This window comes from Suillus plorans, assembly GCF_016647745.1.
Source record: "Suillus plorans strain S12 chromosome Unknown HD556scaffold_119, whole genome shotgun sequence".
In the NCBI taxonomy this organism is placed as follows: Eukaryota; Fungi; Basidiomycota; class Agaricomycetes; order Boletales; family Suillaceae; genus Suillus; species Suillus plorans.
In genome coordinates, this window is record NW_024537503.1 from 1 (window position 1) to 117,676 (window position 117,676).

At 45.3% G+C, this 117,676-nt stretch overlaps 31 protein-coding genes across 31 annotated transcripts; 12 read left to right on the forward strand and 19 right to left on the reverse strand.

Annotated features, from left to right (window-relative positions):
- Window positions 1-2,442: 2,442 nt before the first annotated feature.
- On the reverse strand, window positions 2,443-5,976 carry HD556DRAFT_1314529 (uncharacterized protein; the record flags this gene model as incomplete). Its single annotated transcript, XM_041300941.1, is given in 13 exon segments — window positions 2,443-2,541; window positions 2,595-2,828; window positions 2,870-2,912; window positions 3,006-3,043; window positions 3,092-3,448; window positions 3,468-3,514; window positions 3,731-3,815; window positions 4,287-4,439; window positions 4,627-4,744; window positions 4,802-5,227; window positions 5,409-5,465; window positions 5,634-5,697; window positions 5,754-5,976. The coding sequence occupies 13 exon segments, from the start codon at window positions 5,974-5,976 to the stop codon at window positions 2,443-2,445; spliced, it is 1,944 nt and encodes a 647-aa protein (XP_041152565.1).
- Window positions 5,977-6,521: 545 nt separating this feature from the next.
- On the forward strand, window positions 6,522-9,434 carry HD556DRAFT_1314530 (uncharacterized protein; the record flags this gene model as incomplete). Its single annotated transcript, XM_041300942.1, has 9 exons — window positions 6,522-6,695; window positions 6,747-6,962; window positions 7,009-7,380; window positions 7,431-7,457; window positions 7,599-8,091; window positions 8,140-8,197; window positions 8,240-8,278; window positions 8,403-9,037; window positions 9,085-9,434. The coding sequence occupies 9 exons, from the start codon at window positions 6,522-6,524 to the stop codon at window positions 9,432-9,434; spliced, it is 2,364 nt and encodes a 787-aa protein (XP_041152566.1).
- Window positions 9,435-11,441: 2,007 nt separating this feature from the next.
- On the forward strand, window positions 11,442-12,518 carry HD556DRAFT_1459774 (uncharacterized protein; the record flags this gene model as incomplete). The annotated part of the gene is made up of 3 exons (XM_041308215.1): window positions 11,442-11,700; window positions 11,760-12,052; window positions 12,106-12,518. 3 exons carry the CDS (start codon window positions 11,442-11,444, stop codon window positions 12,496-12,498), a joined length of 945 nt encoding a protein of 314 aa, XP_041152567.1. The 3' UTR covers window positions 12,499-12,518.
- Window positions 12,519-12,964: 446 nt separating this feature from the next.
- Window positions 12,965-14,151, reverse strand: HD556DRAFT_1314532 (uncharacterized protein; the record flags this gene model as incomplete). The annotated part of the gene is made up of 5 exons (XM_041300943.1): window positions 12,965-13,264; window positions 13,299-13,409; window positions 13,462-13,905; window positions 13,942-14,026; window positions 14,078-14,151. 5 exons carry the CDS (start codon window positions 14,149-14,151, stop codon window positions 12,965-12,967), a joined length of 1,014 nt encoding a protein of 337 aa, XP_041152568.1.
- A 2,051-nt stretch (window positions 14,152-16,202) lies between these two features.
- On the forward strand, window positions 16,203-19,278 carry HD556DRAFT_1459776 (uncharacterized protein; the record flags this gene model as incomplete). Its single annotated transcript, XM_041308216.1, has 12 exons — window positions 16,203-16,828; window positions 17,026-17,254; window positions 17,311-17,491; window positions 17,528-17,583; window positions 17,626-17,665; window positions 17,935-17,982; window positions 18,118-18,321; window positions 18,390-18,587; window positions 18,690-18,747; window positions 18,904-18,985; window positions 19,055-19,132; window positions 19,186-19,278. The coding sequence occupies 12 exons, from the start codon at window positions 16,203-16,205 to the stop codon at window positions 19,276-19,278; spliced, it is 1,893 nt and encodes a 630-aa protein (XP_041152569.1).
- A 6,889-nt stretch (window positions 19,279-26,167) lies between these two features.
- HD556DRAFT_1459787 (uncharacterized protein) lies at window positions 26,168-27,787 on the forward strand (the record flags this gene model as incomplete). Its single annotated transcript, XM_041308217.1, has 6 exons — window positions 26,168-26,246; window positions 26,296-26,846; window positions 26,959-27,138; window positions 27,179-27,256; window positions 27,519-27,598; window positions 27,649-27,787. The coding sequence occupies 6 exons, from the start codon at window positions 26,168-26,170 to the stop codon at window positions 27,785-27,787; spliced, it is 1,107 nt and encodes a 368-aa protein (XP_041152570.1).
- A 4,164-nt stretch (window positions 27,788-31,951) lies between these two features.
- Window positions 31,952-34,379, reverse strand: HD556DRAFT_1314535 (uncharacterized protein; the record flags this gene model as incomplete). The annotated part of the gene is made up of 8 exons (XM_041300944.1): window positions 31,952-32,021; window positions 32,070-32,251; window positions 32,312-32,644; window positions 32,696-32,733; window positions 32,781-33,165; window positions 33,221-33,363; window positions 33,411-33,987; window positions 34,041-34,379. 8 exons carry the CDS (start codon window positions 34,377-34,379, stop codon window positions 31,952-31,954), a joined length of 2,067 nt encoding a protein of 688 aa, XP_041152571.1.
- A 7,401-nt stretch (window positions 34,380-41,780) lies between these two features.
- HD556DRAFT_1451053 (uncharacterized protein) lies at window positions 41,781-42,774 on the reverse strand (the record flags this gene model as incomplete). Its single annotated transcript, XM_041307868.1, has 2 exons — window positions 41,781-42,127; window positions 42,186-42,774. 2 exons carry the CDS (start codon window positions 42,772-42,774, stop codon window positions 41,781-41,783), a joined length of 936 nt encoding a protein of 311 aa, XP_041152572.1.
- A 206-nt stretch (window positions 42,775-42,980) lies between these two features.
- HD556DRAFT_1451054 (uncharacterized protein) lies at window positions 42,981-44,918 on the reverse strand (the record flags this gene model as incomplete). Its single annotated transcript, XM_041307869.1, has 3 exons — window positions 42,981-43,826; window positions 44,064-44,354; window positions 44,409-44,918. 3 exons carry the CDS (start codon window positions 44,916-44,918, stop codon window positions 42,981-42,983), a joined length of 1,647 nt encoding a protein of 548 aa, XP_041152573.1.
- Window positions 44,919-46,752: 1,834 nt separating this feature from the next.
- HD556DRAFT_1250457 (uncharacterized protein) lies at window positions 46,753-47,229 on the forward strand (the record flags this gene model as incomplete). Its single annotated transcript, XM_041298931.1, has 1 exon — window positions 46,753-47,229. A coding segment is annotated over one exon (477 nt), but the record flags the coding sequence as incomplete, so codon positions are not given.
- A 126-nt stretch (window positions 47,230-47,355) lies between these two features.
- HD556DRAFT_1314538 (uncharacterized protein) lies at window positions 47,356-48,693 on the forward strand (the record flags this gene model as incomplete). Its single annotated transcript, XM_041300945.1, has 4 exons — window positions 47,356-47,744; window positions 47,838-47,944; window positions 48,062-48,183; window positions 48,325-48,693. 4 exons carry the CDS (start codon window positions 47,356-47,358, stop codon window positions 48,691-48,693), a joined length of 987 nt encoding a protein of 328 aa, XP_041152575.1.
- Window positions 48,694-48,759: 66 nt separating this feature from the next.
- Window positions 48,760-49,635, reverse strand: HD556DRAFT_1250440 (uncharacterized protein; the record flags this gene model as incomplete). Its single annotated transcript, XM_041298928.1, has 1 exon — window positions 48,760-49,635. One exon carries the CDS (start codon window positions 49,633-49,635, stop codon window positions 48,760-48,762), a length of 876 nt encoding a protein of 291 aa, XP_041152576.1.
- Window positions 49,636-49,983: 348 nt separating this feature from the next.
- On the reverse strand, window positions 49,984-50,467 carry HD556DRAFT_1250436 (uncharacterized protein; the record flags this gene model as incomplete). Its single annotated transcript, XM_041298927.1, has 2 exons — window positions 49,984-50,082; window positions 50,132-50,467. 2 exons carry the CDS (start codon window positions 50,465-50,467, stop codon window positions 49,984-49,986), a joined length of 435 nt encoding a protein of 144 aa, XP_041152577.1.
- Window positions 50,468-50,796: 329 nt separating this feature from the next.
- Window positions 50,797-51,063, reverse strand: HD556DRAFT_1250454 (uncharacterized protein; the record flags this gene model as incomplete). Its single annotated transcript, XM_041298930.1, has 1 exon — window positions 50,797-51,063. A coding segment is annotated over one exon (267 nt), but the record flags the coding sequence as incomplete, so codon positions are not given.
- A 2,189-nt stretch (window positions 51,064-53,252) lies between these two features.
- On the reverse strand, window positions 53,253-54,356 carry HD556DRAFT_1314540 (uncharacterized protein; the record flags this gene model as incomplete). The annotated part of the gene is made up of 4 exons (XM_041300946.1): window positions 53,253-53,308; window positions 53,406-53,868; window positions 54,079-54,210; window positions 54,261-54,356. The coding sequence occupies 4 exons, from the start codon at window positions 54,354-54,356 to the stop codon at window positions 53,253-53,255; spliced, it is 747 nt and encodes a 248-aa protein (XP_041152579.1).
- A 1,711-nt stretch (window positions 54,357-56,067) lies between these two features.
- Window positions 56,068-56,679, reverse strand: HD556DRAFT_1451059 (uncharacterized protein; the record flags this gene model as incomplete). The annotated part of the gene is made up of 1 exon (XM_041307870.1): window positions 56,068-56,679. The coding sequence occupies one exon, from the start codon at window positions 56,677-56,679 to the stop codon at window positions 56,068-56,070; it is 612 nt and encodes a 203-aa protein (XP_041152580.1).
- Window positions 56,680-57,749: 1,070 nt separating this feature from the next.
- Window positions 57,750-58,741, reverse strand: HD556DRAFT_1435278 (uncharacterized protein; the record flags this gene model as incomplete). Its single annotated transcript, XM_041305401.1, has 5 exons — window positions 57,750-57,946; window positions 57,980-58,147; window positions 58,195-58,365; window positions 58,387-58,471; window positions 58,547-58,741. 5 exons carry the CDS (start codon window positions 58,739-58,741, stop codon window positions 57,750-57,752), a joined length of 816 nt encoding a protein of 271 aa, XP_041152581.1.
- A 93-nt stretch (window positions 58,742-58,834) lies between these two features.
- HD556DRAFT_1250464 (uncharacterized protein) lies at window positions 58,835-59,791 on the reverse strand (the record flags this gene model as incomplete). The annotated part of the gene is made up of 3 exons (XM_041298932.1): window positions 58,835-59,257; window positions 59,302-59,562; window positions 59,612-59,791. Coding segments are annotated over 3 exons (864 nt in total), but the record flags the coding sequence as incomplete, so codon positions are not given.
- A 1,123-nt stretch (window positions 59,792-60,914) lies between these two features.
- HD556DRAFT_1451062 (uncharacterized protein) lies at window positions 60,915-61,394 on the reverse strand (the record flags this gene model as incomplete). Its single annotated transcript, XM_041307871.1, has 1 exon — window positions 60,915-61,394. One exon carries the CDS (start codon window positions 61,392-61,394, stop codon window positions 60,915-60,917), a length of 480 nt encoding a protein of 159 aa, XP_041152583.1.
- A 1,004-nt stretch (window positions 61,395-62,398) lies between these two features.
- HD556DRAFT_1195850 (uncharacterized protein) lies at window positions 62,399-62,641 on the forward strand (the record flags this gene model as incomplete). The annotated part of the gene is given in 2 exon segments (XM_041296274.1): window positions 62,399-62,554; window positions 62,567-62,641. Coding segments are annotated over 2 exon segments (231 nt in total), but the record flags the coding sequence as incomplete, so codon positions are not given.
- A 2,470-nt stretch (window positions 62,642-65,111) lies between these two features.
- On the reverse strand, window positions 65,112-65,397 carry HD556DRAFT_1250449 (uncharacterized protein; the record flags this gene model as incomplete). Its single annotated transcript, XM_041298929.1, has 2 exons — window positions 65,112-65,235; window positions 65,306-65,397. Coding segments are annotated over 2 exons (216 nt in total), but the record flags the coding sequence as incomplete, so codon positions are not given.
- A 1,260-nt stretch (window positions 65,398-66,657) lies between these two features.
- Window positions 66,658-66,924, forward strand: HD556DRAFT_1215832 (uncharacterized protein; the record flags this gene model as incomplete). Its single annotated transcript, XM_041296677.1, has 1 exon — window positions 66,658-66,924. A coding segment is annotated over one exon (267 nt), but the record flags the coding sequence as incomplete, so codon positions are not given.
- Window positions 66,925-66,948: 24 nt separating this feature from the next.
- On the forward strand, window positions 66,949-67,329 carry HD556DRAFT_1200426 (uncharacterized protein; the record flags this gene model as incomplete). The annotated part of the gene is made up of 1 exon (XM_041296374.1): window positions 66,949-67,329. A coding segment is annotated over one exon (381 nt), but the record flags the coding sequence as incomplete, so codon positions are not given.
- Window positions 67,330-67,723: 394 nt separating this feature from the next.
- On the forward strand, window positions 67,724-67,885 carry HD556DRAFT_1199776 (uncharacterized protein; the record flags this gene model as incomplete). The annotated part of the gene is made up of 1 exon (XM_041296361.1): window positions 67,724-67,885. A coding segment is annotated over one exon (162 nt), but the record flags the coding sequence as incomplete, so codon positions are not given.
- Window positions 67,886-72,913: 5,028 nt separating this feature from the next.
- HD556DRAFT_1314544 (uncharacterized protein) lies at window positions 72,914-74,797 on the reverse strand (the record flags this gene model as incomplete). Its single annotated transcript, XM_041300947.1, has 6 exons — window positions 72,914-73,534; window positions 73,564-73,664; window positions 73,707-73,856; window positions 73,944-74,455; window positions 74,582-74,620; window positions 74,691-74,797. 6 exons carry the CDS (start codon window positions 74,795-74,797, stop codon window positions 72,914-72,916), a joined length of 1,530 nt encoding a protein of 509 aa, XP_041152589.1.
- A 3,906-nt stretch (window positions 74,798-78,703) lies between these two features.
- On the reverse strand, window positions 78,704-79,027 carry HD556DRAFT_1215873 (uncharacterized protein; the record flags this gene model as incomplete). The annotated part of the gene is made up of 1 exon (XM_041296679.1): window positions 78,704-79,027. A coding segment is annotated over one exon (324 nt), but the record flags the coding sequence as incomplete, so codon positions are not given.
- Window positions 79,028-82,895: 3,868 nt separating this feature from the next.
- On the reverse strand, window positions 82,896-84,518 carry HD556DRAFT_1451069 (uncharacterized protein; the record flags this gene model as incomplete). The annotated part of the gene is made up of 1 exon (XM_041307872.1): window positions 82,896-84,518. The coding sequence occupies one exon, from the start codon at window positions 84,516-84,518 to the stop codon at window positions 82,896-82,898; it is 1,623 nt and encodes a 540-aa protein (XP_041152591.1).
- Window positions 84,519-89,547: 5,029 nt separating this feature from the next.
- HD556DRAFT_1451070 (uncharacterized protein) lies at window positions 89,548-89,879 on the forward strand (the record flags this gene model as incomplete). Its single annotated transcript, XM_041307873.1, has 2 exons — window positions 89,548-89,736; window positions 89,808-89,879. 2 exons carry the CDS (start codon window positions 89,548-89,550, stop codon window positions 89,877-89,879), a joined length of 261 nt encoding a protein of 86 aa, XP_041152592.1.
- Window positions 89,880-103,709: 13,830 nt separating this feature from the next.
- On the reverse strand, window positions 103,710-106,712 carry HD556DRAFT_1435280 (uncharacterized protein; the record flags this gene model as incomplete). Its single annotated transcript, XM_041305402.1, has 9 exons — window positions 103,710-103,889; window positions 103,932-104,153; window positions 104,214-104,290; window positions 104,354-104,408; window positions 104,442-104,664; window positions 105,416-106,106; window positions 106,131-106,176; window positions 106,226-106,640; window positions 106,669-106,712. The coding sequence occupies 9 exons, from the start codon at window positions 106,710-106,712 to the stop codon at window positions 103,710-103,712; spliced, it is 1,953 nt and encodes a 650-aa protein (XP_041152593.1).
- A 683-nt stretch (window positions 106,713-107,395) lies between these two features.
- Window positions 107,396-107,839, reverse strand: HD556DRAFT_1200894 (uncharacterized protein; the record flags this gene model as incomplete). The annotated part of the gene is made up of 1 exon (XM_041296384.1): window positions 107,396-107,839. A coding segment is annotated over one exon (444 nt), but the record flags the coding sequence as incomplete, so codon positions are not given.
- Window positions 107,840-116,973: 9,134 nt separating this feature from the next.
- On the forward strand, window positions 116,974-117,612 carry HD556DRAFT_1314550 (uncharacterized protein; the record flags this gene model as incomplete). The annotated part of the gene is made up of 3 exons (XM_041300948.1): window positions 116,974-117,033; window positions 117,258-117,471; window positions 117,524-117,612. Coding segments are annotated over 3 exons (363 nt in total), but the record flags the coding sequence as incomplete, so codon positions are not given.
- Window positions 117,613-117,676: the final 64 nt, after the last annotated feature.

Here is a 117,676-nt window from a genome sequence, read left to right on the forward strand (position 1 = left end):
TGAGACAAGCAAAATATATTTCAAACACGGGTAAGTCAATGTGTCCGTCAATCAACTCGATTGTAAATTATATTTTATTGATCTCCCCAAATTTCCCAAGTTCCGAGTTCCGAGTTCCGGGACCCCCGAACCCCGAAACCCGAAACCCGGCAGTCCACAATTTCGGGGTTCGGGTGATTGACGGACACATTGACTTACCCGTGTTTGAAATATATTTTGCTTCTCTCACATACCGAGTTCCTAGTTCCGGGACCCAACTCCCGAACCCCGAAATTGTGGACTGCCGGGTTTCGGGTTTCGGGGTTCGGGGGTCCCGGAACTCGGAACTCGGAACTTGGGAAATTTGGGGAGATCAATAAAATATAATTTACAATCGAGTTGATTGACGGACACATTGACTTACCCGTGTTTGAAATATATTTTGCTTGTCTCACATACCGAGTTCCTAGTTCCGGGACCCAACTCCCGAACCCCGAAATTGTGGACTGCCGGGTGTCGGGTTTCGGGGTTCGGGGGTCCCGGAACTCGGAACTCGGTATGTGAGACAAACATATATTTCATACACGGGTAAGTCAATGTGTCCGTCAATCAACTCGATTGTAAAGTATATTTTATTGATCTCCCCAAATTTCCCAAGTTCCGAGTTCCGAGTTCCGGGACCCCCGAACCCCGAAACCCGAAACCCGGCAGTCCACAATTTCGAGGTTCGGGAGTTGGTAAAATTTGTATGGATAGATGAAAGGTTGATTTAAACATTTTTGAAAGATGTCCCATATGAAATGTCAAGTCCCAAGTTTTGATTTCCGGCTTTCTGGAGTCCCGAGTCCCGAAGCCCGAAGTCCCGACACCCGGAGTCCCGAAACCCGGAGTTCAAAATTCGGGACTTAACATTTCATATGGGACATCTTTCAAAAATGTTTAAATCAACCTTTCATCTGTCCATACACATTTTACCAACTCCCGAACCTTGAAATTGTGGACTGCCGGGTTTCGGGGTTCGGGGGTCCCGGAACTCGGAACTCGGAACTTGGGAAATTTGGGGAGATCAATAAAATATACTTTACAATCGAGTTGATTGACGGACACATTGACTTACCCGTGTATGAAATATATTTTTGTCTCACATACCGAGTTCCGAGTTCCGGGACCCCCGAACCCCGAAACCCGACACCCGGCAGTCCACAATTTCGGGTTTCGGGGGTTGGTAAATCTCGGTTTGGGGTTTTGCACTGAAAAGTTGACATTTATACGTATCCAGGCTCACCCATATATGTACCCATCTATGTACAATTCCCCCACGTCAGCCCACCCATCTATGTATTATCCCCCACGTCGGCCCACCCGTCTATGTAATACATCCTATGTTGGCCCACCCGTCTATATAATACATACTACGTCGGCCCACCCGTCTATATAATACATACTACGTCGGCCCACCCGTCTATATAATTATACCCCACCTCGGCCCACCTGTCTATGTAATAAATATTTTATCACACCCTCGGCCCACCCGTCTATGTAATACATCCTATGTTGGCCCACCCGTCTATATAATACATACTACGTCGGCCCACCCGTCTATATAATTATACCCCACCTTGGCCCACCTGTCTATGTAATAAATATTTTATCACACCCTCGGCCCACCCGTCTATTTGATATCCCTTTCGTCGGCCCACCCGTATATGTAATACTTTTTATGTCGGCCCACCTGTATATGTAATACACCCCGCGTCAGCCCACCCATCTATGTAATATTCCCCTACCTCGGCCCACCCATATATGTAATACACCCCTGTCGGCCCACCCGTCTATATAACAATATTTGCCTTACATCTCTCTTCAGCCCAGCTGTCTATAATATCCTACTCTACATATTACCCTGATGGGCCCACCCATCTCCATGAATGATCATATTCCCCCGGCCCATCCGTCAACATCAAGGATATATATATCATTGGCATACATGGGCCCACCCGTCTCCATCGGAAATAATATGTGTCCCGGCCCATCCGTCATCATCGAGAATATACACAACATGGGCCCATAATCCGCTGGCCCGTCTCATACGGGATATTATGTAGGTCGGGTGGCCCGTATAATACGGAATTTGTCACTGAAGGGGCTCAACGCCGTGTTCCACAGTTGTAAGATCCGAGATCCCCGAAGATCTACATTTTTTGAGATAATATCTACATACAAAGGATTATGCGCCATGGGATTTGCCAAAAGCTGCCATACTCATGACATCGCAAGATAATATATACATATATTCTACCTCCTAGCAACATGCCACCACCTTAAGTGCGCTCTAGACATGGTCAAGATACACAAGACAATCAGCTGATATATACATATGTTCTCCCTTCTGGACATGTTTCATCGATGCTGCCTACTCTGGTGAGTGTCATTACCAAAACGAACAGGGAGATGGATCAAACCTTAAGTCTGCTTCTTGACACGAAAAAAATCCTTCAACGTAGGCTTTTCCAAGCGCATCTCTCTGTATAATACATTCATGTGAATAAAATATTTGATACGCTGTGTCATCACAGAAATAAATATAAGTCGATGAACAAGAATAAATGACATACACGTTGACGATGTTGAATGGAATGATTGAGCAATGACTGTTGTAAGCTGGACAACTCTTGATCGTCTGGTATATTGGGAAAGTGAACCACGCGTTCAGGCCAAGTTGCGAACCACTGGGAAAAGAGGTTCTCCCAAAAAGTTTCTTGCTCCTCCAATGAGCCGGAACGAACAAGTGTGAACCCAGACAGAAATGTCTTAAGCATGTCGCGTTGGCTGTGCGTGAATACTCGAGTCTGTGACATAGACATAGTGCGAGTAAGGGTAGAGAACTCACCCTGTGGACAAGGGGGTAGATTAAGACTTTCACGAAGCCACTTCTGCAGAGAATCAGCATATGACAACAAGTGTAAGCGTGAGTGCCATCATGTTTGAGGATCCGCACATCCACCACAATCAGTAACCCACCACACCTTGAGAAGTGCAACGTCCTGAAATGTCCTGAGAAGCTCTGAGAAGTGCAACAAAATATATCCCAAAAATCAAAGCCTCCACGCACGATGTGTTTGAGCCAGAGACCTGTAGATACTTCAACTATGAGTGCAAGTAATAGGGCGGAGGTCCAGTGTACGAACATCGGCCTGCTAATAGAGACGAGTGTGACAGAAACGCCCTTGAAGAAGTTCTTCAGCTGCTTGAGCTGCGGGGAATCTAGGCGGAGGTCCAGTGCACGAACATCGACGAGTGTGACAGAAACACCCTTGAAGAAGTTCTTCAGCTGCTTGAATTGCGGGGAATCTAGGTGGAGGTCCAGTGCACGAACATCGACAAGTGTGACAGAAACACCCTTGAAGAAGTTCTTCAGCTGCTTGAACTGCGGGGAATCTAGGCGGAGGTCCAGTGCACGAATGTCGTCCTGCGTCGACAAGTGTGACAGAAACGCCCTTGAAGAAGTTCTTCAGCTGCTTGAGCTGCGGGAAATCTAGGCGGAGGTCCAGTGCACAAATGTCATCCTGCTAATAGAGACGAGTGTGACAGAAACGCTCTTGAAGAAGTTCTTCAGCTGCTTGAGCTGCGGGAAATCTAGGCGGGGAGTCTGGGTGGAGGTCCAGTGCACGAATGTTGTTCTGCTTTAGAACCGTGACAGCACTGCCAATTCATATGAGTGTTAATGCATAGTAATTGAGAGACAACTTACGAGCTTGCAGGTACACAGGCGGATAACCAGATGGGAAGAATAGACTCTTGATTGTGTCAATTGAAAACGTCCCGAAGTTTAATGCCTATAGTCGCCAAATTGTCCCGAAGTGGCTGTAAGCTGTAATTAGTCTCACTTACACACTTATGGGACGCAAACGCAAGACATCACTAGAGCGGCAGAATGCACGCAAGCAGTCAAAAGATCGTCACTATTATCGGTGAGTGCTATATCTACAAATCCATGTTTGCCTGTCACGATGCTATTCTGATTGTGCTTTAACTAACATCTCACAAGTCATTCAGGACATGAACGAAGGAAGTCTCGACGGAGATGGCGGAAAAAGCAGGGGGCCAGTGAGGTATGTTCAAAGAGAACCACCACTTGGATATACTCATGTCATTCTGCACTGTACAGGCTACACTAAATGCCCACGAGATGCTAGATTCGTTGTGGGCCAGTACATATACAGGTTGCCGCACCAATACAGGATGTCAAGACCGGGTTATTGCAGTACTCCAGGAGGTAGATAGCGTAGAGTGGGACAGATTCAGACCTCGTTTGGAGGGAGAATTAACGGAAGCACGAGAATTAGCCAAGAATGCTGAGGTGCTTGTACACTCCGTGGCAGATCTCGATGGTCCTTGCTCAGGCAAGCTCCAAACCGAATGCCTTCGACTTCTTCACAGGACACAGTTGTGGGTGGCAGCTGAAGAGGAGATAATTCATTTGATGGATCAAGGGCAGGAGATACTCGATAACGCTCTCTGCGAGAACAAGCTCATTTGGCAAACGGAGTAGATTATCATTTTATCGACATTCATATCACAAAACTCAGTTCATAGAAGCGATGCAGATACATGAACCATAGATACACAAACCGTATACTTTCACACCCTGACAGCAGTGCCATCCTCAATCGCAGACTTGACAATCGCAATGCCTTCCTCCAGAGAGTCTGTCTTAGCATACAATGCACAACGCACACCGGAGACCCAAGGGCCAGTCCTGTTCCTGTCCAACAGCGAATCATATGATTATTAAATAAGGCACTTGAAAGGACAAACTTACCATCCGGAGAAGACTCCAAGTTTTCGGCTTTTTGTGATGTAGTAGAGGTTCACTCCGGCTTTAGGATCCACAGGGACATTGAAGTACGTGCCCTTGTACACGTTGAGAACACTGCCGGTAGCCAGAGCAGCATCCATCTCAGCACCTTTGTCCACTCCATCTACAATGACAGTAGGGGTGGAGTTTGCTTTGGCAGCAGCGGTGAGGGCGGAGTTTGCTTTGGCAACAGAGAAGGTGGGGATAGAGTTTTCAGCGAGAGATTCACCAGTGACTGAAGACACTGCTGTGGCTGTCTGTGAATCCGCGGTGTCCGAAGTAAGATCTTTATCGGCACTGTCAAAGAGAAGGTTTGAAGCTAGTTTAGCACGGTCGGCGGAGGACAGATTGAGCGTTGATAGTAACATCACAAGAGCCTCTGATTGACATCTAGTCAGTACTGCAAGACGGAAGCATAAATGTAAACTTGCCTAGTGTGTCCTTGTTTCCAGCAGAAGCTTCCGCGTGATCTGACGCATTGGTAGTCATCTGGAGTAGTTGATTGATATTTGCTTGAAGAGAGTAGTATACGAGTAAAGTTTGTATAAGATGCAGGCTGTTGAAGACTCACCTTTTATGCATGCTGACTGTGCTTTCCGAGGACTGGAGAATCTTAGGTGTCGTCCGACTGGTCAAGGATAGAAGCGTTCAAGACATGACAAACAAAAACAAACAACTAGTAATATCATCCTATAGGTGACATCATTGTTATGTACTCAATATTGCGCGCCCCAGTAAGTCCAATCAGATGCACGTCCCACCCCCCAATAGGTCCAATAGTCCGCGGGCTCAACACCAGTCTCGCGCAGCTCTTTCTTGACTATCTTTTGCATTTCCCACAGCAAGAAGCACTTGATATGCTACGCATCAGGTTATATCAGTAAGTTAATATCCGAAGTTGTGCTGGAGTACTTACTACACGATGCTTTGCACAGTTCTATGCCCATTGCATATGAGATGGGGGTATCTTTTTCGACATCGAAATCAGGCCAAAGGAACTCGCACAGTGGCCATCTCTGGTCATACTCCTCAAGTATGTCGTCGATCAATAGGTCAGTCTCCTCGAATCCTGGCTTATTCTTTCTATATTCAGGAATTTTGGTGCGTAGGAAATCAGCTTTGGCCTGACGTTCTTCCATCTGAACCTGTAATTGGTTAGCAATGGTGTTGATGAGGTACAGGTCTGCGCATGCACCTTGTGAATGAGGTGAAAAAGTCGAAAAGTCGTAGTTTAGTTTTCAATATTGGTGTTCGAATGGCTTATGTATCTATTTGACACGAGAATCATATTGTTGTATTTTGTGCTACAGGAGAGTCGCGAATTGTGCGAATTGATCAGAGAAATGGTATTGCTATTTCTGGCAACATGCGCGATTCACTCTTGTGCTGTTGGCTCATGGGTGTGACAAGTTCTCTAGATCCCCCCTTGCAACGGATTGAATGCATCAAATGCAGCAGAAAAAGGTTTCAGGTGTAAGTCCTCTCACACATCATTTCAGAGATGTTACCTAGAGGCTCATTAATACCTAGCAATAGTCAAACGGAATCTGGCTTGACACTTCGACAGGTCAACAATCGGAAACGGCAATGACCCAGCAAGCTGAACTTATATGTAGCACCTGCATTGGGGTCTCGGGAGACGGCACACACATCTTTCAGATTTGGAGGTCTTCGAGATGGGAACATGCGGGTATCTAGTCAGCGTCTTCTCACTCGTTCATCGCCTCTGTCTACATCCCAGCTTGCTCCAACTGTACTACTCGACGATGGGGCCGAGTTTGATTCTGCAGCTTTTGACTATCCTTCTATGTCCATGGAAGATGAAACTTTACCCCCAAAGCGCAAGCGCACAGCTGGTGTAAGTACTTACTCACTCTCATGTTATTGTTCTTACTTATTGTCTATTCAGGATAATCCTCTGCTCATTTGGTTAGGCGAACATGATACATATCTTTTGGAGATCATTCGATTAGACGGACGTGGGGACAATCGTGGAGATGTATGTGCAGGCGGCTGTGGCTCTGATCCTGGACAGTTCCGATGTGAGGATTGTGACGACATGCAGCTATACTGTGCTATGTGCACACTGAGAAATCATGTCCGGTCTCCCTCCCATCGCATACAGGTACGTGATTTATTGACAGAACACAAATATATTAATCCATGTGCAGGAGTGGAACAGCATGTTTTTCCAGGTTACCTCGTTGAAGAAGTTGGGACTTCATATCCAGCTCGGGCATCCCATTGGTCAACGTTGCATTCTCCCGCAACAGGCATTCAATGACGACTTCGTGCTGATAGATACGAATGGAATACATGAAATTGCATTGGACTTCTGTGGTTGTGAGACGTCTCAAACGCACGTCAAACAACTGCTTCGCCACAGGTGGTTCCCTGCAACGTCAACAGATCCAAGGACGGCTGCGACATTTCGGCTTTTGCACCACTATCAGATACTGTCGTTTGAATCAAAGGCTTCTGCATATGAGTTTTATCACTCGCTCGTGCGTCTCACGGATAACACAGGGATGACGAAACGAAAGGTACATTTATATTTGCCTACTACCTCCAAGTATCTCATTATCTCCTTTAGGATCGTTATGAAGCCTTCATGCGGATGGTTCGTGAATGGCGGCATGTCACAATGTTGAAATCTCATCACACACTCGGCAGATATATTAACATGGACTTTCTGTTTTTTTCAACCTTACGTGGCACACAACTCCAAATGTTGAATGTGTCATACGATATCGCGTGCCAGTGGCACAAAAGGCTCTGGACACGGATAAAGTCCTTCCCTCAAGCTTACGGTTTGGACCACTTCATAAAAACTATTCGCTTCTTCGTGCCAAAGTTTCACCTCCCCGCACACGTTACAAAGTGTCAGACCCTTTTCTCTTTCAATTTCATGCGTTTCGTTGGCCGCACAGATGGCGAGGCCCCAGAGAGAGGGTGGTCAAACATCAACCCCGTGGCCTCAAGTACGAAGGCAATGGGGCCTGGCTGCCGTCGTGATACGCTCGACGACTATTTTGGAGATTGGAACTGGAAGAAAACTGTTGGCTTTGGCGCGTCTCTCCTCCTTAAGATGAAGGATACCCTTGCCGAGAAGGCTGAACACGAGATGGCATTCGAAGAATTTGACACTGTTGTCACTCCGGACCATCGCTCCACATGGTTGGCAGAGATGGAAGTTTGGGAAGGTAATCCCAACAACATGAGTATCCCTAATCCGCTGGAGGCTAAAGCTATGTGTGAGTATGGTACATAATTCTATGGATATTTGACTAACAATCATTCAGCCATTACACAGGCAGGCGCATGCCTCAAGCTCGCTGAGCTGGAGGCTGAGGAACTTCAGTGAGGCATCAACCCCTCTTTACATCCGCAAATCTCCCCTAGTGTTCTCATTGCCTCTGGCATAGACCTTGAAGAGGAACAGTAAGTAATCTCCCTCGTATTGTCATGATTACACTAAGGCACCCAAACTCTTCGTTCTTTTACATGGCATGCTATTCACTAACATCCAACTTGATGACTTCTTGCCAATAATGGATTCTGTAAGGCGTCGTCTGAGCACTACCGTCGAGTCCTTGGGTCTTCATGTGACCGATACGCAAAAGGCCAACATTGTACGATTACGGAACTCACTCTATCGTAAAATCAATACATGGAGATGCGCCCAAGTCCTATACCTACCCGTGGTTCAAGATCTTATCAATCAGGCAGCGTGCAACGTTCAAGAGAATGCCGAGTACATGAAGCTCTGGCTCCCTTCGCAGCTGAGAGGCAAACCATGCGACACGTGCCTGCAAAACGACGAGTGGGAATTGCGCTATGCTCAGGCATATGATGCCCTCGAAGAAATTCGTCAGTGCTTGCGGATACATTGCTCTCTGCTTATGTTCAAGAGAGAATGGATCTGCGGGCAAGGTTCAAACACGCGAGCACAGAATGCTCTCGCTCGTGTCCATGGAAGACGGACTGCATGCGTAAAGCAATACAGATCGGCATGGGTGGCACTCAATGTTCTAGCTACGGTTCTGAAGAAGAAGGATTGGCGGGGTAGGTTACAGGAACTGGTGGACGATGATATCAAACCCCTGGTAGATCCTTTCGCTACTGGTGAAGGTAGACGTCAAGTCTCATGGATCTGGATGATGGAGGGCGTCAATCGCGGTAATGACGGGGATACTGATGGTCAGTATTTTTTTCACTTCATCCTATTTTCACTGATATGCTGCAAGGTGTACGTATCGAGTGGTGCAAGAGTCGTGCAAGAGCACTGCGGTGGGCAGAAGAGGTAGAGTTGCTGAGGGAAGAGATGCGCAGAGTGCTTCAGTTTCTTGCCTGGCAGGCAGCGTGGTGGGACGGACAGGGAAATCGGCGCGTTAGAGAGTGTGCTGCGGAAACCGAAGGTTTAAAGGCATATGCTGCCCGGCAGGCAAATCTCCGTCGCAGGCTGGGAGGGCATTTTTGCATGCTGTGGGCACCTCATCTCTCAGCGCAAGCTCTTGATGAACTTACTACTCTCGCATCCATCAACGTGTCACCCGAACTTTCATTGCCGGACCTCACTATACCCGACATCCCCTAGCATCCCCTAGTCTGCACTGTGCCTGCCTACCCAATCTAGTGTACCTTTGTATGATGTCATTTGTGAATATACTGGCTTCCGTCGAATGCAGAATTAAGTGGCCGAGAGAATACCGGCTTCTAGAACTCATTCGTGCTTATACTGGCTTATTAGAGCATACTACCGGCTATTAGTAGTACATATGCTATGCTAGGCTTATTAGAGGTCTGCTAGTTAGCATGGTTTGATGCATCAAAAAGCATGCTAATGAGCATATTTAATGCATTCCTCGTGTCTTGTAGTTAGCAGACTCAATGCATTATAGCTACAGGGACTGGTGACCGTAGACTTGACCATTCAAGGTGGTACCACTAAGTGTCTCTGTCATTTCTCGAGCCTCTTTGGGAAGTCTAAGGAACCTGCTATTTGGTGTTGCTGAAGCGAGCATAGTTCGGTCGTTTCTCGAGCCCGTTCTCAATATGTTCAAGACACGTTTGCTAATGCGAATTTCCATCATTTCTGGAGTCTATTTTGGAATAGTCGTGACACGATTATGTAAGTGACTGACAGCCCAGGGATTAGTAAGTGTCTGACTGCGCGCGTTGTCTTGTTACTTAAGGGTCTTATATAAAAGTTGTGTATAATGACAACACAATTATACACAGGGAAGACTTCTTGCCAGTCCTTAAGTCCACGGTCTCCGACTTTTCTACTTCGTGGGAGGTAATGTGGTGAGTTCTTGGGAGGATTTAGTTTGTTGTCCTCTTCTTGTGTAGTCTGATACGAAGTGTTGTGGAATGTTCTGTGTTCTGGATAAATTCGTTAGGTTTGTTTCAGCCTAGTAGGTCGTGTTTCAACCTATGAAAGTCTGTTTCAACTTTGTCGTCCTTTGATATGTGTCTCACTTTCCGTTGAAAGAGAGAGTCTTATGTATACACGTAAAGCTTAGAATGAGAGCTGTTCGATGGTTATATAGTCAACCCCTGTAAGGTAGTATATAACCTAGAGTAGAATAACGATAACGAAAGTTATATAGTCAACCCCTGTAAGGTAGTATATAACTTTAGAATAGAATAATGATGTGTCTTAGTCTTACTTCAAGGCACGTTGCCTGCACTTTTATTCTTACATACTCTCACACGGTTTGAGAGAAGAATGAAAAATGGGAAGTTATATTTCATGGGTGAAAATGGGGTCCTTTTATACCTTTTGGAATCCCCTTACTAAGCATGATTCTGTCAGATGGATTGGTAAGAATGTGGCTTACAAACCAGGTGATGAATCAGCTTTTACTAATATACATTATAAATACTGTGTAATCTTACAAAGAAATTACAAAGCATGACAGAAAGGTGCTGACTCTTCTCAGGGATTGGTCATGCAGAAGCTGACAAACCAAGCCTTTGGGTGAGCTGAATCATCCTTCTTACTAAGTACATTACAAACAAAGTTCAGTGTCTTACAAAGAACTTACAAAGCATGATCAACCATGACTGAACATGTTGAGTCATGTTTAAATGTTGTTACAAAGCATGACCAATCATGACTAAACATGTTGAATCAGCTTTAATAATGTTACAAACCAGATTATTTCCCAGTCACATGATGTGATGACAAATAAAATCTGGTGGCTGAAAGAAGCCAAATAAAAGTAAACAGTCAGACATAAACAAAGAGATACAAAACTTTGACAAACAAATCTGTGGCTGAAAGAAGCCAAATAAAAATAAATAATGAGAAATAAACAGAAGGTCACATGCTCATAAAAATACAAGGTAAAATAAGTCTGAGAAATAAAATACAAGACAATGAAATAGAGGAAAAATAGAGAGGTAACTCAGTGACAGAGGGCTAGACAGTCTCTCATATCTTCCTTATCACTCTCTATATATATCTGACATGGTATGAATCACATACCATGCATGACAGCGTCCAGGCCATGACGTCATGGAATCAAAAGCAGCGGGCAACAATATGATAAAGGTCCAGTGTAAAGAGCGGGTGATGGCAGCCTTGCATTTTCTCGCCATGTCACAATCTCGGTCGGGCGCTCGACAGGAGACTCGTCGCTCTCCTACTAGTCCTAACAATCCACTCTCTTCTACTCATCAGCGCACTCGTGCACAAACTGCTGCATATCTGCTTGGTATCCGTCCAGAACTACCCAATGTCAATGATGAAGAGGTCAGTTGCATGAATGCAGTTCAGATATTTTACGAAGGAATGGCCGACCAGCCAATAAAAGAACTTACCGCAGAACAGTACCAGGACACTAAGCTCGACAAAAGTAAGTGAAGCCCATCCATTGACTTGGCAGGTGGGGATACTCACAGCGGAGTTACATAGTCGAGTTCCAAGTGCCGTTGCATACAACGGATACGAACAAATCAACCACATACGTGGACAGGTTACATTCCGAATCAGAGTCTCAACAGGACATTTTTGACTCCATTAAGGCGACCATGGATGTTCCAGATAAATATGAACACTTAGGCTGGCGGTTGTCTACCGCCTGCCGCACGGATCCCCCCCACCGGCTTTTGACTGTGCATGATATTGATAGTGCATTCAGGGATGCGAGGGCGGCCAAGACCTCTGGGAGACAATGTAAGAAGATCGCCATTGTAATCATCAATACGGTACGTGTTTAGATGCATGCAAGTAATTTGCAGGATATGACGTTACCTTACAGAAACCCACACCAAAAGAAAAACCAACAAAACAAAGGACAAGCATATCTTCTGCAAGCGAGCAGGGGCTTTTACCGCCCGGGATACTCGTGATCTCCGACGAGGCACCTGTCGGACAACAAGGAAACTTTTTGCCTCAATCGCTGAAGAGGACGTATGCACTTTACCTGGATAGCGATGAGGAATCCAGTAACGACGAACCGTCGCAAAATATCACGGACGTCATGACGAGTATCCACTCTCGCTATCCTGCCATGAACTTCCGTCAATATGATGGTAAATTGAAAGATCGTGGCATATTGTACCTGTCGACTGCAGCTCATTTTGATGAACATTCTCGTCGCCAAGTTTGGAGTGAAGAAATCAGATGCAGATATTCCAAGGGTGCTGAATAGAAACAGGAACAAAAGCACTAGCTTAACCGGCGAAAATCAGAGGTCGGAAAGGGTGCGGGGGTACAGAAGTGTCCTAGTATGGTAGGAGAAGGTACTAGTAACATGCCTCAATATTAGTCAAGTTCGTCCGGGCTTTTTACTAGAATTGGTATGTGAACGTTACCTAGTAGTAGTTGTAGGGGTAAAAGTATAGGGCAGACAAATATACAGCCGTACAAATACGGCTTGCCTCTAAAACTTCATTAGTGTCTGATTTCTGATATACTACATGCATTTCAAACATCGTCATTCCCGTGGTTATTTGTTGCATGATATAGCGGTCATCTGGCACATCAGATCGAATTTGTAACACATCCACAACATCAACAGCATGTTACATAAACATACACTTAATAAATATCCAACTCCAGAAGGGTTCTGTATTATGATCAGGATTATACGCAATGTCGATGTGATGATAGCTCACCTAGCTATCAAATTCAACCTCGGAGTCCGAGTCGGAGGACCCCCCTTCCATATGAGCATCGTCCTCAGGCAGGCTTGAGTCATCGTCCCCGGGAAGACTGGAGTTGCGTACGAGACATTCCGACATGTGACCAAGTTGGACATCAGCCACAATGAACAATGTGAGATCGCGGCTAAATGTGCTGATATTAAAGTCACACTTGTCTTTGAGGTCTGGCAAGGTACGTCCAACCAACATCTTTTTGAAAGATGAAGCTTCTTTGGCGCTTTGGACATACTCTAGAGCATCCTGCTCGAGAATCTTTTCAAAAAGCTTGGTATGTTGAACTGATGACTCTATCTCCCAAGCCGTCGTCAGGGCATGTAAGCGCTTGCATTGCAACGACAGCTTGATTGGTGGCCTCGAGAGACATGCCTCTCATGCCATGCTCGAAGAGCTCTTTGCCCTGATATCACATGCTTATCAGTGTGAAGTTATATCATTAAAGCCCAACATACCTCTTGAACATCAATCAAATTTAGTTTAGTCTCGCTGGAGTACTTCCTGACGGTCCTTTGAAAAAAATGGAGTTCTATTGCATTGGGCCCGTGGCCATGGCGCCTGTCGTAAGGCTTGAACTGTCTCTTGGCGCGTTGCACATAATGAGACAAGTTTTTCAGGTGAGGAAGGTGTGCAAGGGCGTAAAGCTCATCTTCTGACAACTCAGAGGTGTCTGATGATGGTGATAATGGTGGACGACCAGTGAAACGCCCGGATGATGCTTTCGTGTCATGATGGGACAATTTTCTCTCGGCGAGATTTGGGGAGTTGGAGCCAGGTGTCTTAACATTGCAAGACGTAAGTCGATAAGATTCCACACTGTCCCCAAGAGTGGGACTAAGCCCTCCGATAGAGCTTGGAGGAGTAAGACAGGCAAGCATACTTGACATGGCAGCAGTCATCTGTGCGTTGGGTGATTATTATGGGGAAATAAAAACTTGAAGTGAAAGTTCAACAACAGGATAGGCGCTCAGGTCCCAGTCTAAGCCGCTTTGGGATTGAAATACCATCCTGTTTGGGTACCTGCGGTCAGCAACGATGTATTAATTTCAAGAAGGGATAGAAGTTACTCACCTCATTTTGCTGAAGAATCTCGGCTGAAATAGTACTTCATGGGCCGCCATCGCAATGATAGGTACTCGCCTCATTTTGCTGAAGAATCTCAGCTAAAATAGTACTTCATAGGCCGCCATCGCAATGATAGGCACGTAAACGCTAGCCTATACCAGTATGGGATTGAAATATTCCTTCCATTTGGACAGGACATGGCTGCGGCCCTACAAATACGTCAAACAACATCAGTAAACCGGTGAGTTCTTGCTAAGGATTATTATCTTCTTCTCACAAGTTCTATGAAGAAGGACTTACTTCGTGTCACGTGGGTGCACACTGCACACATTACTCGCACTGACCTGGGGCGCAATTGGCACTGTTACGGTATTTTACTCAGCTAACTTTCTACGCTCACACAAGCTCACGGTGTAGGATATTACATGCAGCCTAATTTAAAGTTACAATTTTGAATGTAAAGGGCCGCTCGAAAGGATGACACCACAAAACCCAAGGCTATCCTGCCATATTGGAACAGATCTACTAGTCATCGATGATCAAGTTGCACCGAAGGCATGAGTCACTCAACCTCATTCAGACTGAAATACTCTCCGTATTTTGCAAGGTTATAATGCTGTGATCCCTATGATGGGGATATCAGTTTATTTCCCATCGAACTTAGAAGAATAGCTGATGCGGACTGACTTTTCCCCCGCATTCGAGTATTTCAAAATCGAGGTCACCGTGATGAGGTACGACAGTTCGGAACCTTTCAGAGTTTACTCAGGCTAACGTTCACTGTCGAGGGGCTAGGCTTACTAGAATCAGAAGCAGCGTTCGAAAAAATTGTCTTGTTATCATTGGAGGAGCCTGACTAGATAATGTCACAAGACCATCAGGCATGTAAGTACATAATACTACACCTCGTTTATGAGTCATAAAGAAGTCGTATTACATGTTTAGTTGCAGCCCTAGCGACCATGAACTTGGCCCCCAGTACCGAGGGTCAGACGTGGATTTGGACTCAGGGGGGTGATCGCACACTTGTTGAGGGCTGTATATGGATAGTTAATCTCGAACTCGTGCTAAATACTAAGTTGTCATCAGGCTGGTGCTCATAGTAGTACTAAAGCCTACCTTCCGAGTCGCACCCTGCCGCGGCAGGCCAAATTCTGTCGAAGATCACCTCCCTCAGACTGAATATTGTTATGATTCCTTCGAGCGACTTGGGAGTGGAAGATCGCGGCCATGAAGATGATGACGGTGTAGGACATGAGCTGGCACTGGGCTCGTATCGAGCTATTTCACAGTACACGCCAAATACCCGTCACATGCTAATCACTTCCCGATGTTATCCGACGCTAACCCGCCAACCCGACGTTTAGGCCGCATCGGACCCGATGTTTTCCCGCGCACTTGTCCTATCTGTGTCCCGTCCTGTCTTGCTAGCCCCACTAGGTGTGTAGTTCATTAATTCACACATTACTCACGTCGTAGCAAGCGCTATTACATGTTTTCCCATAGTCCGCAGAACCTCATGTTTATTTACATGTACTTCGGATCCGAAATACTCCGCCGCTACTTTCGCCTACGGGTTCCGCATTTCTACGTACTTACATATATATTGGACTGACCTCGAGCATTATTCATTATCCAAGTAGAGGGGAGCAGTTCCCCGACGCTTAGTGGTCAAACCCGATATTTCGTAGTTCTTAGTTGACATTGCGAATATCATCGTTCCTTCACCGCCCGTATCGGTCATTGTTATTATTGCGCACACCGCTCGCTCTTCCGACGCTCGCTATAGCGTTACTATTAGTTTCTGACATCCCGAACCTGAACCCGATAACCCGAAACCCCGAAACCCCGAAAACATCAGACCCGACGCTTTTGCATCGGACATCGTAATTATACCTTTGGACATTGTTTCCCGCGCTCGGACTATTGACCCCACATCACTCACTTACCCCCAAGACTATTCCCAGACCGCAGACCCCTGGGTCGAACGCACTTGTCAGGCAAGTATAGCAGACTAGGCAGTGCAAAGACCACAACACAAATATATCAGTTAGGAGCAATCTTCATTAGTTCCTCTCAGTATAGTTGTTTCTACAACGGCCGCGATAATTTTCTATCCTCTCAGGCCGCCATGGACTGTGACTTGGACTTCGAACTGTGGTATGAGGAAGCCTGTGCTTCTATAGCTCAGGCTCCACCGAGCCCACTGCCACAGCATCTGAGTCCATACGATTGGAAGATGCTCCTCAGTATGTTTGACACACCCAGTGCCACCGTGACTGGCCGCAATGCTGCCACTGCTTGCCGTGAGATGGCTGGTGGTAGTCAGGGCCCGGGCCAGGACATGGTAGCCTCGCTGCAGCATTCTACACAGACCCAACTCGGAGCCACAAGTGATCATATCCACGATATACACTCTTCCGGGTTATCAACTGTACCATTACAATCATCGAGTCGATATTCCCCTTACAATTTCTCCGCCAGGCTTAATGCTCCTCACACCCGTGGCTGCAGGGCCCACCATTCTGCGGCTGCTGCTGCTGGTCTTATGATGGAGCATGATCACAACCTAACAGTGGGTGTACCAACTATGCCAGCATCACTGCTTCTGCCTGCTCCGCCATCACTGCTGGCCACTCCAGCATCACTACCACCTGCCCCAGCGTCACCACCACCTGCCCCAGCGTCACTACCGCCACCTCCTACTATAGGATCGTTGACTACTGCAACAGAATTGTTGTCCTCCCTCGTGGGCAGGTTCGGTCTCGAAGACCTACCACAGGTGAAGTTGGAGGCAAAAGATATTCTGAAATGATCAACTTTCGACAATTCCTTTTTGCTTTCAACAGAAGAAAGATCAAAGAAGGCGCTCGAAAGCCTTGCTACCACTGTTGCAGAATATAATAATCATAAGTTACAATATTCTTTTAAAAAATCTGATAACTGAAATTAAGACCAGCCGAACTTACCCAATGGGCAAAAGGGCCCGAAGCGTCGAAGGATGCCGAAACTATCTCTAACACCGTCAAGAACCTGAGGAAAAAAATAAAGGATATTGTCAGGATCACAGTTTTATATGGCTATAATTTACACGAGGCTTTGGACACTCAACCCCAGGCTGAGATAGTGCATATCATCAACGAGCTTTTGGAAAATGATGCTTTCCTGAATGGATCAATCAATGTAAGTCATTTACACCTTATTGTTCTAAGTTGAATGCTTATGGATTCATGGCTCAGGTGGGAGGACAAATGATAGTTGTGCCATTTGGCCACAGTGCATTGCGATACTTTATCAAGCACGTCCTCTTCTACAACCTCAATTTCCAGCAGTACGTCAATGATACCAACCGAAACATTGGGCCGTTACTAGCTTTCATTGGGATGTTGTTTCGGTGGGCACTTCAGGAACTGTCCACAGGTACTTTTTTGCAGAGTTCCTTTGATTTGTCCGCAGCTAGGATAGCTGTGGACGATGGGTTATCTAAGGTCTACACGGGATTGTCGAGCGAAGTACGTGACACCTTGATTGCTGATATTTACTCGGGGCAATAGAGGAGCGTCCGAAAGTCTGGTATTGCCGCTTCGTCTCAATGTATTACAATGTGTACTATCTACGTGACACTGTGGACATGATGATTGAACGTGATTTTCAAAAATAATCTCCAGTTTGACAAGTCACTAAATTAGGGCTGTCACGGTAGTCACACCATTCCAAGTGTACACTCATTTCCTCCGTCATCCACACCTCCTCATCATGTAGTAGGCTAAACACACTGGCATGTGATGGGACCATCATGATAACATAGACCCGATGCTTGCCAAGATGCACCAAAGATAATTTACGCTAGATTCATCATCTAGTCAATGGATTGGCGCTGCATCAATTTGCAGAGCCATCACTGTCACACTGTCAGTGGGAGGTCTTATTAGGATCTTTCGATCAACATGATACCTCGAATGGAAAGTCCTCAATAAATCGTTGTTATCTTCTACAAGTAGGTCTCATCCAAATCTCGCTCATCTCACTCGCTCACTCATTTCCAGTTAAAGAAGCCCTGGACGACCTAATGCCATCCATCATACCCATCACCGCCCGCGCACCAATGGAAACACTCCTCATCCAATCTAAGAGAGTTTCTACCTGCGGTAGCCCGAAACCAGTATGCATCACTATCCCGCATACAGGACCCCATGCGACCTTGATGAGTCCATTTTTTCCGGCCATCGTCGCATTAGCGCTCGAAGGATGTGCGTCCCTCTCTCTTACCAAACATAAATTGCAAACTACGATTCTCGATGACTCACTCACACTACAGACACCCTCAACATTCCCAACTACACAAGCTCCATGGGATTTGGCCAAAGATACATCCAAAAGCTCCTCAGACACTGCGGGAGCATGGACGTCGAAGACGTCGCCGAAAGCATCAGGCAACTCATTAGAAGGGACGTTTCAGAGGAAGGAAGACAGGTCGTGATAGGGGGAAGTCATGGCGGGTTTATCGCTGCTCATTGTATGTCCCCTTTTCTCTGAAACAAGTTTTTTTTTCATTCACACACTACATACACACTTCGATGACGCTCAGGCTGATGCTCACTTTCGCACACGCATACAGTGATAGGCCAGCACCCAACCTTATTCAATGCAGCATCGCTCCGCAACCCTGTCATCTGGTAAGGAATGAGCGATGGACACCATCTGTAATCCATACAATATACCACACAAAGCAACACTCGTCCAACATGGGCGTTTATCTCTCTCATCTTCGACTTTGTTCAATGTCCTTGACGTCCCTCTTTAGAGCATCAAACCTGGTTCACAATGAACAGTGATTCCTGCAACCCACCCACGCCTTCATACGAGCTCTCCCAGCAGGGCCATGACCGGAAGATCGTTGAGAAGAAACTCAGCGTACACTTCAAGGACCTTGCTCTCTTCCTCTAGTAAGCCCAGCAGACACCAAAACCAGCTGCCATTCAGCTAATTGGTCCTCTCAAAGAGGAACCAGAACACGGGGAGTATCAGGAGGTTCTCTCGCCTCCTCCACCCTTCACAGCTGTAGGTCCTTCTTTTGAGGGACCTCCGTATGAATGCTCCATGTATCATGTCAGTCACGTTCTCCCGCTGAGCCACGTATGGTTGAAGAAGGAGGAGATGCGCTGGAACTTTCTCCGCAGTTGGCCCACATCCGTGCTGTCTCGTGACCATGCTCATTAAATCATATGATACCGTTTCTCTGAGGACATCACTCAATTAAGGATAAAGACAAGGTGCGTGTATAGTCACGCGTTACAGCTTATGGCGCTCACTCGCTTGGTGAGCACTAGTTTGAGCTCTATGCTCGCAAGCTCGCTTTAGAGCTCAAACTGCACCATTCTCTGAGGACGTCACTCGATTATACATCGCAGAATGTGTACTTGCCATCGATACTGTCCATAAGCTTGGCTTCATCCACAGGTCAGCATAGCCTTCTTTCACTTTATCAGTCTTATACGTTCTCGCAGGGATATTTGTATTTGTAGTATGTATCCTGTCATCGAGAGAGATCTGAATACGTAGAAGTTGATCGAGTCCTTATGTAATGTTGTGTATTCATATTGACGTTCTATCATTTTCTATGCATGATGTTTATGTTAGGTGATTAACAGCATCAACATGACCTTGCTCCGCAAGGTAACCCACATGTTTACCGTTACCGCCAACCTGCAACAGTGCAGAGAGTCTCCCATACTTCAGTGCCCACTGGCGGGTATCACATAGTGAACTTTGAATGTGTTTCTTTCCTTGGCTTCAGATTGGTTTACCACTTCTCTTTCTCCTGCTAATGGTCACCGTGTCCTTTAGTAAGTTACGCTGCAATGCACCGGGTTGCTCCTGGGCGAAGGATACGGATCCTCGTGGGGTTAGTCGGCATCGTGCTACGTGCAGACAATACCAGAAGGCAAGTGCGTTAGCCACAGAGAAAAGGTGGGAACGAGCAAAAGAGTCAATTCAATTATCACAAAAGTTGACAAGTGGTACTACTAGTAGGAAGAGTATTTCGGTCAGTCATCTACCCCCCAGGTCACTCACTGAGTTTAGACTCATGCACCCGATGCAGCTGCTTCAACCAGTCTTCACGAAGGAACGCTGTTCGAAACCTAAAGTCCATTGCGCATTCACTGGCAAGAGCAAGGCGCCTACTACTAGCGCTGTTAATCCGCCTAGTATCGCTGCGGTCACTAGTGTTTCAGGTCTTGGTAGTACATCACAAGGTTTGGACGTTGCGATGGCAGATGCCACCGAAGGTGACTACAATATTCCAGGCGCGCACTTTTTAAATTGTCTGTTGCAATAATACTGATAGATGGTTACTAGTAGAACCACATCAAGGTCCTTTGCGGCGCACATTTGTACCAAGGAGTTTCGACAACCTTCTGCCTGCCGATGAAGACCTCAATCCCTCTGATTTTTCTGTGAACAATCTACCTGTTTGTATGACCGAGACTCAGAATCCACTGCAGCGTAGAATCCAGAGGGTTCTTTTGACACTGCGAGATACTCTCCAAACAGCATTTAATGTGATTGGGCTCTCTCGACTGTATCCTCGGCGCCCGTCATATGAACCTGATGGATTTGTTCCATCTTTACTATTAGCCAAATCATCTCCCATGATTACCGTGCAGGATACCCAAGGACCCGACCCACCTGCTGCATTCGCTGAACCTCCTCATCCCTTTCCCAACATGACCATCTATTGTCTTATGACGTGGATGAACTCCGGCAGTCATCAGAAGTCTCAGACTGAAGTGATGCACCTCGTGAAAGACGTGATACAAGCCGAAGATTTTGATCCCAAGAACCTGGATGGGTTTTCCGTTAGAAGATGCCTGCATACATTAGACAGCACCAACAACCAAGGAGCCGTCAATTTTCCCGACGATTGGGTCGAGACGGGTATCAACTTGGACATTCCTACGAAATCCACAGGTGACCAGCCCATATCGTTCAATGTTCCAGGATTTTATTACCGGCCGCTTGTAGCAGTTATTCGCTCCGCATTTGCCGACGTTCAAGCCAGCGTCTTTCATCTACTTCCTTTCAAGCATTTGTGGAAGGATTCTCTGGATGGCCGTGAAGAGTGCGTATTCGATGAGCTCTACACCTCCGACTCCTGGCTAGAGGCTCAGGACAACCTGCAGAGGCAGCCAAAAGAATCTGGCTGCTCACTCAAACGTGTCATCGCCGGGCTCATGTTCTTTTCTGATGCAACTCACCTTGCAAACTTTGGAACGGCCAAGGCTTGGCCCCTTTACCTGTACTTCGGCAATTTGAGCAAGTACACACGCTCAGCGCCCAACTCTGGTGCATGTCACCTTGTGGGATTTTTACCTTCCGTAAGCTCCTTCTCTTTACCACTGCACAACACTGTCAATGTCGTTTTTTCAGCTTCCGGATAGCATAAAGGATGTTCTTAGCAGCCTGCCTCACATGTCCAAGAGCGGCATGGCAGCTCTTCACACTCATTGTCGACGAGAGCTATTCCAGGTGTGTTGGAATGTTTTACTAGATGCTGACTTTCTGCGCGCGTACTGTCATGGCATTGTCCTTATGTGTCCGGACAGAAAGTTGAGAAGGGTCTTTCCGCGAATCTTTACTTATTCAGCTGATTATCCAGAAAAGTGCGTTCTTTCTCTTTCGTGCTTCAGATGCTGATCGTCCTTTCAGGGTTTTGATAGCAATGATCAAAGATATGGGCTCTTGCCTGTGTCCTCGCTGTCTCGTTCCAAAGGCCTCGTTTGATCTTTTAGGCCTTTTTAGAGACACGCAAGCTCGACTAGGCAAGCTTAGAGCATACTCTCTCGCGAATGTTACCAGGGCTCGCGAATTTATCTACACGTGGGGAAATACTGTTGACGGCCTGAAAGTACAGGCTACCCTTGGGGAAGGGTCGCGGGTGCCGACCATGGTGAGGCTGCATTCGGAACAAATCGCGCTGACCGACACTTAATTTTGAACAGAATGTATTCGTAGAAAAGCTTAGCCCGCTAGGGTTTGATGCTTTCCGCATGCTTGTAGTTGATTTCATGCATGAATGTGAGCTGGGCACATGGAAGGCGCTCTTTACACATCTCATTCATGTAATTTACGTGCTTCCTGGGGGCGATAATCTAGTTGCATGTCTTGATCAGCGGTTGGTTGTACTTTGTTTTCCCGTATATGAAACTGACACAATCAAACTTAGATTTCGTCAAGTTCCATCATATGGAAATGGCATCATTCGCAGATTTTCCAACAACACATCGGAAATGAAACGACTTGCCACGTGCGACTTCGAAGATATTTTGCAAGTCTGTCTTTTTCTTCTTGTGCTGATGTATGTCATATATATATATTCCAGTGCGCTATGCCTGTCTTCGAAGGGCTTTTCCCTGAAGACCACAATGCGATTGTACAGTCACTTCTGTATCGATTTGCGCATTGGCATGCCCTTGCAAAACTCCGAATGCACTCCGAAACCACTCTGTCAGCTTTGGATGACACGTTCAAAAAGCTTTCTCGTCAGTTGCGCTGATTCCGTGATTTCACGTGCACAGCATTCACCACGACAGAGCTCCCGAAAGAAAAAGCTGCTCGGGGACGTAAGTTAGCACGTGAACGCTCAGGTCTCAATGATCCGGGCACTGGGAGTGGCGGTCGAAAGGTCAAGAAGTTTAATTTGAATACCTATAAATTCCATGCCATGGGGGACTATGTGCGATCAATCCGGCTTTTTGGGACAACAGATTCCTTTACTATGCAAATTGTAGGTGAACATGTCATGTTTTCTGATCTCAATTTGATTTCAGACTAGGCAGAGTTGGTGCATAGAGCGTTGAAAGTGTTCTATCCTTTGACTAACAAATTAGACACCCCAGCTCAACTCGCTACACACGAACGCCGTTGACATGTCTCACGGCGCATAGCAGAAACGGGACAAAGTTCGTACACTATCCCGCAGATATTGCCAATCGATTCGCCTGCGGGGCTGAAAGGTCATCACTACATTCCGATACTTAGTCACAACAACCCATTCCATATCTTTACATTTCTTCGACAACACGATAACGACCCAGCTGTAGCAGTATGTACTCGTGCTATCTTTGTTCATCTTGGTCATACTAATAACTCGTAGGTGTTCATACCAAAGCTCAAAGATCATATACTATATCGGCTTCAGGGGTTAGGCGTCAGTCATTGTGACCATGTCTTCACAGAAGACGAGCGTAATACAGTCATCATCCCGGACAACAAGATATACTCCGTCCAAACAATGCAGGTAATGTGTCATGCGCATTGAAGGATTTCGCTATATAACCCACTGTTTAGGTACATTACACAACATACAACCTTCGATGAGAGTACAACACCATTAATCCTCAGACCCATTCCGACGTCATGGTCCTTTCTGGTGAAACCAAGCCCCAACATCCCTACTGGTATGCCCGCGTTCTGGGCATATTTCACATGAACGTATTACTCAACGCTGAAGGTTCAACAAAAATGCACCACATCGAAGCTCTCTATGTTAGATGGCTAGCCCCTTTGACCGGTTACTGGTCAGGGATGAATTATACTCGACTGCCGAAAGTTGCTTTCATTGAGGAGGCTGACTACGATGCATTTGGATTTCTTGATCCCAGTCAGGTCATCAGAAGTGCCCATTTGATTCCAGCTTTTGCTTCTGGACGGGGAACAAGCTCCCTTCGCTCTGGAAAGTCATTTGCATGTCAAAACGATGAATTAGATGACTGGGAGGCATACTATGTCGGCATGTAAGTGCAACTTCTAATTTCGTTTTCTTTCACTCAAGCTGCGAACCGCTCAGATTTGCAGATCGAGACATGTTCATGCGTTACACGCATTGTGGAATTGGGCATCCCACTGTCCTGCACCAGATGACAAGGGATTTCTCGAACGTGGATTCAGCAGGCCACTCAGGCTTGGAGAATGATGGGAACAATGACTGCCAGGAGAGCAATATTCAACACCTCAGCGAAGGTGACAATGAGGGTGAAGGTGACGATGACGATAGTGATGATGAGAGGGAGTTTGAAGACGTAGAGGAAATCGAGGACGAGGATGAGGATGGCGATATTTACCATTGGTCTTTCTAAACAGTCTTAACCTGACCACTTTCGAACCCATCGACAAGCCACTCACGCAGGAGTTTTGGTGTTGTGTGGCATTTTCTGAGGACAGCCAACTCATCGCGACTGACCATGAAGGTGATCTTTTTTTCACCACCCCTAGTATACGGTACTAGTCACTGTACTTCTACTCAGCACTTACGAACGGTTAACGTTTGAAAATTTGATTGGCTGTTGGAGTTTCAGAATTGTGACAGTCGAAAGGAGCCGGAGTCACGCTGACAGGCGGACTGATAACAATCTCTTCTCCATCCTTACCATATCAGTACCTCTCTTGGTTGATTGTACCCTCAGGGTTACAGTGAGAGCTGATTTTCATCCTGTCATATAGCAGAGCCAACAGTCCCCAACTTCCACTGCAGCACTGGCAGTGGCAAGCCCAAAGTTCTCACACCAACGGATGGATTTTTCGTGTTGGTATATCAGGAAGGTAATCATCATGTTTTTAGAATCATAAATCACCACTCATGCAACAAATCTAGGAGCTCGCCGTGCGGTCAGCCTGGTTCTATCGTGGTCTTTTGATCTAGAATGCACTCGGAAGCGTGAGCTTGCTGTCATCACAGGGACTATGATGCCTTGATAACGATCCTTTTAGTTAATTGCAGTCGGAATTCTCACAAAAATCTGGGACTTACAGAATCGTAACGGGATTTATTCATATGTGCTTTATACTGGTCCTGATTCTTTTTGACTGTAGGATTGTCAACTTTTTCTATATGGGCGCATCAGGGTGGGAGGGTGCGCATTGTTGGTAGCCATGTACATGTGTTATGTTGCAGTTGTTGTGGGAATACTCAAACGAGATTCTCAAATACTTTTTTTCCTCCCGGCTGCGCTTGATGAATTCCATCAATGATATTGGCAGGAAAGAGATGTACATCAAATACGTGCACCTGTAGTTTCAACCTGAACATTTTGGGCTGTAACTGTGTGATAGTCATGTTGATCAGACGCTAAGTACTTCAGACGCTAAGTACTACTACTACGGTGAGATATTTGCTTCATCCGAGTCCTCATTGTCACGCTAATTTAGATCGTGCCTTTTTTTCCCCCTTAGCATTCCTGCTGTGTTCCAACTTCCAGTAAGCTTTCACGACAAACTGGAGTTCAGCTTAGTGAGCTATGCACCTGTCTCAGTCTTGCATAGCTGCTGACTCTTTGTTCCCAAAGCGCATACTTACCTGTTATTCTGGAACTCGTTCTGGACGATTGCTCCTGTCCTTGGAATTGGTCTGTTTGATCGAATAGTTGGTAAGATCATACCGCTAAACATACGAGCTGCAGGTTTCTAATGAATTGCACAGATGCTGATGTTCTGATGGCCTTCCCTGAACTGTATTGCCATGGTTGCGAACGGACTTGGTTTTCTATGAAATCGTATCACAGGTTATTCTACATAGAGGTATATGTTACACAACCCCTGGATCTTCTGTGCTGATCGGCCACTTTCCCGGCATAGGGCGCCATCACCATGTTCTTTGGCACTCAGTGGGTATTCCAGTCCTGCGGATACCACTTTGGGATTGAAATACCGTCCTGTCTAGGTACTTGCGGTCAGCAACGATGTATTAATTTCAAGAAGGGATAGAAGTCACTCGCCTCGTTTTGCTGAAGAATCTCGGCTGAAATAGTACTTCATGCCAGTATGGAATCGAAATATTCCTCCCATTTGGACAGGACATGGCTGTGGCCCTACAAATATGTCAAACAACATCAGTAAACCAGTGAGTTCTTGCTGGGGATTATTATCTTCTTCTCACAGGTTCTCTGATGAAGGACTTGGAACTTCGTGTCATGTGGGTGCACACATGATTACCTCGTGCTCACGCTGACCCGAGGCGCAACCCCCTAGACACATTTGCCAATTGTACTACTTCTTGGCCTTCTTGATTGACAATCACTCCTCAAAACACCCTCGACAATGGATTCTGTCGTGACGTTCTTGTCAACGGTTACCAAACCTCTGACAAGTCTTAAATCGGATAAGAAGAAATCAACCGGTCAGTTTTCAATTATGGCCCCACATCAAAATCTGATGTTCATTGACAGCATCGTCAGCTGAACCTCTTAAGCTTGATGTCTCGGCAGAAGCTTATACAGATGTGAAACCCTTAGTTGTTGTCCCCCCACAAATCCCCCACTTGGTGTTATGTTTGATCATGAACATTCTTGCGGTCGGAGAATGTTCATCATGCACCTTCCAGCAGTCTCTTACCTTGATACAAAATCTCTCTCACATTCCTGACGCGCGCGATATCATCGCGCAGGAGCTTAAAGCAAAGGCACATGATTGTGGACACGCTATTATTGCTGATCTGGGTGATCTCATGAATGCCTTGACGAGTTCAGGCAATAACTTGAATGTGCCATCAGATGCTACTATTCACCCCCCTTCTATGGACATCTCTACAGTGACGAACCGTCCGGTTGGTTTGATTCGCATTGCTCGCCACTACTTTGGTGACGAGCGGATTGATATGCTATACCCGCTGCTGCCAGGCCGATTCACCCCACTTCAGTTCTACGCTCAGCCCAATACCAACATTTGCCACCGTCCCGTGGTCCTATACCTTCTGCACCACCAAAATGCATACCAAACGGTAGCTGGAATGATGCTCCCATTGTGACCAATGATCGTCGCGCCTCATCTTCACTGAATCTTCAGAAGCCCCCGGCTATAGTGTCTCCCTTCCCCAATGCTCCTTCTCCCAGAATTACGTCCCCTCCTGCTCTTGGTTCCCCACATACGGGTGGACATGGTCAGAACATTCCTCTTCCCCCTCCGCCACAGTCAACAAGCATGCAAAGTCAGGTGGCACAGCGGATGATGTACCCACCACCTCCCTCTCAGACTCAACCTCCCTCTGGGCCTCCTGCTCATCCACAGGGCATGTAACCACCCTCAAATCGGTTGATGTCTCCTGCCCAACAGCATGCTCCTCTTCCTTCTGTTGCTGGTCCATACTCGCCGTCCATGCAGCCTGCTCAGTTGCAGCCTCCTGGGCCGTATGTGCGTGCTACTTCTCCACCTGGTCCTCTACGTGGCCCTGGACAGCCACTCGGCCCACCTGGACCATACACAGCGCCTCCACCAGGACAGGCTGGTCCTCTGGCACCGCCGCCAGGTCCCTATGCACCTTCTTCCAGCCAAGCCCTACTATTCACCCCCTTCTATGGACGTCTCTACAGTGACGAACTGTCTGGTTGGCTTAATTCGCGTTGCTCGGCACTACTTTGGTGACGAGCGGATTGGATCATGATTGTGAATACAGTGTATCTCACATTTACTGATGTGCATCGGGGAGTGGAAAATCTATCCTATGGTACAGGTTACATGCATGGTGAAAGCGTTGTGAGTTCGTAAATTCACTCCAAACCATGAAGCTAATGTGCGCCTCTCAGTCCTAAGAGGTACTCGATCTCCCTCATTTCCAACTCCAACAAACGACGCTCTCTTGCGATCCACAACACCATCATGGCGCGCATCTCTTCTCCCCAAAGTGGTGGTCGTGGGAACGGTGCAAATGGTTGTTCCGGGTGATAGAGCTGTTGGCGCATGCGCGCATGTGCCATCGCCCACGTCGTGTAAAGAATGTCCTAGAAAGCATTAAATTAATTCACTTTTTGTATGTATAATTTTTCACTCACCAATGGTTCATCTGGAATGGTAAACGATACTTCGCAACAGCTCAGCAAACGATTTACACGCTGATTATTGTGATCCATTTGTGCGCGCCACGACAAGACAGATCAGCGCTGATCAACTGATCAAGGGTTCAATCGACAATGTACCTGGTTAACATCCCCGTCTCTTTCTCTATTTTCATTCCTATTCACCCAGTTTCTGAGTTCGTTTCAATAGTTCTGCATCGTGAAAGTTGAAGTTTTTGACTGCGGTCACTGAATCTTTGAATATTGAGCAGTTGGTATCTGTTGGTATCCTAATCGATTATGTGTGACAGCGTGACACATTACAAGGTGCTACAGTAGTACTACTCATCCGAATACACCATGATGGCTCCAGAGTTCTCCGGCCGTGACCTTCAACACCTTCACGCCATTGTTTGTCGTCGATCAGCTAGCGGGTATTTTGCTGTGGCTAGATGGATTCATGCGGGACTGTCGATGAATCTAAATATGCACTGGAGGAAGACTGTATCTGTTAAGGTCGTACTCTTGTAGGATCGGATCCGAAGGACTTCGGCCTCAGCTCGTATGCTGTGCCCCTTTCCCAAGTACTGTCCCTTATTTCAGAGACTAACGATAACGCGTCCGAAGGTCCGGACGGGTCTCGTAGTTATATCCGGATGACTTCCGGATATCGGAAACACGTATAAGACTAATCCGGACAGATCCGGACTAGAAACAAACAGAGTATAGACTATCCGAAGATAGAGGCGGAGACGTAGACTATTGGAATCAATCCGAAGTCTCAGAGATCGACAAGAGTTGATTAGACTCAAGTCCGGAGGACAGAAAGAGGACAAACTAAGATGATATTCGAACTGAGGTACTACAGGAAATATACACGGGTTTATATACTAAGAGGATAACGGAAGGATCAATAAGCAAAGGTCCGAGGCTATGTACGAAGCATATGCAAAGCTTATCAAACGCGAGTCGGAAATGAAGCATAGGATAACGGATCAGTAATCATACCAGTAATAAGTATAACCGAGACACCGGGAAGAGGAAATACTGAATAGGCTGTGTTTAACGTTATATGAACAGGAAATGAATTAAGAAGCTTATCGGATATCGGACCGGACACGGATCTATGCATCGGACCGGACCGGATCTAAGGGTCCGAAGTCCGGAAGAGAAGCGTGAATATATGGGATATGACAGTATCTCTGGATCCGAGTCCGTCACGGTCACCTACTAGTATACTTTGTGCTCGAATCATAATCGGGCATCACAATCTATCTCGCCCGGCTTGAGTTCATGGCAGACTCCAGAAAACGCCCCACGAGCCGTGCTCAGCGGACATCACACTCTCAAAAGTCCGGTCTGCTCATCAGCACTCTTCATCGCAGATTTGTCAAGGTTCAGATTCCTCACAGGAGCTTCCAGCATGCTCAAGCTGGACCGTAAATCGCTGTTTCCTGTTTAGTACGCGACCACGTTTAACGGATGAGTCAAAGACTCACGCTCGCACATTTCGCACTAAGCTGTTTGAAAGGAAGTCAACAGCGTCGTTGATGCCGGAGACATGAGTAAGTGCAAGTGAAGCTCTTGAACAACTGTGACACACATTAGCAAAGATTAAATCAAATGATCAAAGGGAGAGTAGAGGGACACAGACTCATCTAACATGTCAGAATATCTGGAGCGCTCGATGGTGGTGCTCAGTGGAGCCTCAAAGGGGCTCGAGTGGAGCGCGCACATGGCGTCGACATCATATTGGAAATCGCTCCGTCCTTATAAGGAGAAAAAAGCGAGGAAGAACGAGAACAGTTAGCAACATTGAGAAGAATGCGCTACCATACCTTGTGTGTTGCGATGGTGCCGTTTCACGACTTTGCGGTGAATTTTAATAGCATTGTACACCAGTGGGGCAGCGCCAAAGCGACTTCCCGCGAGAAGGTCATGGATGGCATTGGATAACATCTTAATTTAGAAGAAAAAAGAAAACAGTAAATGACGTTGAGAGGAATGTGCTACCATACCTCATGTGTTGCGATGGTGCCATGTCATGACTTTGTGATGGACTTTAATAGGAATATAAGTTGGATGAGCAGTGCCAAAGCTACTTATCACAATAATGTCTTGAACAGAGTCGTAATTCAACATCTAAATAAGGCAAAATGACAATGCTCGAAATAATTAGCACAAGCAAACTATCGCCCCCCATCTACTGCAATGGCGCAATCTGATGACATCATCGTGGATTGCTCATGTTACTCTGCATTTATGGATATCAATGGCCATGTATCTACAAGTCAATTTTCTCGCAGTATATATGACATTATTTAGCAGGAGCAGAATTGTATCCTTCTATAGTTCTCATGGTTACAATATCAAGGAATCATCAATTCACTGATGAAGGAGCAAGGTCTGTTGGCAATCTTGCATGGAATGAGACATTACCTTGTAAAGCAAGTCCAATGATGCCAGCTCGCAAGGACTGATCCGTTTTTTTCTTGGATGACGAAGCTGATAAAGATACAGGTTCAGAATTAGAGGACGAGTGCGCGAAAGATTTGAAGAAGGGTGAAAATGACGATGATAGCAAGGTTGATCATGGGACAGGGAAGGTGCTACAGATAAAAAGTAGGATCCCGACGGTTACAGAGAGTATTCAAACACATCCTGATAGTCCAAATGTGTTGTATTTTCTTAGCACAATATCACCCCTCGACGATATATGATATTGTACAGTAGCAACCCATGATCAGGAAATACAGTATTAGCACAGACTCATCACCAGTCTTACTATGTCTCAGAGATGTTGATCAAGTGCTTAGCGTCTGACAGAGTCGTGTGAGAGGCGTTTGAAATCTGCCACATGTCAGTCGCGTTGCTTTGGATAATCGTACAGCGGTTGACAACACAACATTCTTCGTTTACATCATGCAAAGTGCTTATGACATGCCTCTCAAACATCATAATGCATCGAGCAGCAGTACCGAACATTGATACATACAACTGTGACAATAAATATTTCGTCAACAAAGAAGAACACTATTTGTATGACGAACTTCGAGTCAGCGTGAGACATGGAAATTCGAATATGTCTTTCGGGGAAAATAATGATCCGCTCTGAGTCGGGTGCAACAGTCGGAGGTTACTAAAAGCTCCTGCATACATGCACTCAGTACTGCAGGATAAAGATCACATCAAAGTCATGCAGGAGGATAGGCTATTAATGACTGCTCGATGCTTAGATTCGGACTCCTTGCGAAATAAAATTGAGTTGTGCGAAAGCCTCGGGAGTTTACTGGTTTTGTTTTGTCAAGAGGGTGCTCGTAAAATCTTAGATTGTCGATAGTGGCATACAACAAAGGCGGGATGTTAACATAGCATATGATACACAGTCACTCACCGAAAAGCTATCCCACACATCCAAAAGTAGTAACGTGTGACAAACCTGTTCGAAATGTCGTTAACATGGTTTTCTCACCATATACAGTGTACTACCAGGCTCCTTCCCAGCCCCACGGTTCGAGTGTTGAGGGGTGATATATCTGAGAACTGAGACTTGAACTTGAGACATCACGTGCCATAAGAAAAATTCAAACCCAGCATAACCTTATTCCCCTCACACTCTCATCGGGGGCTGGAAGATAACATTTGTAAACAGAGGTCAGCCACAGTGACAGTGACTGCATCAGTAAACTACTGGGTTCTGTACAGTTCTGTACAGAACTGTACAGCGTGAGAGGCAGACAGCTTGGTCCCTTCTGGACAGCTTACTACAGTAACACTGTTCCCTGTCAATCCTTGTACAGACATTCACAGACACCCCAAGAACTTCATTTCTGTACACAATTCACCACAAATCTTATTGTATACTACTGTCCAGTAGCAGGTATTCTCGCACCGCTGTTCTCGCATTTAAAAATAGGCAAATCACTGCAAATATAAAACCTAAAAATAAGCAGAATCACCAAAATATATTCATTTCGCAGATAAACAGAAACATGTAGTAGTAAGTGGTAGTATAAGCGATGACAGGAACACATGAAAGCAAAACACCCGAAACCTAATCCAGAATGACTTGCAAATGATTATGCTTTGTCGTGTCCCTCCCGTCGAGCTTGCAAGACTCCGCCCTGCATGAGTTCAATGAGCGTCCGAGACTTGGTTAAATGAAGACTCACCATCCTTCTGCGGCCCACTCGCAAAGTTGCCGCATCAATTTAGGTCCGTGGTATGGGTCATTCTTGACATCCTCAAGTAGAGCAATCATTGACTGGTAGATGGTGCTGTATTCTTTAGCGGAAAATTTTGGGAACAATTTTCCATTGCCATTCTTGATAAAGCCGTCCAGGACACAATGGTACTACAAAAATCAGCTTCGATCAGTTGTTGATAGCGTATAATATAGATGAATAAAAGATACCGCAGTGCAAATCAAAGCTAGGCTGTTCAATGGTATCTCCTTCTTGAAAATATCCGGCCTCCTGCGAGCAACACGATAAGATCCAGTATATAAGAAACTGATGGCGGCCTCCCGGAGTGCAGGGTGAGCAGCATTATTAGTTTTCCCCAGTTCGTCCACACCATTGCGAAGAAAAAGTGAATCATGCAAAAGCTCCTTAGCAGTATTCTGTACCCATGTCACACGATCTTGCATAGGGACTTCGGGTGGGGGGATGAGGTTGTACATAGTGGGTGCTATGGCAACTGCTGTTTTCTTTAAATTGGAGCACCAGGTTGACAAATCTTCGTACAGCTAGGATAACAAAATATTAGAATCTGGACATGCGAGAACTGACGTACATACCAGTTTCGCCATGTCAGGCTTGTAATCAGGCCACAGACCTAGTATATGTCATCAGTAAAATGTCTTGGGAAAGAAAAGGACATACCTGGTTCGACCTGCTTACTGCCTTCAAGCCATTCTACAAGAGATGATGTGAGAGCTTCAGTGACGGAAATGGGTAGATCATCAGCCAAAGTCGGGAATGTGTTCTCGATTGCGTGCTGGGTACGGCAATCCCCTTTGGCATCCTCAAGGAAGGCCTTCCAGCGTGGCGGGTACCAGCCAAGTTGAGTGGGCTTGGGCTCAGACGGTTCCTTGGATCTTGGTGCTTTGGCCATAGTAGCTTTGGTTTCTGATTCCTCCACTTTGATTGATGTTGTGTTGGAAGATTGGAGGAGATCAAGAAATTCGGGATTAGGAACACGGGGACGTCCGTTTTTCTTTTGGTGACGGAGGAAAACATCATCTGGCTTGGGTTCAATGGCCGCCGGCTGCAAAAAAAAGACAGAAAAATTAGCGCACTCCAGGGAAACAAGTGAAACATACCTGGATGTCATCATTGCTGGAGGCACTATCCTCCACAGCCAATGCTATAATATCGTCTTCATCACAGGAATATTGGAACTCGAAGTCTGATGGCAGAGCAGTGGTGACCCGGGGTTGAGATGGTAATACTTCCTTTGAGAAACCTATACCTCATTTAGCACACATGATGACGACCAAACCAGTGACTCACCAGGGTGTGCGGTAAGGTATCCCTTTGATGCTCCCCAACCAACTTCCTGATCTTCTTCGTCATCAGTAGTACTTGTATCACTACCCTCACTAGACGTGTCTGATCCTGAATCTTTCTGACCACTTCCATCATCTGCTGATCGAAGGGTAGGGTCCAAATTTTGATAGAACATGTGATCAGATTGATGTGCAGCTGACGTAGATCTTAAAGGTATCGGTGGCACAAAATCTTTCTTTGTAGATCTAGTAGTGGTAGCAGGAAGACGTCTGATCGCTGCAGAGGCACCAATAGGAGCAGGAAGACACGTTGCGGCAACCTTCTCCCTTGCTGCAGCCACGTATGGGTTGTTGAGCGCTTGCAAGTCAGGTTCTGTGCCCCGGGGAACAATGTGTTGAGAAAAACCAAACCTTGCGCCAGCTTCATGTTGATGAAAACTGGGTTGGACGTCTGACGCCTCCATGCTCGAGGGAGGGATAACAGCAGTCTTCGTCGCCTTGGCTTTCTTCCCCTGAGCTTTAGTGGAAGTTGCAGCAGGGGGATCCGCCAGCTCAGAGGCACTATATGGTGGAGGAGGTTTCTAAATATATTCAGCGTCGACATCTGTAACTACGGGTAAAATAATAGACTTACCTTTGCCCGACTTCCACGACCCTTACGAACTGGTTCTGGAGCAAGTGGGTTAACCGGAACATTCGAATCGAGGGAGGTAGAGCCCTTGGGTTTGCTGGTCCGTGCTGGGGCACCCAAAAGGGCACCGATTCTCTCAAGTTGATTGGCCCTGCCTCCTGTTCCTGTGCCTGGACGTCCAGAATGCCGAGGGAGTAAGGAGCTATCCACATCTGGAGTCTGCTGCGACATGGAGAGTGGCACGGCCCCAGCCCGTGATTTCTTGGTTGAAATCTCTTGCCCATCAGAGTCCATAGCTTTACGCTTCATTCTCTTCTTCTTAGGGCTACTGCGGGCAGGCATGACTGGGGCTGTAGCTGGGAGTAATAATGAGTAGTACCAATTAAATCAGACACTTACCCAAATGCTTTTTGTAGTCTGGTAGCCGGAATGAGAATGATCATCGCAAATAATATCTGGAAATATGAGTCAACCGCAGCCCGTGTGTAAAGGTGAAAATTTTACGAAGCTGAAAGCGTGCTTTGAAGATGACCAAGTCGACTGTGTGTAGGCATAACGTAGTTAGTATTAGTCACTAGAAAATGTTGAAGTCGTGAGTGAAGATGTACCATTTGGAAATATTCATGATGTCACAACATGACTCGAACAGAATGTATATCAAATCAAAGCAAGAGAGATTACATAAGTGTTTGCAGTAGAGTCAAGTTTATGTAAGTACATTTCGCTAAACACCTATCCAGTCTTACTTCTTTTCGACTTGGGTGCAATTTCTAGGGTCCATCGGTAATCTATGACTCATTTGTTATTATGGCTCGTCTCGTCTACGAGTGATTGTGATTCCCCCTCTTCGCCACTGCTTACTGAGTGTTCTGCCTTGAGGCCTTTGAGTAACCACCGTGAGACAAGGAGCTCAGGCGATGGCTCATTCATCGAAAGGTTTGTGATATGTCTCTCTAGCATCTCGATTACATCGTCAAAGGTTACCTTCATTGGTTCTCTCATCAGATGGTACCACTCCAACGCGACAGGAAGGAGTTTTTTGAAGTATGGATGGAACTGCTTGCTAAGTAAAACCAGCAGGATTGATATGACGAGTTGGAAGGTTTGTAAACGCTGGACGCGATCTTCAATTTGATGAGCTTGATGACTTCCTCTTTGATACCAGGTGGAATGGGGGGCTGACGGTGTACCCAAGGTACGTGCTCGATGGTGGGAATGATAACAGGAGGGAAATAGTCGTCTCGAAAGTGTCCCTTCTCAGACTCGTCCCAGGCCAAGGCAAGTTCATTGTTTTTAAGCATGAGTGCGGCTAACTTTTGCTCTTCTGGCCATAGAAACTGATTCTTGAATATGCCGAGTTCGTCCATTCGTTCTTGGGATAAACGGGAGCCGGGATGGAATTCAGGGGGGTTTGGTGATAGAGGAGGGAGGGAGAGAAGTGGATCCTCTGGGAAGCGTCGTACGATTCGAGCATGGGACGGCATGGTCGTGGCTACAGGTCTGACTTTGTTGGCGACTTTCTTATAGGCGAAGGTGCGGCTAACTGGGTTGATTTCGAAGTGCGCCTGAAGGAGGAACTCGGCAAAGGAGGAGAAAGTGAGACGGGATATGGGAATGGGTGTTTGAGAAACTGGAAGGCTTGATTGCAGAATAGCGTGATAAATGTCCGTTGAGCTTGTCGACGTAGATAGGGCTGTCTGACGGATTGGAATTGATAGGACTGCGGTGGTGAGAGCAAGGGATGGGTGCGGCCAAGGACGGGGGAGAGTTTTGATAGTACGAGTGTTGGAACTGTTCATGGGATCTTGAATCGTAATCTGTACCTTGTCTGTGTCCTCAACCTTAGAAAGGCAAACAAGCTTCTGCCAGGGTCGTCCTAAGAGCAAGCGGTAGGGTGCATCTGGCACGACGTAAGCGTGTGCCCAACTTTTGATCCCTCCGACCTCTATTTCTAACATCTCAACACATCCTCCCATCTCCTGGGCTCCTCCATTCGCAGTTTGCATCTTCATGCGAATTTGCTGGTTCCTAGGTGCATTAGTCTTTCTCCAGATGTCTTCCCGTATAACGACAATTTCCGAGCCTTCGTCGAGCAGCGCTAGTTCTGAATGGACGCCATTAAGTAAGACGCGGAGCTCTCGAAGAGGTGTAGCATGTTCAATCTGAAGGGGAGGAATGGTAGAGGCGAGGGCATTCGTTGAGACAGCCGTTGTAGGCGCAGGAACACGGTGCGTACAACAATGTTCCACTGCTTCCTTTCGTAGCTCAGGACTAATGGCAAGGAGGTCAGACACCATCACATGGGGTACCATTATATCTAGGATGGACTTGTAGATGCGGTGAATGGCGTCCGGCGCAGCTGCCTTCAACTCGTAGGAGAAGGATGGAGGCTTCTTTGCCACTATATTGGGTGGTTTGGGGGTGACTTCGATAAGAGGTGGTGGGGACGGGTCTTCCTTTGAGTCGGAGGTGACAGGACTTCCTTTAGCTTTTGATCGTGTGATGGCATTGACGTCTGTTGGGGTTTCCTTGCTCTCCTCCTCAACCATGGCTATGATAGCGTGGTTCTCCACTACTAGGTCGCACTGTAAGAAATACGACTCGGATATAAAAGCAGATGAGGGAATTTCAGAGGTTTTGGAGGACTGAGGCGTAGTTTCACGAGGGGAGGTGTCCACAGGGATCGCATTAGAGCCGGTGGCTGGTGTTGGAAGAGTCGTCATAGCATATCTGGAATCTATTACTTGCTTGAACGTTTCGTTTCCGGTACGTCGTATGCGTGACTGATCAGGATAAGCAAAATATTGACCATTTCGAATGATTCTTCCGGCTCGTAAATATTCACCAGCTGTGGAACAAACACGCATTACATGAGACCCTCCACAAAAGAAACATGTCGAGTTCGAGGGGAAGGGAGCTGAGACTGGGAGAGGAGGAAGGGGAAGATACGATAGCGGGGGCTGAGCAGTTGCTGTACTGATGAGGTGCAGCGCCTTAGGAGGAGGCCAGACTTGGGCTACTGTTGGAGCGATGTATGCAAGTCTTGAATAACATCCTGAGTAAGCTATATCACCGATATCAAGGCCGTGCATCTTGCGTGCGAGCTCCTCGACTTCATCTATGGTGGACTTGGCAGGTGGGGGCGTCATGAACGCTACTCGTTTGGTCTGAACCTCTTGCCTCACGTCTCGTTTTTCTTCTTCGTCATCAGAGTCCTCTATCAGTATGGGAACTTTCGCTCGACCTTTGTGAGGTAGGCTTCTGGATTCGCGAATGGTTTGGATCCTGGCTGCGATAGGCTCATTGAGATCAGTGTCGAAGGGATCGTCTAAAAACACAAAACGTCCGGCTTGATGGACTTTCTCAAAGTCCGTGGGCTCTGTTCTGGAATAGTTAGGGTCTTGGAGTTCCAGACGTCGGTCTATGGCACGACAAGTGGAGGTAGGAAGTCCTTGCCAGAAGTAAGTGTCCCTTTCCTGCGCTGAAATCTTGCTGTTAGCCACAAGCCAGAGAGCAACCGGACGAAACTGTTTATAGTACTGTATTAGCTCAGTTTCCGTCGTAATATCGTTCTCGACGTTCACAACGACAATTCGTTCAAGATCACGAACAGAGTACGATATTGTTGTCCCTTGGCTGCTCCTGAATACTGCGCTAGGATGCTGGCTTTGAATAGCGTGAAGTCCTTGCTCTCGTATCTGGTGAGGGTTAGCCAGAAGCGCTTTGTTTGCAAGTCGACGTATTGGACGATAGCTTTGCACTTGTCTGCGTCTGTGAGTGCGTATGTGGCTGCCAGGTCCTCGAAAAACTAGAAAAATTCTAGAAGCTCCAACGTTTCTCCATTGAAAAACAGAGCTTTGTTGGATCCGGGGCCGGGCATGGCTCCTATTCCCTTATTTGTGTTGGACATGACGGGGATAGTCGAAAAGGTAGGTGTTTGAGTGTTGTGTGATGGTGGTGCATACAGAGGCTGTGCTGGCGCAGTAGCAATAGCAGGCATTTGGATTGAGGAATTGGGAGCGACAATTTGAACTGATGGGATGCTAGAGGAGCTTGCGGACTGCTTGGACTGTTTGGGCGGAAGTGAAGGTGGTTTAAGGAATTCTGGCTGGGGTATCGGAGGTAATGTCAGTGCTGAAGGGGCTGGCTTGGTAGATTCAGGGAGTATTGAAGGAAAGATAGGAGTTTCTGGATTAAATCTGGCCGGTCTGAGAGTGAATATGTTTTGAGGAGGGAGTGACGGAAAAGGGGGCGAGTTTGAGCGGTGTGTGCGATTTATAGTATCGTTGTCCGAGAGAGAGGATTCTGATGGGTCTTCCGATGTCTCTAGGCTGACCTGGGCGCGGTAGTGATGACTTGGGGTGCGAAGGAAGGGTGGATCAGCGAATTCTGCTAAGGGTGGTGTACGAGGAACATCAATAGTGTGAGCACGGTGTAGAAACAACAATACTGAGAGGAACAAAACAAAGATTGCTCCAAACTGATATATTTGTGTTGTGGTCTTTGCACTGCCTAGTCTGCTATACTTGCCTGACAAGTGCGTTCGACCCAGGGGTCTGCGGTCTGGGAATAGTCTTGGGGGTAAGTGAGTGATGTGGGGTCAATAGTCCGAGCGCGGGAAACAATGTCCAAAGGTATAATTACGATGTCCGACGCAAAAGCGTCGGGTCCGATGTTTTCGGGGTTTCGGGATATCGGGTTCGGGTTCGGGATGTTGGAAATTAATAGTAACACTATAGCGAGCGTCGGAAGAGCGAGCGGTGTGCGCGATAATAACAATGACTGATATGGATAATGAAAGAGCGATGATATTCGCAATATCAACTAAGAACTACGAAATATCGGGTTTGACCACTAAGCGTCGGGGAACTGCTCCCCTCTACTTGGATAATGAATAATGCTCGAGGTCAGTCCAATATATATGTAAGTACGTAGAAATGCGGAACCCGTAGGCGAAAGTAGCGGCGGAGTATTTCGGATCCGAAGTACATGTAAATAAACATGAGGCGCTGCGGACTATGGGAAAACATGTAATAGCGCTGGCTACGACGTGAGTAATGTGCGAAATAATGAACTACACACCTAGTGGGGCTAGCAAGACAGGACGGGACACGGATAGGACAAGTGCGCGGGAAAACATCGGGTTCGATGCGGCCTAAACGTCGGGTTGGCGGGTTAGCGTCGGATAACATCGGGAAGTGATTAGCATGTGACGGGTATTTGACGTGTACTGTAAAATAGCTCGATACGAGCCCAGCGCCAGCTCGTGTCCTACAACGGCTTCTGCCCTTGCCCTTCATTTGGGGAGTGACACTGCTAGACGATGCCAGCGCAGATGGCTTTTGTTCGAGGCTTAGCTGCGCGTTGGGATGGTAATATTTCGTAATGGCGAAAGGAGGTGGTCAAAAGACCGGGTACTAGAAAAGAGAGTTTGACTAGTAGGTCAGTATAGACCCACGAATCAATACTCGGTGCGTCGGGATTTGTTCAAAACAATTCCCTCGTGGTGGGCTCCAAAATATGTAAGGCTAACGTCAAGTTCGATAGGGAATTGTGAACGGAGTTAGTTTAGACAAGAGACGAGAGGAACGAGAAATGAGATGCTTGAGACGGACACGTTATAGGAGGCTTCTGAAGTACTTGGAGCGGGGATCTTAGGATAGAATTCGCTGTAGGTATGAGTATACATGAGCAATATATATACGTTTTCGAGTAGTTGACTAGGCCGAAACAAGAACAGGGAGCATATGGCGAGTTGAAAGATATCGGTGAAGAAACGGGAATCGTGAAGTCTGAGCACAAGGTAAGATAACGAAAGAGTAAGAGAAATGAAAGGAATGTATCCACACAATTCGGATGCGAAGAGTTGCACTCTTCGCATCAAAATGAATCATGTGGACGACCTCGAACATATGATCCATTTGAGTGTCTCCATTTGTGAAGTATGGTCGGCGCGTAGAGGATAGGAATCCTTACAGTGTCCTGAGAGGATGTGGTCTCACTATCCTGACCCTCGCCCTCGTTCTTGCCCTCGCCCTCACCCTTGCCCTTGCTCTCACTCTCACTCTCACTCTCACTCTCACTCTCACTCTCACTCTCACTCTCACTCTCACTCTCACTCTCACTCTCACTCTCACTCTCACTCTCACTCTCACTCTCACTCTCACTCTCACTCTCACTCTCACTCTCACTCTCACTCTCACTCTCACTCTCACTCTCACTCTCACTCTCACTCTCACTCTCACTCTCACTCTCACTCTCACTCTCACTCTCACTCTCACTCTCACTCTCACTCTCACTCTCACTCTCACTCTCACTCTCACTCTCACTCTCACTCTCACTCTCAACCTCACTCTCGCCCTCGCCCTCACCCTTTCCCTCACTGGCAGCCTTGACTTCCGGATCTTTTAAGTCCTTCAGGACGTGGATGGGGAGCCAATTCGAGTGCGATTTGATTGTTTGATCAAGTGTGTGCCTAAAGATGTTGATTGAAGGGTCGTACCCAACACACTCAAGTTCACCGAAGACCACACTCGAGAATATTTGTAAGTACTTGTTAGGTTGTTGGTCGATATGAGTGCAAGTGCTTACGACACCACCTGAGTGGTTGTACAAGTGGATGCGAAGTTCGCGATAGCCGGCGCACAGTGAGATCATCAGAGCAAATCTTCTCCAGGGCTGATGTTTCAGAAGTAGGTATGCTTTAGTGTCGAGAGTCTTCGCAAGGGTACCCGAAGGTGTGTACGGGCTGGCAGTCAGCTCACATACCGCCTTGATGGTGTCCCATCGGGCCTCGACATCGTCCAATAAGGCCAGATCTGGTTTGCGTTTGATATCTTCACCACATACTGGGTGTGATGAGTTTGCTGCGCTCCAGTTGTGTGACAAATGGTGTTTTTGAGCAAGTTCAGGCTGTTTTGCAAGGAGGGCAACAGAGACGACATTAAAGAATAATCCGAAGATATGTTCTGTCGAAGATTGATTGAAGTCCTCCTCACCGGCCATCGCTTCATTCCCATCATTGGATGAGTCCGATGAACCCTTGCTATTGCTGGATGGCATCTGGTCATCAAATGACCCTGCCCCACCAGACGATACGGACTCTGAGAGGCTGTTTTCGGTGATGTTCACGTCTTCGGTGGTTGGGGTATTGATGGTTCGGTGGGCTAACTTCTCCACATTTGTAGGAGCTTCATTGACCAAGATCCACTCTCCCTTGTCACTTTCGACTCCTTTCTGCTCCCTGTTTTTTGTAGGTGAACGGTTGCATTCATATGATGATGGAAGCACCCAATTCCACCGATGTTTTTCAGTATCGTACAGGTTGATCATGGGAACCCCATCTGGTTCGACACTGAAAGTACGAAGACCATTGAGCCTCGCACTTCGAGGAACACTGCTCAAAGGAATTGCAAGCTCTTCCGCTGCAGGAATCTCAGTGGTAAAGGATTGGAAGATATGAGTCAAAAGGTGGCCAAGTTTGTCTTTGTTAGCAGGTTGATGTTCCTCGAGTATCAAACGATTGAGTTCAGAATTTGTGAGTTTGTCCATCGTTTGAGTGTCATGTATTGGGGGAGCCGTCACAAAGGATGACAGCTTCTTCCCAAGGTCAATTGTTCGAAAATGACAAGCGGATGGCATAGTGTGCAGGACGAACAATGGTTGCTATGTACACTCAGAACAGCGTGAAACAGGTACTATGCACTACCATAACCAAAAACTGATCTTTTCTCAAACCAAATACTATGCTGATAGGGCAAAGAAGGTGCTTTTTTCCCAAAACTCGTTCAACCAAAACTCCGCGGCATGTTCCATACTATTATGTGCGGTGAGGCGCTTATCCACAGCGACTCCAAAACAAGGGACCAGATTAATGGGTGCCCTCAGTTGAGAGAGGGGTATAATGTCCCCCATCCGATCTCCATTCGAACGTTTTGCCCGCTTGAGCAGGTGCAGTTGTGTATTTGCATCGCAATCATTTGATAAGTCAAAGCATTGAACATAGGTGAGAAATCGATCTTGCCATGACCATTGCGTGCCACTCTTACCAATAGGCCGCATGATAAGCCTGATCTGAGTGACGGTGTGACCTGCAGGGTAAGTGGTTGATGTTAGAATGAGTGTCGTTACACAAGACAGAAAACTCACCTGAGAGACGACTACTGGGCCATGAATAGCCCACAGTTGTCTCCACGATAACTGTGTCATAACGACCCAGGGTCCAGGGACCACTGGGTGGAGCACAATTGAGTGTCTGAGCGGGTTTGATGGTATGAGTGTTGTGGAAGTCTGTCTCTTGCAAGCGAATCTTGAACCAGACTTGAATTTTGTCGAAAGGAAGGTCAGCCGTAGGTCCAGCTCTCCTTGGGCCACCTATGGCATGAATGTGCTGATGTCCATGAGTAGCCTCATGCTGAAGGAAGTCAGCAATGGCCGGTTGCAGATCAGGTAAGCCAAATTTTACAGCGACTTCATCGATGGTGATACTCCTGATGGACGGATCATACCCAAGATTAAAGGCTGTGCATCCAACGCTAAATGAGCGCAATGGAACAGGAACTGAACCATCGTCTCTGCACCGGAGAGCTCTGGCGATAGCGAAATAGTTCGTGATTGGATGTATATGTCCAGGCTGCTGTGGTTCAGGGGAAATGTCATGTGTGTCAACATCATCATCAACGTCAGGGTCTACATCCTCCGGCTCCTCAGCACACTGTTCATGATCTAAAAGGCTCATAGCGACTCAAACCGACGACACTTGTCTGCACGGTCCAGGTGTCGACATATCTGAGGATTGTAGTTGTTATTATTGCTAGACCTCGCCGGGTCTTTGATTTCGGTGATATGGGCATGTTCAGTGACATCCGCGGACCACTGTCTTGTGACGCCAGATGTACGGATACTGGGAACAACACTCTGCATAAGTTCTAACTTGGGAATATGTCAGTGAGTGATGGGTCTATTGCCCTTTCCACGGCGAGCCCCAGCATCAATAATTGCATCCTTGTTTGCATGGAACTCATGCAATGCGCCCGAGATGCGCTTGAGATTGTCGTCATCAAGGCGTGGCGACTGAACGAGATAACAGAATTGCATGAGCGCACGTAAGGCAGTGATAATACGTGCAGGTGCTGCGTCCGCGCACACTGCAATGATATATCGCTGCATGTCTCGTTGACAGCGACCAATGACCTGTTTAAGCTTCGAGATGCCTCCAGGAAAGTGACAATAACCAGTGGCGGGCTGTAAGACGGAAAATCGGAAATTGATCTCGGATTCTCCAACGGCACAGATGAGCCATTGTGCATCGTGGTCGAAAAATTCCTTATGCAAGTGGTGTAGGGATTCTGGTGTAAAGAAATGGGAGGGCTCTGCGAGTATCCAGTTCCGAAAGAACGGTTTGGCAACACCATTCAGATGAAACTTCTGCGCTTCATGGAAGAAAGCCTCGAGGTCAATGGGATCGGCATGTGAGCGGACAACGGCAAGCTGCGCAAGAGTTGTCGATTTCATGCGGGGTTCATGCTGGAAGTCATCCTTGAAGTGCTTGTACATTGCCATGGTCACTGGTGACGTCTTTCCACCGACAGTCGCCAGCATCATGGCTTCCGGGGTGTCAGCAATATAACTTGCCAGTGCAGTGAAACAGTAATGACTCTGCCCAATGGGGTCAGATAACATGATGCCCTTTCGAGCAGCCTGCTTGAGTGGTTCGAGAACGATGTCTAGACATTGGTGTATGAGGCGACCCTCCAATACACCCTTCATCCGCTTCCTCTTATGAATAAACTTCGGGACCGGCAGTAAGGCAGTGAGAACGAAAGAACTCGATGAAGATTTTAGTCATGTATCCATATGTATATTGGCCAAGCTAATAAGAAGTGGATGAGCTACACGATCGCCTGTCAAGGCAGTAATGTTCGTTTGTCGGATGATAGGATAGTACCGAGAAGAGTTGTGCCGCGTGTTATTGCCGACTTCAAAAATACATTAGTCAAAAACATTGAAATTCAATTTGTTACGCACTTGCATGTCCCAAGCGTTATTTTCCATCATCCATTCAGTATAGATGCGACACAGCCTCTCCGCAGTGGTGTACACCTTGCAAGGTGTGAAGTCCATACAATTGTGAAATAACGGGTGGTTGAAGATACTTGCGATGCACTCTAGTGGGTCACGCCAATAGAGAATTACGGGTGACTTAGTAGGATGCGACATAGGAATGATTTGGGACTTCCAATGTGGACCACTGGGTAGCATTTCTGCTCGACCTCGAAGTTCTTTGGCTGAGCGAAATGACAAGGGTAAATCTTTAATCTAAAAGGGCCTACAGTCAAGGGAGAGCAGCAAGTTTAAAGTTCGGACACTGACCATGTCAAGCGATAGGAAAGAGTCAATCTTCCCCATGCTCAACCCAGAACGCAGTAGCCATGCGGCAACCTGCCAGTCTCTCCGACTACTGAATGGAAAATAAAGATTTGTTTTGCGATATACGCTGTTTTCGTCAGCATTGAATAAACCTAAGAACATATAGCCGTCCTCATAGGCGAGTGGGGAATTGGGAAAATAATCTGTGACTTCACTATTTGCATCTTTGCCCTGGTCCCAAATTCCATCATGCGCTTCCAGCGTGATGTCCTCTTCTTGACCATGAAAGATGTATGTATTGTCCTCATCTCCGAGTCCTGGCTCATAATAAGGCATAGGTAGTCCATTATTGTCCATTGGGTCCATGGGATGATCGTCAGTGGGCGGAATCATGGTATTGAGCTTAATAATATTGTCCAGCCAGGTGTTGCAGCCAGACCGGGGCTGGCTCATATGACGAGCAACAGACATATGGTCCTTGAGGACTTTTCCGCATGATGGACAGTGAGGCATGAGGTCAGGTAGCATAAGACTTTGATTGATTGAATTGAGTCGAGACTCGACATCGGCATTTTCTGATACTATCGACTCTCCTACACGCTACTACCATGATGAGCATTCTGCGATCATTGTCAGCAAGCGCGTCAGGTACAACCAATTCACAACGTTGCGAAGGACTGTCACCCGGAATTTTTGATCTATACGAGGTTCTTAATGCTGTCAATTCCATGGTGAAGTCAATTGAATTTTCTTAAGTTTTAAGCATCTTACTTTTGAACAGTCTAAACAGGATCCAACCAACTCAGAAGCTAACCTTATCATGAACCTTGTAAGAGCGAAACGCGAAGTTTATCGGGCACAGAAAGTACTGGCAGATTGTGTTGTAAGGGAAAATGAAATGTTGGCAAGTCTGCTCAGATTTCGAGCCGAAGAGGCAGAGAAGCGGCTGGATGATGCAGACATTGGACTAGGTTGCATGAGTGTTGTGTTCAAGAACCATGGATGGACTCACATTGTTCCTCCAAGTTGTTCAACTCCAGGTTGAACTCACAGGAGTTTGCAAGGTAAGTTTGTTTATACTACGAAATGATGTTGTGGCATTCTGAGATCTGCTGACACCAGGAAATTCATCAGTGATTTCGGTAGAAGTTGCAGAGGCCGGCGCCTCACTGCCCAGCTTGATTGATTCTAAGTATTTACTTCATGTTTCCCCTTACTAGGTTTGATTCAACTCGTAGTATTATGCTGTGAATACCTCATATGTTAGTATATCATGATGTTGCATGTTTATTTTTAGTTCCGTTTGTATTTGGAATCGATGAAATTCATACAAGTCCAATTTTCAAATTGAAAACTACTAAGTGCTCAAGCTCACTGGCAATAATTAGCTTACTAGTACTACTAGGATGCAAGGTCTTGCAGAACTGTGAGTGACTGGAAATGTGTGGCTATTGTTTGCTGTGCCCATGGCGGCACTGTGGAGTCTGTCCAACTCTGTTGCTGGCTGTTACAAAAACACAAAATTTGTACATTCTGTGGAGAAAATTGTAGTTTACTGATGTGCAGAACACTCGAAAACACTCGCTCACACCTAGTGTAGGGTTACAATTATTCGAATTTATATATTCATTTATCTACCTCGGTTAATGTTACACCCGCTCCAATATGGACACAGTGATCGCAGCACTACAAGATTGCAACTTAAGTGCCTCTGAATTCATTGTATCAATTCTGCAAAGCCAACAATATAATGGACATCATGTTGTCCAGGACCTTCTTACTCATTGTGACGAAATCTTCAATGCTTTCATTCGTCATCCTTCTCATCAAGCTGAAGCTTTGGAACGCACCAACCGAGTTATGAGAGAGCAATATATTTGAGAGATCAAATCAATCTCATCAGAAGAAGCAGGTTGGCACTTTGGCCCGTCACACACAACAACACAACAAGTAGAGGACTTTAGTATCGAGGAGATGGGCATACAAATCCAGGCTTGCGCACCTGCGCTGTGGGATTTGATCAGGTTTCTCCTCGGCGCTGATAGTTTGTGTGAGGCAAAGCATCCTGATGCTGATATTGTCATGGATGAAGTACGCGATGAAGACGACACCTATTGGGATAATTTAGATGACATAGACCTTGATGGTTTTATTAATGGGCTCTCGTCATGTGCTACTTCTGAGTCAGATGACTCGGACATCAAGTAAATGGCCCCTGTACGATGCACTGTGATTATCACGATTGTAAGCATCGTGCATTTTCTAAGCTACAGTGAATCTGAACAAATAAAATCAGAAACATGTTGTCATACTGAGCATATTGATGCAAAGCACAAACTGAAGGTCGAACACCCTGCAAAGTATACTCGGAATCTTCTTACAGTCAATGCATACCCCTCAGAAAGTCATCGATATGCTCTCACGCATTGGAATCTTGATATCTACAGATTCTATCCATGCTGCTATTCGTTCAATGTCAGCCGAATCACAGAATACCCTTCGTACCATTGGAAAATCCCTCCTCGCCTCATATGCCTATGATAACTTTGACGTAGACCTAAAATCTCAAGTTCCTCAGGCCGAGAAATCAAACAAAACATTAAAGCACCTCACCTCCGGTTTGCTATTTCCATTGGAGCATGGGGTCACTATAAATGACTTAAAATGCTCAGAGGAGTTGTGGAGACAATCAATGCTGAACCCACACGCACCGTTATCCATGCTACCGCCCAAAAGATCATGGAAGGATCTTTTGCATATCCATCCTGAATTGCGGGATGAATCTGCACCCAAACTCTCCCGATGTGATCGGTTCAATGCATGAATGTTCTTGTCAGACTTGTGCGAATATGGACCACTATACTTTCATCAGTTTCGATCCGAGATCCCTGAGCCAGAATTTATTGAGGAGATATCATTAATTAAGACGTGAATCACAGCTGTACGCGCTATGGACGTCAATAATTCAACTGTCAGTGGTAACATTCGTGCAGTTGTGGAAATACTCACACAGGGTGGCATCTATGATCCTGATGCAGACATCCTCGACAATCCTGACATCTCGCAACACATTATTCTCATTCACGGTGACCTCGGAACAGGAGAACGCCTGCAGTCAGCACAACTTCGACAGTCATTAGAGGCGACTCTGTGGAATCGATTTCAACATGTTATCTTCATTCCTGGATTGTTCCACTTGAAGATGGCGTGTGCTGATGCCATTTGGCGAACCTTCCTGCAGCCATTAGTGGCTCAAGAGGATGAAACAAGCTTAATGCACGATGTAATGCAACTTCGACCTAAGGAGACAGGAACATACTGCTCGAAGCCAGGGTTCCGGTGAATGCACCAACTGATAGGTCATGCTGGCATATGTCGCCAGCTTGACTGTTGGCGAGCCCACATAGTGACTATGAATTGAGGTCACGCAAGCCTTGAGGCATTCACAGCCTCCGAACTGACTTTTGACGAGTTAAAGGCCATTGCAAATGAGATAGCATTGAAATATGTTGCAACTCACAAGCTACTCCAGATGCGCCGTAAGTCTCAGGAACGACGCGATATGCAACACGAAAACGCACTCCTACTCAACAAATATTTCCTTCTCTATGAGAAACTATCTTACTCAATGAACCACAGGGATATTGGGCGTGTAGAGACATCGATTATTGCATGGATTCTGATCCTTAAAGCAACAGGAAAGCATAAGTATGCGACACATATGACGAATTTCTTGATCAACATGCACTTTGTTTTTCCTGCTGGCCTTAAGCACGCTGTGCGTTACCATGTCCTCATCAACCCAAATGGAAAGGCGATGAGGTTCTGAGCAGTCGATTGGTGTGTTGAGCTGAACAACCTGTTTACTAAGGTGTGTCACCTACACTACTGGGCCTAACTGAACTGAAACGACATACAGGTGAAGAATGGTGGGAAGGGGTCAAACCGCACTGTAGACCGAATCTTCCTCGAATCTCCTCTAGTTGAGGCCTATCGAAACACTCAAGTCATGGTCCAAAAGAATTTCTTGCACGCCCACCTTACAACAAGTCATGTGCTGGCAAATATGATTAAAACATTTGAAGGGCTAATTATGAAGATGGCAGCACAATCCCCCCATACTGTAGTGCTAGGTAGAAAAACGTGTTGTGAGATCCCAGACCTCATTGACAAAGGGAGGGATATGATGGAAAAGGCAGCTCATGGTGAGGGTAATGATGAACCTAACGTAGAGATGGATGATAGAGAAGAGGGGGCGGAGATGGAGGATGTACTGATGGAAGTATAGTAGTAAGTATAGTAAATATAGTACAAGTATCAAGTATAGTACAAGTATGAAGAAATGAAGGTACTACTAAGCTGCACAAATGTCTTGAGCAGGTGCGTAAGCTGCGCGAGTGTCTTGGGCGATGTTCTCCTTGTTTGGTCCTGAGCGTGATGGATGCCTATGACACACGTGATTGTGTGCTGTAATATGTTCGTGTAACAGAAACTGCCCAAAAAATGAAAACATACCGTTGTGTCCCTCCAGACCACAAGCGCTACACCGGTTCCTTCGTCTTTCAACAGCAGCGGGGACTGGCGTGGGAAGTTGAGGAGTGGTGATAGGTGTTGATATAAGTCTGAGCGGTGTTGCTGTGAACAGCGCAGAGTGAGGCAGTGGCACATATTTTTTGATGAGAGCAATAACCTCCTCCCCAAATTTTCCCGTGTCTGTCCAACCGGTCTCCTTCTTCAAATCAACAATATTCTGGAGCTTATGATGATGCGCACAGTCGACAACATGATCTAACATAGTGTTGGGCATGACAATAGTAGGACCAAGGTCATTGAGGTGGTGCCAGCCGTATACGTCGACTGTCTTCTGCTCGCGCCACTCATCTAGCACATCTTGTAAGGCAAAGTTGTTTTTTGTTTTCTCATACTTGGCAATGCGGGAGCGTGGAAGCATAGTTGCGGTTTTTTCGATGTGAGAAGTGCATTGGGTAAAATGATTGGGGTGATGGATGTCACAGCAGATGGTTGGTTTGGCAAGACAGCACCTGTCACACCCTGATGGCCGGTCAGTGTTGCAGTCCAAATGGTCTGAGTCTGAGAATAAGTGAGTACGTATCATCACATCACACATCACGACTTTCTCACTGGCAGCATCATTATTAAAGCTAACATCAAAGACCTTCCTGCGGCACATCAATCCAGTATGTTTTTCCACATTGATCAGGTGATCCATTAATGGATCAAGACTCAGCTTTTGTCACTTTCCGTTGAATCTCTGCATCTCCCCAGCATCATTCACCAAGTCCTTCAATACTTGCAGGCCTGCATCTGCAGGAGGTGTGACATCCTCGTCAGACTCGTCACTGAGGCCGCTGTCGGCAGTCTGTAGTAAAGGGGAATCAGTTGTTTGAGAATTTGACGAACTTGTCTCAGCACGACGGCGCTTTGACAATGATGTAGGTAAGTCATCACCCCTTCTCTTCCTTGTTGCTTCCCACACCTTTTTTCTTGCCTGCTTAGCTTGCCGTTCGTCATCAAAATACTCCTTCTCTGCGAACAATAACACAGTACCTAGAAGGCTTCAATCCCGAACCGCACGCCCGAACCGCTGCCAAAGAGTGGGTAGCTTGCATGATGCTCGCCACTGAATGATGAGCATGATGTCCGGAACGTCCATTCCCTGATTAGTGAGTTGATTTGTGGATACTCGTTTGATGAAATAAATTCACCATTCCAAATGAATCTGTTGTGCAATAGCCCCATGTAGCTCCTGATATAAGGTTTGTGAGTTCCACATCTTTGTATTCTCCCGTCATGTCTGCATTGAACCACTTGATCTTATCTTGCATATTGGAAGGCAAGCATTTGTGCAGGTATAGAGCAGTGTTTATGGCTTCCGGAATGCTGTCGAAAAAGATCAAGAACTTTGGTGGGGGCAGATCACCAACTTTCCAGCTCGTTGGAATGAGAAAAGCAAGATCGGCATAGCTATTTAGTGCGTGTTTGATCTTTCTGACTCCAATCTTGATGTTTGGACGGTCACTTGAACGATGTATCGTGACCATCTTGTCAGCGTGCATATGGAGAAGCCTGGTAGTACTTATCAGTGCCGCTTTTGTGAGGGTAGCTGAAGTTATCATGATTGATGCATGTGATGGCAGGATGTAATGAAGGCGGCCTAATTCTCAATATTCTGGACAGAACTCTCCCCATTCGGTGACACAGTGCGCTTCGTCAATGATGATAGCCATGAGCAAGGAAGCAAAAAGTGGGTCCTTTAGAAGTTTTTCAAAGTTGCCATTCGGTTTCATGATTTGCTCAGGGCTGACTACAATGGCGCGGTACTTCAAGGCTTTGATTGCCTGCTGACATGTAAGTGGTAAATTTCCATGGATTACAAAGTAGCACTGACTGAAAAATTTGCAGCGGTGGCAGTTTCTGCATTGATTGCTATGGCGCGGATTCCAGCCTTTGCAAGAGACATGGTATTTTGTTTACCAAGTAAGTTGAGTGGCGTGACAACCAGCTGAATGCTATTGACCTGGAACAACAACGGAATCCAGAAGCCCAGTATCTTACCCATCCCCGTCCCTGCGATGCACAGTATGTCCTTGTCGCCTTTCAGAAGTGTGAGTGCCACTTTGACCTGCCATAGACATGGCTGAACACCAATTTTTTGCTGTGAACGCAGACGGGTTTCAGATATTGATGGTGTCTCATGGACATTAGGAGCTGTCCTTTCCTGGATTGGAGCGGGTGTAACATTAACCGAGGTAGATAAATGAATATATAAATTCGAATAATCATAACCCTACACTAGGTGTGAGCGAGTGTTTTCGAGTGTTCTGCAGTCACTGTCACTGTGGCTGACCTCTGTTTACAAATGTTATCTTCCAGCCCCCGGTGAGAGTGTGAGGGGAATAAGGTTATGCTGGGTTTGAATTTTTCTTATGGCACGTGATGTCTCAAGTTCAAGTCTCAGTTCTCAGATATATCACCCCTCAGCACTCGAACCGTGGGGCTGGGAAGGAGCCTGGTGTACTACCAGTACCTTTCACACCAGATTCACACTTGTCTAGTTAAGGCCTGTACACCACCATTTGATACAATTTGAGTACCTAGCATTAATATTAGGCATCTAAATAATACTACTGATGCAACAATTGATTTTTTTCACAATGTTGAACATGCTCGATGATTTAAAACATGGAGTGCTCAAATGTCACACAAATGCAGTACATTTCACAGTGTGACCAATGCGTGATGCGCACTCAATTCACACATTGTCTTCATCAGAGGACTCGCCACTACTGCCTTCTTGCTTGTCAACACAATCAGCCACCAGCCCTGGACCATCTTCTTCGTCACAATCTGCTTCAACTGTCTGCTGTGGTGCTCGCTTGGGCTTTAGCGGCCATTTTGGTTTCTTTGGCCAATCTTTCTTTTGCACACCCTCTACATTCAAATGAGCTGTCATGCATTGTCACACTTGAAACAAGTTTTGCACAAAATGCCTTCCACAACATGAAATTTCGACCTAATCACTCCTTTCTGTAGAGATATATTGTGTAGAATACCTGGCTGATTAAAATGATACTATATATACAGGCAATTTTCAGTGAATTCTTTGCACTGCGCCTGGTACAAAAGTCATTTCTCAGCACAAATTACTATTTCTTCGACTGAATTTATCCCCAGCTTTTACACACTTCACATATCTATTTGTAAATTTGTATTATACTTCTATACATGCTTCTTAATGCCTCACTCAAGTGGCAGGACAAAATAATAATAATAATTGATGGAGTTTTAGCACAAGTGTGAAATGTACCAGTGGTGTGAAAGGTACTGGTAGTACACTGTATTGTTGACCAATTTAGTATTTAACTATTTAATCTATCACATGACTCGGAGGTGTGTGACATGCCTGTATTTAAAAGCTTCAGGGTATTATAAAGATAGTGTAGGTACATTGGAAACTGGAGCTATTACGAGTGTCATATTGATTTATCTTGAATATATTGCATACCACACCTCACATGGATATGTTGTCCCATCTTGTATAGATATTGAGTTCAGTAAGTCGTATCTACCTCTGGCCAGGACCGGTCAGACATAGACTCATATATTCAGGGTAGCTAGTCACCAGCTTACCAGCACCATACCAGTCACATCAAATACATTTTGCAAGGCAGTAAATGTATGTCAAGCAGTCAAATTATCAATGTGCTAGTTACAATAACAATTATAGTATCAGAATGAGTGATAAGTGTGTTGAATGGGAGTGAGGAGCTGGCATATTCACTACCAAAGTAGATTGGTCTGAATTTTCATCTGCCACTGGGGATTTGTCACGAGTACCTCACACGAATCACTATTCTTTTCTGAACTCTAAGTCTTATAAGCACCCTGATAAAGTGCCTGTTACCAATAACATATTTATGGTTGAAGATGCACCTGTGGTAGCGTCTATTGTAGAATTACCTAATGAGCACATGATTGAGTCACGTGACTTATCAGAATATGCCGGACTAAACTTTATACTGAATGATCCTGATAGAATGTTCCAGAACCTGTCAGTTGCTGTGGCACGTGTCATGACATCATAGGTTATATACAGAATCATACGATACTGTTCTTATTATTTGATTGGTAGTTAGTTTGAACTCAGTTTCAGTCTCCGACTTAATATATGTATATAGGTAGCTTGTTTGTAGTCGGTAGTTCTTTAGTTCAAACCTCTCATCTGTACATTACTTGTACCAGCCCAGACGTACCTGCTCAATACTATCTTCTTTTGTGTGGATTATCTTGTGCTTTGAGTCCTAGTCTTCACCCAGCATTAATTCGTTATTGGGTTGTGACAGGATTGGTGCTGGAAAGCAGCTTTGGAACAGTCCTCTTCCCTGGGAATTCAGCGAGGTCCTGCTGGAAATATTCGACCAAGATGCTTCCCAACAATGAGTAACCACGTGCAGAGTGAAGTATTAGCAATGAACTTACTTTCTGATGATAGAACGCCCTCGAGCGAGGCATCCACAAACTTCCAAAATTTGGTTGACATGAAGATAGTGCACTTTCCATGGCCACCAAATCCCCAATCATTGGGGTCGAGTTCATACGTTTCTGCCATGCCAGACATGTTTCCTTCCAGGCCGTCCTCCTCCTCATCTCCAACATGGTTAACATCAAAATCGGGTCCATCATCTCCAGCCTCTGCTCTATTCATGCTGCCTTCAATGCTTCCCATACCATCTGCACTGTTCTCCTGGACTTGATTAGCATCACCTTCAGCTATGGGGTCTTGGTTGAAGTTGTCCAATCCAACATTAATGCCAAGTGCATCACCAACCTTGACATGAAGGTCATGGTGGAGCGATGGAAGGAGCAATGGGGAATAGATATCCTTTAGAGGTATGGTCTTGTAGTTACCGGTGCCGATAAGAAAGATATGCAAGCAATGGTGCTGCCAATGGAATCTCATCGTCAGAATGAGCAGTCAGGGGAGCAAGACCATACCAAAAATGCATATCTATTCCAATGTGACACATCAACTTCTAGGCAACCATGAGTGAGTGATCTCGCAGTGTCTATGATACTCGAGCATTTTAGGGTTGACAACATCAGCTGAATCAGTCTAAGCTTGGCATTTTCTGTGAGGTATTTTGACACTTACCTTAGTCTTTACATTGCTGCAGATGCAAGAAAGTGCTTTGCTGACAAGTTTTGATAATTGTGCAGTGAGCTCGATGTCTTCAAACAGGAACTTTGGGATCTTGAATATCTCGCTATTTTTCTTAATAAATTCCTGTCATCCTGTTCAGCTGCTACATTCCTATGTAAGGATATTGAAGGTACTATGATGTGTTCAAGCATGTCATTGATGTATGCAGTGAGATTAGGCAATAACACACATGTTGTGAGGCGGTGGTTGTGAAGACCCGACTGTGTCATGCTTGATCAGTTTGAAGTTGACGACAGAATAGTACAGTTAGATGCAAGTACCTTGAAATCTTTCGATTCTATTAGTTTTTGATTTCCATGAGGAGAGATTTTTTGTTTGCTGCGCTCAACATCATCAAGGTGACCTTAATATCAATGAGCATATAGGCAATTCCTCCAGTCTAATGATTCATCAGAAATGATTTATAATAGCATTAAGAGAAAAATTGCATCAATGAATTCAACGAGGTGCTCCTCATCAACACCTTTCTCTTCAGCAACTTTCCTTGCACACAACTTGAGTCACTTTGTGAGTCCAGGTGTAAATATCGATGGGTTATTACAGTCAGTGCTAGAAGATCTCTGGCGATGCAAGCTAGCACTAATAGGCTCGTTCAGGGATTCATCTGGGGAAGCGAACCAAGAGGCAACAACAGTTTGACCTTGAGAAACTTGATTAATAGTGATGGTCTGGGAAAGCGGTGAATGAGCATGACCAATGTCTCCTATAGATTCAGACACTGAAGGAGGTCGAGAGGCATTCTGGATAGAAGTCGAATGACTCCTGCCTCGAGGCACAGTGGTGGGTGATGCTAACAGACCATTTGTTAAGCATGGGGTTCCTGTGCTTCTTGAACCTGAACTAGTCCACACAGGATAACACTGGAGCATCATGATGTTATGTAGATGTGGATGCACTGTGCAGGAGCAACTCACTGTTTTACTCAAGGCTGACCAACGGAGGTTCGGGCTCAGTGGCTGATCACATAAAGCCTTGCTTCTTTGCTTGCATCCGAGTTGACAATTGCATCATACTCAAATATTCTTCACAAGATCTTTGGTGTGCTCAGACCTATGAAAGCAGCAGAAAAGAGTATCAAACAATAAACAGGATATATTCTTGGAATAAGGGCTGGGTGGAAAAAGGGGCTTGGAGAGAGATGAAGAGATAATCACTAAGTATATTATCTGAGCAGTACTTCTTGGTGCAGCAAAGGTGAGAATATTTGCGGCAGGCCTTCATCTAAGTACACAAAATTGAGTGCAGCCAGACACCAAATCTGAAATGAGAAACTGCCAGATACCCAACTTGAATGGCTTGAAGGTCTTTATGTAAATGTAAGTAGAAGTTGCGCACTGCAGGATTCTCGAATGGCTTGAGGGTCTTTATAAGCCTGTAAGTAAAAGTCATGCACTGTAGGATTAGTGACTCCCTGATTGCTGATCGGTGACATATTTCATGGAGTACCTTTGGACTTCATATCCCCCCTAGGATATGCCATATTGAACGGGAAACCACCAGGCACCCAATATGAATGGTTGTGTGCCTGTAAGTAGAAGTTGCGCACTGTGGGATACCTTTGGAGTTCATATCCTACTGGATACATCATACCAAACTGAGGGTGGTGATGCTGACTCTGCAGATATTGAACCTGAGATTCTTGGAGAGGATAATGAGGCAATGAGAAGTGGCCTGCAACATTATGTAGTGAATAGTGTGTGGGAGACATCAGAGGTTGAAACTGGTGCAATGGTGGGGCACAAGAAGAGCTGGGGAGAGTCCAGAGATAGAGCCGGTATCATGAGATTGCCAGAGCTGTGGATGTGCAGGAGGGAAGTGAGGTGTTAAGATTATGTAGTAATTTGGGGCCTGCACTGTAGGCAGTGAATCCATTGGGGCCTCTTGCACATTTTGTATTTGCTGACGAGTTGGGTGAATGTATTAGGCAAGTAGAGGCACAGAGGCACATGATTGAGATGAAAGATATGACTGTGGGGGAGGGCAATACAACTGAGATAGTGATTGGTGAAATAGAGGTGAGGAGTGTAAGGAGAGAAGAGCAGAAATTGGCAGAAGCAGAGGGAAAGACTGATGTAGAGGATGGGGTGGTTGGGGTGTAGGTAAGTAAAAATGTTGTGAAGGGCCTCCCATTGATGGCGCAGAGACAGTTTGATGTTGCTGCGATGCTCCTGAATCTTGCTGAGCGGGTGCCATCCCCTTCTTTCCTTGTGTACTCGGACCATGTGTGCTCACTTTTGCTGTTTTTGCCTTGGCTTTGCATGTAGGCTTCCGCAGTTTGGTTGAAGCATGATCAAAGGCAGAAGGTGGCACTAAAGATGGTTGAGCAGCCACACCCTCGCCACTATCTGCTATTTGAAATGTATCTCCACCTTTCTTGGCTGTTCTCTTGTCTTGTAGTTGGTGTATGGCCTTGACCTGAACTTCAGCTATATTGGTAACCCAAAGCGGTATCTCATGAAGTGTATCAGGAACAATACATTGGATGTGATCGTAGTTATGGATAGAATAGACATTGAGAAAAAAGTTTGGCATTGACTCGTGCTTGACTATGGCCTTTGTTTGAGAGGTGTCTATCCATTCTTGATGTACAGACTGTCAATGGATGTCTGTGCACTGCAAATCGAGGCAATTATGTTGAATATTAATGGTGCAAATAATGTCCTATGAGGTGATCCAAGTCTTGAACAATTAGCTTGTATATAAAACACATGATGTACTATACTGGTTGAAACCATCTCATTATCAGTAAGATCAATGCATAGGAGGTGGAGAGATGGGTGGAGAGCAGCTCTGAATGTGAAGAGCTGGAGTGTGACATGATCTGTCATTTGACTGTCCTGGGATGATATGAGAATCTTGCGAATACGTCCAATATACAACTGGAAGCAGCATCACAGCCATGTCAATGAGTAGCTGTCATGACAAAAGGAAAAGAAGATACTAGCTCACCTGCCTGTCCACTGGTTGTTGGAAAATAACATGACTATTCAAGCATGCACATTATCCTTCACTTGTCACAACTGATTTACCCTGATAATATATGATTCCAGGTTGAACAGTCCTAAGAATCTTCATGCAGCGAGTGGTTTTCCATGGGACTGTGTGTTTTCTCACTGACTTTGCTATTGCAGTGGGAGAAGTGGTTTCAATTTTGCCCGAACCTGTACATCATTAGTGGTGATATAGCGATAGCACATACTATGGGACTTACCAGGTATCAGAGGACTATGACTTGAGTTTGGTATGCCTAGAAGCCTCGCTTGTTCAGGATGTTCATCAAGATAGCATAGGACCTTTTCCCCCACACAAATCCACTGGTAGTGATATGTTTGATCGTGTCCTGGTGAGAAAAAATCTTGCAAGTATCCCTACTTGGCACCTGTCGGTTGCTGTAGATGCATAATAACTGGAATACATGATTGAATGATTCATATCGCTCAGTTGAAAAAACAATCACAGGGCCAAAATGACAAATGTATGCTGGAAGATGGATGAGAAAATGGAACTTTGGCTTACTAATCAAAATACTCAGTGCACATTGTGTCATAACATTCAAAAAATCTTCAATGGTTCAAGATAACATTGCCTTTGTCACCAAGATATCAGACAAGCCTTTTGGATAGAACATGAATTGAACTCACAAGATATGTTTCTGTGTCCATGAATCTTGTGTGCCAGACCAGTACAATGAGTTTGCCGATCACTGTCCATGCATTAAGGACCATCGGAGGAATGACGTCATGGATAATGAATAGCATAACTTGTGCCAAACTTTTAAAATGCTTGCCAATTAAACTGCCTTAATAGTGGCAAATATAGTCTGCATTTAGACAGGGCACATTCAGGCCATCCTTGTTGATGGATTCAAGCCAGTACTGAAAAATGTGGAGGAACTTTGCTTTTTTGAGAAGAAACACTGTCTGCCCCCAGAAGTACTTGACAACACCCAGGAGTATTGTATGAAGGATTTCCGTTGGGGCATCTATATGAATATCTAACACTGCATGAAGCTGAGCGAGAGATCTACAGCAACCAAAAAAAACTCACCATCCATTCCCAGTAGGGGATTGGTAGTATTGTTGAGGTGTCCACCTTTCAAGAGTTCCTCGAATTCTTTCCAAAGGGCAGCTTCAACTTCACTTTTAGGCAGAGCTGGAGATCCTGGTATGCATTTTCGAAGCTTCTTGCCAAGTTCAACCAACACACTGAGAATCGAACCTGAAGCTGAATCTCGCACACCAGTCAATGAAACAGAATTCTGGATTTTTGTTGTGGTGCCTGATTTGAAGGCAGTTTTAAACTGTTGTTGAATCTCTTGACTCATCTTCTCGGGGGTTTATATATTACCTGACTGCAAGCACTATAAGTTATATGGAAGATACGGAAAGGATTTTCATACCATAAAAATGCTGTTGTAGCCAGCCTTGGATTCCTTGTACTCTTTTGTTCCACCAACATCACATGTCCTGCAAAAATAGTTGCAGTTGAGCCCTGTGTGGCTACACTCTTCAGCTTGCATGGGATTGTCTCCAGCAAGAAATAATGCATATGGAATAAGCATAACCTCCTCGTTGAACTTGCAATCCCATGCCATAACACCAGATCATGCTGCATCACTACATGCATTCAATGATACTAGCATACAAATGACAAGTAGAATAACATACAATATGGATTCCTTCATTGCTCACATCAATTCCATGGGTGGTGCATGAGGGGAGGATGAAACAAATTGCACAAAGAATTCTTTTTCGAGCATCTCTTGAGGCAAATTTGCATTAGACATGTATATATCGTGGCGTTTGTTCCACTGCCTCAATATATTGCCTGACACATCATCCATGATGATTGAGGGAACAGTATACACCATTTGACCTTTTGACTTTTCTCGCAGTGGATTGGGTGAAAGTGACACATATCTAACGGAAGATGCTATGACATGCTTTAGTCTTATAGTTACTAATGAAAGTAGAACCAAACATACATGTGAGCCCACAATATCTCCAAATGATCGTACAAACATAGACATTGGGATAATCTCCTCATTGTCACTTACAATGAACCTGGCCTGATACACATTTGAGCACCAGTATACATTACATAGATGACCCTATACCTCTGTCCATTCAGCAGCTAACCCAATGCATATAGCACTTTATCTGATTGTTTGCAGGATTCAGTGGTATTGGTGGGGATGTCAGCAGCAGCCAGAAAGAATAGTTTTGGGATGAAATAGCCTCCTAAAGACTCCTGCAACAGTTCGTCCATAAAATACATGGTCCTGTCTACCTGAACTGCTGGCAGTGATGGGAGATCAAACAACATTTTACTCCCATTGAATACTTGTGACATCCTCTTTCCATCATCCTCTGGATAGTCTTGCATTGCAAGACAAGTGAGGGGATTAGCATAGTCCTATGAATTATGTTAACATCACATTGGTGCAGAGATCCATCCCATGAACCTTTGCAATTGCTCTCGCAACACTATTGATGTAAAACATGTTTCCAGAGTGAGACATGACCTTCTTGGTTGAATCTCCTATGAGATCCTGCAAATAACTCTGATACTTCTTCATTGTGCCGAGTGAGGGAAGGCTTCGCATGCCGAATTCTTTGACCCAATTCAAGACCACCTTCTTTTGGACTTCAGAGAACGGAAGCCATGGGGAGCTAAACAAGAGGGATGTGATGAAATACTTGATATTGTTAGATATATCATATATATGTGTGCAGCATAAGACCTACTGCTTTTGATGGCCAGGGATACAATGGATGATCTGGAGAGACATTGTAGTTAGTGTTCGCAGGTTCAAGAAGTGGGTCATCTGCAAATACCGCTAAGTATTGAATTTCAGAGTGCAGGAAAGACATTTTACTTACCAGGAATTTCAATACCAAAGTCAGGCACACTGTCGTCAACAAGCTCACACTCTGTTAAGACCGTGCACAAAGGGTAGGACTGGATCCGAGGGGCTTGGCTTCAGCTTGTGCGCTGCGCCCCTTACCCGAGTATGTGCCCTTAATTTCAGAATGATGTCCGAAGAAAGTCCAAGGACATCCGAAGTGCAGGAAAGTTTGGAAGGACTTTCCAGACGAGTGCAAGTAACTTCCAGATGAGTGCGGGAAAGTTCCGGAGGAACTTCTGGAAATTACAATGAGGTTTTGTCCTGATACGGATATGTGTAATGGCTACTTAGGACAAGTCCTAAGTAGAAGCAAACAGAGGAAAGGCTGCAAGGACAAAGTCCGAAGCAGAATAGGTCTGGAGGACCATGGGAAAGTTCCGGAAACTTAGAGGAGTTTAGGATCAGATGAGCAGAGGAGCAGAGCTCTGGCCTAGGGAATTCCTCCCTAGGCCTAAGGTGGATGTTAACAAGGAAGGAACTAGTTGTGAGGACTTAGTGTGAAGACTAGTGCAAGGACTAATATGATATTCAGGCTGAGGAACTACAGGACATATACAAGAGTTTATATACTTAAGGAAATAATGGAAAGATCAGTAAGCAAGTGTCCAAGGCTATGTACGAAGCATAAGCAAAGTTATCAAGCGCGAGTTGGAAATGAAGCATAGGTTAATGGATCAGTAAGCATACTAGTAGTAAGTATAACCGAGATACTGATGACAAGGAATACCAAATAGAGGAATAGGCTGTGTTAACGTTATATGCACAGGAATGAATTAGGAAGCTTATCGTATATCGGATCGGATCGAATCGGACCGGATCGGAGGTCCAGATGAGAAGCGTGGATGTACAGGATATAACATTAGGGCGATAGGACAAAGGATGAATGATGCAGGCTAGCTGCAGAGGTATGGAGGTCTGATGTACGGAGGTAAAGGGATCTGGATGTGGATGTGCAGATATGGATGTACAGAGGTGCAGGGATCCGGATGGGTAGAGGACTGGAGACATGGATAGGGTGTCCGAAGGTCCAGATGAGGCGTGGGAATATTGTCAGATGTAGGTCCGGAATACGGGATATGACACACTCCTTGTTAGTGGGAATGATGGGTGTTGAGATGGCAATTTGTCCTGAGGCAACAGACACCTGCAGTTCAGCAAACAGGTCCGGAAATTCATTATCAAGCTGGAGTGTTCGACTGCTGATGATCTTGTTCCAGAGATTGGCTAATGGATATTTGGAATCCATATCATCTGGTGCTGTTTCAGGCACCATGGGCAGTCCATCAGCTTGTATGTTGATAGGTGTCATCCACATAATCGAAATCGATGCTGAAGTCATCTTGACTGGTGGGGGGAAGTGAAGGATCAGGATGGCCAGCAGGTGTTGCAGCAGAAACACTTGGCTTCCTGGTCTCAGAAAGCTTTTTCTTAAGATTTTTGGCACAATAAATGTGAATATCTTGCTTCACGTGCTTTGCAGCATTACAGTGTGCCATCACACAATAGATACCACATTCTTAGGGCATACAGTGCAAAAGACACGATCTGAAGTGTCATTGCAGAATCAAAAGACTATAGATACCATAGCATAAATAAATAAGCAATGAATTGATGAAAAAAAATACACGTACTATGGCCATCGATGATGTCATCCTTCATGCTGGTCAATTTATCAAGAACAGTGGGCACTGCGCAGGCACTCGATATGCTGATCATGTGACTGAACACATTCAAAATGTCAACAAGTCCAATCTCTCATGTCTCGCTGTTCAAGGTGATTGTCACTTTGTTAACTTCAAAATGAATTCAAGGCTATCACTCACCAAAGTTTCAACTCTCTATCCTGGTGTTCATTATAAAGACAACCATGCCTCACTCGAACCAATGTCCTTCATAGTCTGCTTTCCCAGGACATTTCTGAGACAGATCTTGGAAAGGAGTGATATTGTATGAATCTGTTGTTTTCCACTTTCCTCAAGGCTTGCTCACATGTAAATGCCAGCCTGTCCACATATCAGTATCTATTGATGAGGAATATGGAACATTCACTACACCAGTCATAGAGGTTGTATTATCAGACTTGAGTTGCTGCAGTAGCATACTATACTGTTTGGGAGACTTGGACAATGTAAGTGCATATGTCATCTATTTAAACATCAACCTATTACTTACATCATGCCAAAGTCGACCTCAGCTATGTCCTATGACAATGACAAACCCACTATATCATTTTTCCCACTCCTATTTTTGTTTGACTACATCAATCCAGCTGATTGGGAAACAGTTTACTGGCAAATTCAGGAATAGCTCACTACAGAAGTTGACACGGAATTGTCACTGTGGACATGGGGACGTGACACTTTCTGGCTGGCATTTGTCACTGCCTATCCGTCCTTTCCAATGTGCAAGTGGCCAATGTGGGATCCTTGTATTCCACTGGCAGGATCGTTCATTGAACACTGGTTAGAATGTTTGAATGATGGTAGCACTACTGAGGAGGTTCTGGTCTAGGATGACGTAGTGAGTCATATTTGGAACGAATTTTGTAAACATGCAGCGCTCTTCTATTTCCTTCCCCTTATTTCCTTGGCTTGATATTGTAGTGAAATTTTTGTTGTCCGTTTTGTTTTGAGCTAGCCATGATGCCTGATATTGATACATATTAGTCCAGCAAGTAACCTTCGTGTGAAGCCAAACCCGCACTTTCCCGTGCATTGGCCACATCAGACCCGCATTCCCACGCTTCGGATACCTCAGAAACACATTAGGAAAGTCCCTTGTCCATCCATAGTCCGTCCAAACCCCATTGGTATGTGAATTTCCTTACCTCGAGGCTTGTAAAATGTGTTGCAGCCTTATTACATGTCCTTACATATTTACTATATTTCCTATCCCTCCCTATTCCGAGTGAGATTCTAGACAGTATAAGTTGCCTATACTTTGAACTACTTATACACTTCCCTCGTACTATATACCCCACCCATTAGGTTTACCTTTGAAGTTGTCCTTTGTAGTGCATGCTTTTTAGCCCCTATTAGGTTCCTTATACCTCTCTATACCTAGACATTCCTTACCTTGCAATATATCTTTGCCCTCGCTCTCTCAAAACCTCGTTCCTTGACTTCCCTATACCTTGTCTGCACTTTCCCGCGCTGACACGCACCAAACTTGTTTTGTGCATGGTCATGGCTACTTTTGAGCTTTGATATTCCCTAGTAACTGTACTCTACAAAGTTACTAAGAATTTTCTATAACACATTATGACTTGATTTGAGTAGTTTTCAGACATAACAAACCCATAACACTACATAATATTTCAATTAATACTTATCCTATTCAAAGATAAGTTCCAAACATACCATAACACATTACTCAGCATTTTTTCTTACAACATCATAATTTTTCTCACACATTCTTCACATTTCTTTTGTATGTTCTGAAACATATTCAATACAACATTTTAATGTATCAACAGTTCATGGGTGACTAATGGCTTAGTCAGATGAAATGTATTAGTTAGATGAGATGGATTAGTTAGGAATTTCAATGGAGAAAGTTGATAGATAAGAATATTCGAGAAGTGAACAAGTTATCATAAGACATCTCTACAACGACTCAGTTTGAGTCATATTTCCTTATTTAGATAGTTACACAGCCACATTTAGAGTAGTATATAAGGGGCTCTATTTCCCCTCTGAATAATGACAATCTCCCTTTTGAAATCAATCTTCCTTTGAGAGGACAGACAATCCCCCTTTAAGAGAGAGGGAGGAGGATTTGAGTATCTTCCTGAATTTCTCACCCCATATTTGTGTGAACATTTGAGTAAATATTAAGTTTATTCCCTCCATTCTTTTGTCATCTTTTCCCACAACATACTGATTTTCTGAGGCCTACCTTGAGCCAATCCTTGAATTACACTAGCTGGTACACAGTTATCAGTCATCTAGTTGTAGTTTCGTCACATTCTCTTTAAAGACACAGGATACCTTTTCTGTGGGGAGAATTTACATATTTTTAATGATTAGGAGGATGCAAATAAGACTAGCACTTTATTCAACAATATTAAGAGCTTGGCTGCTTTAAGACTACATCAAGAGGGTGTACTCTGTTCTGATTCTGCGTCATACTCATTGTGAGTACCTGAGCAGCAGAGAAGTTAGTTTCGAAGCCATGTATTTTGGTTGATTCGATTGTGTTAGAGGCTTAGTTTGATCTCCTCTAATTTTTTGAGAATAGGGAGTGTTTACAAGATATTACTCTGATTCATTGTGTACTGTTGTGAACCATATCTTCATCTTCATATTGCATACTTTTGCATTCATCTTCTAGTAGCATCATAGTACTGCATCAAGCCAGTTATTGATTTGGCTACACCATTTACGATCTTTATCTTTAGCGTCCTAAGCACTGCATCAAGCCAGTTAACAGGCTAACAACTTTTTCATAGTACCTAAGCACTGCATCAAGCCAGTTAACGGTCACTGTCTTAACACACCTAAAGTCAATAGAAGTTGTTTAGAACAACCCTGCTATTTATGCCTCCTCCCATGAACAACCACATTATCAACCGTTAGTATTTGTCTGAACCGTTGACCGTGGAGGATAGTGAGAACTGGTGATTTTATTGCCAATCACATCCTAGTAAGACATAATTTTCCGCACCTTTGGCCACACGTTCCCACACTTCAGATAGTCTTGGATACATTCCTATACCTCGCACATACCTGTCCGCTATTGTCCTGCGCTTAGTGTGCTCTTAGGTTGCACATATTCATCATCATTCTAGTAGCAATTCCCTTTAGGGTTGAATGTGTCTGTTTAGACATAAGATAGAGCTTGTGCACAAACCACCAATGTGTGATGCATTGTGACTGACTGTGACCCGATGTGACCTCTAAGCGGTGGCGACCAAATCTCGGAGTTCTATGTACTAGTGTGACATCCATACAGTATGAACTATGCCATCAGATAGTGTATGCAATGAAAGGTAAGATGTATTGTTGATTATATAGTGAACAATGATCAAAATGAGTCAGCAGTAATAGTCTAAATGTCAGATTCCGGCTGTCTTGAGCTCGGCGAGAACAGAGTTAGGAAGCACTTGGTGACCACAATATTTCTTGGTGGCCCAAGCTGCTTGCTTTCCCGACAAGCCTTTTTGGTAGGCATTCATGAATCTACGAGAACACTATGCATATCTGAGGTTCAGGTGAGATAAAACTAACATGAAAATAATCAGGGGCTCACTTTCGCATCTGTTCCACAGTCACCGAGTCCAGTGCATCAATCAGGTTTGTCTCCAGGCCTTGTTCACTTGATGATGGTGGCTTTTGATGGTATATTCACTTTGCATGGCCCCAGCACTGCTCAATAAAATTAAGCTCGCAGTGGAACTTGGGAAGGAAAAGAACACTAATGCCGTGTGTGTCACATGCAAGTTCAAGTGTAGATTAAAAAACGGCTTAGTCACTTACCAAGTGGCACCCCGAAAAAAGACCCCAAACACCCATCGAGCTCAACGCGCCCAACGCCGCCAACGCCGCTCAACGGCGACCCTTCGACTACTCTCTACACCCAGAAAACTTTCAAAAACACCAAAAAACAATATCTAGATAAGTACATAACCCACTAATACTAACATGCCACCAGGGAAGCCCACTGTTGGGACTGGAACAGGGCTGTCAAAAGCTCATTCGCCAACCCCAGCTCATGCTCCCAACACCAGAAGGACGACTCGAAACCCAATCTCTGTCGAAGATATCTTGGCTACGCCGCATGATGTCATGGATACCGACAGTGCGGAGAAATTCCTGGGTTCCAAACTTCTATGCCTAGAGGGTCAACCCTTTACCCTAACTCATCTCTCATTGATTCTTTTTCATATAACGCAGATGTCTTCTGCCACCCCGGTTCCAGTCAATGCGGCAATATGCGCCGTTGCATTTATACTGAGGAAGAACATAGCATGCAAAATTGCCGAGGCCGCTGCGACGAAACTAGCCTCCTCCTTGACCGTCGCGTTAACTGACTCTCTCTCCACTCGCATCGTAGATCACACAATCGCAGCTCTTGCTCCGCAGATAGCCAACGTTCATGCTGCCTCGGAAGCCCTTGCCAAAACTGCCCAACAGAACGAGGACACACTGGCCATAACCCTAGACAAAGCTGAATGTCTACACCGCTACGCAAGAGACGAGAGAACCGAACAGGAGGGAAACATATCTGTAGCGGCAGACCGTCTAGAGGAAACAGCAGACGCTCTATACGCCACGGTTACAGACTGTCAAAACGCCATTAAACTACTGACCCCATCGTTAGACACCACACAGGAACGCATCAACCATCTGTCCTCCCAGTTCACCGCCCCCATGCCCATCCCCGCGCCCAACCAGCCTACGTACAGTTCAGTGGTGGCCGCCAATCTCCCCCCCAAAACGGACCTAGCTCTTGGACGAGCTGCTATTCGTGCACGACAGATCCTTCTTGATCCCAAACCAGGAACAAACCTATTCCCACCAGGCACCTCCAACAAAGACATTGCTACCCGTCTCAGAGAAGCAATTGGCAACATCAAGGACGACGGCACACCACCGGGTTATGTAAGAGCAGTCACCACCATGCGGAATGGAGGTGTCATAGTAGAACTGGACTCTGAAGAACTGGCTGAATGGCTCCGAGGACCATCTGGTCGCACCCTACTCGAAGAACAATTCGAATCAACAATATTGTTCCGCTCTCGCACTTTCGCCTTAGTACTAGAATACTTATCAATTCGTTTACAGATTGAATATATTGACTTCCTTCGTCATGTAGAAGCCGAAAATAATCTACCGGCCGGCTCCCTAACCTCCATTCGGTGGATCAAACCCCCGGCACATCAATCCTCAGAACAGCGAAAAGCCTTTGCTCTTCTCCAAGTGGCCGATGCCTTCACGGCCAACAACATCCTGCGCGACGGTATCTGCATCGATAACGAACGCATCAGCGTCCGAAAGGACAAGAAAGAGCCCATTCGCTGCGCCAAGTGCCAATGTTTCGGCCACATCACTCGAAACTTCACCGACCCATCCAATATGTGCGGCACATGTGCGGAACCTCACATCACCTCTCAATGCAACGCCTATCGCACTACTAGATGCGTCAACTGTCACAGCAACGACCACACTAGCTGGGGCAGGAAGTGCCCAGAATTCCTTCGTAGATGCGAGCTGCTTGATGAAAAATACCTGGAAAACAAGATGCCTTACTTCCCCACCAATGCAGCCTGGACACATGCCATCCTCCCCCCCAAACCCAGTAAACCCCGTTTGCCAACCCAGTCACCGACCCCTCCGCAGACATCCCGATCTGCGACAATCAATCGTACCCTCCGTCAAACCACTATCACCTTCCCTATGACCTCTCGTCCAGACACACCCCCTCTCATCTCTCACCCCAACTCCCCAGAACTACTTCCCTCCACTAAAGACATATTGAACGAAATATATCCTCCCTTGAACTTTGATCTCTCAACCGCCTCTGCCTCTGCCTCAACCTCCTCCGTCTCTGTCTCTGCCATTGCTTCCTCCGTCTCCCCCAATCTCTCAACCTCTTCAACCTCCACGACTAGCAGTTCATCTCCATCCCCCACTCATGTCTAATCACGCCATCGTCAACAACGTTAGGTTGCGAATCTGGCAACAGAATCTCAATGGCTCCCTAATAGCCCAACTGTCATTACTCAATAACCCAGCCGTCGCTGACTGGGACATCTTACTCCTACAGGAACCACATATCAACTTCCTCCGTAATACTAGCGCCAACCATCATTGGCACGTCCTCTATCCCACCCAGCATCTTACACACCTTCAGCAACGTACTCGGGCTGTCATCCTGATCAGCACTAAGATCGACACCAACTCCTGGAAGCAACTCAACTTTCCCTCCTCAGACGTCACAGTCATCCAGCTATCAGGACCATATGGCCGCTGCTCCATATTTAATATCTATAACGATGGAACCCATCACAACACGCTAACCACTTTTGATGAATTTCTAGAACGTAACATTGCATCAATCAAGACAACAGAAACTGACCATATGTTATGGATGGGCGACTTCAATCGCCACCATCCACTCTGGGAAGACATCTGAAACCGCCATCTATTCAATTATGCTGCTGCTAACCCCCTCATTGACCTCATAGCTGACCATGGAATGCTTCAATTGCTTCCCTGCGGAATCCCTATACTACAATCTGTAAGTACTGGTAATTGGACACGCCCGGACAACGTCTTCGGCACGGAACACCTGCTAGATGCAGTCATATCCTGCGAAACGGCCCCAGAGCTTCGCGGACCCAGAACCGATCACCTCCCCATACTACTAACCCTAGACCTTGAAGCCCCCCGCACCCTTGATGATCCCCGCCATAACTGGCGAGACGTCGACTGGGAAGCATTCAACAAGCATCTCCAACATGTCATCTCCAGCCGTCCAGCACAGCCTCTCGCCTCAGATGATGAATTTCAAGACGCTGCCCTCCACCTCACCCACTCGATCACCTCGACCATGAAAGCCTGCATGCCCCTTTCAAAGCCCTGTCCTCTGTTAAGAACGTGCTCAAGGGGCGGATCCGAAGGGCTTGGCTTCAGCTCGTGCGCTGCGCCCCTTACCCGAGTACGTGCCCCTAACTTCCGAGGGTTGTTGAACAATGTCCGAAGGTTACCGGATGATGTCCGGAGGGCGTCGGGCGATGTCCGGAGTCCGATGTCCGATGCGCAGGAATTCCGGCGGACGTTCGGAAACAAGAGATAAGACTAATCCGGATGAAGTCCGAACTAGAAAGGAAACAGCGGAGGACTACCAGAGGTAGAGGCGGAGGTGACAAGTCTATAGGAGTCGATCCTAAGACGAGCGGAGGTCGACGAGAGAGAAACTCAAGTCGGACAGAGGAGAGAATGAGCAGAGTCTAAGATGATATTTGAACTAAGGATGTACATAGATTCTACAGGGTTTATATACTACTGAGGACTTATCGGAGAACAGAGATGCGCAGTCCGAAGCTATACAAAGCTGTGGACGGAGCGTATAGAAAAGTCAAACGCTAGTCTATCGGAAAATAGTAAATGAACCCGGAGATTAGAACAGATGAAAATAAAGGCGGAAATGAAATGAGGTACGGAAAATGATATGGTCTAACTGGAGTAGGAACGTACAAAGGGATAAGGCACGGAAGTTAGACGCGGGTCGGATCCGGACATAGAATAGACGTCGGCCGGATCCGGACTTCCGGAAATGATGTGTGTGATAGGTCCGGGTCCGGAACGCGGGATATGACATCCTCACTCAAAACGATGGTGGACCAAACGCCTCTCCGACCTTCGACAACGCATCAAGGAACTAAGCAAGCTCACCTACCAAATGCGAGCCATCTCCACCCACCCAAGCCACGCCGAACTCAAAAAACTCAAGGACCAATACGCGGACGAGATCACTGCAACAAAGAAGCAGCATTGGTTAGACTGGCTGGAGGATATTGAAGGTAACGATCTATGGACTGCTAACAAATACATCTCCTCAGAACCACGCGACGGCGGCAAGACTCGTATCCCCTCCCTTTCCATCACGAACCCCGACGGCACCCAAGGCGAGGCGACCACCAACGACGAAAAGAGCGAAATATTAGCTAAGTCCTTCTTTCTGCTTCCACCGGCTAACAGTTCTGTCCCCCCAGATGCAGTCTACCCCGACCCCATAGGCCCTCTAGCTTACATTACGACGGCCCAGATCAAACGCGCCATAGGTAAGTTAAGTGGTTATAAAGCCCCAGGACCCGACGGTATATGCAACGTCATGTTCAAGGAATGCTTGGCCACCCTCATCCCCTACCTGGAATATCTGTTCAATGCGGCGTTCTCCCATCGTACCTACTATCAGCCCTGGAGAGAGTTCACGATGGTAGTGTTACGAAAACCATCCAAACCTAACTACTCCGTTCCTAAAGCCTACAGGCCGATTGCCCTGCTCAACACCACTGGGAAACTCCTCACGGCAGTGGTAGCAGACCAGCTAACGCACATTCTAGAACACTACAAGCTACTGCCAAACACGCACTTTGGGGGAAGACCAGGACGCTCCACTATGGATTCACTCCACCTGCTCGAGGAGACCATCAAAAATGCCTGGTGATCCCACAAAGTAGCCTCGATGCTATTCCTGGACATCGAAGGCGCATTCCCGAATGCGGTAACAGAAAGGCTGATCCACAACATGCGCATGAGAAGGATTCTGATTGAGATAGTCCAATTCATTGAACAAGTACTAACACGTCATCAGACTCAATTGAAATTCGACGGTTTCACCTCTGATTGGTTCCCTGTTACTAACGGTATCGGACAAGGGGATCCCTTGTCCATGATTCTTTATATTATTTATAGTTCGGACTTGGTCGATGTTGCCACACCCCGGATAGGCCGAGGGGCTCTAAGGGAACTAACTCTTGCCTTTGTTAATGACACAGCTTTCATAGCGATTGGGAAGACCTTCGCCGAGACTCACGCTACTCTCACTGACATGCTGGAATGCCCTGGTGGCGGCTATGATTGGTCAAGAGCACACAACTCCCGGTTTGAAACTAACAAATTTGCGCTAATGGACTTCTCTATGAACAGGCGCAGAACCCGCCCCGACATGCACATCCAAGGGGCCATCATTCGCCTGGTCCAGACACACAGATTTCTGGGCGTCATTCTAGATCAAGAACTCCGATGGAAAGCTCAGGTTGACAACGCCGTAGCTCAAGGAATGGCCTATGTACTCCAGCTGCGTTGTCTCTCTGCCTCTGCCCGAGGCCTCCCTTTACGACTGATGCATCAGCTTTACCTAGCAGTGGCCGTGCCCAAAATGTTGTACGCTGCGGACTTATGGTTCTCGCCCGTTTTCCGTAATGGCACCAACACCCTGCAGCGGGGCTCCATTGGAGTCACCAAACGCATCTCCTCCATTCAACGAGTAGCCACCATTGCCATCACCGGTGCTATGAGAACGACAGCCACGGACGTCCTCGAGGCCCACGCCAACCTCCTCCCCGCCACTCTTCTCCTTCAAAATGCGTGCCATCGTGCCATCACCCGAATCGCCTCCCTCCCCAAAACCCACCCCTTGTTCATCCCTGTTCATAAAGCAGCCACACGCTACGTCGCCTCGCATCGCACATCCCTTCATTGCCTTACCCATCGCTTCGAAATCTCCCCTCAAACGGTTGAGACTCTCATCCCAGCCAGGCGTCCGCCTTCCGCCAAGAACCCCTGGACCACACACATCGCCCCCAGCAAGGAACAGGCTATCGCTGAATACGAACAGCTGACGGACAAGATTCAGATTTACAGTGACGGCTCCGGCCACAAGGGCAACATTGGGGCAGCAGCCGTCCTATTCAGAGCGGGGCAGCTGCCCAGAACCTTACACTTTCATCTTGGAACAGAAGACGAGCACACAGTATTCAAAGCCGAAGAAACGGGCCTCACATTAGCAGCGCGGCTCTTAGCCACTGAACGTGACCCACCATTCCCAGTATCTATATTGATTGACAATCAAGCCTCCATACAAGCCGGTGAGAGTTTCTACACATGCCCAGGCTCCTATCTAGCAGACCACTTCTGCAGAACGATGCAACAAATCGCAAAGAACCACGAGGGCTTTGATGTCACTGTGCGTTGGGTACCCGGACACTCTGATGTCCACGGCAACGGAGAAGCAGACAAACATGACAAGTTAGCGGCGGAGGGCCATCACAACAACAGCCCCATTGAACGTCTACCCCGCTACCTCCGTCAACGCACGCTCCCCCTCAGTATTTTGGCACTGAAGGAGCGACAGGGCAAGGACACCGCTGAGTGGTGGAAACACCTGTGGCGTAATTCCCCCCGCTACTACCATCTGAACCAAATTGACCCCAACCTACTCAAACGCTCCTTTGTCAAACTCACCGCCACATTCCCTAAAAGCCTCACCAGTCTCTACATGTTTCTGCGCACTGGTCATGCCCCACTCAACAAGCACCTACATCGCATCCGCAAATCAGAGAGCTCATCGTGTCCCCACTGCCACGGCACGGAGGAATCAGTACACCACTTCCTACACATATGCCTGCAGTACCGACGAGAACGCCACTCCCTTGTCGCAGCCCTTGGCAGGAGAGCCTCCTCCACTCAGTTCCTCCTAACTGACCCCATCGCTACCCCCCACCTGGTTAAATATGTCAATGCAACGGGCAGAATGAGAGCCGTACTCGGTGAAATCCCCACTCCTCCCCCATCCCCGAACTGATCATCCCCACGTCAGATGTTGCAGGTCGCCAGCAAGCGCCTACCACCTTGTCAGTCCCTCGCAAGTCCCACACACCCCATCTCCTCACATCCCTACACTCATTCACATGGAGTCAGCAATGCCATCCCAGCCTTCACAGGATCGATTCGGAAAGCCTGTCCCATCCGTCAATTATGGGTCGCACCCTCCTCATTCCAATCCTTACCTACTGACTCCTGTACCTACCCATGTCAGCGGTTGAGTACGTGTTATCACTTTGATATTCGTTAGCACAGAACACCGATACTGTACATTTAAAGTCATCTCATCTTCGACAGGCGGCGTGTCTAAAACGGCCGGCGGGAACGGCGGACTGGTGGGAGCACGCTTCACACCAGGGCATTCGCACGCCTAGAGATGCGTTGGGGACACTGGGGGTCCCCACGACTAGATAGTATTGTCCTCCTTAGAGTTTCACTCTCCATAGGACATAAATTGGAATTAAAAAAAAATAAAAAAAAGTGTAGATTTCACATTAATAAAGTCAACTTCATTGTATAGCATCTGTCAACAGCAACAACATGGGATGCCAGGTTTGCAAGTGAAGTTAGGTTTGCACTCTGCCTGAATGTTTGACATGTCGCTGTAACCGTGCTCCTCAAGGATTGTTGCCATACCCTTGAAAACACCTCCACGTGCATGACCCTCGAGGAAATAGAATGACTGGGCAGAACTGTCTTTAAAGGTGCCATTAGCCATGCATATTTTTGTCTTTGATGGCTTCCCATCAGCACCATAGATGATCTTGCCTACTGAGTTCCTTGCCATCACCTTGACACCCCAGTTCATCCCAACTTTAGGTATCCCCTTGGACATCTTCCATGCAGACAATGAGCCATAGGGGCGCTTGAGGTGAGTGGTCACATTATCAAAGACAAACATATGATCCTCATCAGGCCAAGAGGCTTGAACAATATCCATTGCCTTCTGGCATTGTGTGAGGATTTCCTCATTTGAGAAATACCCATCACGTGATTTTCCCGCTTTAAATAATACCCATGCTGACTCTTTTCCATCAGGTGATTGCAACCAGCTGTGATCTGCTGATACAAAATCCGCCACCATCAAAGAAGCCCCTTCAACTTTGGCATATGGTATGGCGCTGGTGTTTTTGTGTATCCATCTTGACTTCCCTCGATCATTGGCATAGAACGTACTTTTGTCATGGAACCAGATACATAAGGGTCACTCAGCACCACAGATTTTCTCAAGATTTGTTCCCCAGGAACACATTTTCCCTTCCTCTGCAGCCCATTTCCTCAAGAAAACATTTTGATGATAATCAACAACATTGTTGCACTCGTGACCATCAACATATTGACCACGGTGATTCCAGACCCAACAATAGTCCATGAGTTCATCCACCGCTTTGCGGTTGAAAGAGAGATCGTTTTCTTTAACTTCAGTCGCATTTTGACTTCATCCCTGTCCAGATACTCCATGACATCCTCTGCTTGCACATAGGCACCAATGGATTGAAGATGTTCATGGATTTCATTGGCAAGGTCATTGGTAAGTCAAGATAATGTCCATGTACCATACAGATTGATTGGTATGTTGATACAATTGTTAATATAGGCTTTTGTTGCCTCACAAAGATCACAGGCCCACCAACTCAACATTTCCTTTCCGTTTGCAGTCAGTAACAATGCTGCCATCCAAGCCTTGTATCCAGGAGAGGAGGGGTTTGTGTAATATACAAGTAATGTCACCATTGATTCAAGTCGTCCTTTAGTCCAGTTGTCCAGGCCAGGGTCCTTGTAGCCTCTCCTGGTGTCCTGGCAAGGCTTCAGCACGTCCCTGAGGTCTTGAAGAGCAGTTGCACACTCCAAGACTTTAGGTGCTTTCTGAAGCTCCCATGCAAGTCCCGCGCTACTTATGCAATATCTTCCAGTGCACTGTGGGCCCTCTGGATATGTTCCAGGTGTCACATCCACTCCAACACCTTGCTTACTCTCAATTCCATCCTCTAGAGCCTCAGCTTCAAAGATATCACCATCCTCATCAAGACTACCCTCACAATCATCCTTACAACTCGCATATTCTGGCCTGAAAAGGTTTTTGGCATCATTCACCATGACTTCTGGCTCGTCCAACTCAGAGTCTTGGTCACAATTGGCTGTGGTGAATATTTTGTCAAGAGATGGGATAGAAGGTGGTAGAGGTGATTCTCACTGTGCTATGACCTTTGCAGCATCAAGGAATACATCTACTCTGAGCCAAAGTGGCTGAGAACAACGTCAGAAGCAAAAACACATCCAACGAGTCACCAAGACTCACTTACACATTTTCCTTCTCTTCTTTCTGTGATTTTCTGACCCTGGTCCTCTTAGTGTTTATTTTGGCATGTCCATGAAGATTACTCAGGTGGCCCACCTTGCGTTTGGGCATTTTTGCACCTGGAAGAGTTGCGGAATGAATGGTATACTGTTTTCGTAAGTTAGTTCCCCTATGTGTCACGCATACAATCTCTGTTCCATAGCTTATAACATTTCATTTTCTTAATGCCACTCACAAATTTAAGTTTTCAAAAAATCCAGCCACACAGGGTTGTTCAAAATCCAAATCCGCAGAACACTGTGCAAATATATTTTCCAAAAACTAAGATTTACAAGTGGCATTAACTTTATACTACAAAATCACACCAGAGTCACTCTTTATTACGTGATGTTGGTGGTTTGTGCACGAGCTCTATCTTAGCAGCTAGGCATAGCTTGACATTTTCTTGCCACCCAGCAAGATTGTTGTTTTCACAACTGGAGCCCACTGTGAGGGTTTCTTGTTTTAGGCTCTCTGTGCTCACCCAGGGGTGTTTCCTCCACCCTATTCCTCAATACTCTTCTCCTTTACCCAACCACAGTCACTCCTTCCTCTAATTTCATATTCTTCTCCTCCCCCCTCCGCATTGATAAGTGATTTTTTTTCAACCAGATCGCATTTCAGGGGATATATTTTCCTCGTTCAGGGCTTTCTTAGGACCCCTCATTTGTCTGATTTGAAGCAGAGGTTGTTGAGATATAGGCATTTTTGTGATTTTGAGAGGTTGAGGAGAGATAAAGTTTTCCTGGGAGTACAAAGGCTTGTCCTATTTTGATTTTTTGGTGGTCTATTGTCATATCCCGTATTCCAGACTTACATCCGACAATATTCCCACGCCTCATCCGGACCTTCGGACGCCCTATCCATGTCTCCAGTCCTCTATCCATCCGGATCCCTGCACCTCTGCACATCCACATCCACATCCACATCCCTTTACCTCCATACCTCAGCTAGCCTGCATCAGTCATCCTTTGTCCCATCACCCTAATGTCATATCCCATATATCCACGTGTCTCATCCGGACGTCCGGTCCGGTCCGATCCGATATACGATAAGCTTCCTAATTCATTTCTAATGTCATTAATGGCTACAATAAACCTAGCAGCCAATGATGATCCTGATAATGATATAACCTTCCAGGACTTAGAGCAGCTGTTATGATCATAGTTGTCATTTTCCCCTCTTCCTCCATATTCACTAGTAGCACCTCATATACCCTCAAAATGACCTATCCTATAGTTCTAAATAATGCACTCCACACACCTATAGGACCTACCTTATGTCCATTGGTAGCACTCTAAGAGACTTTGGATTCTGGATCAGAGGGGGTGCTAGACAGCATAGACTTATTTAGTGATTGGTTTGGTAGTCTAATCATTGTTATAGTAAAATTCAAGCAGCTATAGTTATAAAATTTAAGTGATATGAGTTGTTCTGTTACTTAGCACAATGGCCTCATTATTAACATATAAAACAGACCATGACACTCTTTACTGCAGTCAACCTTATTCCAAAATTGAATACAGTGGCCTGTTGGAGCTTTCAAGGCACAAAGATGAGTCAAACTAGTAACTAATGTGTCCATAATACCCTAAAGAATTTTCAAGGAATAGGCAAACATAGTTATATTACTGTTTCTTATGTACATTATAATTTTTTTCTTCCTAAGTTGCTCTTAATTCTGTAAGAGGGCCTCTCAAAGTATAATAAATAATTATATTTGAAGGAATTTGGTATAGAATTAAGTGAGGAATGTTAACTGTTTTAATAAGTGGTGGTGTTACAAGGACCAGTTAAATACTGTACTATTTGCTACATGTTTACTTACAAGTGTGGCTGTATTATCAAAGTAAAAAAAGTTAATTTGATTAAAAAATATCATTTTTTTAATGTTATTGAAGTGATCTTCAAAGCAAATAGTGGTTTTGAATTTTTAAGCTTCCAATTGTCTGCAAAATATGAATCACCGAGTTATAATAGTAGGGCTCTTCCATCTGAGTGTATATCATATTAGTAGTAAGAAACTGCTTCAAAATTGCCCATGCACATTTATTTACTAGTGGTGTTTGATTCTTTGTGATATGCTCATAAATAACAATATGGGTAATATCATATTACTACTTACTGTCATCAATTTGGATATCATTGGGGGTAGGTGCATTGTCATTGGATGCAGCATATTTGGATATAATTTATGTAGTCTATAGAATATGGCTCAGCACTATAGTAAATGAACTTAAAACATTACCAATATTCAATCATTCACACAAAGTCTATACAAGGTCTATAGTAAGTCATGTCAAGGTAGTTAGTTGTAGCAGAAGGAAAACTATAAAGGTGTAAGATCAGTATATATAGTAAATAACAAATTTGGAAGCTTAGCAGTTATTATTGTGCAGATTATAGATTATAGTAGACACAGCAAATTGTCTATTATGATCCAAGTCTCCTATGACTTTCTGTGTATCTATAACTATATCACATCTCTTTAACAACAACAGTACTTCCTGGTAACTCAGAAAGTTCTCATCTTTTGATGCTAATAATTGCAACATAGTAAAGCTCTTTGATATGTAGATTATATACATCTTTTCGCAACCTCAGTGACTTGAATAGATGATCATAATACTGGTATGTACCCCTATCACCACATTTATTGATTGTAAAAGCCAATAGACAGTGAACTCATGTCAACTCCAATAATGAGATTCAATTAGCAAAAGATCTAGCATTAAGGTCATCATCAACTATTGGTTCTTGATCACCTTAGTCACTTTCAAATTCTTGGAATAACCCGATGATGTGTATTTCCTTTTGAGGACTTTCAGGGCTCCATATTGTCTGCTCTCATCATACACATCCTGCATATTGCATAGCATCAACATCAGCTGTTCCTCTTATGATTTTGTATATATGTGCAATGTTTGGTTGCGACTTAGGTGATGGGTGAGTTCTGCTTTTCCTTCTTCTAACATGTCTGTTGCATTAGTTAGTATGCCTAATATATGAGTGCATATAGATATGACACTATATATGCAGCCTTATCAAGACTTGCAGAGCATTTTATATCAGCTGCATCTAGTATCATGTCCGGATGTACTGAGCAAACACCTTGAACAGTACATTGAGTCATATCACATCAAGATATGAGTCTCAATGCACATTTTTTTATGGTGCACTATTTGACTTACCCTTGTCATATAGGATGACAGCCTACATCCCTATGAGTTTCAAGTAGCCTTTGACTAATCTAAGTCATGTGTGAATCTCTGCATGCTCCTCTGTCTCCTCCTCTGTTATCTCCTCCTTTGCCTCCAGACATGTAAGTTATGTTGGAAGCTCTTCTGCTTCATCTAAGTGCCTATTTGCAAATTTCCTCAATGCTGCCACATGATGCTGTGTAAGGACATCTCTATTGACGTCCACACTCAGATACGGACAGACAGCAAGTACGTGAGTGAGCATATATGATTCAAGAGAGTACAGGAACAGATGATGTCTACAGCGTATGTGTCTCTATATATATAGGGTCAGGCGCTATGCGCGGTGTCCAATCAGCAGAGGGCGTGTGTCATGTAAGTGTCCAGCTTACACCCTTCCCCACTATCATTGAGCCTTTTCCTTCTCCCAGACGTCCAGCGCCTCACAGTCTTCGAGCTGTCTCCTAGGCAGCCATTCATCGTCTTCCTCGCCAAAGCCAACCCATTGTATGAGGTATTGCGTCCCTCATCCCTTCTTCCTCTCGTCAATAATCTTTTCTACGAAGTTCTCTGATTGTCCATCTGCGGTCACCACAGGTCCCGGCTTTGGGTGTTCTCATGACGGGAAGAGTTCCGTGTCATTGGCATGGTACACACATAATTGGCTAGCGTGGAAGGTGGGGAAAATGTTGGGGGAATTAGGTAGGTCCAGAGTATAAGTTGAGGTTTGGGGATGTGCGTCAAGGATGGTGTATGGGCCATCATAACGTGGCATGAATTTTGTGATGTGCTTGTCGTTTTTCTGGATGTATTCCCTTCTCCTGTGTTTTGTCGCGAGCAGGACCTTATCACTGATCTTCAAGCTTAGTTCTGGACTGTGACTCTTGTTCACGCTGGTCGCTTGGGCCGCCTTTGCGGCCAAGAGGTTGTCTTGTGCGTTCATCACGTCCATCTCCAGCCGTTTGAGCAACGATAGCGCATGAACGTCTTCTGGCTCTTCTTTTGTAGGCGAGCAGTCGATGAGAGGTGGTAACATGCGTGGCACACGGCCAAGATGCAACTGAAATGGCGAGTAACCCGAGCTTGCGTTCACAGTATTCATAATATGAAAATGTACGTGGGGCAAGGCTCACATCCAGCCCTTATGATTACGGTCCACGTAGTAGTGCAGGCTCTGATTCACTGTCTTGTTCATTCATTCACTTGCCCCATCTGTCTTGGGATGATAAGCCGATGACATCCTAAGTTTGATACCAGTCAGTTTGTGCAATGCTCGCCAAAACTTTGAGATAAAAATCTTATCACAGTCTGACACAATTTCCCATGGCAGTCCATTCTCGCAGTACCAATGGTCGAAAAACAATGTCACAAATTGTTCAGCCATCAAGTTGTCCTTGCATGCCACCAGGCGGATGTCAGCATTGAGTCTATCTGTCATCGAAATCAACATGTTAAACCCTTGGTCTTCCAGCAAGGGTCCGATGAAATTAATGGCCACTGAGTCCCCGCGATTGTCCGGCACAGGGAGAGGGTGGAGTGGGCCAGCGGTCGGTGTTGTTCTTGACTTGTTTCTCATACACTCCGTGCACGATGGGATGTACGCCTCCATGAGGTCCTTGCGCATGTTGGGCCAGTAGTACGAGCTCTACAACAGTCCATAAGACTTGTCCACTCCAAAATGTCCTGCTGAGTCATGTGCTGTGCAGAACAAGATTTCCTGAAGGTCATCAACTCTGGGCATGATCAGTCTGTTTCCAATGTAGAAGAGACCCTTATCATCTCGAGACAACCCAGGGAGCGAGCCTAACAAACCAATCAGCTTCTTACACCACAGGTCAGATTCATACCCTTTTACAATGTGTTTCTGAATGTCATTGTGTGTTTTCAGCATCAGCAGAGATGCGCAGAGTTCCTTGGCTGATAAGCCATCGGTTCTTCGAGATAGCGCTGTAGAGACTGACATCTCTGTGGCCTTGCAGAGGTCTAATTTCCAATGCATGTTGAATGCTAATCATTACCCGAATCGTTCCCTATCATATCCGACTCGATACACACCAAACCCGAAAACATTGGACATTGGACATTGGACTATCGGACTTCGCGTGTACTTGTCCTACCTATGTCCTGTCTCATTGCGCTAGCCCCACTAGGTGCGTAGTTACTTGTTTTCACATCGCTAACATTGTAGACCACATTATTACATTTCCGCAGCACCTCATGTCTTATTACATAGGACATTGGATCCGAAAATATTGCGCTACTACTTTCGCCTATAGGGTTCTGGATTTCTATGTATCTACATAAATATTGGACTTCCCATAGCATTATCATCATCCAAGTAGAGGAGAGTCATTCTCCGATGCTTAGGGGTCAAACCTGATATTTCATAGTTCTTAGTTGACATTGCGAATATCATCGTTCCTTCACCGCCCATATCTGTCATTGTTATTATTGCGCACACCCCTCGCTTTCCTGACGCTCGCTATAGTGTTACTATTAGTTTCCGATACCCCAAACCTGAACCCGATAACCCGAAACCCCGAAAACATTGGACCCGATGCTTTTGCATCGGACATCGTAATTATACCTTCGGACTTTGTTTCCCGCTGTAGAGACTCATGCCTCTCATTGTGTGATATGGCAGTTTTCACTAGGGAGTACATGGCACGAACTTGCAGCATCACTCTGTATGCTGTCCGCAGCTATTCCTATATGAGGCGCAGCTTTCCCGCGCAACACGCACACTTCCTGTGCTTCATGATGCATATGCACGCGTGCTTTCCCACGCTTGAGCGCCCTATAGCGCCAGCCATCTTGAAGCATCCATCCACTGTCCACCAAGCTCTCTAGTGCATATATTTCCATTTCTCTTATTTGCATATCGTTCCACCTTTATTTATATCATGGACCCTTACTTACATATATCTTTACATACCTCACTTGGTAGTGCTTCAGCTCCGCATGACAGCACTTAGGCGCCATATATAAGCACCAGCAGTACATAAACTTATGAACCTACTCATTGACCTACTCACTCACCCACTTACTACCTAGCAGAAGATAGTTGAAATCTATTCCTTGGCACCTCGCATAGAACATCTCTCAGCTTGCATCTCTCACCTCTTGTCTAGTATCTAATCATCACTTAAGCAAACTCAATCTTACTCTCTTTCATTTCCGCTCACATGTGCGTGCACCTTCGCTTTCCCATGCCTTGTGCTTACCTGCGCTTTCCTGCACTTCGCATCAGCCAACCAGTAGCGCCTACTACCAGATCTTTGCTGCACTCGCTTCCCCTTTAGGGTCAAATGCACTTGTCGTCTCAAGTATAGCAGACTAGGCAATGCGCAACCTCACAACATTTATAGATACAGTCCAGAGCCTCATTTGTTCCTCTCTGTATCATTGAACCTTCACCGTGCTCGGACTATTGACCCCACATCACTCACTTACCCCCAAAACTATTCCCAGACCGCAGACCCCTGGGTCGAACACACTTGTCTCACCAAGTATAGCAGACTAGGCAGTGAAAAGACCACAACATAAAGATATCAGTTTGGAGCCATCTTTGTATAGCCCCACTCTGTGTTGTATTCCTACAGCGCATTGGCGCCAGTGTTGAGTTCACCTCGAATATAATGAATATCAATGTTGTATTGCGACATATACTCGGCCCAATGGGCTTGGTGCTGTGATAAGTCCTGCTGGCTCTGGAAGTTCTCCAGGGTGCGATGGTCAGTGTAAACATCGACATGCATACCAAGTAAGTCCAAACACCACTTTTTCAACGTGCGCATGATGGCCAAAAGCTCCTTCTCATGTACAGGGTAATTCAGCTCTGCCGCATGAAGCTGTGTTGAGTTGAACGCAATGGGTCTAGCCTCTTCTCTCATTGGACCCTAGGACAGCACGGCACCAGTTGCATAATCTGACACATCGCATGTGAGATAAATCTTGTTCTGCCCCGGGCTGTCGTGATCGATTGTAGTAAGGCATTGAGGGCTGAGCACCATGTCCTTGATAGCGGCAAATGCATTCACATGCTCCATGGTCCACACAGGAAAATGCACTTCGGCAGCCTTGGTCGTCAGAGCCACTAACACACGTGTATGTTTTGCGACATTGGGGAGGTGATTCGATAGGTAGCGTACCATACCTAGAAAAGAGCACATGTCAGAAGCCTTCCTAGGTGTTGGCCAATCCACCACGTGTGCAGTCTTTGATTTGTCGGCCTCCATGCCCTGTGCGGATATGCGGTGCCCCAAAAAGTTGATCTCTGTGTTAAACAAGGATGTCTTCTTCACGGAGCAATAGAGGTGCGCTTTGCGTAGAGCCTGCAGGACCTGATGAACGTTAGACTCGTGCTCTTCCAAGCTCTGAGACCAAATTATAATATTGTCGAGATACACATGGCAAACCTTTCCAATTAGATGTCGTAAGGCCACCGTCATCCGCCTTTGGTGCACTGCGGGCGTGTTTCTCACTCCCATAGGCATCACTGTCCACTCATATTTCCCAAAGGGCGTATGCACCACAAGGTATTTCATGTTGTCTGGATGGACACAAGTCTGGAAGAATGTGTTAGTCATGTTGATTTTTCCAAAAAACTTTCCTTTTGCGCAATCCTTCAAAATTTTGTCAATGTGTGGCAGAGGGTGATTGTCTGGCACTGTATTGATGTTTAAACACCTGAAATCATTCACCCAACGGAGCAAAACTGAAGGATCGGCCTTTGGAATTATGAATGAAGGCGAAGACCACTCACTTTCGGAGTGTCAAAGACATCCACTTTCAATGTGCGAATCCAGTAATGTCTTCCATGCCGCACAATACTTCTTAGGGCAGTCATAAGAACACTGCTGAACAACCTTGTTAGCATCCTTCAATTTGATTCGGAACAATACATTGCTCAGCATCGTGTTGTTATGTGGTATATCAGATGGAAAGCGATCCTTATACTCATTCTTCAGTCAAGCGTCGCATGCCTTTAGTTCTCCTTGGTACTCCAGTCTGGCAATAGTCGAACTGATAGTCGCCACAATGTTGATGCCCTTCACGTCCTCACATTCAGCATCCACAATACCTTTCAACTCTGGGAGAACGTGTTTGAGCTCTTGAACGACGTCATGCTTCATCCAGAATAAGTCTGGTCCTGAAGCAGACACATGTTTCAGATGTTCTGTAGTTGGCTTTGGCACTGTGTGCTGCAAAAGGTTGTAGTTAGCATCTTTAACAATACAAGTACATAGCTCATGGTCAACAACAATGCAATTATGTTCAAGAAAAGGGCCTCCTAACAGTAGGGGTGTACAAAGATTTGGTGTGATAATTGCACGTACAGTGCGAAACTTGTAAGCTTGGTCGAGCGAGCTACACGATAACTTCACAAAATGCAAGAGAATACAGGATTTGTCTTGAGAGAGTGCGAGTGAGACCAGAATTGGTTTGGGCAGCTTCCGGCAATGTAGTCCGAGTTTGTTGACGAGGCCTTCACCAATCAGAACTAAGGACGAGCCATGATCAATCAGCGCAGAAACATTTAGAGGAGAAAAAACAGCTGGTCTGTCCACAAAACATTCCCAGCGGAGATGGGGGGTCTGTAATGGAGCCACGCACTCTTCGCCAGAATCTGAGCCTTCTAGCACAGTGGACGGCATAACCACTGCTACAGTGTCACTCTCCTCTGCCTCTACGGCCGCTATGATACCTTTGTCCTTCTTTGCTCGTTTCGACACGATGAGCACGGCCATCAAGGTTTTGTATGTAGCACCATTGGGGAAACCCTTCTTGCAGGTAGCAGATCCATGTCCTGCGAAAGGCTCACGACACTTAAAGCATCCATCATTATCGCAAAGTAGCTGACATTCATCTTCTGTTAAGGACGGTAGACACGTGAAAGGTTTGGATGCAGACGAAGCATTATTGGTCATTTGTCCAGCCTTGGAGTTGAAACATGTCCCCACCGTCAGTTTCTTCCCTCCAGCGGAGCGTGCATGTTCTGCACGAAGTGCTGCCTCCATGGTGTCTTTCTGTTGCACGACATATCGTAAACATCTTTCGTCAAGGAGCCAAACCTTTTCGATCCACTTGCATAACTTGGTCTCTGTGATGTTTTCAGCTTGATAATCTGCCGCCAAGTCTGAGTTCATGTGGGCCTCAAGATGGTAAAGGATGCTGTCGTCCTTGAGATGCGACAATGTTCCACGTAGGAGAGTGTTCTGGCCTTGAAAATTGACCGCCCACTCATGGAAAGGTTGCTGACCCTGCATCGACGCCAGCATCTTCCTCCTAACTGAGTCGGCCCAACCCGAAGGCAGCCAGTAACTGCATACTTCTGCCATGTAGTCTTTAAAGGTGAGTGCGTCCAAGCGCGCCTGGTTGTTACTATACCAGTCCTGCATAACAGGTTCCTGCATTCCCCAGGCGACTTTCTTCACCATCTCTACGTCTTTCACCTCTTTGTGTAAGAAGAATTGGGTACAACCCATCTCCCAGGTGCATAAGACTTCAGGTGTGAGTTCCCCTGCTGTAAGGAACGGTGGCTTGCTAGCCGAGGATTGTTCAACTTGCGCAAATTTTGAGTTAGTTGACATTGTCGGTATCTCGATATCACAATCTGAATCAGAGTTAGTATCTGTACGTGTACGTGAATGGGAACGTGGGGACAGTGCAGTATTAATGGAGGTTAACGAGGATGGTACCAATGTTGGTGCTGCAGAAACCATTTGCATAGTCAATACGTTGGGCGCAGACAATTGTTTGCTGCGGCCTCGAGTAGTGATGGCTAAAGGGACAGTCGGACATGATCATTGGAAAGGCAGTTTGTCTGAATAATGGGTTTGACCGGTGGTCCATACCCAACAGACGATATTGGCGGTATAACAGTAATAAGAACGGTACAGTTGAATCAGTTATCAGCTACGCTCAGTGAACATAAAAAAAAGTGTAAGGACGTCTCTATTGACGTCCACACTCAGATACAGACAGACAGCAAGTACATGAGTGAGTGTATATGATTCGAGAGAGTACAGAAACAGATGATGTCTACAGCGTATGTGTCTCTATATATATAGGGTCAGGTACTATGCACGGTGTCCAATCAGCAGAGGGTGTGCATCATAAGGTATGTTAGTTGCATCATTGAAGTGCATCATGTACGTGTCATGTAAGTGTCCAGCTTACATGCTGACTGGATGCTAAGATAAGTAGCTGCTGGTTTCTAAATTCAATATCATATAATGTCTTGAAGTCAGTCCAGCTCCCTGATAGTATTTGCTCTGACATAATGTGTAATCATTTAATGATGATAGGAAGTGTGTTTGCCTCCATCATCTACTGGATTCCATTTTTATTGAATGACATAATCATTTTGTTGACTTCCATGTTATTCTGGAGCCTATCATTATATATTTATTCTACTTAGTTGCTGAAGGAGGATTTGAATTGTCCATATCAATGGAATCTATATGCTCAATAGTACATTCTGAGTTTGTAGTAGCATAATGTAGATTGAGAGAGGTATCAAGTGCATGATAAATACACCAATCAACTATTTCATGAATCAGTGCTAATAATACTTGACAACAGAAGAATCCATACAAAATAGAAGAATGTCTGGACAAATTAAGTACTGGAGATGAAGTTTCTACACAATATATCTGGGGATATAGAAGCATTATGCATAAATCCAATTTGAACATTGTTCATATAGGCCATAATTAACAAATATGTATCATGTATGCAAGAAGCATTCATGTAAGGTGAAACATCGAGGTGGGTCACAATCTGCCTGTAGAGACTAATTTTTTTACTTAGTGTATGAAGAGGTATACAATAGTGCAGAGCAAGACAGCAGCCTTTCCCTGACTGTCCAGACACCTTGAAGGTCCATGCACCATCGATGTCTTAAATGATGCCTTTGCATTTCATCAAGTGAGTCATATCTTGTAAAATTCATGGATAGATCTCATACAGTGAATTTATAGAGAGAGACATGTAGAATTCCAGTTGCAGACATTCATTATATTTGACCTAATCTATTTCGGAAGTGAGAAGCTGCAGAATCAGTTCCATGAAGTCCTTTAAACTCAGAAATTAAAAAATATGTTCTGACCAGTGCCAATCACATCATGTCCATTAAAAGGCGATAGTATAGTACCATAGCATATTTGAAGCTGACGACTTCAGAGAAAATGTTGTATGCAATCCATAGTTATGAGAATCAAAGTTTACAAGACTTTAAACCAGGAGGTGTAGGTGTAGATGTTTCAAACACAATGAATTAAATCAACACATCTTGTATTTAAGATACCTTCAATACAATTTATATTCATGATAGACTTTTGGTCATTCAGAACAAGCTCATATTCACCAACAAATGCAGTGAGGCTAAATCAATATATATTTTAAATTCATGTTTGCCCTTATCAAAGAACATACATACTTAATGCTTTGATCTTCAAAGTCAACATGTATATAATATAATTAAATGTTAAGCCACACATTTTTTGACATACCCTATGACTAAACTGATTCAACTAGAATGAAACATATAGTTACCTATTTATGTTTCACATTTTTCAAATAAATTGCCTGGACCTTTCTATACCAATATGACATCATTGAGAGACTTCCATTCTTTGTTAGTACTGACTGTTCATTGAGTGGAAAGACTACAACACTGGATTATGCATGTCAGTATTTGAAGGGAAGATACAGACACATACTATGCATTACCATGTTGCATAAGATTGTTGGGTATATTAAACTCAGCTGCAGCAACTACCTGATTCTCTTAGATGGTCCATATGATGATTGGAGAGTGAATGATGTGCCAGATGAAGATGTTAGCTCTATGATTTAAAATGAGGAGATGGGAGATGGGAGATGGGAGATGGGAGATGGGAGATGGGAGATGGGAGATGGGAGATGGGAGATGGGAGATGGGAGATGGGAGATGGGAGATGGGAGATGGGAGATGGGAGATGGGAGATGGGAGATGGGAGATGGGAGATGGGAGATGGGAGATGGGAGATGGGAGATGGGAGATGGGAGATGGGAGATGGGAGATGGGAAGCAGGGGAAAATGAGAAAATAAATATATTCAATAATACTGTTACATATTTTGTAATTTTACTTTTATCAAAATCATGCTCAAAGAATGTAAAACTAACTAATCTTATATACTAAGTATGTACTTTTATTTTACTACTGCTTATTAATGTACTTCTTTTTCAAAATCCACTACTTCAATTTATTAGGATGCAGCCTGTGGAGATCTATATCACTCTGTCATTTCAAACAAAGCCTGGCATATTTAAGCACAATCACACATATGTTGATATTATTATACCATAGTCAGAAGAGGATATCAATGGTCCTAGTGGAAAAATGGAATGACTGTCTAAAATATTTTACATGTCTGTCATCCCTCATATTTCTATTGGGCGCATATTCTCTACTTCCTCAATACTCAATCTTTATGTTGCATTCCTAAGAATGATCCATCAACATTTGGTTAATAGTCATAGAATCATGTTAATGTCAAAGGAGGTCTTGGATATATTTTATGATAGAGTGCTGCTACCATCCATAGGAGACTGCATCAAGACAGCTAGATGCCTTACCTTAAGCACATTTTGGAGGAGATAAGATATAAAGTAAGAAGTAGAGATAGATGCAAAGGTGAATGAGAACCTTTAAAAATAATATCTCTCTCTGATGATGACTTCAGAGACATACAGGACCATATGGAAGTTCACATATGTGATGAATGGTGTGAGTGAGGAATGATAACTAGATGAGAAGGGGAGAAAGGGTGAGAAAGGGTGAAGTGGGGTAAAACTCAAATAGACCTCTGGACACAAGTATAAGAACAATTCCTCTAAGTAAAATATGGAGGGGAAACTTTGAAACTAGTAAAAGTAACTGAGAATAGAGGGAGCGCAAAAGGTTGTGCTGATGCGATGCTAGAGTGAGTGAGCCGCCAAAGGTACAATATGATGTGCGACTGAGTGGCCAAAAGTTTGATGAAGCGCAAAAGCATGAGGAAGAGCCGAAGGATATATGAGAAGGCTTTAGTGGAACACAAAGGCGATGCGACACAATGGAGAAACAGGAGAATAGTATAGCGAAACATGCAATGGATGAAGTGCAAAGATTTGCACTGCTGTTAGCGAAGCGCATCCAGTAGTAGGCCGAAGTTTTAGATTTTCAGTCAGAGTGTTGCATGCAAATGAATGATAATTTCAATGGGGGAAAAGAAGATACATGAAAAGTCATAAGTACTAAGTATATATGATAGTGCGCTAAGCGCTGCTTGGAGCCAAGTAGGTAGCAGTAATATGTAAAAAAGGGTCCATAACACAAGTACTGTGAACATAAGCAATATAGCTTCGGAGATATGGTCAGTCTAACATAAATGAGATAAGGTACACATCAATGGACAAGCGGAGGAAGAATGTGCAATGGAGCTGAAGGAAAGTGGATGTGAACCGAAGTGCGCGCATGAGCCATGGCCGTCAGCCGACAATGGAAAAGATGCACACCAAATGTACACAGTGTGAGGACCTAAGGGATGCCGCAAAAACAGCCTCTACGAGGCTACAAGGACTTCAAGTCCTACAACAGAGAGAGATTAGCATATATAAATTATTATTTTTGATTTTGGAGGGAAAAGAAATTAAGCTCCTAACAAAGGATAGACAGAGAGGCTGTTTCTCAGGACCAGAGGAGGCCCTGCATTACAATCTGTCTGACCTTGACTGGCCATATATGATGGACTGAAAGCATGAAGAGTTTCTGGTGGATGTGGGCATTACCACAACATGCTGTCCAGATACAGTGTGCTACAGGCAGAAATGTAATAGGAAAGATCACAGCAGACACAGATAGCATTCAGGAGCACCTACAATCTATATTATGAGTCCATGTTAAGAACGTGCTCAATAGTCGGATCCGAAGGGCTTGGCTTCAGCTTGTGCGCTGCACCCCTTACCCGAGTACATGCCCCTAACTTCTGAAGGCTGTCGAATGATGTCCGGAGGGCGTCGGGCAATGTCCGGAGTCCGATGTCCGATGCGCGGGAATTCCGGCGGACGTTCGGGAACAAGAGATAAGACTAATCCGGATGAAGTCCGAACTAGAAAGGAAACAGCGGAGGACTACCAAAGGTAGAGGCGGAGGTGACAAGTCTATAGGAATCAATCCTAAGACGAGTGGAGGTCGACGAGAGAGATACTCAAGTCGAACGGAGGAGAGAATGAGCAGAGTCTAAGATAATATTCGAACTGAGGAAACTACAGAGACTGTACAGGGTTTATATACTACTGAGGACATAACGGAGAACAGTAAGTGCAGTGCGAGGCTATGTAAAGCTATGGATAAAACATATGGGACGACTATCACTAGTCTATCGGAACTTAGTAAAATGAAGACGGAAATGAATAAGGGACGGAAAATAAAGTGTACTAACTGATAAGGGAAATACCAAAGGGATAAGGCACGGAGGTTAGACGCGGGTCGGATCCGGACGATACATAGAAGTCGGCCGGATCCGGAAATCCGGAAATGATGAGTGTGATAGGTCCGGATCCAGAACGCGGGATATGACAGTCCATCTACATGAACAACAATCAAGCAAACTTCATTTCTGATAGCGATGTCTATAAGCTATCTTCTGTGTACATGGCTGAATGCTTTGACATTATGAAGGTGGTCGATGGCTGCAAGAAGAAGACATATAGTGTTAGAGATGAGTATAGGGTCAGCAGTCATGCAGCCAGGATCATGTTAGATAATATAGAAAGCAAGGTCAGTTATTTATGCTCTATTCATTTATGATTTGCATGTAAGCTGAATTACTCTGGATGGTTTTTATGCAGGCTATTCAATATCTGCAATTAGATCTAATACTGTGGATCCCATCCACAATCTGGTTTGAGCTCAACAGGTGATGCATACAGGAGATTCAAAGGACCCAAATAGCAATTGCAAAAAAACCTACCTAATCTTGGTATTCTAACTGGGCTGCTTAACCACATGCTTTGCTCAACTATGTTAACCCCTATCATCTATGACTCTCATGTCCATGAATCTTTCACCCTTTTTAAATATAGGAATATACTTGAGACAGCAGGGATGTTTTTCTTACAGGACTTCAATCTTAGTAGTAGCACATGCTTAGACAAGATGTAGCAAATAGATGATGTGAACATTTTAGGGCTCATAGGCATAATTACAAAGGCACAAAGAGATAGAGCAGTTTGAAAGGATGAATACATAGCAAAGAAATGAGGCAGAATCAGAAGAATAATCTCTTGATTGGATGCCAATCTGGACTACACTTAAGATAACCATTGTAAACTCATCAGTTATAATCATAAGACTATGATCTTGGATGTTTAGGCTATTCAACATTCAACTCACTATTGGACATTTAGTTGTAATGTTCACAAGGAATATGTAGCTTATGCTGATATAAGAAGTCTTAAAAGACATCAGACCCTACCCTAACACACTTTATGAGTATTAAAAATGTGCTTAAAGGGTTGGATCCAAAGGACTTGGCTTCAGCTCGTGTGCTGCACTCCTTACCTAAGTATGTGCCCTTAACTTCCAAGGGCTATAGGATGAAATATCTTTCCCGAAATTCATACTTTGTAAGTCATTATTGTATTGCTGGATATAAAGGAATGAGGCTTTATTATACCATGCAGAAACTGTGAGATCAATTGTCTGAGGACATAATTTCAAGATATTGCGACAATTGAAAGTCATATTGAATACTAAGCCCCAAGATCAACATGGAGCAGGAGCAATGTTTTCATTTATCATAGTAATAGTATATTCATTCATTTATAGCATGCACATTAATTATAGTTATGAATTACAGACACAGTTTAACAAGAATTACACCAATACAATGCAGCAATCATACCCAAGAATACAGAGCAGTAATATTGTAAGTACCAGAGCAAGCTACTCTTTGTTTCCATGAGGAACAGAAATCTGAAATGCAAGAAAGGTCTTTTTATATAATGTTCAGATAATTCATAAGCTATCTCACCAAGTTTCAGGCAGCTCATGTGTGCTACAGGTATCATAATTGACTGAATTGACAGGCTTCCTGCATTATTGGTGGAATACACAGTCTGCAGCATTTTTATTTATGTAAAATGCATTCAGAGGTAGGAAATATTAAAATTTATGATATAAACACAATAGAAATCAATAGAAATATTAGACTACAAAACTATACTGTCCCAAAGGACATTCTCACTGTCCATCAACAATTCTTATGTATATCCATCATGAATTTAGCATAAGACTTAATGTACATTTGACTTAAGGTTAGGACATCATGGTATGCATTGATTACACATTGCAAGGACAGAAATTCACAACTCTCATTTGGTCATGGCTGTGACTATAAATACAATTACAAATTACACATAGCACAGAGTCAGTTAGTCATTGAGCTGCCTCAAAATCCTAAAACTGGAGTGATTCTCTCAATACTCAATCAAGATTAGCCTTATTAATAGGATCACTACAGATGAACTGGTCACTCTTATATATAAGATGGCTGGCTAAGACCCACTGAGAAACTCCCAGATATCTAAGTATAACATCAGAGACATCAACACTTGATTCTGCAGTCTTCATGTTCTGTGCATACCATTAACTGCTTCCTTTTGCACAATATTCCTTTGATATTATACAAATAATAAGCAGCTATCAGATAAATAATGCTGATATTATCATTAGTATCATTTTAACATCAATATAATAGTGATTTCTTACATATTCTTATGGACAAGTAAGGGATCACAATAACCATGGGTTGGTTATAGAGTGAGCCACTTCAACATCAATATATCAGACAAGCTCAGTCAAGTGCATGCAACCATAATGGTAAAAGTGTTCACCTGTGGCAAATGAGGTGACAGGTGTATAGCAAAGATACTGTATCCAGGGTTGAATAGAGAGTTGGGATCCAAGAATGATGAAGAAAACAGAAAAGACAGATGAGAAGTGTGGCTGAGAATCTCTGATTTCATTTTGGGGACCTGTATGATATTTGTCGGTGCCATAAAGGATAAGGTTGGAAACTGAGAATCTCATTTGGTGCATCAGAGAAAACTTCAGATTTTATAAAGTATCCACAATTCCCTCTAATGCTGAACATTGGTTGATTGGAGAGGACAAAACAGATCTAGATAGAATTCATCAATTCATAGTCAGGGTACCAAGTCAAAAGTTGTCTGAGTCACAACTTACTAGTATAGTAATATAAGCTATAGAACGAATAGTAATTTTACTAATAACGTGAGTGGCTGCATTGCCTTTGTGTGTTTCTGATCACAATAAGTTTGTTGTGGTACTTGGCCTGTGAAAGATATAAAGATATTCTTATGTCATAAACATACTCAGTATTGAGTTGAAACAAACAGTGCAAGCATCACCAACCTTAATGAGACTTATATTACTTGCATAAAGGAATAGCAGAAAATCATCAGATCTTGCTTTCATGATGCCATTGTATAAATTGGTGACCAGCTTCCAACTACATAAGTCAACTAGTTAGTAAGATATTGATTGCCCTAAATTCATGAATCTTAGTACTGATGATCACAGCACTTTGAGCTCTAAGACACCTAATTTTGTCAAGAATACTGAGAGCTATGATGACTAGCTCCTAGTAAATCTTACAGTGAATGTTTTGGCTGAAAAAAAACAATGTGAATGAATCAAAGCCACCATGCAAAAATGTGGTAAACATATATAATCACTGAAGGGGCTCTGAGTATGACTTATTCCATACCTTGGATAGTATGATTCTCTATCCTGTTCCTACCTACTTGGGTGCATTTAAAAGGAAGTCCACTTTCAAGAACTACATTGAGTATTATAAGTTGCTTGCTATCTCCCCTTTTTCTATTGCCTCATCTGCCTTTCACCTTTCCAGACAAAGATGTTTTTGTCACAGCCCCTACCCCTCAATTAAACAGTTCTGGTTTTTTCAATACTCCCCAATCTGAAGTTGATGTGTTCTTCACTCACTCTCTCTCTCTATTTACCCCTTTATTAACCTGTCTCCTTCAACTATCTATCCTTAAGGGCCCACACTACCCTGCCCAGGCATCCTTGTCAATGGTGCTTAGTGTTTTTATTTCCTGCTCTATCAGTTTCTTATCTTCTCCCAGCTGTTGCTCTATTCTAAGGACTTTTTCAGCTATCAGATAATGAAGTTCCTGCAGGTTAGTCTTTGTCTCCACATTTTATCTTATGGCTTATTTTAGTTGACTTAAGTCATCTCTTTGGACTCGAACAGTCACATCATCCTTCTCTTAGGTGAAGATTATCTTCTCTCCACCTACCTTCTGGATCACTTTGGCCTTTGTATGCACACAGACCTCAAGATCTTTATCTGTATGGACTATAAAGAGCCTCTCACTGTAGCTATGGTCCCTGGTCACTGCAAGACTTACCACCGCCAATCCCTCAGGATCATTCTTCAGAGGTCTCCTTCAATCCCTATTTTAACCAGATCAGTGCTTTGCATGCCTTTCTAGTGTACATGAATCAGAGCAACAGTGGTAAGGACCTCAACTTAGGCAGTGATAGTAATAGCATGAAGAGGTTATATGAATTTTTATGGATTTTAATGAATGGTGCTAGCATCATATGCCAAGGAGAACTGGGCAAATGGCATCCAGCGCTTCATATAGTTCAAAGCTCTGCATCATGACAGTAACTTTTACAAGTCAATAGACTTCACTCTAGATCTGGCAAAATTGAAGTACTTTGTCAACAGTGCTTGCCTTATCTACTCTTTGTAGTACCAGAAGGATTGTGAGTTCTCCAATTCAAGTTAGTGCTTTCACTTCCTTATTCCCTTAATGCTTTGCTCATCTCTTTATCTTATATTATCGTGTGTGTTAGACGAATCATAAAGGTTCACTGGAAGGTCTTAGCCCTAGGACATGCAACCACCTTTAACATGTTATTTGAGTATTAGCAATATATCTTCCCCATGGCTTAGAATTAGCAATAGGAGCTAAAGGTCTTCTTTGACCCTGACTTTGAGTAGATCATGGTCAAACAAGAGACCTTGGACTTCTCTAAATTTTGTCAAGACATTTGGACTATTCTTGAACAGGTTAAGGAGAAATACCTCCTATTACCTAAGGCAGTACCATGCTGGAGGGCCTGCCTACCCACATTGTGAATGATATGACTAACTCTATCTGTGGTTATTCCTTTGCCAATGACAAACAATTTGACTCCCTTATGCTGGAACTTTTTTCTCACTTGGTTGAGATCTATCACTCAGCCATGGTGGATGGAGAAGGTCATCTCACCTGAGACATGCTGGCAGTAAAGGACATCCTTCACCATACAGGTGAGGTATGGAAGCTGATTTACCACCTACTCTATATTACAACATAGCTATCTAGTCCTCCTGTAGTTTTCTGAACGTTCACTAAACTTCTGGATTTTATCCTCAGCCATTGAAAATTAGGAGCAATTACTTGGATAAGGAACACAGTGCACAATCTGACGCCAAGCTCTTTGGATCCATCACCTTGAGCATGTTCTTAACAGCAGACCTTTTAGAGTTGAATGCACTTGTTCATACAAGCATAGCAGCTTATGCAGCACCACAAACTTCAATGTACTATTATATTGGTTTGGTACTTTCTTCATATCAATCATTCTGAGTTGAATTTCTTCTTCATTATGGTGAACACAATAATGAGAAAAGATGATAGACTAAGAAGTCTATCCTTCTCTAAAGTTAGTCTAAGCTCTGTCTATGCTGCTATATCTAAACAGATATGTTTGACCCTAAAGAGAATTGCTACTAAGTAGAACCAAGGATATGTGCAACCTAATGTAGGTATAATAATTCAGATTGATGGATACTGAATAATATGTTGGGTCTTGCTTGCCTAAGCCTTTAGCTTGTGAGTTGGGTGCTGCATGGATATGAGTCACTCATGCAGGTCATAGGTATGGGTATGGGTCTGGGGTCACAGTCATACCCCTACCTGTACCCCTACCACAGATTTCAATCAAAATCAGTGCTATGTAAATAAATTTTAACTACCTAAACAATTTGAAAACTGTCAAACTCTAAAAATAAAAATAAACATCCTGTACAACACTCACAAACTTTCATCACCTACTAGTACTTCTCATCATGCAGCTCATCTTTGTAGCCACAGCCAAATAAGTTATCAAAATTACTAGGAAGACCAAAGCTGCTCTTACTATCAGAACTTTGTCGAAGAAGCAGAAAAACAACAACATTGAAGATAGTGGGAACATGAACCTGAAGAAGGCCAAAAAAAAACCCCTACTGCCTAATAACACTCTCACCAATGGTGCAGGATCTATGGATGAAGATGAGTCAGTTGACAAAAATAGGCCTTTCACAGCACCATTGTCTCTATATCCAGAGTTGGTTTCAAGTTAGCAGGCTGTTGTGCATACCAAGGAAGAAGAGAATGTATTGTGCAAATATGATGAGATGGCAGAAGATGAGCTCCATATGTATAATAAGCTTGATATAAATATCATATTAATCAAGTGTTAAGACCATGCACAAAGGGTAGGACTGATTCCGAGGGGCTTGGCTTCAGCTCGTGCGCTGCGCCCCTTACCTGAGTATGTGCCCTTAATTTCAGAATGATGTCCGAAGGACGTCCAAAGCGCGGGAAAGTTCGGAAGGACTTTCCAGACGAGTGCAAGTAACTTCCGGATGAGTGCGGGAAAGTTCCGGAGGAACTTCCGGAAATTACGATGAGGTTTCATCCTGATACGGATACGTGTAATGGCTACTTAGGACAAGTCCTAAGTAGAAGCAAACAGAGGAAAGGCTGCAAGGACAAAGTCCGAAGCAGAATAGGTCCGGAGGACCGTGGGAAAGTTTCGGACGAACGTCCGGAAACTTCGGAGGATCAGATGAGCGGATAAGCGGATGAGCAGATAAGCGGAGCTCTGGCCTAGGGAATTTCTCCCTAGGCCCGAGATGGATATTGACTAAGTCGATAGACTAGAACTGATGTGAGGACTTAGAGTGAGATCTAGTGCGAGGACTAATATGATATTCAGACTGAGGAACTACAGGACATATACAAGAGTTTATATACTAAGGAAATAACAGAAAGATCAGTAAGCAAGTGTCCGAGGCTATGTATGAAGCATAAGCAAAGTTATCAAGCGCAAGTCAGAAATGAAGCATAGGTTAACGGATCAGTAAGCATACCGGTAGTAAGTGTAACCGAGATACCGAGGACAAGGAATACCGAATAGAGGAATAGGCTGTGTTAACGTTATATGCACAGGAAATGAATTAGGAAGCTTATCGTATATCGGATCGGATCGGACCGGACCGGACCGGATGTCCGGACAAGAAGCGTGGATATACGGGATATGATATTAGGGCAATAGGACAAAGGATGAATGATGCAGGCTAGCTGCGGAGGTATGGAGGTCCGATGTACGGAGGTAAAGGGATCTGGACATGGATGCACGGATGTGGATGTGCAGAGGTGCAGGGATCCGGATGGGTAGAGGACTGGAGACATGTATAGGGCGTCCGAAGGTCCGGATGAGGCGTGGGAATATTGTCGGATGTAGGTCCGGAATACGGGATATGACATCAAGTAAAAAACAGAACACCTCATAAGAGATTAAAACTCACTAATCTATGCATTTTGTGATCCGATGTAGAGACTAATATCTCTGTGGCCTCCTAGAGGTCTAAATCCCCAACATCTCAATCACTTCAAAATATAGCATGACTCATATCTCACCTCAGCACACAAGCGCTCCGACACGCTGTAGAGACTCGTGCCTCGCATTGTGTGATATGGCACTTTCCACTAGGGAGTACACAGCACGACTTGCAGCATCACTCTGTGTGCTATCTGCAGCTATCCCTATATGAGGCGCAGCTTTCCCGCGCAACGCGCGCCATGCGCGCACCTTTCCCGCGCTTTACGATGTATACGCGCGCGCGCTTTCCCGCGCTTGATCGCCCTATAGCGCCAGCCTTCCGGAAGCATCCATCCACTGTCCACCAAGTTCTCTAGTGCGTGTATTTCCATTTCCCTTATTTACATATCATCCCACCTTTATTTATATCATGGACCCTTACTTACATATAGCTTTACATACCTTACTCGGTAGCGCTTCGACTCCGCGTGACAGCGCTTAGGCGCCGTATATAAGCGCCAGCATTACATACTATTAGAAAACTTTCGAACTTTGCACTTTACCTCCCACTTACCCACTTACTACCTAGCAGAGTATAGTTGCAATCTATTCCTTGGTACCTGGCACTCGCATCTCTTGTCTTGCATCATATCACCACTTAAGCAAACTCACACTTACTCTCACTTGTTTCCGCTCACGCGCGCGCGCGCTTCCCGCGCCTCGCGCGCACCTGCGCGCTTTCTCGTGCTTCGCATCAGCCGACCAGTAGCGCCTTCGGCGCACACTACTAGATCCTTGCTGCACTCGCTTCCCCTTTAGGGTCGAACGCACTTGTCGTCTCAGGTATAGCAGACTAGGCAACGCACGACCTCACAACATTTACAGATACAGTCTGGAGCATCATTTGTTCCTCACAGTATTGTTGTTTATACAGCGCATTGGCGCATGCATCCTCAGTTCCATCGCTCGTCCTCCGTCCATCCATTCCATGTCCATTCAGTTCGTCGGTGCCTATTCCCATTATATTCCCTTTTATTCTGACATATCTCTGGCATTTATGGACATATTCTGTATGTTTTGTCATGGACCCTTATATTACATATTATCTTGTATCCGCTTCGCTTCTCAGTTCGCTTTAGTACCTGACAGCGCTGAATGCTACTTAGTATATATACTCATGACTCAACTGTATAATGATCATCTTTCTGCCCGCACATTGTTGGACTCTAAGTCTAAGTTCTCTGTCATATCTACCGACCGACATTAAGTATCTAAGTACAATATGAGTGCCTGCCATTGTATATTACTAGGAACTCCGTCAGTTTGTTTTCTGACTCATTAAGAGTCGCTCTGCTCCACCACCCGCACATGTGCATTACTGTTCGTAGTCACTCATTAGTGCTTCACGTCGCTTTCGCTCGCTCGCGCTTCACTTATTGTTGCGCACCTTACCAGGCTTGACTAAAGCGCCCAGTTCAGTGTTTCCCTCCATATATAAACTTAGAGGAGCCTTCTTAGTAGCAATCCCCTTGGGTCGACACATAACTTGCTCATTGAGGACTACTTGAGCATATCTCATACCACCCATTTCCCTACACTACCCATTCCTCTTCTACACCAACATCACAGATTATTGGAATTAATGGCTACTGCACTCATTATTTCAAGTGCCAATGGCAAAGAGAAAGTCATGTACTCCCACCATCAACATACATGCTGTAGCAATGATGCTGATGCTGGACTTATATCCTGCCATTTCCACATATGTCTTACAGAAGTACTCCTCAATACTCTTTGACTTGACTGTTCCAAAGCCTCCATGCATCTGTCCAAGTTGTCTGAAGGTAGTCCATCCACTTCTGAGGGCTGTTCTCTTCTGTGATCCACTGTACCATGTCCTGTCCATGTTCATTTGACTTTTCTGGTGCATTTTTACTTCATTTGTCTATTATTGAATATGTCATAGGAACAGATATATTGGCAGCCCATCAGGAGCCTCAAATGATACATATAGCAGCATTCAAGTCTTATTACATTTTGGATAGCTTATCTCGCCACTATTCTTACTAACACAATTCCAGACTTTTATGCTGTAGGATATAATCCCACTTGCCAGCTGATTTGTACTTCACTTCACTTCACTTCCCTTGCTATGAGTCATAGTTAGTAGAGTCACTTTCGGATAAGTCATACTTTACACAATTGATCCTTTTGTTCATTTGGAATAATTGTTTGGTTTGACCGCTGCTATTTCGCATCTCACTATCTCTAAGTCTTTCGATAGGCTTTGCATAGTTGTACTTTGGTACTCTTGCTGGTCTTATACACTGACATACTCACTATATTGACTCTCAGAAACCTCACTGTTAAGTCGCAAGCTCTTCAGAACATCTGCGCATCATCAGACCTTCATTTCTCAACTTCAGAACACCTTTGCTTGCATTGAACAAGTACTTTGGTACTTTGGATAGAGTTTAAAAGTCCAGTTGCCAAACCGCAAAAAGACCGCAGTCGGACCGGGACCGGACTTTTTTTGAACCAGACCGCAGTTGTGGTCTTGTCACCAATGAAAATATGACATTGCCTCATTATACCAAAGAAAAAAAGACCAACTTTAAACTGACTGCAACTGGTCTTTTTCAAACTGGTTGCCTACAGGCAGGGCACACTTGTATATACACTGTATAGCTAAAACACTCAGCCTATGACTACATCAACCTCATTGCAATCATCTTCAGACATCTCGGCATTGAGTTGAAGCAATTCAACATACTCATCAAGTAAAACTTCCTCAGTAACAGCTAAATTTTTAGCAATGCAATCAATGACTGAACTTCGCCACAAAAATTAAGGATCTGAAGCTGTTCAAACCATTCAGCACCTAGTCAGGAGCACCTGTCAGTCGCAGTCTGCCCACCACCTGAGAATATGTGTTCGCAAGGCACTGAAGATGCAGCGACAGTGCAGACATCCATTGCGATGTGGGCAAGAACAGGGTAGATAGTGGCATTCTTCTGAATTAAATTATTGTTATGTTAGTATGACACATGATAGATTGTAATCGATATATACCGACCACCACACAATGATATCCGTATCCTTCAAGACATTGTCAGGCATGTCAGCAAGATAACAGCAAAGTTCGGCATGCCAGCCTGAATTATATTGGAGGCTGGCCTTCTCCACCAGCTCACGACAATGATGATCATATTCTGATTCAGTGCTAGCAGTGTTACAAGAGATGTCACCAGTGGAAGAACCCAGAGACACTGATGGAGTTGTTGGTTGAGCATGTTGGGAATATTCTTACATGGTTGCCTTGATAACTTGTAGGGCCTCATGGTGTCAATCAATAGCATTTGGATTTCTGGCAGCACACTCCTTTGCCTGCTCTTCGGGCCCACCCCCACTGCATCTGGATGTATGCCAGTTTGTAATATGGGTGGAGAACTAAATACGGTGTCAGCGATACTAAGTAGATGTGCAAGTAAATATCATTTACCGAGCGCGAGAACATACACAGGCTTGTCATCAAACTTCTGGTAGTATTTTCCGATCTTGTTGAGGCCAGCCTGGATGGCATCCTTGTAGATCTCATACTTTGGTAAATCACATTTTATCTCCCATGCAGTCTGGAGTTCCTCGATTGCTGGAATGGCGTGCCACAGTGTTGGTTGTGTTTCTGATGAAAAATATCGTTGAATGTTATTAGCATCCTATAAAACAATAGTCAGTATATGAGAGAAATAAGAAAATGTTGACTTACAGCAATGATTTCGTGTGCATCATTCATGCGCTCCCAATCCGAGTTCTGTAAATGCTGTCCATGGGATGTTCTTGACCAGTTTCCCGTTGCGCCGAATGACTGTGACTGGCCCAAAGAGCTCATCCGCTGTGCTGATGAATATGTTGATGACCTGTGTGATGTAATTTGGTAAGCGTCAACAATGAATAGTGTAAACATACCTGTCGTAGTGCATATGCATGCCCAAGCATTCCATCCACAGTGCCCCACCTGACATTGCTGTGTAATGGAATCTTGAGGGTATTCTCCAGGCCACAGTTCTTTTGAAGTGTCTCGAAATAGTCTATCCGCTGTCCAGAACACTGAATCTGTGTAGTATATTAGTAGAATGACAATGGACATAAAAAAACCAAACAGACCTTGATAGCAATGGTGTGCACTGCAGCAACAACATCTAACAAGTTGCCAAGGACACGATTGTTGCAATCATTGGGGTCGAATTCCCATATCGCTGTGCTGGTTTTAATGTTAGTGATTTGTGTCATTACTGACATGATAGCAACAACACCAAGGTCAACAACATGTGCGAGACAAGGGAGACAATGTTGGAGTGTGTCAAATGAATATATCTGTTGGCGATGGAGAATGCTCTCAATCTTTGCACATGCTGTGTCGTTATTGGAAGTATTGTCTTTCCCACGCCTCATCCGGACCTTCGGACACCCTATCCATGTCTCCAGTCCTCTACCCATCCGGATCCCTGCACCTCTGCACATCCACATCCAGATCCCTTTACCTCCATACATCAGACCTCTGTTACAGACTAGGATAGTTCGAGCTCTCCCTAGGCGGATTGCCTAATCTTTATAGCGGGCTCGCTACTGGAGAGACGGGGATCTTCTCTCGAATGAGAGGTTCGGGGGTTCCACTTAAGGTAGCGTCGGCTTTCCTTAAGGTGCGGCTTAGACTGAGTGATTGGGATGATCACACAGAGGAAGTTCTGATGAAAACCTAGTAGAATCAAGTAGGGAATATACATGATTCTAGTCTGCTCTATATACTATCGTCCGTGTGCACAGACCAATACTACGTTCGGTAGGTAGATGTAAATGTGTCTATACAAGGGCATCTTATCTGATGCCATGCGGTCGATTATCTATACATGAGGCTTACCATGCCTCTCTTATCTGTCCTCAAGGCGAAGCATGCCTTGGAGTCTAACTGCGCATGCTAAGGCATGCGGCTTCTCTTCTGACCATGAGGCAGAGCTTCCTCATGATCTGGGTCGAGGACCATCTAGGTCCGATCAGATGTAGCCTAGGCTGGTCTAGGTCATCTAACGGCATCCAGGCCGTTCTAGGCGTCTCTACGAGTCTCCGTTGAGTCGGTAAGTCTTCCAAGACGGTGCATATGATGGGATAGGGCTAAGGTCATGGTGACCTCCGTAGGAGGGGTTCTCGGTTACATGTTATTGTAACAACCTCCATACCTCCGCAACTAGCCTGCATCATTCATCCTTTGTCCTATCGCCCTAATGTCATATCCCGTATATCCACACTTCTCGTCCGGACCTCCGATCCGATATATGATAAGCTTCCTAATTCATTTCCTGTGCATATAATGTTAACACAGCCTATTCCTCTATTCAGTATTCCTTGTCCTCAGTATCTCGGTTATACTTACTACCGGTATGCTTACTGATCCGTTAACCTATGCTTCATTTCCAACTCACGCTTGATAACTTTGCTTATGCTTCGTACATAGCCTCGGACACTTGCTTACTGATCTTTCTGTTATTTACTTAGTATATAAACTCTTGTATATGTCCTGTAGTTCCTCAGTCTGAATATCATATTAGTCCTTGCACTAGTCTTCACACTAAGTCCTCACAACTAGTTCCTTCCTTGTTAACATCCACCTTAGGCCTAGGGAGGAATTCCCTAGGCCGGAGCTCCGCTCCTCCGATCCTAAACTCCTCTAAGTTTCCGGAAGTTCCTCCAGAACTTTCCTGCGGTCCTCCGGACCTATTCTGCTTCGGACTTTGTCCTTGCAGCCTTTCCTCTGTTTGCTTCTACTTCGGACTTGTCCTAAGTAGCCATTACACGTATCCGTATCAGGATGAAACCTCATCGTAATTTCCAGAAGTTCCTCCGGAACTTTCCTGCACTCATCCGGAAGTTACTTGCACTCGTCTGGAAAGTCCTTCCGAACTTTCCCGCACTTTGGATGTCCTTCGGACATCATTCTGAAATTAAGGGCACATACTCGGGTAAGGGGTGCAGCGCACAAGCTGAAGCCAAGCCCCTCAGAATCAGTCCTACCCTTTGTGCACGGTCCTAACACATGAGTTAGAACTTGCATACCTTTGATGACCAGACACAATCCCCGCACGTTCACACAGCCCAACAAAGTAGTGTCCTAAGTTTTCTCCACTATGAGCACCCAATATACCTTTGAATGCAACCACCTGTGACTGCAGTGTCCATGTATCCAGTGTGCAGTGAGACCAAATAAGGTGGCCTTTGTCTGATCAACAGACCAAAGGTCTGTTGTTGAGATGTGACCACTATTTGAAGACTATGAGGCGAATAGATCTAGTTAGTGTAACTTGTTAACATAAACATGACTTACTTGGATTTCAGACTTGATTTGCATGAAGAAATCAAGGAAGGAGTTATGAATGAACACTGTAATATCATGTGTTGAGGGAATATCGGCCTTGGTTGCAGAAGGACGCATTGCAACAAGACAGTTTCTAAATGCGGCTTTGTTTACTATCGCCAGTGACTTTGAAATGGTTGATCAGCGGAATCTAGTTACCAATCATCAATTGTCACGCTGTCATGCATGGTATGTGATTCATACCATGTCAGATATATATAGAGAGTGATAAGGAAGATATGAGAGACTGTCTAGCCCTCTGTCACTAAGTTACCTCTCTATTTTTCCTTTATTTCATTGTCTTGTATTTTATTTCTCACTTTTCAGACTTATCTTGGCAACTTTGCCATGTGAAGGGATGGACCATTTTTGGTCTCACGTGACGCCAAAATGGTCGTGCATGTGAAGACCATTTGCAAGACCAATCATAAGTCACGTGACATTGGTTGAGAAAACGGAGGAGGGAGACACAAAGCTAGCTATCATGCGGAACGGGGAGAGAATGATGTGAAGTGGAGGACAGGGACTGATGGAGGTGAGGGGAAGCTAATGTATGTACAAAATGTGGACATTAGGGTAGTGAAAATGCTAAGAAAAACAAGGATGAGACGAGTGTCAATAGCATGAATTGGAATGAAGATTAAAAAAAACACTATGACATGGCCCAGTGCTCCTGCAGATACTCGATGCGAAGGTGCTTGACACTGTTGTGCACAGTTAGCAGCACATCCGGTGTCATTCCATAAATCTCCAGCTCCTCATACAACTTAAACAACACTGTCCCTGATTCGAGTGTCATTGACCAGTCCAGCAGCATTGTTGCAAATGCCTCCTGTTCGAGGGCAGGGCTTTCACCGGAAGGCCGTAGGAATACTTGTTCATAGATTTGCTTGACGGTTTCGAGGAAGGCGCGTGGATGGAAGTGCTTGCCTTCGGAGAATATGCCTGGTGGCTGTGGCCAGGGTGGAGGCAGCTCAATTTTGGACACCTGCTTGGCGCCGTCAGCACAAAAGCCCCGTCGATGGTTGTACCCCGAGTTCTCGGGACCAGGGTACATGATGGTCTTGCAGCGGGAGCATGTGTGTGCCTTGCGAATCTGGAAGCAAGGGTAGTAGAGAGTGAGCAAACACAAGAAGTTCAAGAAAGACTTGCGCACCTTCTTCCCAGGCTCAGCCTTGATGAGTTCAATAGCGTGACAGTGCCTTCTCCAGAAGGTTTCCGAATCAGAACGAGCTGTATTGTGAATAAAGCAAGTAGTTAGTGCATGAAAAATGCCAGTGAAGCAGCTGAACTTACATTTGAAGTCACTCTTTGCCACATGGTTCATCACGAGCACCTCGATCTTGCTGAGCTTTCAGAGAAGGGCCTGGGGGTTCTTCTTCACCATTTCGAGCCCATTAGCGCGATTCTTCTCCTCAAGATATTTATTGTAGGTCTCAGTAGCTACAGCCCACTGTTTGGGCGTCATCTTGAATGAGATCCACATGAACTCGGCTCTCATGTCCATGAACAAGTGAAACTCGATATTGCTGGAGATTTGCATGGCACGGGCGTCGATTCTTGTGGCAATAGTGAAGAAGTGTTGAGAACGAGTCATCCCTGGGGGCCTCAGGATGGGTGTGAGAGTGGTAGTACCAGCAGGACCGGTCACTGAAACTGGGTTTGGGGGAGTGGAGCTGAGTATGACTGCAGGAAGTTGACACTGAGTGCTGGCACTGGCATCCGACGGCCATTGTGAGAGAGCTTTGCAGTGTGGCAGCTGGCTTCTTGGTTTGAGGTAATGGTCCAGTGTGACTGGAGAAATCCCCTGCAATGCGGATCAGAGGTAGGTTATAATGGGAGGGAAAGATGGGAGGAAAGTGAAGTTTTTCATACGAGGCGGTGAATTTTTCGTAAGATGAGTCATTTGTAAGAGAGAGGGAGGTAGTAGGTATAATAGGAGGGAGAATGGGAGGGAAGTGAAGTTTTTCATATGAGGTGGTGAATTTTTCATAAGATGAGTCGTCCACAGAAGAGGGAGGTAGGTATGGTGGGGAGGGAAAGATGGGAGGAAAGTGAAGTTTTTCGTACGAGGTGGCGAATTTTTTGTAAGATAAGTCAGTCCATAGAAGAGGGAGATAGGTATGATGGAGGAGGAAGATGGGAGGAAAGTGAAGTTTTTCATACGAGGTGGTAAATTTTTTGTAAGATGAGTCTTTCATAGAAGGAGGATTATCAAAGAGGAAGAGTGGGCTTACCTGATTTGACAGTGATGCAGCAACTTCTGGAGCATCAGCACCAGTGGTGGTGGTCATATGCCGCATGATTTTACAGCGTGGCTTGCATGCCGCTGCCCTGGGTTGGCCAGAATCTTCAGACTCGTTTTCTGAGATGGCAACAATGTCATCTGCCTTGCGCTTCATTGTTGGTTGTGGCTGAGTGTTTGTCGTGATGGCGGCCAAATGAGACGTGGCCTTGCTGGTGTCAGCAACTTCTGCCACTGCGGCTGTGGGGATTGTGGTGGTTGCAGGAGGGCAGGACAGTGTCAGCTGCGCATCGAAGGGTGCCTGAGGCTGGGAAAGAAGCTGCGGGTCAATGTTAAGTTCCTCAAGTATTTCAGACCTTGCAGACTGCAGAGCAAGGTTAAGTGCATCGCCTTCGCCACTGAGTGGCTCAAGCAACTTGGGGCCAGTCATATCGAGCTCCACTGGTGACTCTTCGGCCTTGACATCCAGTAGCCCACCAAACATGGACACAAAACTTGATTTGACAAGCCTGAAATGCTCCTCAGATGGGGTTTCCACAAGCTCTGGCAGGCAACATGTGCTGGTGGCCTTGTCTTCGAGTCGGAGGTTGTTGAATTGCTTCGCGATCCTATTGATGAGGTGAACATGATGAGAGCCGTGAGTTGATGTGATGAAGTCTGATTTGCTTGCCCTCGAAAAGGCAACACAAATGTTCCGTTGAAGAACAAAGTCATGGCAAAGGCCTGTGAAGGTCACAATTCCGCTGGTGTGCGCACGCTGGAGTGAGTTCCAGCCTTTGTGAGACCCCTCCACACGGCTTCCATCTGTTCATATGTCCTGCTGCTGACGTTCAAGGCAGCCTTTCTGTACGTGTTTGAGCTGTTCCTCATGAACCTGACCTTGATGTTAGTGCGAAACAGGATTTCCTAGGACAAGTACTCACTCTGTGTGCTCCTGCTGACCAAACTGTGCCTTCGCAAGCCCATTTCTCAAATGTCGAGGTAAGTCTCATCTCCTGCTCAGTCTGATCCCAGTACTTCGCAGGATTCCCACCCTCAGCATGTTTCTTCAGGATACAGGCCGAGATCTCTGCGACTACCTCTTTCCGGTGGGGATTCTTGGAGGAATTGAGGATAACAGTTGCGTATCTTGCTCTTAGAATTAGCTTGTAGATTATTAGATGCCAAGGAAAATGTGCTTGCCTCATAATGAAATGCCAGACATCCAGTTTCATTGTAGCATCAGGGAAAATGACATTCACAGCACTGCAAACATGGCAACAGTTGTCGGCAACAAACACTTCAGGTGCAGGGATGTCAAGAGCTTTGCATCGTATCTTGAGGCCTTCAAGAAGCTCACTTATTTTGGCATTTGACTGGCCATGACAGAAGCGCTAATGTAGTAATCAGCCATATCAGTTTAGGCACCATCTTATTCAGTTTGCGAAAGATGACCTACCCAGCCCACAATCTCATTATTCTCATTCATCAAACTTATAATCCCTCCCTTCAGGACATTCAACTTCTGTTTCTCTCGGTTGGTTATGGTTGCCTTCGTAGCGGCACGGAATGTGTTGTCGAATGAAATGCTTATGCCTGCTCAGCATACAAGGTGAGTGTTAAGTACTGATAGCAGAGCAATTTCTCACCAGAGAGAGTGCGAAGATATTCCTCTGACTCCCTTTCCCGTGTTCCTGACACAAACTCCTGGAAGATCTCGCTGACCATGTCATGCGAGATTGGCCTCACATTGTACTCTTTTACGTCATAAGGATCCGAGAATGCCCGAAGTGGATTCGGGCTAAAGAAATCCATCCCATGTTGTGTCATTCGGCGTGATCTCCAAGCTTGAAGGTATTCCAGCTTCCACTTGTTGTACTGAAGCAAATGAAGTTCTTTGAAGGTGCATTAGACCAGTGTTTGAGAAGTAGATAGTGCTACTCACGTCGGATGTTTTCAGCAAGTGTTCCTGCTGTAGATAATCTCAATGACTAGATCGAATAGCTCGCGAGTAACAGCACATCTGTAGAAAAATATTGGTATGTCTTTCTGTTGTTCAAGCCGTTACGCTCACACTCACTTTCTAGACCCTTCTTACTTGTCGGATCGTTTCTGCAACTCTCGCAGCAGAGCTGTGTGCCTATCGCTGCCTCATCAAGCATTAATCCATGAAAATCCCGAGGACCGGTCCCAGTCCATCCATCCCACGAAACACCATCTGCACAATCACATTGAGGACATCTTGCAAGCTCAGGGTGGTAGAATGGATGTATGATGCGAAGAGGCTTCAAGTACAAGACCTCTGGATTAATGGGAGGCTCAGACTGATTGCGCTTTCGGGCATGGAGGTAAGATGGCAGCAGGAAATGAGGGCCAAGTATTTGAATCCTGCTGTCCAGGCATGGTCGAGTGAGTGCTTTCACTGATCGTATTCGTATCTTCTCCAAGAGATAGTTGATGTACTCGACGACTTCAGCTTCCCATTCACACTGGCGCCTGGGTCTTGGATTGGTCATGCGTTCGGTATGTCCTGTCCATGACCCAACACATTTTTTCACCTAGCACAATGGTCATTAGCAGGTCAGTGTCAATATGTGAAGTTCTGCATGCCAGTGCTTAGCGCATCTTTCCAGTTTGCCTCGAATTTTTTCTGCATGTCTTTCGGCTCCAGCATTGACAGCAGTTTGCACATCACATCTGGTTTGTAGACGGACATGATTCTGTCGAGTCCCCAAGGCTCTGTTTGTTGGAAGATAGTGAACATAAACTAGTACCTGTAATAGTAATGGAATAATAAAAATTTTTGGCAATTAGGGGCCGTTTGTCATATCCCATATATCCACGCTTCTCTTCCGGACTTCGGACCCTTAGATCCGGTCCGGTCCGATGCATAGATCCGCGTCCGGTCCGATATCCGATAAGCTTCTTAATTCATTTCCTGTTCATATAACGTTAAACACAGCCTATTCGGTATTTCCTCTTCCCGGTGTCTCGGTTATACTTATTCCCGGTATGATTACTGATCCGTTATCCTATGCTTCATTTCCGACTCGCGTTTGATAAGCTTTGCATATGCTTCGTACATAGCCTCGGACCTTTGCTTATTGATCCTTCCGTTATCCTCTTAGTATATAAACCCGTGTATATTTCCTGTAGTACCTCAGTTCGAATATCATCTTAGTTTGTCCTCTTTCTGTCCTCCGGACTTGAGTCTAAACAACTCTTGTCGATCTCTGAGACTTCGGATCGATTCCGATAGTCTACGTCTCCGCCTCTATCTTCGGATAGTCTATACTCTGTTTGTTTCTAGTCCGGATCCGTCCGGATTAGTCTTATACGTGTTTCCGATATCCGGAAGTCATCCGGATATAACTACGAGACCCGTCCGGACCTTCGGACGCGTTATCGTTAGTCTCTGAAATAAGGGACAGTACTTGGGAAAGGGGCACAGCGTACGAGCTGAGGCCGAAGTCCTTCGGATCCGATCCTACGAGAGTACGACCTTAACAGTATATTCGAACTCACACCTTTCCAAGTACACTTACTCATATCATGGCTCCTACTAAAGTAAACCAAGCCGCTCTGCACGCAGTCGGACTCTCATCCAGCCGACGCGATCCAACCTCCATAGTTAACGCCTTCACCAGTTTCTCGCAGCGACGTGTCTCAAGCGTTCCTGCTCAAAGTATTTCTCAACTCTTGAATCGTCCGCATCCGGTGACTCCTACGCCTACGCGTACTGCCGCTGGAGGACCTCCGGATGATGAAGGACCCGACGATGAAGACCCTCCGGATGATTTCGGAGGTAATCCGGATGATGATCCGGACGATGACGACGAAAATGACGGACTAAACCCACAAGACCGCATCATGCTCCGGCTTTCCGAAGCCATTGACAATCTCGCACGCAACAACCGTCGTCCCATCTCGTCCGAAGATTCCAAAGTCAAGATCCGCGAACCCGATACTTTCGATGGCACTGAGCCTCGGAAGCTTCGTGCATTCTTCGTCCAATGCGAGCTTCATTTCCAAAGCAAACCCAAGTCTTTCCGTACCGGACGGGCTAAAGTCAACTTCGCCCAATCCTACCTTAAGGGTATGGCACTCGAGTGGTTCGAACCGGACCTCCTATCCGACGAGGACGATGATCGTCCGGATTGGATGGATGATTACTCCGCGTTCATGTTAGAATTACAAACCAATTTCGGACCTCACGATCCGTCCGGTGATGCGGAACAACAACTCGAACAACTTCACATGCGTGACGGACAACGCATTAATAAATATGTTGTTGAGTTTCAGCGTCTTGCTTCACAAGTCCGTGGCTGGGGTGACGGTGCCCTAAGACGCCAATTCTATAACGGACTTCCGGCTCGTATCAAAGATGAAATCAGTCGCATGGGTAAGCCCTCTACCCTTTCCGAATACAAGACCCTTGCCCAGACTATCGACGCACGATACTGGGAACGGAAGGGAGAAGTTGCCCGCGAAACCAAACCCACCACCTCCAATCCACCTAAGCAACCCACTTCGGACCGGACGAATTCCAACCCGTCCGGATCCGCGAGATTCAAATCCGACAAACCCGCTACTTCCACATCCTCCTCCGCCTCTAAAGCTCCGGACCTTACCTCCAAGTTAGGAAAGGACGGAAAGCTCACGTCCGAAGAACGTAAGAGACGGATGGATAATAAACTCTGTCTATTCTGCGGCGGACCCGGCCATTCGGCTCGGGAATGCACCAAGTCTACTTCGCGCGCTGCCAAAGGCCGTGCTGCAGTAGTCACTCCGGAAGACAAACCGGAGGCTTCGGATGAAGCAAAAAAATAGTCCGCAACCCTCCTGACTCCGCACGGGATGAGGGTTGCGTTGACTCTACCCGTGCAACGGAGCTACGTCTCAACGCTGTTTCTCTTTCCGATCCGAACTCTCTATGTCCATACATTTCTCTTCCTACTTTTCCTGATATTTCCTCGTTTTCTTCTCTAATAGATTGTGGTTCCTCACATTGTTTTATAGACTCTGATTTCGTCCGAAAAAATAAAATCCCTACATATCCGATACCTCCGCTTTCTCTCCGTTTGTTTGATGGTACTTGTAATAATATGATTTCCGAAGCTATAGATTTGCCCATTCGTTTTCCGTCCGGTGTAGTCACCTCCGATACGTTTTACGTTACTCCGTTGGATTCTTCTTGTTTTATCGTTCTAGGATATAGCTGGCTCACCCTACACAATCCGTTGATTGACTGGGTTTCGGGCAGCATCGATTTCCGAACGACTTCTCATGGAATGCCTTCGACACCTCCGACGTCGCTTCCGTCTCCGGATACCCCTCCTCCGATGGAAGATTTACCTCCTCCGACTACATCCGGAACCTCCGCTGATAAAACCATCCCCAATATTTCCTTGATAAATGCAGTTGCCTTTTGCCGGGCCTGCAAATTGGAAGGATCGGAACAGTTCAGCATCTACCTTCGTCCGACCGGTGTAGACCTCCGGTCCGCTACCCTTTCGTCCGATCCTCCGGACCTATCCGGAATTCCTCCGGAATATCATGAATTTTCGGATGTGTTCGATAAAGGCAAAGCTAGCCAACTTCCTCCTCATCGTCCCTACGATCTCAAAATCGAGTTAGAGGAAGGAACTAGTCCGCCCCTCGGAACCATTTATTCTCTATCTGCAGTTGAGCTCGCAGCCCTCCGGAAGTTTCTTGATGAAAACATTTCCTCCGGACTCCTCCGTTCCTCATCCTCTCCTCACGGAGCTCCCGTCCTGTTCGTCAAGAAAAAGGATGGCTCCCTTCGCCTCTGTGTAGATTTCCGTGGACTTAACCAGATTACCAAGAAAGACCGATATCCGTTACCCCTCATTACCGACCTTCTAGACTCTCCGAGCCGCGCTAAAGTATATACCAAAATCGACCTCCGATCCGCTTATCACCTTGTCCGAGTAGCAGAAGGAGACGAATGGAAGACTGCTTTCCGAACGCGCTATGGCTCTTATGAATGGTTGGTGATGCCGGAAGGTCTCACTAACGCTCCGGCCGCATTCCAACGCTTTGTCAATAGCGTGTTTGCTGATATGCTGGATGTATGCGTTATCGTATATCTGGACGACATCCTCATCTATTCCCAAGACCTTGCATCCCATAAGGAACATGTCCGAGAAGTTCTCCTCCGTCTCCGAAAACATCGACTCTATGCTAAACCCGAAAAATGCGCGTTCCACACCACATCCGTTGAATACCTTGGTTACCTCCTATCTCCGGACGGCTTGACCATGTCGTCCGAGAAGGTCCAGGCCATTGTCGATTGGCCGGACCTCGGAAAGTTAAGGATATTCAATCCTTCCTCGGATTCGCAAATTTCTATCGTCGATTCATTTTCAATTACTCGGATATCGTAGTTCCGCTCACCCGTCTTACCCGCAAGGGGGTTACTTGGGACTTTTCCGATGATTGTCGGAAGTCTTTTGAAACACTCAAGAAAGCTTTCACGTCCGCTCCGGTGCTTACGCACTGGATTCCGAATGTTCCGATAGTCGTAGAAACCGACGCCTCTGATTACGCTATAGCCGGTATACTTTCCATAGTATGTCCGGACTCAGAGCTTCGTCCGGTAGCCTTTTATTCTCGGACGCTTACCGCTCCGGAACTCAACTACGACACTCACGATAAGGAACTTCTAGCCATCCATGAAGCTTTTCGGACGTGGCGACATTACCTTGAAGGCTCTGCCGAGCCGATAGACGTTGTCACGGACCACAAGAACCTTGAGTACTTCTCTACCACAAAACTCCTCTCTCGCCGTCAGGCCCGCTGGTCGGAATTCCTCCATCAGTTCAATCTCGTCATCCGTTTCCGTCCCGGAAAACTCGGAGCTAAACCGGATTCCCTTACTAGACGCTGGGACGTCTACCCTAAAGAGGGGGATAAGGACTACGCTCGAGTCAACCCTCATAATTTCCGTCCGGTATTCACTTCGGAACAGTTAGCTTCGTCCCTACGAGCCTCAACCTTAGCAACTCCGGTTCTTAGGCAGCCGTTCTGATAGATATCGACCAGCTTCGGAAAGACATCCTGACCGCACTTCCCAAAGACCCTATCGCGTCCAATCATCTTCCGGAACCTTCGGATCCGAGATGGACGGTAGACGATAGTGGTTTCCTCCGCTGCGACAACCGTATATATGTTCCGGAATCCAATAACCTCCGACTTCGCGTCCTCCGAAATACTCATGATCACCCCTTGTCCGGACATTTCGGTCAAAATCGGACACTAGACCTCATCCGACGCGAGTATACTTGGCCAGGAATACGTACTTATGTCAAGGACTATGTCAAGTCCTGTACTACCTGTGGCCGAGCTAAGGTTCCGAGACATAAACCATACGGATTGCTAAAGCAGTTACCCATACCGGAAAAGCCTTGGAATTCCATCTCCATGGATTTCATAGAGCATCTTCCGGATTCATCCGGCTTTACAGCCATCCTCGTCGTAATAGACCGTCTATCGAAACAAGCCATATTCATCCCCACCCACGACACCATTACCTCTCCGGACCTCGCTCACCTGTTCGTCCTCCACGTGTTTTCCAAGCACGGAGTTCCATCCCATGTCACTTCGGACCGAGGGACAGAATTCGTATCGCATTTCTTCCGGTCCTTAGGAAAAGCATTAGATATGGTCCTCCACTTCACGTCCGGATATCATCCGGAAGGAGACGGACAAACCGAACGAGCCAACCAAACCCTAGAACAATATCTCCGGATATACTGCAACTATCAGCAGGATAACTGGTCGGAACTACTTCCTTTGGCAGAATTCGCTTATACAACGCTCCGAGTGCCACTACCGGAGTATCACCCTTCTTTGCCAATAAGGGATATCATCCGAACCTGTCCGTTCATCCGGAACGTGATCTCTCCTCCGCCCGCGCACGAGACTATGCAGTAGACCTTGACGAACTACATCAGTTCCTCCGAGAAGAAATGGCCCACGCACAAGAAAGATATCAAGGTCCTGCGGACGCCAAACGGAAACCCGCTCCGGATCTGAAAATCGGAGATCCGGTCTTCGTCAAAGCAAAATACTTCCGTTCCACCCGTCCGTCCAAGAAACTCTCGGAAAAGAACTTAGGTCCGTTCGAAATCATAGCTCGTCCGGGTACGCACTCCTTCACCATCCGACTTCCGGATTCCATGCGCTCCGTACATCCAGTTTTCCATGTCTCGCAATTAGAACCAGCATCCTTGAACACTATTCCTAATCGTATCCAACCACCCCGCCTCCGATCGAAGTCGACGGAGAACCCGAATATGAGATATCCGAAATCCTAGACTCCAAGTTAGACCGTCGGAGAAGACAATGTCAACTCCTATACCTCGTCCGATGGTCCGGATATGAAGGAACGACGAGGAAACTTCATGGTTGCTTGCAACGAGCTCGGAAACGCATCCGAACTAGTATCGGACTTCCACTCAGCATATCCGAACAAACCCGGTCCTATTCAACTTTGAAGTACATTTAAGGAAGAAACAGAAACGGACCAGAAAATCCTACATTTCCATAGACCCATCCGCCTCTCCGGATCCGCCATCTTCACTTCCGGACGCCTTATCCATCACTTCATCCTCCGGATCCGGATCCGAAGTCGTCCGAAACCCCTTCCGGATGTGTCCGAATAGCATGGCTTGAAATTCCCTCTGCTGCTGAAGGAACAACTCAATTCCGAACTCATCCGGTCCGCTGCAGCCCTACTGCCTTCCGCTGCCTGAATGCTCCTCTCCAAAAGTGCGTTCGTCCGAGCCAGTTCCACACTATATTGTTGGCCGCGGCCACCCAAGCCTGGTCATCGTATTCTCCTCCATCTCTTCCGGATCTTCCGGAGTCGGACTCTTCTGGTGTTTCTTACCTTTGCCCTTCGGAGATGGAGATCCGGCAGCATGTTTTCTCTTCTTGCCCTTGGACACCTTGACAGTTCCGGGTTCCGGGACATGTAGCCTTGTCCTTCCGGCAGATATCGCAAGACTTGATCTATCCGGACGTCAAAAACCCGGATCCGAAATATCCGGACGACTCACCTGAGCGTTGCCCTCTGCATCCGTCCAAAGACAAGTCCGTCCCCTGTTAGCACAACGCGCGCAGGATCCGTCCCTTTCCGCAGACATAGCACGAGTCTTTCCATCCGTTAGAGAAATCCACCATATCCATCCGAAACTCACCATTTCCGCTACTATTTCCTTGCGTCTTTTCTCCTCCGCTGCTACAAGACTCTCAGCCTCCTTAATCTTCCGCAATTCCTCCTGTTTCCGTTCCGCCTCCTGACGTTTCCGATTCTCTTCTTCTTCCATCCGAGCCAATTTCCGCGTCCGCTATTTGCTGTTGAAGCTCCAGAAGTTTCTGCTTAGCAGTTTCTGAGATCCGGAGGTGTTGCCAGACATATCCGATAGAGCGTTATAGAGTGAAAAAGTGGGAAAGGAAGAATCATCCTGGACATCCGACCTTGTGTATATCTGTCCGATTCCGAACTCAGAAACTCCCCCCATCGACTTCTCCATCATCTCATTAATTTCGTCCGGTCCGACCGATGCTTCTTGTGCCTCTAGGGATCGGCCCTAAGGGGGGGATACTGTCATATCCCATATATTCACACTTCTCTTCTGGACTTCGGACCTTAGATCCGGTCCGGTCCGATGCATAGATCCGCGTCCGGTCCGATATCCGATAAGCTTCTTAATTCATTTCCTGTTCATATAATGTTAAACACAGCCTATTCGGTATTTCCTCTTCCCGGTGTCTCGGTTATACTTATTACCGGTATGATTACTGATCCGTTATCCTATGCTTCATTTCCGACTCGTGTTTGATAAGCTTTGCATATGCTTCGTACATAGCCTCGGACCTTTGCTTATTGATCCTTCCGTTATCCTCTTAGTATATAAACCCATGTATATTTCCTGTAGTACCTCAGTTCGAATATCATCTTAGTTTGTCCTCTTTCTGTCCTCCGGACTTGAGTCTAAACAACTCTTGTCATCTCTGAGACTTCGGATCGATTCTGATAGTCTACGTCTCCGCCTCTATCTTCATATAGTCTATACTCTGTTTGTTTCTAGTCCGGATCCGTCCGGATTAGTCTTATACGCTGTCTTGTTACTTGAGGGTCTTATATGTTTTCGTGTAAAATGCAGTGACACCACAACTACACTTTGATAAGACAAAAGCTGCCAACTCCTCAAGTACACGGTCAACGGATTTTCTACTTCTCGGTTGATAACGTGCTGTTCGTTGGAGGCAAGACTATACAGTCGGTCGTTTGGTTGAAGCGATGGACTGCTGAAATAAGATAGACAATGACTAGTATAGGTAAAATCCTATGAGAGTCACTGAAATATATTGAAGAAGGTAATGGACAGTGATATAAGAAACTATCCTAAATGAGTAGGCTGAACACAAAGATACTTCAAGCTGGAAGGATGTGAGAACCTATGACTAAGCTGGACCTCAGGCTGTGGCTGAAAGGTCTTGCAAACAAAAGATGGGAATGCTGACTAAGCTTTTCCCAGACAAATCCTTGCTGATGTAATCACAACAAGAATACAACAGATCTAGACCACCTAAGGACTAGATAACTAAATACAAGTGATTAGACTAGCTGGAGTCTAACAATAGTGAGTAAATACAAGACTAAGATTACCTAATCTTAGTGTAGACTAACTGAGGGAAATACTGGTCCCTTGCACTTCCTGTGACAGACAGGTGAAGTGGGAATTCTCCTCTGTGAGAGACAGATAAAGTGGAAAATCTCCTTCTATTCAGTGGAGAAGAGGCCCTCCTTTTATACATTTGGCGTGGGAAAGATACCTAGGTGCCAAATGAATATCTGGAATATCCTGCTCCACTTATTTGTAATCAAATATTACATGTATACTATTAAAATAAAAATAGAACTGACTCAGTCCGATCGATCTGATCACCAATATGCAAATAGTGGTGCTAGACGACAAATTGAGCAGAGAAAGAGAGTTCATGAGTCATCAGATTTGACTAAGCTTGATCTTGCCAATTTCTGAATAATCACATGTGAACTCATTATGTAAGTTTTTCCCTAGAAGAGAAAACTAACATGATGAACGTAAACAACTCATAAATATGAAACATGGATAAACAATTGCAATCATAGACCAATGAAAAAGATTATGTAAGAAACACAGTCTTCAGACATTCAGCAAACAAAATTAAACCAGATCCTAATACAAATTACTCAAGTCTTTCTGCTTCTTTTCTTCAACTTCCTATATATCGCCTCTAAGCAAGCCTCCCATGGACAAAGCTAATAGGCTTGATTGCTGTAGGCTTTTATATATATATATATATGAATATGTCCATGTATGATATCCATATCATGCATGACAACGCGTTTCCGATATCCGGAAGTCATCCGGATATAACTACGAGACTCGTCCGGACCTTCGGACGCGTTATCGTTAAGTCTTTGAAATAAGGGACAGTACTTGGGAAAGGGGCACAGCATACGAGCTGAGGCCGAAGTCCTTCAGATCCAATCCTACGAGAGTACGACCTTAACATCATCAAGGCACGATCTTCTGCGCAATGAAAACAGCTTTTTAAGGATGTCCAGACCCGTCCTCCGAGTACGAGCCTTGTCACCTCTCAGCTTTTGCTTGATATGCCTGTCCGCTGGTCATCAACCTATGTTATGCTCAACCGTGTGGAGAAGATGAAACCTGTATGTGCTATGAGCTTGACACTGACATGACATTAATGTTTCATCAGTTTGTCAACACTTTTGTATATGAACTTGGTGTTCGAGAGCCTAACCTTGCAAAGCGTGCAAAAATTGACCAGTTGAGGCTCAATAATGATGAGTGGAAATGAGTGGAGCTATTCACATCTCTTCTTGCAGTGTGTTATGTGCTGATATGTCTCTCTTGTCACTGACTGTTTGCTCAGCATGCTGATAATGTACAGCAGAGTTTCTCGTCTGATAAAGGCTCAACCCTTCAGCTTGCATTGCCAGCTCTCAAAGCCTTGCATAAGGCTTGGATGTCTCATTCTGAGAGTTCAAAGTATGAGCCCTTTCATACAGCCTTGAATGCAGCTGTTGAAAAGATCTGTGGGTACTATGAGCGAACTGCAGACAATGATGCATATATCATGGCTATGTGTATGTGCTTGTTAGAACACTATTGCCTTATATTCACTCTTGTTGTTAATAGTGCTTGACCCATCACAGAAGGACTCACATATTAAGCACTTCTGGGGTAAAGAAACACATATTGATGCTCTCCGTGAGGCTGAGAGAATGGTGAGTTTGTCTTCTTGTTGAGAATGAGATGTTTACATAGGTGCAGTTCAAGGAAAGACATATC